Below are 144,179 nucleotides of genomic sequence, written 5' to 3'. Positions count from 1 at the left end.
GACACCAACATGTGCATCTGATCCTCACAGAATTTAGGAAAAGGAGGCACTTAATCTACACAGAACACATAATATTCACCTTCAGAGAATTCTCGCAGGAAACTGTGCATAGACACAAAAGAATCCTGAAGCAACAGCCCTGTCTCTAGATGATGGACATCCAAATGGCTTGCATGACCCTAAATCAATGTTAATCAGCCATGTCAACAAGACAATATATTATGACGACCTAGGCCTGCTGGAAAGTTTTTTGGCCTCAGTGTTTGATACAGACATGGACACTTCTGATAAAAAAAATCTCGACCAGCCCTCAACCTAGCATGACAGATTAGGCTCTGATCAATCAGTGGATGAGCTGAAGTAGCTGGGAAAAGGAACAAGGCAATGGTCTACTGGGAACAAATAGAAAAACCAGCATAGGCCTCTTCTGTCCAGAGACAGGTCATGATTGTAGTTAAAATCTACATAACATGATGAAAGGGGTGCGGCAACTTGATGATCAGGATTCATAAAAGACTGACTTAGGAATGTCACTAATGAATGAGACCTATCTCCTTGACAGTGCCTTACTGGTCGCCCTGACCACAATATATGCAAGTTTTCTGCATTACAAAAGAAGTGACATGCTGTGAAGACTACTGGCTATGCAATTGAGACAACAGGTGGCCTGTCATTCCATTGCTGCAAATTAAATTAAAACATGCAGAACGTCTGGCTGCACACCATATTTAAATCTTATATATGTGTGCGTGACTTTTATAAAGCTCATTCTACTCCTTGGAATTCCAGAATATGTATTTAGACATGATACTGCGGCCTGACTGGAGCCCACTGAGGTGAGATATATCTTAGAATTTGCACCACTGCCCTACATCATATACGGAGAGGTATCTGAGAGGGGCAGGCCTAGACCGGGAGGCTGAAAGAGGGGCATTTGGCAGCACTGATTGATGGAAGTTACACACCTGGGACCTATTGCTTATGGGAGGTGACCCTCGGGCCGATGCTGCCTTCGTGGTAGTGAAGACCAGGTACCATAGGACAACACTGAGGGTCTACAGGGAAGGGCCTGCATGTTTGAATGTAACTGAGGACTTCTGCTGGAGGTGGCTATTCTCTTACTGCTGTGCTCAACCAGATTACCCACTGCTGTGCAGTGAGGAACTTTGACTACAGAAGGTGCCAGAGATCAATAGAGGGATGCCCTTATCTGCCTGCTAAACAGAAACAGAGCATTGCAGTCACGGGTGCCCACAGAGATGGGAATTTCTTACAATGGACCAATGGCTTTAACTGGTCCCTGGTGCAAAAATGAGTGAGAGGAACTCTACTATACTGGGGTGCATAGGCAAGGTGCCCTCCCCCTTACTCCCCATTATTGTACAAAGCTGTACCACAGAGTTGGTGGATGTCTGCTCCCTTGCTGGCCCGACTCAGTGCCCCTTACCTAGAAAGAAAATAAAACTCTCCTTGCCTAGTGGAGAACACTACCGCCGACCCTGAACCTACTTATATAACTACAAAAACTTTTGACAGAGCTACAATGGGTTAGATAAGGTCTAAACAGCCAACAATGCAGCCCAGTTCTGAGGAGTCCCACCCGCAGTGCTGGTTACGGACATCCATGATACACCGGAGCCTTCTATGCAACTTCACATTGACAAGGTGCTGGCTGCCATCATGGATACCAAGCTAACACTCCAGCAGGAGGTCAGTGCTGTGTCGATGGGGTTGGGATTGATCTGGGGGGAACACAGCAAACTAGCAGATCAGACGGACACTTAGAAAATTCTCTGAGTGAGTTACAGCTTGAACAGAAGGCAGTGAACCCTAATGTAGGGATCTCTCAGAGAGAATGTGCGTCCTGGAACGACGCGCAGAAGACGCGAAGGGGCCTAACCGGTGCAATAATAACAAGTGAACCTACTGTGCTTTTACTCCGGTTTGTGTAAAATTGACAATGTTATGTGGCCAGATAAACATTTACAAACCCAACTCAGGGAGGCCAGGGAACTCTAATGAAACAATGGAGCATTTATAGTGCCACGCCTATAAAAATTACATTGAGTTGTATTATTTGTCCGTCCAATTACAGAGGGTGGCACAGTGGCCTGCTGGTTCCTGCTGGGAGGAAACGGGCCTGACAGGTAGATTTACTCCTCAAGAAGTATTACTAGATAAACTTCTGGCTTCAAAGGCTGACCTCCCATGGCTGGGGATTCTGTTGCCTTTGGGCCTGGAGTGTTGGAAGCGATTTATATGACAAACAACTGGCAACCCACTATAAGGCCCAGAATTACCACTGATAGGATTGTTTGTTGTTATAAGTTTACCCTTTTTTTGTTTTGCTGAATGGCCTCTGCAATAGTTCCTTTCTTAGACACATGTGGAGCACTGCAAAATGGCAAAACACCTTATACCGTTTCCTGGTATCCTGGAAACTCCCCTAGAGGTATTTTACACACAGTGTTAATAAATGACTGACATTAAGGTACCTGTATAAATACGTCAGACAGGCAGAATCAGTAACCCATGGACACATGTTGAAACCCTGTGGTACCACCAGCCGGGGATGCATGTGGGGTCATATCTCATACTGGGGATAACAGTTAAGGATATTGATTACATCCTTCAGAAGTGCTATGAATATATGATTGGAATATTTGTTGTAAAATTTCTATAAAGATATGTTAAAAAAATAACATTCTTGGCAGAGCCAGGAGAGACAAAACAGGAGCGAGTTTGCCTTGAACCAACTGTACAAAGTGGTGCTGAAGCTCTGCTGGCAGCAAACACACCTCAGTGAGGTCGTTAGCATGAGGCAAGCAGCCTTAAACCTACAAGCTGTCCCTAGGCTAAACATGTGTACTTGACGGTTGTTAAAGACCTGGTCCACCTAGAGGGGAAAAAGAGAGAGTGTGTGCCTACAATCTGTCACTGTACTAAACATTCATGGCAGAGCAAGGAGATACAAAATGAGAGTCAGGTTGCCTTTAACCAACTATACAAAGTGGTGCTGAAGCTGTGCTGAAGCTCTGCAGGCAGCAAACACACCTCAGTGAGGGCATTAGCACGAGGCAAGCTGCCATAAACCTACAAGCTGTCCCTAGGCTAAACATGTGTACTTGACGGTTGTTGAAGACCTGGTACACATAGAGGGGAAAAAGAGAGAGAGAGTGTGCCTATAATCTGACCCTTTACCAAACATTGTTGGTACAGCCAGGAGAAACCAAAGGAGACGGAGGTTGCCTTGAACCAACTGTACAAAGTGGTGCTGTGGGTCTCCTGCCACCAAAAGCACCCCAGTGAGGGCATTAGCACAAGGCAAGCTGCCATAAACCTGCAAGCTGTCCCTAGGCTAAACATGTTTTCTTGACGGTTGTGGAAGACCCGATCCACCTAGAGGGACAAAAGAGAGAGAGTGTGCCTATAATCTGACCCTTTACTAAACATTGTTGGTACAGCCAGGAGAAACCAAAGGAGATGGAGGTTGCCTTGAACCAATTGTACAAATTGGTGCTGTGGGTCTCCTGCTACCAAAACCACCTCAGTGCGGGCATTATCACAAGGCAAGCTGCCATTAACCTGCAAGCTGTCCCTAGGTTAAACATGTGTTCTTGACGGTTGTGGAAGACCCGATCCACCTAGAGGGAAAAGAGAGAGAGAGTGTGCCTTTAATCTGACCCTTTACTAAACATTGTTGGTACAGCCAGGAGAAACCAAAGGAGATGGAGGTTGCCTTGAACCAACTGTACAAAGTGGTGCTGTGGGTCTCCTGCCACCAAAAGCACCTCAGTGAGGGCAGTAGCACAAGGCAAGCTGCCATAAACCTGCAAGTTGTCCCTAGGCTAAACATGTTTACTTGACGGTTGTTGAAGACCTGCTCCACCTAGAGGGAAAAAATAGAGAGTGTGTGCCTACAATCTGTCCCTGTACTAAACATTCATGGCCGATCGAGGAGATACTAAATGAGAGGCATGTTGCCTTGAACGAACTGTACAAAGTGGTGCCGAAGCTCTGATGGCAGCAAAAACACCTCAGTGAGGGCATTAGCTCAAGGCAAGCTGCCATAAACATACAAGCTGTTCCTAGGTTAAACATGTGTAGTTGACGATTGTTAAAGTTCATGGTACACTTAAGAGGAAAAAAGAGTATGTCTATAAGCTGACCCTATGCTCCTCTTGTTGAAAGAGTAAGAACTAGATCCGGATTCCTAGAGCGTATACCAAGATGCTTCACAGGACGCCCACAGATTTGGTATACCTTCTAGTCACCGACTTACCTGAATGATGTTTCTTTGGCAACACCCAACAGTCTTGCCAGCCTGACATGATTGTTCATCTTCTTCATCTTCATCACAGACATCATCAAAGTGTTCTCATGAGTACGTTTTCCACATTGATAAGAAAAAACATATTTTAATGATTAAGTACTACTAGTCACACATCCCCAAATTGCACCCAACCATTTCTATTACACTCACCCTCTTACCACGCAGAGTTGGATAGTAAGTAGCACTTTCAGTGGCAAAGCATCCTATCAGAAACTCTCATGCAGAAAATGGTTGGTATTAGTGAAACCATGTAGTGCTAAGCCAAGGGCAAACAAATCACTACCAAAAAGGCATAGGTCACCCTCTCTCACCCCACATCAAACATGACTGACTTGCCACTACTTTCTATCAACTCACTTGTCAGTCAACAAAGCATGCTTCTCTGTATCCTTTACTGTTAAGTTAGACTGCTATTTCTTAGAGCCATTCTATTTACTCTGCACTGTCCACAAGGTCATGCAAGGCTAAGCTCTTTGTTTATCCAAGCCTAGATCAAAAGATAATCACAGAACAGGACACTGCCTTCTAGACTAACAACCCACCTGACCAGCCCCCTTACAACAAGATACCAAGAGACCAATGCTTGCATCAGTTTCACCAAACAAGCCATGTAGCAAGAGGCACAAAGTCAAATACCTATGCAGGATATCAGATATCCATGTTTTGTCATATTATCCTGGAAGAGTATTCTGGTCCTGAAGCAGGAAATGTTTAGTCCAGAGTAGGGGCTACGTAAAGAGTCAGGTCTTCAATTTCTTGTGGAATTCAAAAACTGAGGAGGTGGCTCTGATGTGCAGGGGCATATCATTCCAGGCTTTAGGAGGGAGGAAGAAGTCATGACTGCCAGATCTGCTTCTCTATATGAAGGAGTGTGTGCGAGTAGGAGTGTGGCTTATTGGAGGTTTCTGATAAGTGTGAGAGTTTATGTGATTGTTGAGGTATATGGAGCTGTACTCCTATTAGGCACCTTCGAGTTTAAGGAATAACTGAAATAAAAGAAGATATCTGGCACATTACTTTGGAGCAGAGTAGATCTTTTTTAAGTCTTGTGGGGTGCAGCTTTTCATATCATGAGTACAGAGCAATGCAGAAGTTACTTCCTTGGAAGCCGTTCCAGTAAAATCAATCAAAACAGGAATGCCTTGGATGTCACTCATCACCCCCACAAACTCACCTCTCTCCCAGACACTGACAATACCTTTAGACACATTTACAAAGCAACCAATACAATCCCATGCTCATGTTATTCTTATACATTCCGAAGTCCCATGACCTCATAAGATATTACATCACTCATGACATCTTCTATGACATCATTGATAATATCACAGTTACATTTACAATAGCATTATTGATGAGAAAACTGTGCATGGCAAGGGTGCGAGTTATAGTTACCTTAGGTCACAAGTTATAGTTACAAGAAATGCGCATGCGCGGGCGTCCGCGCATGCGCATTTGTGACAAGAAGTTGTGAACGAGGAAGAGGGAGCCCCGGAGACGCCGCGCTGCAGGTAAGTCTTTATATTTAATTTTTTTATCATACATGACATTATTTAAAAAGGAGGGCGGGCGGGAGGCGGGTGGCGGGCTGCAGGCAGCTCCGCTTCGCCCTGGCGTGTGCATAGCGCTGCCTGCTACGCCTACTTCGAAAACTGCGAAGCAGGCAGCGCTACGTACACTACGTGGGCGAAGCGTAGTACTACGCCCGGGGTTAACACAGACACACATGCATACCAGCAGACACCAACACTCATAATAATCAGACATCAATGCATGCGAGATAGCTCATAAATTACTCCCAAACATTCATAAGAAAAAGAAATATAACACATACTCTCTCACACATCATTAAATATCCACACACTTGATTAATCAGTACTGTATCTATGTTCAAACATCATCAAATGTGATTTGGCACCCATGCACACCAGCTATCAGTATTAATGTGTCCAATCACATACCCCACAGACAACCATTTATACCGTCTAACCCTTACTCAACCCAAAAAAACAACTTTCAAACACCCAAGGAAGCCAACAGACATTCTTACAGGTCATCAGACACCCTTGCAGGCCGTCAGACAGCCATGTATGATATCACGTACGCACAAAAGGCTGAGTGGACCGCATGTCTGAACACCTGGACAGGCACACAGAACGGATTGACAAGGCGGAGCGCTGCATCTCTGAAGCTGAAGATGCTCATCAACAAATGGAAACCAAACAGGGGAAAATGGACAAAAACCTGACAGCATTAATGGTGAAGGCTGAAGATATTGAGGCGTGCTCCCGCCACAACAATATACGCCTTATGGGAATAGCAGAGACAACAAACACGGGGCCCATGGAACACTATATCGAACAGCTGCTCATAACTCTCCTGGGTGAGGAAACTTTTTCCGGTGTCTTTATCATCGAGAGGACACACAGATCCCTAGCTTCGCCACCGCCTGGCTGGGGCGAGACTGCAGCCAAAACTATTAAACTATAGGGACCGGGATGCGGCACTTCGTAGGGCCCGGGAACTGGATTGCCTGAAATGCGAGGGAATGGACATATCCATTTACCCTGACTTTATGCCCCTTGTCCAGGAGGCGATAAAGAAGTTTGTGCCTGTAATAAAGAAACTTTGCGAACAAAATATCTCATATGCGATGCTCTATCTGGCTAGATTGCGAGTAACAGATGGTGGGAAGACTAAAGTATACAGTGAACCAAAAGATGTGCTTAAGTACCTGCAGCAAAAGGGATCCCAGAGCACACGCAGGAGATCACAGAGAGGAGGACCAGAAGAACAGGCTAATACCTCGGAAGTCGAATAATGGGACACCACTCGCCGAACAATTCATACCTACAGAGATGTAAATAAAGGGACAAAATGGACGACCCACATAAAGACACACGACGGCGCAGAGAAAGGGACTTTATCATTAAAAAGGTGCAGTGAAGGTGCAGTGAAAGAGTTGGTGCGCAGATATGTGGGTCACCTTGGATGATGAACTAACACTATTCAAAGTATGGGCACCAGCGCCTACGAAATCAAGAAGGTCGATGCATGAACACGAATCCGAACGACACAGCTAAGTGCTAAGAAGGGGTTTGGGAGATAGCTAATGCAGCACTGCTTGAATGTTATATGCACAGACTTGCACTGTATGTCCAGGTGACAATATGACTGCGGATGTGAGGGGATAATCCTGCTCTTTAGATGTTGCTTTGCAGGCTTAGGAGTGCATTAGACTTTATGTTAATACAGCGAGATATACGAAGAGGCCTATGAAGATGGCATGCTACCAACCTCCCTGAGAGAGGCGTTACTGATTACTCTCCCTAAACCAGAAAAAGGCCCCGTAAAATGTGAGTCCTACTGCCCATTGTCTTTAATAAACATAGACGCTAAAATACTAGCTAAAATTATTGCAACACGAAAACAGCCTTTGCTACAGAATCTGATCTTGCCAGACCAAGCTCGATTTATACCGACACGGTCCACAACACAAAATTTGCGGACCATATTTGCTATGTTCCACCACTTGAATCCCGATTTGCCAGCAGCCATGGCCCTATTGGACACGGCGAAGGCCTTTGATTCAGTGGAATGGTCATTCATGTTCACGGTGCTGCGGAGGATGGGTTTTCCGGAATCGTTTTAGCGCTGGATTGCGCTACTATACACAGAGCCCAGCGCTCGTATTAGAGTTAATGGCAACACATCAGACCCGATCAGTATAAGCCGTGGAAAGAGGCAGGGATGCCCGCTCTCGCCGCTTCTTTTCACACTAGCGCTAGAACCACTAGCTTGTAAAATACGGCAAACGCACGCATATTCCACATTACAATTCCTGCTTCTACCAGTCAGCATTTCACTGTATGCTGACGATATGGTTCTCGATATACGATATCCAGATCTCAATTTAAACTCACTAATTAGAGAACACATTAGATTTGAACATTACTCAGGACTCAGCATCAATTGGGACAAATCAGTAGTAACACCACTTACACCAACCACAACACAGCCCAATCTGGCATTCCCATTACAATGGCAGACTGAACCTGTAAAATACCTTGGCATATGGATACACCGCAATCCATGGGGATTAGAGAGAACTATGGTGGAGCAATAACAAAATTTGAGGACCAGATTGATAGGTGGATCAAACTACCGCTTTCACTGGCTGACAGGATCGCCATACAAAAGATGGTTGTATTGCCAACATTTTTATACTTATTTATGAACATCCCGATCTGGCTCACACAATAGGTGTTTACTAAACTGTGTTCAGCCATGCTGAGATTAACATGGGCGGGGAAGCAGGTGAGAGGGGGATGGAAAGTTCTGACCAGACCTTATCACCAAGGGGGCTTTGAAACAAGACCTCCAATTATATTTTTATTGCGCGGAAGCACAACATGCCCATTACTGGTTAAATCCACACGATCACATACCGCACATAGCAGTGGAACATGATAGCGTGCAGCTGACCCCACTGATCACTTTCATATCCGACCCGAGGAGGAAAACCCCAAGGGATGTAATACATCCAGTAAATTGCACATCGAGAGCATGGTACACAATAGTGCAACGTGCACAGAACCTCCAAATATATGCTCCAACACTTCCCATCTCCCTCCACCCACGACTCCTGTCCTGCAGCCCACACAGAGGCATTTAAAGATGCCGATTGTCTAGCATTTCTTGCTACTGGAGTCAAGCAACCCTCAAGCTTTCAGCCCTTTATTAACTTCTGTTAGGTTTCTCCAGTAAAAAGTATTTAAAAAATAAATAATGAAACATTAAAATTAAAAGTACAGTTTTTAGATACCATATGATATATTTGCTTTTCTTCCAGTATTTTGAAATGCATTTTTCTTTTACTTTTCGTAAACAATACTGTACAGACAAGCATTGGCAACAGCAACATCTCAGCACTCACATTTTAAAGGCGAGACCTATTAGCTTTGCCATTGCTTGCTTTATAGTGTCTTTATCCTAACACCTTTGCCACTAGACAAAGCAGCCACAGGTAATCAACGTAGCAGCTTAAGATAACATCAAAATAACCAATCAATGGGTACACACCTTCAAGTATTCACGCAAGCACCCATGGTCAGCCAACAGAGGTCATCAACTTTTAGGTCCATGAAGACCATGGCAGGGTTTCTTAAATACATACACATTTACCCACAGACACCTGAAAACACTACAACCATTGTAGACACACACATACAAAAGCTATCATAGACCTACGCGCTCTTTCAAAAACCTATGCATGTTGCCAGACCAAGACACATTGTTGTACCCCCACATTTCTACAGACACGTCTATGAACATTATCCATGGCCCAAATTAGTTATTGAGTAGAATGAGTAGCTGTGGTATAATGCTGTATTAGTGGAATATGCATAATATTATGGGTATGTAGTTGAGAGAGGCTCACACACTAAGGCACAATCAATCATATTAGATATTCAGTCACACATTACCCTGTCAAGCCAAAACTCCTTCAGACAGTCACAGACATCCATGGATACAAACTCCCTGATATGAAACACACTGGCTGATGCTCAACTTACCTGAACATAGATGGATAACGGCAGCATGGAACCTGTAGCTGAAGCACAACAGTTTTCAGACTCAAAATCTTCAGCTTGCAGAATCTTTTAAATGAGTGTTCTCTGATAGGACATAAAAAGATGATAGATGGTAAAATACCTTTGCACAGCCTCATACAAAATTGCTTATAAACACACATTTTTTCAGAGACCCACAAATGTCATCAAATACTCATACTTATCACTGTACATGCAATCAGACAACAATATTTGACAGAAGACCAACAGGCCAATCATCAAACACCCAACCTCTTTCGGACAAGAAACACATACCTTCAGAACTCATGTACACCTAGAAATGCACAGTAAAATTTAGCACAAATCCAGATATACCCAGGATCAGATTACCCAAAATCCATGCTCCTAAAACTAATATGATCATTCATTCAGAAGATTTCCACTCATTCTGGGACTCCTACGAACTCTGGTGTTACAAGACACACATTTCTCCTCTGATGTGTACACACCGTCAGACAGACAAAAACACACACATATGCAGACACCACAACATAAACTAACATTTTCACCAATATTCACAGATACAGACTCAAACATGAACACCCATACCAAGAAACAGACAATCTCATGCACTAGTCACCATAGAGTAAGAGTTTACAAAGAGACGTACCCTGATTTGAGGGCAGAACTGCAGCTGCCATGGTATGCTAGTTAGCAAGATCTGGAACAAAGTAAGTTCCTTTCTGCTCTGTGTCTTTTAGCGGTATGACAGAGTGAGAACTCAGAATAGTTCAATGGTTAGATCTTCCTGCTCCTATTATAATGGCAGGAGACTTTTTCTATTTTAATGGATATTTTTTTAGATAAGTCTTCCAGACAGAAACAATACAGGTTCCAAAGCTGCAGTTAGGATTGTGTGACATCTGGGGATGGGGAGGGGGAGAGATTATACCTTTCAAAATAAAAAGTATGAACATGCCTCAAGAATTTACTATTTTCTAGTTGACCAAATGTTAGTAGAAGAAGTCTGCCATATTCCTCACTTGCCCGCGCACCTTATCTAATCACTCAGCTATATTGTTAGCTCTAAAACTGTTTCATGAGTCTGAGCTGAAAAGGGGGACCTTAGACTGTATACTACTTCTAGAAAACAAGGTAATAAAAACTTTAAGAGCAGACACTGAAGATCTTTTTAATTTAACAGACAATCAGCATCCTTAAATCTGGTTTGGGATGCTTTTATGGCCTATATCAGGGAGGATATAAGTGTGTGGTACAGGAACAGCGCATATAGGAAAGAGTGCGGATGGCTGAAGGGCGGCATGAAAAACTTGAACAGTTGTTGGCCCAAAATACCACAAATGGACAGAAGAAATTGTTAGTTGCTGATCTTCAGAAGTCAAAAAATACAATTGCAAGAGTAATGGAAGAAAGTACAAGGAAGAAGCTAGAAAATCAGCACACTTTAAATATGGAGGCAACATTAGCAAGTTATTGGCATGGAAAATAAAAACAGACTAACCAAGGAACCTTGTCAGGGAAATAAAAAAGCCGGGCACAGGTGGGATAATTTGCAATAGAAAGGATATACAGGAGGTTTTCCTTGGCTTTTTTTAGAGAAGTAGATACAGAAGATCTAGACGTCATGGAAAGCAGGGTTATAGAATGGTTAGACACAGATTTTTATAGGGGCATTGAACAGTGTGAAGTCTTGCAGGCTGTCAAAGGTTGAAAAAAAGGGAAAGCAGAGGGCCTTGTAGGGCTATCCAATGAGTGGTATACGGTGCTGGGGAAAACGATCATAGCTGTCTTAACCAGATTATTCAGAGAGATTTGCAATAATTGGGCCATAATTAGTATTCATTGGCACATACGTCTACCTGACCTCCTCTTTGATAAGCTGGTTGATCTCTTATTCATTACCGACACCAGGCTGAATGAATTATCCAACCCCATAGTTGAGATGGCCATTCCTGAGGGATATAAGATCTCCCATGCTGACCGACTAATCGGTAGAGGCGGTGGTGTTGCGGCCATATATTGGGATAAGTGGGCCTTTCAGCATGGCGAGGCTCTGCTGTTGGGAGAGGGTGAAGTTTTGGACTTCAGAATCAAACTTTCTCCACATATTTCGCTGGGTGAAACACTAGTGTATAGGCCCCCTGTGCCGGCAGGGGCTTTTCTCAAAGCCTTGGAGGATGTTATCGCCCCGCGCACTTTGGTTCACTCACCATCTCCTTCTTGGAGATCTAAATATTCATCTAGACCAGGGAGATGCAGGGGATACCCGGGAACTTCTGGATTCACTGACCTTTGCCCAGCTTACTCAAGGGGTCAGTTAACCGACTCATCTTGGTGGTCATATTCTTGACCTCATTTGTTCCAACTTCCCCATTATGGTTGAAGTTTCTCTTCTGGTGCCCTGGTCCGACCATTTCCTGTCCTATTTTTCCCGGGCTTCAGATGGCAACAATCTACCAGGCTGGGTTGGACAAGGCCCTGCCTCCACCAAAATTGACCCAATGACTTTCAGCCATGCTCTGGCTGGGTCAAGGCCAGTTCTTTCTAATGATCTGGAGGGAGCACTTGCTAGCTTTTCCAGTTGGATCATGCGGGCAGTGGATCTCCTCTCTCCTACGTCCCTCCATAGGCGGTCCAGGGATTCTCCCTCAAACTGTGGTTCTCGTCTGAACTTAAAGCGCTGAAGCAGCAATGCAAAAAATTGGAATGTTGTTAGCGAACGGATTTCTGCCCTTTGGCAAAGCTGACGCTTAGGAAAGCCTCTACTATGCGGATCGCATTGATCTAGCCAGAAATAACTCCAAGGAGATCTTTTCCATTGTCCAGAGCTGTCTGGCCCCAAGAGCTGAATCGAGCGCCTGAGTATTACAGAAGAGGGTGCATTGATTGATGCAGTCTATTTTTCAGTAATATGCCTATCATTAGAACAAGGGTGCACCGGTGCAATGTCTGTTCTACCTTGAGTGTAGGCCTCTGCAAAGAAAAATTATTGTTCTCCGCATCTATGCTCAATATTAGTGAACAATGCAGGTGTACACACATGCTAAAATTGCACCAGTGTAGGGGTTGTGCAAAATGACTGTTTCTCTGGGAGCCTCTTGAGAGGGAGCAAGGATTGCCCACGGACCACTGAATATGGGGTGAAGTTACAGACTTAACCCACATGGGGGTCCTGTCCCCATTCCCAAAGCAGGACAGAATGCACAAATACTAACAGTATGACAGGAGACACTTTGTCAGTGTCTGTTTAGGGGTTCTCTGCATTCTGGCACCTGAGAAGGTTCGTAAAAATCCAATGAAGTGTGAATTCTGTGAAGCAGTTGAACCTTCATGGTCACCACAAGGGACATTGTGGGCCTCCTGTATGCAAACAAGTGAACCGTTCCATCATATATCTATGATATGCAGTATCTACTTTTTTCACGATGGGGCACATAGCTTCGGTATTTACTTAGTTTGAATGGACTCAGAGATAACCTCATGCTACGTACCCCCTTGATAATATAGATCTAAATCTGAGGTAGATCCACCTTGTTGTGGCACATAAAACACAAAAGGTGGAAATACTCCAACCGCAAACTAGAGGGAAAAGTATTCACCATTTTAGGCACCCTTCATAGTTCAGCAAAGATGACTACATGCCATATGCACAGAGACAAATCTAGCTGGTGGGCGGTACATTTTGAAATGAGTCTTTATCTCATTGCCTGAGTAGATTTCATACCTTGTGCAACCGGCACATTGTACACCAAAGTGAGGTGTACTTCCTTCACATCCTCTTCTCATTAATGTCTGCCAGTCCTATCATTCCCCCGAAATGGCTAAATACAAAGCAAACAATTTTGAATAAGGGGAAGAGTCTATCTTACTCAGAAGTTAGTGACGCTGCTAAGATTGATGTATAATCCTGCACAACATTGGTGCTTTGGTGGCATTGTCAGATCCAAGAAGGTGCTATAGCTTGCAACTATCACTATTGCAATATATCTAAACACCAGATCTCACCTCTGGAACTGTAGATTCTGGCAGCTACACGGACTTCCATCCACAAGCACCTGTACTGCAACAACAGCTACGATAACTTGAAGTACACCTACGACACTGCCCTCTGTGCCTTACCCACTGGCTCATGTACTACTGCTTTATCCATGCACAGTCATGATCCTGCCTCCAAATTCAACAACTCTACACAGACCAACACTTAATGTACATCTTTGTAAGACAAATTATTCCTCACAAAAAAACAGTGATTTAAAACCATAGCACACACATAAACATATAGTTCTAGGTAAGTAGACAATGGATTAGAGAAACATGGTACAGTGAACACGAGGAGACACATACACTGAAGAGAGACACACACCCACTGGGAAACAACACCAAAGGGAGAAATGACCATGGGGAGACACGGATAAGGGAGAAGTAGAAGGACCTGGGTGGTGCAACTTAGTGATCTGGGTGTAAATAAAGCCAACTTTCTCTAAACAGACCCCATTCACCGCCATACTCGGTATAAATAAATGAAATGCCCTGCAAAAATGTACCTCACATTAACAGCAAAATGTACCAGCAGAATGTACTGCACATCTGACTGACACACACACAGGGCAATAGGTGACCGGTAAACACTAGACAGAATGTCACAGACTATTACACCGGGAATTGGAGACACACACACGCAAACCAACACAGAAGACAGATTAGTCACAGACTTGATCCTACCTTTTGAATTTACAACTAAGTGAAGGACATCTCTGGGCGAAGGGGACCTCCATTAGAGGAGGAAAAGGCACCTAGTCCTCCTTGAGTTATACACTGCTTTGGAGTTCTTCCTTTCTCAGTTGCTGGACTTTTTTGACCTGTTGTTGGTAGAATGACTCACAAATATGTGAGGTTAACAGATACGTGGGTAAACCTAATCAGTGATAACATCTACAGGAAACTATGGGCGATAACCTCCTAATATAGTACTGAAAATATAAATGTCATTTGAATCTCATCAAGAGGACATGTGGAATATTGGTATACCTTTCCCTGTAAATCCAACGTGGGCACTAACAAACCTGCCAAATCCATTGAAATTAATGAGCAGATATTATCCATGTTGGCAATCGTGGTCGGTTGTGTATAGTTTTGTATGACTCATCGAGCTAACAAAAATACAATTCTGCATAATAAATAATTATCTCTACAGTCTTGTCAGTAAAATGCTTAGCTAATATAAAATTCCTGATTAGAAAGTACTGAATTTCTAGATTTTGAGAATGCTTTTGAAGCTAAACACTTCGGGGCAGATTTATGAGCCCCTTGCACCTCATTTACGCCGCTGTTGCGTCACTTTTGTGACGCAGCGGTGGCGCAAATCCTGCGCCATGCTGCGGGGTATTTACAACGTGACGCATCTGGCAGATGCGTCACGTTGTAAGGCCCTGCGCCACATGTAGGCGTTCTGGAGCAGGAGGGGGGCGTTCCGGCGCAGGAACCCCTTCTAAAAGTGGCTGAGTGAAATCTACAAGATTTCACTCAGTCACTTTTAAGGCCATGCTGCGTCAAAACCCTGCGCCTGCTTGAAGCAGGCGTAAGGATTGACGCAGCATGTAAGGGATAGGTCACCCCCGAGCCTTGCTGGGGCTGCGTCGCGCTGTGTCGACCTGTGTCGCTTTATCAAACAAACTCATATATTTTATATAATTGTTCATGGTCTCCATTACATTTGTTTCAAGCTAAACTTCTTCCGACTTCAAATTGTTGGCACTGTAATTTACATACTGGTTTGCTGAAACATACGCTTTATGATTGTCCTTCTGTTTTTAAATTTTTGACTGAAGTCTGGGATATTGTAAAAAAGATACTTGATATACATGAAGATTTTTCATTCAAATTGTTAATCTGCAAATCTGTTGGTCTTTCTAAAAAAATAAGTGAGTTAGAAGGCAAACTTTTAAATTTTCTGTTGTCAGTAGTTTTAAAATCCATTACAACTTGTTGGAAAGATGTTTCATTATTATCTGTTCATGTTTGGTGGTCATGGGTTATTTTTACCAGAAGAGGAGCTGGTATTAATCAAAATTCTGATTCTTATCATTCATTTTGGAAACCTGTTGATAACTATTTATCTTCTTAAATACATTGCTGTCTCTAGTTATTTACTGCTATTATAATAGTCTAGTCTTTATTTTATAGTAGCTCTATTTTAATCGTTATTAATAATCGTTATTAATAATATATTTATACATTCCTCTTCTCCTTCTTTTTTGTTTTTATAGGAATATTATACTGTATTGTATTTTACCTGTTGGAATTTAATTGCTGTCCTGAATATTTTCTGTTTTAATTGGGTATGTTTACAGTACTATTTCTTGTATTGTCATCTGTTTATTATAAATGTAATAAACTATTTTGAACATAAAACCGTGCAAAGTGGCCGAAACGAATTAGTGTGGACTTATAAATGTAAAAAAAAATGTTTTGAGCATTTATTGGAGTCCGAGTTAATCCAGTGGGGGAAAGCACATTGAATGGATTGTGGCATGGCATGTAAAATATGGAGTAGCTGACTCCGAGACGCGGACCATCGCCATGAGGGCCAACAGCCCAGCAATCCAGCTTCCTACAGGCTGTAGTGAGCACTAGTTACTCAGTGCCAAAAGCAGCTGCTGGCTCCCCTGTGCACCAAAAGATGCTCGTGTGGTAGAAAGATGCCACGGGGAGTTAGAGGACTAGTGTGAGCATCAGAAAACCTACCAGGTTAGAGGTTGATATTGGGAGGAGGTTGTAAGCTCTTTTTGGCTCGGGTGGAAAGAAGCATCACTGAGTCCTGTTTGGGATATATCAGTTAACATGTCAGCCAAAGTTGGGGGAACGGGAAGAGGTGCCCAAGAAAACGTTCGATGATCCGGGCAACAGGAAGCAGGCATAACAGCAGGAACAAGTATAAATATCAATGGAAGTGATGCATGGAGTCAATTGAAATTATGGGAAAAACTTAAAAAAATAGAACAAATAAAATGGTGGAAGCATAAATCCCTGATGAAATACCTAGAGGCCGGGTGAATCCCGAGAGGCTTGTGGATTCTAGAAGCTCCGAGCTCTAAAAATCCCAGTCCTCAAATGCTCAATGAGTAGGTGGAAAGCAATTTGGAGGCATCCACGAGGTTGGTACGCATTCTAGTCACATATGTGAACGTTGACAGAGTCCAATTACAACAACAGATGATGAAACTGAAAGAGATCCACAACAAGAATTGATGGCTAAAGCAAAAAGGAGGTAATTGAGCAACTAAAAAAGCACATCAAATTATTAAAAGCAAGCAAAGCCCAAACAGTCCTAAGAAATAAATTAGACTATGAGTGTGGGCAAATATTCACACTTGCCAAGTAATTTGATACCCTAAAATGACAGAAATTAATTAACGTCAATAGATCTTTGCAAGAATGTGGAGCAAATGATACCAAGACAGATTTAAGCTTGGACACGGACAATGAGAAAAGCAGAAGGAATGCAGGTCTATAAGCTGTAGCAGAAAACAGCACTTATTGATGAATTGGATTTTTTTAAGACAGGACAGGTGACAAACTTTGAGACCTGGAGATCCGAAGCACAGAAACACAAAAGGAGGACAGGCAGGCATGGCAAGCAAGTTGCAGATGAAAAATCCCCCCAAAATATGAAAGAAACAATAGAAAAACAAATTTAATCGCAAACCGTTATACATTTATTAGAAATAACACTAACGAAAGCAGAACATCAAATATTAACTTTGGGTCTCTCATACTACCCAGAAAGTTCACTAACATATGGACATACACAAATAGATGTATTCAAATTCATTCGTTCATGGAGAACAATATGCATTCAGCAATGAACATCTAAATCATAGAGGTTTACAAGTGACTAAAATGTATTTCTTAAGAGAACAGCATTGGAAAATGAAAGTTTGGTAATTAGTGAACCAATTGGAACAGACACAATTATTAAAAATGAAGGTTTAAATATCTGGGGAGAAAGTGAATCACTATTTGAACTCAGTTAAAAATTCTTTCCAATGTTAGCACACAAAGTCATGGTTGTTTTAATTGATGGCGTTGAAAAGTTAGGCAGCCACAGGCCATGCAGCTATGAGCTGTGTGGCGATGTGGCCAGGTGGTGTGGGATTTTCGACAGATGGCAACGTTGGAAAATTAATTATTTATCAAATTTTCCCTTCCGGTCATCTGTTGAATCCGTCCCCCCAACCCAACCCAACCGTTCATACCTGGACGGGCCACGGCTGAAGATAGGCTAATGCACCAACACGATACAATGGAAGAGAAAGAAACAACAAAGACAATATCATACATTGATCAGGAAACTAAGGACAGGATGTTGTTGTAAAAAACTCAAATAAAGGTGGTAATATTGCCTTGTAGCCAGTCAAGGACTATAAAGAAGAAGCATTACTTCACTTAATGATCAAGATTGCTATGTAAGTGGACAAAGGGAAATTGGGCCCAAGTAATGGCACGAATCGAAGACGAAAAAATGGAGTGGTGCAACGAAGGACTGCTCACACAGGAAGTGTATTTTTTCTTCCAAATGACCATCTGAGAATGCCGGTCATGTACTTATAACTGAAAGTTCACAGAAACCCAGTTAAGCCCCCAGGCAGAACTATTATATCTGCCACTGGGGAAATATATGAACGTTCATCAAAGTATATTGATTACTTTTTGCAGCCACATGTGCAGGACTTACCATCCTTTGTAAAAGATACAGGGTTTTTTTGAAGATTATTTATGATATTCCCTGGGAACACAACTGTGCACTCATATCTCTTAATATTCCACCACTTTATACAAGCATCAATCACACCAACGGAATTAAAGCAATCGACCATTTTTTAAAGAGCAGACCTCTAGCATTATATAGACATACACAGATGTTATTGAAAATGGTGAAAAAATGTATTGAAAACAACTACTTTCTGTTTGATAATCATCTATACCATCAGAAATGTGGGAATACCATGGCTGCCTGCTTCTCCCCCAGTTATGCTTGTCTCCCCATGGGCTGGTGGGAGGAGCAGGTACTACGGGGCAGCCATAAAGATACCTGGAAGCAGAACATAGTAGTTTGGCTGTGATTCATATATGATTTATTTGTAATCTGGAGGGGTACGGAGGAAAGTGCTAAACAATTCATTAAAAAAAATCAAAGAGACTGAGGTAAATCTAAAAATCACTGGTGAAGTCAGCCAGGAGAAAGTGAACCTTCTAGACATAGAGGTATTCATTGCTGATACATTATATAGAAAGCCAACATTAGTCAATATGTTATGTTATGTTATGTTATTATGCTATGCCACTAGTTTCAATCAAAGACATCTGATTGCAAGAATCCCATACAGAGAAATAGTACAGGAGAAGAGCAATTGTAGTTTAACCACCGATGCAGAAGGTTGTCAGGAAGAAATGATTGGAAGATTTAAATCTAGAGGGTATAATGAGAGTGCCCTGAGATAATCACAAGTAAAAGCTAACACATTAACAAGAAAAAACATCCTTTTTAACCCCAAAAAATAAAAAGAAACAGCAAGAGAAAGTAATTGTGAGACTGATAACCACTTACAGCAATCAAGGCCAAGAAATAAAAAAGTAAATGAGGAAGAATTGGCACATCATCCAATCTGATTAAATAACAGCGGCACTGGTGCCCAAAAATCCTCAAATTACATATGGCAGAGTGGCATTAATGAGAGCCAAATTAGTCAAAACCAACCCGGAAATCAGTAGATCCGGGAGTTGATTAATAGCTCGGGGGCAAGGGTTTCATACACTCTTCAAACATGTACCAAAGAAAATAGAGGGGGCGTACATGCGCAAAACCGATCATGCAGTCTATTCTGCCACCATTTTATACACCCAGCACTTCCTCAAATTAGCCCATGATATGATTAATTGCAATACATTTCTCCATGTCTCTGAGATTTGAGTCTCTCAAAAATGAAAAAATATCTGAAACATTTCATTCAGATCAAGGGAACAAAAATTCATTAAGAGAGACAGACAGACATTACACCCTGATGTTAGAGAGGTACGAGAATTAAAACAAGTGCTCAAAGCCTATTATCCATCAAGTGTTACCCCACCATCCTGAAGCTAGATATCCTGTAGCGCATGTCCATTAGTTGGAGTCTTAATTCATTCAATATGTCCGAAATGCATTTTAGCAAGTATAGTTTTACTTGCATTAAAACTAAAGTGACTAAGTGTTAAAGTGCATTTGTTGAAAAACCATAAAGTGACTCCTTCCTCATATATGAATCTTAGCTCAGGCCACTATATATATATATATATATATATATATATATATATATATATATATATATATACATTACCTACTGGCTATCGCCAGTAGGTTGTTATAGTTAGGACCTATTTTCCATAGGAAATCTGCAACATTCTATTTGGAATAACGTTGGCGCCGATTGACGAATCTTCGGAAAATTTTCCAAACTTTTGGCCAGCTCCGGTCCGCTTCTATCCTGAAAATTTCACGGTGATTTGTCAAGCGGGGGCTGAGAAAAAAAGGGGGGTCCCAAAATGCGTTTTCCCCATGCATTTTCCCGTAGGACCTGTTGACGCAGCTACAGCCCGAACTGCTGAACGGAATTACACCAAATTTGGCAAAGAGGTAACCCTCAGTTCAGACTCGTGCCTTTTGCTTAAATGGTGTAAATCAGTTCAGTAGTTCCTGAGAAAATTAGAGTGAAAAAGATAGATATATCTAGGCGGAGCCTAACCACACATCTCATCGTGAGATCTGATTGGCAGTCAGTACTTCATCCAAGAAGTGTTGGCTGCCATCTTGGGACCAATATACATGATAGCACCTCATTAAAAAGCATTGCAGTTAATAGAAGGTTTTAAGACTTTAGTTACATTATAAATCATTTGTTGATGGTACCATACTCATTTTAGGAATTGTGGTGTGTTCTAAGGTGATTTTACCAGGTGATAAAGCCTTCTGCTGTGATATCATGAAGCATGTTTGAGAGAAAACTATTTTCTCATGCTTTTCCCACAGAGGTTTGGAAGGTGATCTATAAGCTAAACTGAGAGCATATATTCTGTAAATTCACATTATCTTTCTCAGTCATGTGAGAATGAAGTCTGACATTCTCAGTAAAACATGTACATCCAACAAGGGCAGAGACTGTCAGTTGATTCCTTTGTGTTCTACTGCAGCTTCCCAGAGTGTTCTAAAGAACAACTAGAGCGCTAACAGTCCTACTTATGACAAAAGTATTGCACACCTGAAGCCATCTTGATTGGAATAAAGTGGTAACTCTTAAAACATGTAATTTAAAAAGGAACAAAATGAGGGGGTTCATTTTGCCATAGAAAGTATGATTAGTGCTGCAGAAAGAAAAATTAGGGCACATTTTGAGTGACTTTTCAAATCCTCTTCTATTTCATTAAAAAATTCTGACATGCAGACTGAAACATGCACTTTCAATACCAGCAGCAGACTTCCCTGGTGAGCAGTCAGTAGCTTTACTACAGTGATCTAATAAGCAACTAGAGTGCTAACATTCTGAATTTATGGCAAATGTGTGACACATCTGAATGCCTTCTTGATGGAACCAAAGTAAAAAACTGAAAGTATTTCCTACTGAGGAGACTGCAGTAAATGAGGAAATTAGGAAACTTCATAACAAATAAATCTCCCAAGATGGCCACCAGAGACAAAATAGCCCAAATGTAGCCCAAATATCACCCAGATTTAGCCCAAGTATAGCCCAATGACAGAATGTCCCAGAGTGTTCTTAAGAACCACTAGAGCGCTTACTGTCTTACTTATGGAAAAAGTATGGCACACCTGAAGCCATCTTGCTTGGAATAAACTCGTAACACTTAAAACATTTAATTTAAAAAGGAACACAATGAGGGGTTCATTTTGCCATAGAAATTATGATTAGTGCTGCAGAAAGAAAAATTAGAGCACATTTTGACTTCTCAAATCCTCTTCCATTTCATAAAAACATTCTGACATGCAGTCTGAAACATGCACTTTGAATACCAGCAGCAGACTTCCCTGGTGAGCAGTAGCTTTACTACAGTGATCTAATGAGCAACTAGAGTGCTAACATCGAGAATTTATCGCAAATGCGTGACACATCTGAATGCCTTCTTGATGGAACCAAAGTAAAAAACTGAAAGTATTTCCTACTGAGGAGACTGCAGTAAATGAGAAAATTAGGAAACTTCATAACAAATAAATCTCCCAAGATGGCCACCAGAGACAAAAGAGCCCAAATGTAGCCCAAATATCACCCAGATGTAGCCCAAGTATAGCCCAATGACAGAATGTCCCAGAGTGTTCTTAAGAACAACTAGAGCGCTTATCAATCAATCAATCAACAAAATTTGTATAGCGCGCTACTCACCCGTAAGGGTCTCAAGGCGCTGAGGGGGGGGGGGGTCGCTACTGCTCGAACAACCAGGTCTTGAGTTGTTTCCTGAAGGAGAGATGGTCCAGGGTCAGCCGTAGGTGAGTGGGGAGGGAGTTCCATGTCTTGGCTGCCAGGTAGGAGAAGGAACTTCCTTCGATGGTGGATTTCCGGAATCGTGGGACGGAGGCAAGGGCGAGGCTGGCAGATCGGAGCTGGCGGGTGGGTGTGTAGAATGTGAGGCGGCTGTTGAAGTACTTCGGGCCCGTGTCATGGAGAGCCTTGTGTGCGTGGGTGAGGAGTCTGAACGTGATTCTCTTGTCAACGGGGAGCAAGTGCAGGTCCTTCAGGTGGGCCGAGATGTGCCTGTGGCGAGGGATGTCCAGGATGAGTTGTGCTGAGGTGTTCTGAATGCGCTGGAGTCTCTTCCGGAGTTTGGCTGTGGTTCCATCATAGAGGGTGTTCCCGTAGTCCAGGCGGCTGGTGATGAGGGCCTGGGTGACCGTCTTCGTGGTTTTGGTGGGGATCCACTGGAAGATCTTTCGGAGCATGCGCAGGGTGTTGAAGCAGGATGACGAGACGGCGTTCACTTGCTTGGTCATCGTGAGGGAGCAGTCCAGGATGAAGCCCAGGTTGCGTGCGTGGTCCGTTGGTTTGGGGGAAGTGCCCAGGGCAGGGGGCCACCAGGAGTCGTACCAGGCGGAGGGAGATGGTCCGAGGATGAGGACTTCCGTCTTGTCTGAGTTCAGTTTCAGACGGCTGATCTTCATCCATTCTGCGACGTCTTTCATTCCTTCCTGGAGGTTGGCTTTGGCGGTGGTGGGGTCGTTGGTGAGGGAGAGGATCAGCTGGGTGTCGTCGGCGTAGGAGATGATGTTGAGGTTGTGTTGGCGTGCGATGGCTGCGAGGGGGCTCATGTAGACGTTGAAGAAGGTGGGGCAGAGTGAGGATCCTTGCGGAACGCCGCAGATGACTTCGGTGACCGCGGATCGGAACAGGGGGAGGCGGACTCTCTGGGTTCTTCCGTCTTACTTATGACAAAAGTATGGCACACCTGAAGCCATCTTGCTTGGAATAAACTGGAATAAACTTGTAACACTTAAAACATTTAATTTAAAAAGGAAAACAATGAGGGGGTTCATTTTGCCATAGAAATTATGATTAGTGCTGAATAAAGAAAAATTAGGCCACATTTTGAGTGACTTCTCAAATCCTCTTCTATTTCATTAAAACATTCTGATATGCAGACTGAAACATGCACTTAATACCAGCAGCAGACTTCCGTGGTGAGCAGTAGCTTTACTACAGTGATCTAATGAGCAACTAGAGTGCTAACATTCAGAATTTATGGCAAATGTGTGACATATCTGAATAACTTCTTGATGGAATCAAAGTAAAAAACTGAAAGCATTTCCTACTGAGGAGACTGCAGTAAATGAGGAAATTAGGAAACTTCATAACAAATAAATTTCCCAAGATGTCCACCAGAGACAAAAGAGCCCAAATGCAGCACAATTATCACCCAGATGTAGCCCACATGTAGCCCAATGACAGAAGTGTGCAAAACACTTATTTGTTGTGTATTTGCAGTTTTATATAGTGCAGAATTGTCAGGTATTGGAGTGCTTTACATGAGCATTGGTTACATCACAGAAGATCAAATTTATTTTGGTTGTAGACATGGGGAGATTAAGTGATTTGACCCGAATCACAGACTGTTGAGCTGAAGCAGAAACTCCAACCTGGTTCCCCAGTTGCAAAGTCTGCAGCTCTGGAAGTAACACCACATCCTCTCCCCTAATTGCAAAATTTAATCAAGTGGCCAACTGGATAAAAAAACATAAAGATTACAAATAATGTAAAAGTTCTTTGTCGCTATTTGAAAACTCAGAAAATATGTCCTCGTTTTAGTTTTTAGAGCACTAACCATAATTTTGATGCAAATAAGACCCTCTCATATATGTAATTTCTAAAGGAAATGCTCTAGGTATTACAGTTTTGATTACATCAAGATGACGTCAGGCGTTCCACACTTTTGTAATAAATATATAATGTTAGCAAGGCAGGCAGGAAGGGCAGTGGCAGCACAACAGTCTATGGAGGGCAGTGGAAAGGGGGGCAGGGGCAATACACCAACAATACAGGACTGGCAAGAGAGGCTGTGGCAATATAATAGACAATTGTTGGCAGAAGGAAGAGGCAGTGGTAGTACAACCATACATGCCAGCAGACCCGTTTCAGCCAGGAAACGTCCAATGTTTTTAAGCTCAAATGGGCTTTATTTGATCTGTCTCCTGTGTACAATCTCCTCTTTTTCAATGTAACTCAAAGGGGAAAATCAATACCCCAGTTTTTTTTCAAAATCTCCCTCTTAACAAGTTCAAAATGTCCGCAAATATGGTACATTGGATCATGGTAGGCAGGAGGAATTGGGGTAGGGACATGGACTCGGATAACAGAGGACAGGAGGGACATGGAGAGGTGCACCAAACTGACCCTACAGGGCAGGCATCAGGGTTTGCAGCAGCACAATAGACCACACAGGGCATGCGGGACGGGAGTGCAGCACAACAATCCATAGAAAGCAATATGGAGGGGACAGGACCATGCACATGGACAACAGCGAACAGAGGGGAAAGAGGCAATGGTAGCTAGCGGACCATAATGGACAGACAGGAGAGAAAGCTGCAGCATAACACACCATAAAGGGCAGGAGGGATGGATCAGGGGCATTACAATGGAACAGACAAGCCAGGAGGGAGGGAATAGGGGTCTGCACATGGAAACAGAGGGTTGGGGGCAAGGGGGCAGGGCAGGAGCAGCAAGATGACCATGGAGGTCAGGCAGGATGGGCACTAGAAACATGACACACCATGGCAAGCAACAGTGAGACTATGATGGCATACACACAGACCATGGAGGGAAGGTGGGAGGGGGTCAGGGGCAGCTAGCTGACCACACAGGGAAGGTGGGAGGGGCCATGGCATCACAGAAGACCATGCATGGCAAGCGGGAGGGTTAGTGGCAGCACAATGGCTATGATGGGCAAGAAGGAGGGTGCAGGGGCATGCACAAAGTACCATGGAGGATAGAAGGGAGGGTCAGGACCTGGGCACAGACAAGAGAGTTCAGGGGAAGGGGCCTCACAACAGACCGTGCGGGGCAGGCAGGAGGAACAGTTGCAGCACAACAGACCAGAGAAGGTAGAAGGGTGTGGCAGTAAAATGGACCATGGAGGACAGGAGGAAGGGGGTAGGGGCATGGCATATGGACAGGCAGGGTGGATGTGGCCGGGACAGGTTACAGTCATCTGAAAATGCTAGGCAGGTGGGAGGGGAGTGGCAGCTCAACAGAACACTCAGAGTAGATAGGAGTGGCAGGTCCATGGAACATGGTGGGCAAAAAGGATGGAGCAGGGGCATGCACAAAGACATCGGAGAGCAGGGGGAAGGAGAATAGGGGCAGCAAGCTAAGCACAGAGGCTAAGCAGGAGGTCAATGATGGGCCATAGAATTGGGCAATGGAGGGCAGGAGGAGTGGACTGGTACATCATGCTAAATGGAGGGCAGTGGCAGCACATCAGACCATGCATGGCAGGAGGGAGGAGGCTAGTCCATGGATTCAGATAACAGAGGATAGGGAGGAGGTGGATGGGGCAGCAAGCTAACTGTTCAGAGAAGGTTGGTATTAGGAACTTTATTGTTTTTAAAATGTGTGTCTGTGCGAACTACTTAAAATATGAACAAGTATGTAGCATAATCTCACTTTTATTCAGGAAGAAGAGGACGTTTGTGACTGTGACTCCGGGCTCACTTGGCAGAAACACCCCCTGACCCTCCACCCCCCACTGCAAAATGTAATGCCCGTGAAAAGGGTAGGTGGACGCAGTGTTATATAGAACCTAGTCCTGAGAGCACGATTGAAAATGAAAACTAGATATAGTATATGGCATAAACTATGCACCAAAAAGTGTGATATAAGATGAACCGGGCGTGAAATATAATATGCAATACATTGTGCGCAATGACAGATTCATTGGAGAGCGCGAGATAACACAGGCACTTGCGCGTGCTATGCGATCTGCACCTTGGAGTGTAAAATGCACTGGGCAGTGTTGTGTAACCTAACTAGTCTTTAAAGTTGTGATATAAAATATGTGCTGGGGAGTGTAACGTTGCATATGCACATTGACAAAGCTATGGATCCCAGATTGTAATATGTATGGCATAGTGCTGTGCATTATAACATAGGAATCCAGGAAGGCACGTTAGATGGGGCAATATAACCCGTGCGACGGCAAGTGTGGCATGACATATTCACTGGGTGGTGTTACAGTGCACATGGGCTAGAGAGTGACCTAGCATACGCACTAGCTGGTGGAATACAACACAGAGGTGTGTGGCACTCGGCGGGCACTGGTGGGTGTAACACAGCATTGGGCTCAGCCAGGAGCACGCTGTGACTCTCAAGTGAGGTTTGGCTCCTTTCCAGAGAGTAAAATAAAAAGTATTACACATCCGGCGGTGGATGTGTGTTTTATTAACCGTGAGGGGGGTTTCTTGCATAGTTTGGTCGAATTTTTGTCGAATCCCCTTTGAATGGCTTGGTGTGCGTGTGTATTAAATGTGCCCGTCAATAGCTACCCATGTTTGTATAAATAAACGACAAGGGTGGCTACTTGGAGAGTACCCCCCGGCGGGGGCGCCGGGATTAGGCACGGTAGGGCTTCAGACACGTCAGAGCTTCACTAGCGGTGTAAATACATTCCATGTGGATTAATTGTATGCATAGTCGCCTTTTAATGAATATCACGCAAATCGTCATGGTCATAGGTACATACGGTTTGTCCAGCATGTCCTAGGTGTTTCTATGAATATATATATTTTTTAAATAATAAAAAACAAAGGCCGGCCCCGGGTGATGGGGTCCCTGGGGCCATAAGATGCCTGAGGAGGGGGGCAACGCAGCCCCCTCCTAAAGAATTTAAAAAAAAAAAGCCCTTTACCCGGGGGTTGGGGTCCCCGGGGCCGATTAAGGTCTTGGGAGGGGGGCCACGCAGCCCCCTTACAAATTAATTTTTTTCAACAAAGAAAATGAGGGTGCAGGCCCTGGGGGATGGGGTCCCCTGGGCCAATAAAATAGAAAAAGAAGGGAGGCCACACAGCCCTCCTTCTTAAAAAATTCAATAAATAAAAGACCGGCATAGCGCCGGAGGCCACGCCCCCACCTTGCAGCACTCTGCAAACGCGCCCCCTGGCCAGTTGTAAATTGGGGAATTAATTCCCTTTCAATACTGAGGGTCACTGATGGCCAACTAGCCCAACAGGTATCTCCAGTATGCGCCAGGGAGCTGCATTGTAGACAGGTGTTCTGAGGCCACGCTCCTTTTTACACTTCTATGCAACGCAGCTCTGTGGCGCTTACTGGAGGTACCTAGTTGGCTAGTTTGACCCTAGGGACCCTTAGGATTCAAGGGGACTTAATCTCTCAACTTAGAATGGCCACAAAGCGCGTTTACACAGTGGTGAAGGGAGGGGACGGGGCGTGAGGTGACGTGTGCAAACACACCCTGTGGCACGTTTTAAATTGGGGAAATAATTCCCTTTCAATCCTGAGGGACCCTGGGGGTCAACTAGCCCACTAGGTGCTTCCAGTAAGCGCCACTGCTCTGCATTGCAGAGAGGTGGTGCAGGCCGAGACCCTTTTTACACCCCTCTGCAATGGCGCTTACTGGACGAACCTAGTGGGCTACTTTGCACCTAGGGACCCTCAGGATTCAAGGGGACTTAATCTCCCAACTTAAAATAGCCACAGGGCGTGTTTACACAGTGGGGAAGGCAGGGGACGAGGCCTGAGGTGACGTGTGCAAACACGCCCTATGGCGCGTTTTAAGTTGGGGAAATAATTCCCCTTCAATCCTGAGGGCCCCTGGGGGCTAACTAGCCCACCAGGTGCTTCCAGTAAGCACCACTGAGCTGCGTTGCAGAAAGGTGGTCCAGGCCGTGCCACTTTTTACACCTCTCTGCAACGCAGCTCTGTGGCGCTTACTGAAGGTACCTAGTGGGCTAGTTGGACCCTAGGGACCCTCAGGATTCAAATGAACTTAATCTCCAAACAAAAGCGTGACGGCGCTTGCTGCTCTGCTACATTTTACTGCTTAATTTTGTTTAAATTGCATTGATTTTAGGTCGCTTGTCCCTTGCTCTACCTCAGCCCCTTACCTGCACAATAATTGTGTCCCGCACCGCCGCTTGGCGGGTTGGTTCCTGGGGTGGCGGACATCTTGCTCTGGGCTGAGTGGCCCATTACATCGGACAGCGCTGCAATGCGCATGCGCCAGCGGGGGAACGCGTATTTAACGCGAGTCCCCGTTCTCTCTCCCCTGACACGGAGCTCATTGCAGACAGGAGCATGACGGCGCTTGCTGCTCTGCTACATTTTACTGCTTAATTTTGTTTAAATTGCATTGATTTTAGGTCGCTTGACCCTTGCTCTACCTCAGCCCCTTACCTGCACAATAATTGTGTCCCGCACCGCCGCTTGGCGGGTTGGTTCCTGGGGTGGCGGACATCTTGCTCTGGGGTGAGTGGCCCATTACATCGGACAGCGCTGCATTTCGCATGCGCCAGCGGGGGAACGCGTATTTAACGCGAGTCCCCGTTCTCTCTCCCCTGACACGGAGCTCATTGCAGACAGGAGCGTGACAGCGCTTGCTGCTCTGCTACATTTTACTGCTTAATTTTGTTTAAATTGCATTGATTTTAGGTCGCTTGACCCTTGCTCTACCTCAGCCCCTTACCTGCACAATAATTGTGTCCCGCACCGCCGCTTGGCGGGTTGGTTCCTGGGGTGGCGGACATCTTGCTCTGGGGTGAGTGGCCCATTACATCGGACAGCGCTGCATTGCGCATGCGCCAGCGGGGGAACGCGTATTTAATGCTCCTCCCCTAGCGCAGCGGGATCGCGCAGCGGGCGTGTCCTCGCGTGGCCGGAGTCGTGCCAGAGTCCTGCCCGTCTGCGCCCGTCCGCGCTAGGACGCGCTAAGGACGCGCGGGACGTGGCGGGCTCTGGCCTGCTCTCGTCTACCCAGCACTGTTGCCATGCTTACATACTCCAGGGAGCGCTTGTACTCCATCGGCAAGGTTAGCGGTCATTGCACTCTACAGCCCGTTCATCCATTATGCGGCCCCTACCGCTGTCCCTGTAATGGTTTGGCGCTTGACCCTCCGCAGCTTCTTTCCCGGCTTTGTCCCTCTGCCGTTCGGCACAACAGGGGGCTACCGCCCTCACTGCGGATTTTGAATCTTAATGTCAGGTCGATCCTCAAACATCAACAGAATGTGTACGACCTGATTGAAAATGAAGCCCCGGATATTTTAGCCTTAACCGAAACATGGCTTCAGGAAGCCGACACTGCCATTCCCAATCTTGTTTGCCCTCCCGGCTACTCTATGTATATTGCGAATAGGCTATCTAGAGGCGGGGGTATAGCTCTGATAGTGAGATCTAGTTTTTCCTGTGTGTGGACCATTCTTAAGATCGCTGGCTGTGAAATTGCCTCTTTTAAAGTCTCTGTCAGCCCAGAATTTACACTCTCTGGGATGGTGGTGTATCGTCCGCCGGGCAGTGATGTGGCGTTCAGGAATGTTTTCTCGGACACTGTCGCCACCTTGGTCACTGACTGGGCTAATTTTTCCATCCTGGGCGATTTAAATTTGCATTTCGATGCTCCATCCTGTCTGACAGCACGTAGTATTCTTATGGACTTAGAGGCCTTTCAACTTTTTCAGCTGGTCTCCCAGCCTACTCATTCCGGGGGACATATTCTTGACCCTTTTTTTACCAACTTGACCGAGGCTAAAGTCACGTCGGTGGCTCCTGTAGAGTGGTCTGACCATTCTTTGGTATCCATCTATTGCCCTATGGCTACCAACATTTCCACCTCTTCAGCCAAGCGGGTACCCAGGAGACCCTGGAGTAAACTCAGGCTGGATGACTTTTACCATCTTCTGTCAGTGGAACCTCTGGGCCCATTTAACAACGTAGAGGAGTGGTATGATCTCTTCTGCTCTTGGCTCATTAGGGCTCTGGATGCTTTGATACCTGTTGTAACAACGAAGATCAACCCTCGAGTGTCAAGCCCCTGGTATGACGACGCTTTGTGCGCTCTGAAGGGAGCCTGTAGACGGGCGGAGAGGGCCTGGCGGAAGACATATGGGGCTGAGTTAAAAGCTACATATGCCGCGTCCGTCAAGCTCTACCACCGGGCCATCTGTCGTGCCCGAGCGGCATTTTATGCCGAGGAATTCCGGAATAGCACTAACCCATCGAAGGCCATCTTCAAGGCGGTGAAAGATCTTATGTCTAAGCGGTCTATCTCTACGGCTGAGAGTTCTGTCATACACTGTGAATCCCTCGCTTCCTATTTCTTGGGAAAAGTCCAGTCTATATATCGGACTTTCCCGAGCACTGGTATAGCGATGGGTAGCCCTAAGGAGACACCTCACCAGCCCGCTCTGCTCTCATTCCCCCCCCTCACCTTGGAAGGGTTTGACAAACTTGCTACGCAAGTTAAATCTGGGTCCCCATCCGATCCAGTGAGGCCTGCCCTCTTTCGAGACCAGACCTTTGTGGGGCGCGTGGCTATACGCTCTCTTGTCAATCTCTCCTTAGAGACTGGGGTCGCTCCCATCAGCTGGAAGCAGGCGGTGGTGTCTCCGATCATTAAAAAACCATCTCTTGACCCGTCTAAGCCGGAAAGCTACCGTCCCATCTCGCTGCTGCCCTGGCCAGCTAAGTTGACAGAGGCCTATGTCAATCTTGCCCTGTCTGAATACTTAGCCCGGTCCAATGCCCTCGATCCCACACAGAATGGCTTCCGTGCTGGCCACAGCACGGAGACTGCCCTTCTGGTGATGGTGGAACATCTCCGTGCAAGGTTGGATGCTGGTCAGACGGCGGCGCTGATTTTGTTAGATCTCAGCGCCGCATTCGATACTGTATCGCACAGCATCCTCCTTGGGCGGCTCGAGGAGATTGGTATCGGCGGCCAGGCGCTGCAATGGTTCCGCTCCTTCCTAGACAACCGCTCCTTCTGTGTTGCCATCCCTCCCTTCAAGTCCAGGTTCCAGCCTCTGGCCATGGGGGTTCCGCAGGGATCCTCGCTGAGTCCCACGCTGTTCAATCTCTACGTGAGACCGCTGGCTGATGTCGCAAGGCAGTGGGGCCTAACCATGGTCTCATATGCCGACGACACACAGCTGGCGGTTACTCTCAGCGGGGATGCGGAACAGGATGCCCCCAGGTTTCAGTCCGGACTGAAGGCGGTGGCCAGCTGGTTGACAGGTAACTGTCTCCAGCTTAATGCCACAAAAACAGAGGTTATGGTTGTCGGGAAGGGAGTGGAGCTCTGGGGCGATCAGTGGTGGCCTTCGGAGTTGGGCCCCACTCCGACCTTAGTGTCGGAGGTGAAGAACCTTGGGGTCTGGTTAGACGCCGGTCTTACATTTATAGGGCACACCAAAAAAATCGCAGCCTGTTGCTTCGGTCTCCTAAGAGGGTTAAGGCCGGTGCTTAAGTTCTTCGACGCCCCTACCAGACAGCTTGTGGTCCAGGCAACCATCATCTCCCGTCTGGACTACGCCAGCTCTTTGCTGGCGGGGGCTAACCAGGCTGAGTTAACCCGTCTGCAGCGGGTGCAGAACGCCGCGGCGAGAGCCATTGTTGGACTTCCTAAGTTCTGCCCGGTGTCTCATGTCATCCGCTCCCTGCACTGGCTCCCGGTGAGGAAGCGTATTCTCTTCAAGGTCTTGTGTCTGACCTTCAAAATCCTTAGAGGCATAGGCCCTGAGATCCTGGCCAACTCCATTTCTTTCTATGTCCCTACCCGCAATCTTCGATCTCAAGGTCAGGCCCTTGCTGTTGTCCCCAGATTTAGGCTCAGCAGGATGGGGGGCCGGTCCTTCAGGGTGAGAGCCGCGTCAATCTGGAACACCCTCCCAGTTGAAATTCGGCTGATAGAGGACTTGCTGTCGTTTCGTAGAGCCATAAAAACCTTCCTATTTTAGCTTCCCTGTTTTAGTACTTTTCTGTAGCATTATCTCCATGTTGTGTTATGACTGCTCCGTGTCTCTGCGCCGGGATGCTCCTTCGCTGGAGTCGCTGTGCGCATAATAAATTGTTATAACATAACATAACATAACATTATGTTGGGGAAATAATTCCCCTTCAATCCTGAGGGACCCTGGGGGCCAACTAGCCCACCAGGTGCTTCCAGTAAGCACCACTGCGCTGCGTTGTAGTGAGTTGTTCTAGGCCGTGCCCCTTTTTACCTCTCTCTGCAATGCAGCTCTGTGGTGCTTACTGGAGGTACCTAGTAGTCTAGTTGAACCCTAAGGTCCCTCAGGATTCAAGGGGACTTAATCTCCCAACGTAAAAAGGCCACAGGGCGTGTTTACACAGTGGGGAAGGGAGGGGACGGGGCCTAAGGTGACGTGTACAGTAGGTAGTTTTAAACCCCTGCCCTATTATATACTAGGGGCTTACATAGGAGGTCATGCTAATCACAGGGGGACCCCAACGCATAGTGTTCCCTAGTGTATGTAGGTGTTTTCACTGTATTCTGAGTGTCTTTTAACATAGCACTGGCTCGAGGACTGGTTAGTCAGACTCAGTTACCACCAGTATCCGTCTGAAAAAGTTGAGGGTACAGGATGATTTTGCAACAAGGCTTCTTTCTGCCCTTCTATTTGCTCTTTCTGCACGTTATCCTTCTTCCTGCACTTTTCTTCGTCTTTGAGGACTTCTGTTGCTTCTTTCTGCATTTCTTTTTTTCTTTCTGTGCGTTTTTTCTTCTTTCTTCACATGTCCTAAAAACCTTTGAAATTCACTGAAAAAACCATAGGTTTCAGGCACGTTATAGTTAGGAATTAGCATTTAAAAAACCTTAGAAATACGCTGAAAAAACCATAGGTTTCAGGGGCATTATAGTTTCCTGGACTTTTCACTCGTGCAAAACCATTGAAATTCCCCCGTTATAGTTAGTTCAGCTAACTATAACTCGCGCGCCCGCAATGCACTGCTGATGACGTCACATATTACATCACTCATGACATGGTCAGTGACATCACTGTTGACATCACTGATGACATCTCAAATGACATCACTGATGACATCACTGATGACATCATCCTTGTGATAGAGTGGCAGACCTCCTCTCCCCCTATTATAACCTTTGATACACACATTCAAAAATAGAAACTAACATTTTCAAAACAATGGCCATACCAATACCAGTTACAACAACCTATTCAGTGATTATAAGATCCACATACACATCCACTCATTCACCAACAGTCCTATACAGTCACTCATACATGTACTCACTCATTATATGTACTCATACACCTATACATCCTGTTACACAACGCCACTCATCCATAGAGTTACTCACACGGGGAACAACCTTTACAACGCAACTTTTACAACGCACTACACTTACAACGCATTTTTTACAACACAAAATCCATTACAACGCACTACACTTACAACGCATGACACTACAACGCATTTTTAAAAACTACCTTTACAACGCATTCCATTACAACGCCTACCATTACAACGCATAATATTACACTACACTATCCAACACTTACCCTACTGTTGCACCCCCTGGAGATAGAATAGTAATTTTTACCCCTATACTATCCAACACTTACCCTACTGTTGCACCCCCTGGAGTTAGAATAGTATTTTTTACCCCTATACTATCCAACACTTACCCTACTGTTGCACCCCCTGGAGTTAGAATAGTAATTTTTACCCCTATACTATCCAACACTTACCCTACTGTTGCACCCCCTGGAGTTAGAATAGTAATTTTTACCCCTATACTATCCAACACTTACCCTACTGTTGCACCCCCTGGAGTTAGAATAGTAATTTTTACCCCTATACTATCCAACACTTACCCTACTGTTGCACCCCCTGGAGTTAGAATAGCAATTTTTACCCCTATACTATCCAACACTTACCCTACTGTTGCACCCCCTGGAGTTAGAATAGTAATTTTTACCCCTATACTATCCAACACTTACCCTACTGTTGCACCCCCTGGAGTTAGAATAGTAATTTTTACCCCTATACTATCCAACACTTACCCTACTGTTGCACCCCCTGGAGTTAGAATAGCAATTTTTACCCCTATACTATCCAACACTTACCCTACTGTTGCACCCCCTGGAGTTAGAATAGTAATTTTTACCCCTATACTATCCAACACTTACCCTACTGTTGCACCCCCTGGAGTTAGAATAGTAATTTTTACCCCTATACTATCTAATACTTACCTTAAATGCAATTTAATATTATGCGTTGTAGTGTCATGCGTTGTAAGTGTAGTGCGTTGTAATGGATTTTGCGTTGTAAAAAATGCGTTGTAAGTGCATGCGTTGTAAAAGTGTGCGTTGTAACGTCATACATCCACTCACACACATAGTCACTCATGCTAATAAAGAATCAAACATCCATTTACTTGAATATACAGTTATACACACACCACCACACTTACTTCTACAGAAACTTACACATACTTAGTCTTTTAAACAATCACTTATAGAAACACGTACTTATTCATACAGGAACTCTTCCAATCTCTCACTCTCACATATACTCACTTATATACACCAATAGTCACATATACTAGTTTAAAACATATGTACTTTCTCATAAAAAACACTATTGAGACAGGCATTCACTCACTAACACACCCATCCACACACTCATCCACCCATACAGTCCTGCACACATGCTGTCTTCAACACATACAAACAGTGAGTCACTCATTCATGCACCTATGCACTACGTAATACCCCCCACCGAACCATACAGACACTCAGACACTCATACTGATACTCAAAAAACCAACTAATAACCTATGTAGACACTCATGAAGCTACTCACTACGCCATGTATTCACTAAGATACACTTAATCAGTCAGTTATACAATCAATTTTTCAAAAACAAATCATCCATTTAGACACTTATATTCCCATTTATTCTTCCATCGACCTTGAGATATACATATATAAAACAGGTTCAGTGACTTAGTATCGAGAGACAAAATATCGACTACACAAAATATCGACGCCAAAATATAGAAAGACAGAATATTGACTCCCTATCTACAAACAGGTAAGTACTAAAATATCGATTCCAAAATATAGAATGTTAAAATATAGTTAGCTAAAATATCGAATTTTTTAAATGTATTAAAAATGATATAAAAGTAATTAAATATTAAAAACAATTAAATAAAACATACATAAATATAATATAGGAAAGCTTAAAATGTAAACATAATAAAAGTAATGTAAAAAAGTAGAGATTTTGGTGGATAGTGAGAGCGTAAAAATTACTATTCCCACTCAAGCGTTGGATAGCGTAGGGGTAAAAATTACTATTCCCACTCCAGTGAGTGCAACAGTAGGGAAAGTGTTGGATAGCGGGAGGATAAAATTTACTATTCCCACTCCAGAGAGTGCAACAGTAGGGAAAGTGTTGGATAGCGGGAGGATAAAATTTACTATTCCCACTCCAGAGAGTGCAACAGTAGGGAAAGCGTTGGATAGCGTAGGGGTACAAATTACTATTCCCACTCCAGTGAGTGCAACAGTAGGGAAAGCGTTGGATAGCGTAGGGGTACAAATTACTATTCCCACTCCAGTGAATGCAACAGTAGGGAAAACGCTGGATAGTGTGGGGGTAAAAATTACTATTCCCACTCCAGTGAGTGCAACAGTAGGGAAAGTGTTGGATAGCGTAGGGGTAAAAATTACTATTCCCACTCCAGTGAGTGCAACAGTAAGGAAAATGTTGGATAGCGTAGGGGTAAAAATTACTATTCCCACTCCAAAGAGTGCAACAGTAGGGAAAGCGTTGGATAGCGGGAGGAAAAAATTTACTATTCCCACTCCAGAGAGTGCAACAGTAGGGAAAGCGTTGGATAGCAAGAAGGGAAAAATTACTATTCCCACTCCAGTGAGTGCAACAGTAGGGAAAGCGTTGGATAGCAGGAGGGTAAAATGTACTATTCCCACTCCAGTGAGTGCAACAGTAGAGAAAGTAAAGATTTATTTTTAAAATAAGTTTACATTAATTATCAATACCAATCAAAAGTTAATTAAAAATAATTACCAATTTATAACAATTAATTACCATTGAAAAAAATGTATTAGCAATTAATAAAAATTAATTACCAGTTAATACAATTTAATTACCAATTAATAATTAATCATCAATTATCATTACACATAAATAAAAAAATATTATTTACTTTATTACAATTAATTTACTTCCCACCCAATTCCCCTATAAACCCACAACCCACTCCCAATAATAAAAAATACAATTAACATTATTATCAATTAATCAATTAATAAAAATATTTTTGCAATTAATAAAAAATAATTAGCAATTCATACAAGTTATTTACCCATTAATACAAATTAATTACCAATTAATAATTAATTATCAATTAATTATCAATACACCTAAATAAAAACGCCCCTGAAACCTATGGTTTTTTCAGTGAATATATATATATATATATATATATATATATTATCTACTGGTGGTCGCCAGTAGATAGTTATAGTTAGGACCGTGTTTCCATAGGAAATCCGCAACATTCTATTTGGAATAACTTCGGCGTCGGTTGACGAATTCTCGCGAAATTTTCAAAATAGGTGGGGCGCTCTGCTCCGCTCCTACCCTGAAAGTCTCGGGGGGATTCGTCAAGCGGGGACCGAGAAAAAAGGGGGGTCCCAAAACGCGTTTTCCCCATGCAATTTTCCATAGGGACCTTTAGTCCAAGGTACAGCCCGAACGGCTGAACAGAATTACTTGAAATTTGGCAGAGAGGTAGTCCTCAGCTCAGGGATGTGCCTTTTGCATATATGGAGGCAATCTGTTCAGTAGTTCCTGAGAAAATCAAAAGTAAAACCATATATATATGTGGGCGGAGCCTAACCACACATCTCATCCTGAGATCTGATTGGCTTTTAGCACTTCATCCAAGAAGTGTTGGCAGCCATCTTGGGACCAATATACATGATAGCACCTCATTAAAAAGCATTGAAGTTAATAGACGGTTTTAAGTCTTTAGTTACATTATAAATCATTTGTTGATGGTACCATACTCGTTTTAGGAATTGTGGTATGTTCTAAGGTGATTTCACCATGTGAAAAAGCCTTCTGCTGGGATATCATGACTGAGAGAAAAATATTTTCTCATGCTTTTCCTACAGAGGTTTGGAAGGTGATCTATAAGCTAAACTGAGAGCTTATTTTCTGTAAATTCACATTATCTTTCTCAGTCATGTGAGAATGAAGTCTGACATTCTCAGTAAAACATGTACATCCAACAAGGGCAGAGACTGTCAGTTGATTCCTTTGTGTTCTACTGCAGCTTCCCAGAGTGTTCCAAAGAACAACTAGAGCACTAACAGTCCTACTTATGATAAACGTATGGCACACCTGAAGCCATCTTGCTTGGATTAAAGTGGTAACTCTTAAAACATTTAATTTAAAAAGGAACAAAATGAGGGGGTTCATTTTTCCATAAAAAGTATGATTAGTGCTGCAGAAAGAAAAATTAGGGCACATTTTGAGTGACTTCTCAAATCCTCTTCTATTTCATTAAAAAAATCTGACATGCAGACTGAAACATGCACTTTCAATACCAGCAGCAGTTTTCCATGGCGAGCAGTAGCTTTACTACAGTGATCTAATGAGCAAAAAGAGTGCTAACATTCTGAATTTATGGCAAATGTGTGACACATCTGAATGCCTTCTTGATGGAATCAAAGTAAAACACTGAAAGTATTTCCTACTGAGGAGACTGCAGTAAATGAGGAAATTAGGAAACTTCATAACAAATAAGTTTCCCAAGATGGCCACCAGAGACAAAAGAGCCCAAATGTAGCCCAAATATCACCAAGATGTAGCCCAAGTATAGCCCAATGACAGAATGTCCCAGAGTGTTCTTAAAAACAACTAGAGCGCTTACTGTCTTCATTATGACAAAAGTATGGCACACCTGAAGCCATCTTGATTGGAATAAACTGGTAACACTTAAAACATTTAATTTAAAAAGGAACACAATGAGGGGGTTCATTTTGCCATAGAAATTATGATTAATGCTGAAGAAAGAAAATGAGGGCACATTTTGAGTGACTTCTCAAATCCTCTTCTATTTCATTAAAAAATTCTGACATGCAGACTGAAACATGCACTTTTAATACCAGGAGCAGACTTCCATGGTGAACAGTAGTTTTACTACAGTGATCTAATGAGCAACTAGAGTGCTAACATTCAGAATTTATGGCAAATGTGTGACATATCTGAAGACCTTCATGATGGAATCAAAGTAAAAAACTGAAAGCATTTCCTACTGAGGAGACAGCAGTACATGACGAAATTAGGAAACTTCATAACAAATAAATCTCCCAAGATGGCCACCGGAGACAAAAGAGCCCAAATGTAGCCCAAAATCACCCAGATGTAGCCCAAATATAGCCCAATGACAGAAGTGTGCAAAACACTTATTATTTTGTGTTGTTGCAGTGTTATATAGTGCAGACTTGTCAGGTATTGGAGTGCTTTACATGAGCATTGGTTACATCACACCAAAACAAATTCATTTTGGTTGTAGACATGGGGAGACTAAGTGATTTGACCAGAATCACAGAATGTCGAGCTGAAGCAGAAACTCCAACCTGGTTCCCCAGTTGCAAAGTCTGCAGTTCTGGAAGTAACACCACATCCTCTCCCCTAAGTGAAACATTTAATCAAGTGGTCAACTGGATAAAAAAACATAAAGATAACAAATAATTTAAAAGTGCTTTGTCGCTATTTGAAAACTCAGAAAATATGTCCTTATTTTAGTCTTTTAGAGCACTAACCACAATTTTGATGCCACTAAGACACTCTCATATATGTAATTTCTAAAGGAAATGCTCTAGGTATTACAGTTTTGATTACATCAAGATGACGTCAGGCGTTCCAAACTTTTGTAATAAATATAGAATGTTAGCAATCTAGTTGTTCATTAGGATACTGTTGAGAGGCAGAGGCCAGGGGCACGGACTCTGAAAATTGAAGGCAGGTAGGAGGGTGCAAAGGCAACAATTTAACCACACTGAGCAGGCAGGAAGGGCGGTGGCAGCACAACAGACTATGGAGGGCAGTGGAAAGGGGGGCAGGGGCAAGAAACCAACAATACAGGACTTGCAAGAGAGGCTGTGGCAATGTAATAGACCATTGTGGGTAGAAGGAAGAGGCAATGGTAGTACAACCATACATGCCAACAGACCCGATTCAGCCAGGAAACGTCCAATGTTTTTAAGCTCAAATGGGCTTTATTTGATCTGTCTCCTGTCTACAATCTCCTCTTTTTCAATGTAACTCAAAGGGGAAAATCAATACCCCAGTTTTTTTTCAAAATCTCCCTCTTACCAAGTTCAAAATGTTCGCAAGTATGGTACATTGGATCATGGAAGGAAATGGGGTAGGGACATGGACTTGGATAACAGAGGACAGGAGGGACATGGAGAGGTGCACCAAACTGACCCTGCAGGGCAGGCATCAGGGTTTGCAGCAGCACAATACACCACACAGGGCATGCGGGATGGGAGTGCAGCACAACAATCCATAGAAAGCAAGAGGGAGGGGACATGACCATGCACATGGACAACAGAGAACAGAGGGGCAAGAGGCAATGGTAGCTAGCTGACCATAATGGGCAGACAGGAGAGAAAGCTGCAGCATAACAGACCATAAAGGGCAGGAGGGACGGATCAGGGGCATTACAATGGAACAGACAAGCCAGGAGGGAGGGAGTAGGGGTCTGCACATGTAAACAGAGGGCTGGGGGCAAAGGGGCAGGGCAGGAGCAGCAAGATAGCCATCGAGGTCAGGCAGGATGGGCACTAGAAGCAAGACACACCATGAAGAGCAACAGTGAGACTGTGATGGAATACACACAGACCATGGAGGAAAGGTGGGTGGGGTTCAGGGGCAGCTAACTGACCACACAGGGAAGGTGGGAGGGGCCATGGCAGCACAGAAGACCATGCATGGCAAGTGGGAGGGTTAGTGGCAGCACAATGGCTATGATGGGCAAGAATCAGGGTGCAGGGGCATGCACAAAGGACGATGGAGGATAGAAGGGAGGGTCAGGACCTGTGCACAGACAAGAAAGTTCAGGGGAAGGGGCCTCACAACAGACCGCACGGGGCAGGCAGGAGGAGCAGTTGCAGCACAACAGACCAGGGACGGCAGAAGAGTGTGGCAGTACAATGGACCATGTAGGACAGGAGGAAGAAGATAGGGGCATGGCATGTGGACAGGCAGGGTGGAGGTGGCAGGGACAGGTTACAGCCATCTGACAATGCTAGGCAGGTGGGAGGGGAGTGGCAGCTCAACAGAACACTCAGAGTAGATAGGAGTGGCAGGTCCATGGAACATGGTGGGCAAAAAGGATGGAGCAGGGGCATGCACAAAGACATCGGAGGGCAGGGGGAAGGAGAATAGGGGCAGCAAGCTAAGCACAGAGTTTAAGCAGGAGGTCAATGATGGGGCATAGAATTGGGTAATGGAGAGCAGGAGGAGTGGACTGGTACATCATACTAAATTGAGGGCAGTGGCAGCACATCAGACCATGCATGGCAGGAGGGAGGAGGCTAGTCCATGGATTCACACAACAGAGGATAGGGAGGAGGAGGATGGGGCAGCAAGCTAACTGTTCAGAGAAGGCGGGTATTAGGAACTTTATTGTTTTTAAAACGTGTGTTTGTGCAAACTACTTAAAATATGAACAAGTATGCAGCATAATCTCACTTTTATTCAGGAAGAAGAGGACGTTTGTGACTGTAACTCCGGGCTCACTTGGCAGAAACACCCCCTAACCCTCCACCCCCTATCGCAAAATGTAATGCCCGTGAAAAGGGTAGGTGAACACAGTGTTATATAGAACATAGTCCTGAGAGCACGATTGAAAATGAAAACTAGATATAGTGTATGGTATAAACTATGCACCAAAAAGTGTGATATAAGATGAACCGTGCGTGAAATATAATATGCAATACATTGTGCGCAATGACAGATTCATTGGAGAGCGCGAGATAGCACAGGCACTAGCGCGTGCTATGCGATATGCGCCTTGGAGTGTAATATGCACAGGGCAGTGTTGTGTAACCTAACTAGTCTCTAAAGTTGTAATATAAAATATGTGCTGGGGAGTGTAACGTTGCATATGCACTGTGACAAAGATATGGATCCCAGATTGTAATATGTATGGCATAGCACTGTGCGTTATAACATAGGCAAAGAGGAAGGCATGTTAGATGGGGCAATATAACCCGTGCGAAGACAAGTGTGGCATGACATATTCACGGGGTGGTGTTACAGTGCACATGGGCTAGAGAGTGTCATAGCATATGCACTAGCTGGTGGAATACAACACAGAGGTGTGTGGCACTCAGCAGACAATAGTGGGTGTAACACAGCATTGGGCTCTGCCAGGAGCGCGCTGTGACTCTCAAGTGATGTTCCTCCCCTTTCCAGAGAGTAAAATAAAAAGTATTACACATCCGGCAGTGGATGTGTGTTTTATTAACCGTGAGGGGGGTTTCTTGCATAGTTTTGGTCTAATTTTTGTCGAATCCCCTGTGAATGGCTTGGTGTGCATGTGTATTAAATGTGCCCGTCAATAGCTACCCATGTTTGTATAAATAAACGACAAGGGTGTCTACCGGGATTAGGCACGGTAGGGCATCAGACATGTCAGAGCTTCACTAGTGGTGTAAATACATTCCACATGGATTCATTGTATGCATAGCCGCTTTTTAATGAATATCACGCAAATCGTCATGGTGATAGGTAAGTACGGTTTGTCCAGCATGTCCTAGGTGTGTCTATAAATATATATTTTTTTAAAATAATAAAAAACAGTGGACGGCCCTGGGGATTGGGGTCAAAAAAATATAATTAGGAGACAGGCCCTGGGGGATGGGGTCATCAGGGCCAATAAATTAGAATAAGAAGGGGAACCACACAGCCCCCCTTCTTAAAAAATTAAAATAAATAAAAGACTGGCATCGTGCCGGAGGCCACGCCCCCTCCTTGCAGCACTCTGCAAACGTGCCCCCTGGCGAGTTGTAAGTTGGGGAATTAATTCCTCTTCAATACTGAGGGTCCCTGAGGGCCAACTAGCCCAACAGGCATCTCCAGTATGCGCCAGGGAGCTGCGCTGCAGACAGGTGTTCTGAGGCCAAGCCCCTTTTTACACCTCTCTGCAACGCAGCTCTGTAGTGCTTACTGGAGGTACCTAGTGGGCTAGTTGGACACTAGGGACCCTCAGGATTCAAATGAACTTAATCTCCCAACTAAAAACAGACACAGGGCGTGTTTACACAGTGGTGAAGGGAGGGGACGGGGCCTGAGCTAATGTGTGCAAAAACGCCCTGTGGCCTGTTTTAAGAGGTAGTTTTAATCCCCCTGCCCTATTATATACTAGGGGCTTACAGAGGAGGTCATGCTAATCACAGGGGGACCCCAACGCATAATGTTCCCTAGTGTATGTAGGTGTTTTCACTGTGTTCTAAGTGTCTTTTAACAAAGCACTGGCTCTAGGACTGGTTAGTCAGACTCAGTTACCACCAGTATCCGTATGAAAAAGTTGAGGGTACAGGATGATTTTGCAACAAGGCTTCTTTATGCTCTCCTTTTCGTTCTTTCTGCACGTTATCCTTCTTCCTGCACTTTTCTTCATCTTTGAGGACTTCTGTTGCTTCTTTCTGCACTTCTTTTTTTTCTTTCTGTGCATTTTTTCTTCTTTCTTCACATGTCCTATCTCTGTAGGCATAGTTAGAAATTAGCATTTAAAAAACCTTTGAAATTCACAGAAAAAACCATAGGTTTCAGGCACGTTATAGTTAGGAATTAGCATTTAAAAAACCTCAGAAATTCACTGAAAAAACCATAGGTTTCAGGGGTGTTATAGTTAGCTGGACTTTTCACTTGTACAAAACCATTGAAATTCCCCCGTTATAGTTAGTTCAGCTAACTATAACTCGCGCGCCCGCAATGCACTGCTGATGACGTCACATATTACATCACTCATGACATGGTCAGTGACATCACTCATGACATCACTGATGACATCTCAAATGACATCACTGATGACATCACTGATGACATCATCCTTGTGATAGAGTGGCAGACCTCCTCTCACCCTAATATAACCTTTGATACACACATTTAAAAATAGAGACTAACATTTTCAAAACAATGGACATACCAATACCAGTTACAACAACCTCTTCAGTAATTCTAAGATCCACATACACATCCACTTATTCACCAACAGTCCTATACAGTCACTCATACATGTACTCACTCATCATATGTACTCATACACCTATACATCCTGTTACACAATGCCACTCATCCATAGAGTTACTCACACACATAGTCACTCATGCTAATAAAGAATCAAACATACATTTACTTGCATATACAATTATACACACACCACCACACTTACTTCTACGGAAACGTACACATACTTAGTCTTTTAAACAATCACTTATAGAAACACATACTTATTCATACAGGAACTCTTTCAATCTCTCACTCTCACATATACTCACTTATATACACCAATAGTCACATATACTAGTTTAAAACATATGTAGTTACTCATAAAGACACTATTGAGACAGTCATTCACTCACTAACACACCCATGCACACACTCATCCACCCATACAGTCCTGCACACATGCTGTCTTCAACACATACAAACAGTGAGTAACTCATTCATGCACCTATGCACTACGTAATACCCCCCACGAACCATGCAGACACTCAGACTGATACTCAAAAAACCAACTAATAACCTATATAGACACCCATGTAGCTACTCACCAACCCATGCAGCCACTTATACACAAAGTGAGAGACTGATACAGATATTTACATATTTAAACATTACTCACTAAGCCATGTATTCACTATGATACACTTAATCAGTCATATATAAAACATATTTAATTTTCAGAAAAACAGACATTCACTGGATGATGTCATCAGTGATGTCATCAGTGATGTCATTTGAGATGTCATCAGTGATGTCATGAGTGATGTCACTGACCATGTCATGAGTGATGTAATATGTGATGTCATCAGCAGTGCATTGCGGGCGCGCGAGTTATAGTTAGCTGAACTAACTATAACGGGGGAATTTCTAGGGTTTTGTACGAGGGAAATGTCCAGCTAACTATAACGCCCCTGAAACCTATGGTTTTCTCAGTGAATATATATATATATATATATATCACAATATCACAGCCAAGGCCCCTCAAACAGAAGAACCGGGCACACACACAGGCTTGCTTCTGACCAGCAGATTTATTAGGACGGCATAATGCATTTCAGAATAGTTCCTTCATCGGATGCCTTCCGCAAACAACCAGTGGTGCCGGAGTTCAAAGTTAAAATGATGCCTGCATCGCTCTGATAGGCAGAGAACACACGGTGGGCATGGCAGGAAATAGAACACCTTCGGTAAGTACCTTCCCCCAAGTGGATAGTATTCACATTCCTGCCAATTGAACCTGTGTGATAGGCATTGCACTGCTTGTCCCACAACCCCTCACCCTACCGCTACTGTCTCCTCGGGAAATCCCAGAGAGGAGTATCGGACCAGCTTGGATCCCAACAAGTGTTGCTGGATGTTTGAAGACAACGGCGGTGCAGCAGCTTTCCAAACGTTGAAAAAACACCACAGTTACCACTTTCTCTGCTGCACTACTTATGGGTGGGGTGCCCAAGGTGCGTAGTGGCCACACACCGAAATATCACAACCAAGGCCCCTCAAATGGAAGAACCAGGCACACACACAGGCTTGCTTCTGACCAGCTGATTTATTAGGATGGCATAATGCATTTCGGAACAGTTCCTTCATCGGATGCCTTCCCCAAATAACCAGTGCTGCCGGAGTCCAAAGTTAAAATGATGCCTGCATCGCTTTGATAGGCGGAGAACACACGGTGGGCATCGCAGGGTTTCGAACACCTTCGGTAAGTACCTCCCCCCAAGTGGACAGTGTTCACGTTCCTGCCAATTGCACCTGTGTTATAGGCATTGCACTGCTGGTCCCACAAGCCCTCACCCTGCCGCTTCTGTTTCCTCTGCAAATCCCAGAGTGGTGTATCGGACCAGCTTGGATCCCAACAAGTGCTGCTGGCTGTTTGAAGACAGCAGCGGTGCACCAGCTTTCCAAACGTTGAAAAAACACCACAGTTACCACTTTCTCTGCTGTACTTCTTAAGGGTAGGGTGCCCAAGGTGCATAGTGACCACGCACCGAATTATCACAACCAAGGCCCCTCAAATGGAAGAACCAGGCACACACACAGGCTTGCGTCTGACCAGCAGATTTATTAGGACGGCATAATGCATTTCGAATAGTTCCTTCATCGGATGCCTTCCCCAAACATCCAGTGCAGCGGAAGTCCAAAGTTAAAATGATGCCTGCATCGCTCTGATAGGCTGAGAACACACGGTGGGCGTGGCAGGGATTCGAACACCTTCGGTAAGTACCTTCCCCCAAGTGGATAGTATTCATGTTCCTGCCAATTGCACCTGTGTTATAGGCATTGCACTGCTGGTCCCACAAGCCCTCACCCTGCCTCTTCTGTCTCCTCGGTAATCCCGGAGTGGTGTATCGGACCAGCTAGGATCCCAACAAGTGTTGCTGTATATATATATATATTCACTGAAAAAACCATAGGTTTCAGGGGCGTTATAGTTAGTTGGACATTTCCCTCGTACAAAACCCTAGAAATTCCCCTGTTATAGTTAGTTCAGCTAACTATAACTCGCCCCCCCTGATTTGCATATGGCCATGTCTGAACTGGGGTGGCAGAGTGGGCTAAAGAACGGTGATGGATTAAACCCAGATCTGTTGACTGGGGGTGAGTGCTTGCAATGTTCAACACTCCGTCCATCATTTCCTTTGGTTTTTGCTTTGTTCCCCGCAAAGCACTGCTGATGATGTCACATATTACATAACTCATGACATGGTCAGTGACTTCACTCATGACATCACTGATGACATCTCAAATGACATCACTGATGACATCATCCAGTGAGTATGTGTTTCTGTACAGTTTTAATATGTTTAATATATATAGGGAAAGGCCTGTTGAAGAATGAGTGGGTGTACAAGTGTGTGAATGGATGATTTTCTAGGTGCGTAACTGACTCTATAAGTGAGTCATTAAATGTACCTTACTGCAGACTAGTGACTAAACTGTGTGAATGTCTGTATGTGTCTGTGTGTTGGTGTATAATTGGCTGCATGGTTTTGTGAATAGCTATATGAGTGTCTATATGGGTTACTGATTGGTTGTCTGAGTATCTGTATGGGTGCCTGAGTGTTTGTGTGGGTAGGGTGTGTGTGACTCTGTGCATTGATGCGTGAGTGGGTGATTCTATGGGTGCATGGTTTTAAGAGTGCAACTGTGATGGACTGTATGGTTGGGTGAGTGTATGTATAGGGTGTGTTAGTGATTGAATGTATATCTCAGTTGTACATGTGTCAGTAACTACATATGTGAAACGCAGTGTTATGTGTGTAAGAGTATATAACTATCTGTATGTGTATCTATATGTGAGAGTGTGATTGTGGGAGTGGCTCTATGGATGAGTGTGTGCTTGTATCAGTAATTGTATAAGAGCATCAGAATGTGTTAGTATTTTTATGAGTAAGTGAACTTGAGTGTATTTAATTGTATAGGTGAGTAAATTGGACTGTGATTAATTATTTGCATGACTGACTAGGTGTATCAGTACCTGAATTGATGATTGGCGGTGTGTCAGTGTCTATATAGGTGTATAAATGCATATAATAGTCCTGTACGGAGTGACTGTAAGTATGAGTGACTGTACAAGTGAGTGAGTGGAGATGTATGTAGACCTAAGAGTCAATGAGTGGGTATGTAGTTATTGGTATTGGAGTATCTATGGTTTTCAAAATGGCCGACTGAAATTTTGAGCCGGTGTATCAAAGGCTATATTAGGGTGTGAGAAGATGCACTAATTTATCACATGGATGACGTCACCAGTGATGTCATCAGTGATGTCATTTGAGATGTCATTAGTGATGTCATGAGTGATGTCACTGACCATGTCATGAGTGATGTAATATGTGATGTCATCAGCAGTGCATTGCGGGCGCGCGAGTTATAGTTAGCTGAACTAACTATAACGGGGGAATTTCTAGGGTTTTGTATGAGGGAAATGTCCAGCTAACTATAACGCCCCTGAAACCTATGGTTTTTTCAGTGAATTTCTAAGGTTTTTTAAATGCCAATTCCTAACTATAACGCCCCTGAAACCTTTGGTTTTTTTCAGTGAATATATATATATATATCATATCATATCATTTCATATCATAGCTACATACTGTATAAATATAAATGAGCAAAAGGGACAAGTTTTTCAAGTATCAGGTGAAAAAAATTATTATAGCCTTAGAGGTAATGCCACCAGATTTCAAAATTATACCATGATAACGTGAAATAGTTAAACTAAGAAGCAGGTAAAATCAGGGTTATTCCCACAGATCCAATCAACTTATTTAAGTATAATGATATCTATTCTCTGCCGTTTTAGAGGGCTGTACAGTGCAATCTCATAAAGTGCATATGTATTTTCCATGACGCACCCAGTGTGTGGGATCTAAGGGGCAAAAGGATCATAGCATTTTACAGGTCACAAACGGAACGATTCGCGGAATCGGCCCGTTTGCGTGTGAGAAAATACTTTTTCCGATGCATGTATCTTTTAGCATTCGCCATATAGGTAACCACAATTTTATGCGATTACCTAAATTGTGAATGCATTTATGGAATCGCAATTTGAGATGCATGTAGCATTTCCTAAATGTGACTGTGCATTTAGGAAACGCTAATTATCATCAATTTCAAGTTGATGGTAATTTGTGCATGCACGGGAAAATCCCCCAAAAATATTTTTCAATGCGCTATGTAGCACACACATGTCCTTAAGGCATGTGTGTGCTACACATGTGCAAACTTACCGTTTAGGCCCCCTAGGCAACCTTGGATTTGCATTCGTAATTTGCAATTACCAATTTGGTAATCGCAAATTGCAAATGCATTCTCATTCATTACAATGGGCCTGTAGGCCCATGGAATGAATGGGAATGCATTCCCTAATAGCGATTCAAAATTTATGAATCGCTATTAGGAAATGTTAAGGATTCGCAAAATTATTTGTGAATCCTTCAAGCATAGGCATTTGCAATTACCAAATAGCGAATCCCTAAATTCGCTATTTGATAATCGCAAATTGTTAGCTTGATGCATGTGCCCCTAAATTTCCACCATTTGTCTGAATACAGTAAAGTGGCTTTTTCAGTGCAAAGGGCATAATTGCAAAATTTAAAACCAAACATTAAGTAAAATGATGAAATATACCGCTATGACCTAGACCATGAATGGTTGCACTGAGTTCTAATAGTGGTACAGCAATACAGGGCATCAAAAACTGGACCTCAGAGCAAAATGTAATTTGGTGTATGTTTTTGTTCTCCAATGATAATCTCCAGTCCAAGGAGTTCTATATTTAGACATGAAGTTATGCACCCTGATTGTGTCCCCATGGTTTCTTTGTACTCAGTAATAAAATCATTCTGGACTCAGCTCTCAGTAGTTCAAGTTTGCGATCCCCTCTTTGGGGGTGAGCTTCGATATGCTTGATGGCATAAAAAGTGAGTCTAGTAGATTCACCATTGTGGACCTGGAAAACATGTTTGGACATAAAATAGCTTCTTTCTTGGTTCTTTATGGCTCTGAGATGGTGTACAAAAGGGGTTTTTAGTTTGTGAATAGTGCTCCCCATTGTTATTTCGTAAACTTCAAATATTTCATTTGTTTGTACTATATGTGCATACCTTGCAATGTTCACGTATCCAGCACGCAAGTCTTTTCCCGGATAATCACATTTATTTATCATTGTCAATGAGCATGCTCCAAATTAGAATACCCCTCAGTGCCCTGGCTTTATGAAACATAATCTGGGGTGAGAGCTTATTTTGTTTCAATGTGCTCATCGTGTTGCAGGACATGCCAATTATGTGTTAGAATGGATCCGATAGATTGGTGTTACTGATTAAATTCTACAAAGAACCTGATGGAATCAGTATCCGTAGTTTGCTGTTTGGTTAGGTCACATCCAAGGTTACTCTTGAGTTATGTCTTCCCAAAGATCAAATCCTTCATCTTCCTCATCTTGTCATATGAGTCATTGGGAATCGCCCGGGGGTGTCCTTTTTCATGGAATCTGGTAGTCATAGAAGTAGCTTCTTCCTCAAATACTTGATCCGTGGAACATATCCTTCTTGCTCTTAAAAACTGACTGTATGAGATACTCCATTTAAGAGCTTTTGGATGTCCTCTATTAACATGCAGGATCGAATTGCAGGCTGCTGCTTTATGGGATACCTGGGTATGACTGTCAGACTATGGCACCTCTTTTTCCCACCAATTGCTACATAGGTTGGGGTATGTCAGTGCAAAGGAAGCCCTAATCGTGGTCCCCTGCTTCTGGAGGTAGTTCTTGTTGTCAATTAAGAAGACATTATGTGTAAGGCAGAACTGAAGCCTTTTCATAAGCATCTCTGTGTTCTGGACATATTCAAATGGTCTCATATGGCCTGACATGCATTCAGACCATATTCATGCTTGATAGATGTATAAAACAAAGTGATGTCCATGGCCAAGGGACGTTTCACACTGAGCTCAAAAAGTCGTTTGTATATTGGGTGTAGGAGGCCAATTCCATGACATATTTGCACAGGACTAGCTCAAGGAACCTAGATTTGATCTCTAGGAGAGAGTTCATTATACATATATCTATATGTACTCTGTAGTTATAGTTAGGGTTGACAGAGACAGCAATTCCTCAGATTTCTGCCCCTTAATAACTTTGCACCTGTTTGACAAATCTCCCAGAAACTTTCCAGATCTATTTCTCATTCTGTATTGGTGGACGATGGCCTTTGGTCAAGGGGTGCAAAGAAAAAAAGGGGTCCCAAAATAGATTTGCACCCTGATGAATTTGACATGGACCTTTTATATTGAATGAACATTTCACAGGGATGTACAATATACTATGTAGATGAGCCTTTTATGTTCACATGGCTACTGAATTGCTTTAGTGGTTGTTAAGATATGAGACAAACTAACTTCTTACATTTGTTGTCATGATAGTAACACAGTACTACTGTGGTACATAGTGATGACATCAGAAAATATGATTGGCTATTGGCAGATAGTCCACAGTGGAAAGCACCCATGTTGGATTCGCAATAGAGGTTTGGCAATGTGCTGTATATTAATATAAAAAAAAGAGAGGAGAGGTTATAATTGTGCCTTAAGTAGGCTTCAGAGAGCCTACATAAGGTAGTCGTGGTATGGATATGCCATTTAATATGTGAACATCTTTTATAAAATTTTACAGACTACTGCAGGAGTACCACAGTAGTTTCTAGGAAGTATAGCGGTACTATTAACATTTTAAAAATATATATTTCAGCAATAAATTATATTATACATAATATAGTGTTGTTTGAAAAAGAAAATAAACTTAAATATGGTGGATAAGTCAATACTTCAGGTTTGAGATGAATATATGGTTTTTATAGGTGGTAAAATGGACACTATCTAAGTAAGTCCACTCTACACCAATCCACTGTATGCCATTACAGTGTAAAGTATTTCCCCATACGCTACTCCACTCTATGCCACTCCACACTGCATCACTGCACTCTATGTCATTATACTATACACCACTCCACTCTACCCCACTCCAGCTACGATACTCCACTGTTCGGTCTCCACTCTGTACAGCTCCACTCTATGCTATTACAGTGTGCGCATCTCCACTATAACCAACTCCACTGTACACCACTCCAATTTACTTTGCTCAACAACACTGCAGTCCACTGAACAACAGCCAATGCTCCTCCACTCTACCACACTTTTCTCACCTCTGTAGCACTCCACTGATCAACAATGTACTCCTGTCAATGCCACTCTACACCACTCTAGTGTATGGCACTGAACAACACCCTCCCCCACTCTACGACACTCTATGCCACTCCTCCCCACTTTACTGCACTCAACTCTATAACACGCTAATTTATTCTAATCTACAGTACTACACTACTTCATTGGATACTACTCCACTCTACGCTACCTTATCCCACGTATCTCTACTCCACTCTATGCCACTTCACACTACCACACTGTACCACACTCTCCTCTACTCCACACTACTCCACTCATTTTAATCCACTTGTGGCACTCCACTGTTCTCCAATCTGCAACACTTTCCAAGACTGTACGACACGCTAGACCACTCCACTGTACGACACACCACTCCACTCTATAACACTGTACTAAACTCTATAGTATGGTGGACCACTCTTGTCATGTGGCTGGGTTAGGCCCGGGCAAAAAACACTGACATTTTAAATGCTTCGTAAGTTGCCTTCTTTTCCTCACAATGACTTTTGACCCACATTTGCTTCTGTGACAGAGCAGAATTAGTTTCTCTGAAACAACATTGCTTACATTTCCAATTTATAGGTACACTATCATGACACCTTGAACATTAAGTACCAGGCCTAAATGTACACTGCACAAATGTTATTATTTGTTATTCATCTGTAAGGTGACATACCTATCACAAGAGAATAAACAATGTCAGCCCAGCTGAAGCCTCGACACAGACATGAGTCTCAGCCCAGTTGATTCCTGTTTAACCTGCGAGAGGAGGGATGCCCAACTTTCGACTAAGGCAGTGACCTGAACACATTCACCCACAGGTAATAGGGAGGTAGATCATCAAGTATGGGATTTGGCAGATCACCATCCCTAGACAACTAGGTTAAGGAGTGCAAAATAGGAGTACCCTATACAAAGTGCTTATCTGCCATCATATATACACTATTTATCACAGTGGTGGAATTGTTTATCCTGTTCACTGTCCCATGCTGCTAATCACTTTTATCTGCTTCTATATATTAATCATTGCAGCACATATATTTTATACAAGAATCAAAATGGTTCAATAAATATCGAAATATCCATTGGTGTATTTCTTGTGTATCTCTCTCTGTATCTACGAGTGACTAAGCAATAAGGTTCTAGATCTGTTATTATGCTTCCTTAGGGTTGTCATGTTCTGAGATCACCCACTCCGTTTTTTACCCTCTTAGGTTTAGGAGTACTTATGGTGGAACTGTGAGCTAGCAGGGCTATAGGCCAACATATCCTGAGGGGGTGCATAGAATCAGGCTGACACCATCCCAACATTTATGTTGTCCAACAAACGAACAGTTCCTAGTGAGAAAGTGGAAACCGTACGACAATCTACTTCACTTCTTTACATTCTACTGTACAAAATAACATCCACTCTATGACAATTAACTTCACTCCATCCTTCGCAACTCCACTCCATTCTACTCCATTTCACTCTACATCACTATATGATACTTTACCTCACTCTATGCCATTGTTCGACACTCCATTCTACACCGTTCCACTCTACGGAACTCTCCTCCACTCTGTGCAACTTGGCTCTACAAACAGAGGCGTAGCTAGAGCTTGTGGCGCCCGGGGCTATCCCTCAGATTGCCGCCCCTGGGGGGGGGGGTTGCTGGGGAAAAAGGACGGCAAGCACTTGAAAGAGGACTGAGAGACGTGCAGTATCGCCGCTAATAGTTACCTCGATCATGCAAGTTACATGCACATACATGACACGGTCCAAGGCAACACAGTTGAATACACCAGTGACTGGCAGTACAAAAGAGAACACACAGACTGCATGATCTATCTTGGGACTCAGAAAAACCGCATGTGACATCCATCAGAGCTGCGTGAACAATTACCTGTTAATCCCCTCAGCGCAATGTAAACATGCACATACATGACACTGTTCAGGGATCCATCATCTACATCTGACATTAAATGACCATTCATCATTGTCCCCCCATTAAAGCAGTGCACTTTGTGATCTGCATGGTACATGTTCTTGCAGCAGGCACATTAACCCTCTGTGCTACCTTTTCAGGAGTCAACCCTTCCACTAGACAAAACTCGGATCTCTCTCTAGAATGAACATTAATCACCGAAGTTATCATGACATTTTTATTGTTTCTGAAAATTGCTGGAGGCCAGGAAGGAGGCAGCAAGTTTTTTTTAAACCATAATATACTTGCAAACACTACGCACCCACCCGAAATAGGTACCCAGTGCGGTCACACCGTTCGCACCGCCCTAACCTGCTCAAGGTTCATGTGACCTCAGTGACAGAGTCACAGTGACTGGATCGCTGTTGCTCTAGGGTGTGCTGCTTCGTAGGCCTGCCAGCAAGACTGGAGATGAACTTCAGTATTGATTGTGGTGGACAGGCCTTCAAGGTTAACTCACAATTGACACCGGAGGTGCATAAAGATCGCCTGCCCCTCGTTGGAGTGGGGGATTTCAAACGCTTACCTCGTGGAGCTGACATTGCCACCGTTGTTGCTGGGGTCCACACGCTGTCTGTTCTCCTCCGCTGCCGGCGTTTGTTGAACTACGCGGCCGCCGTGGGGGGAAACTACAGCTCCCAGCTGCCCTGTGACTTCCTGATTAAGCCCACTTCCTCCTTGAGAGCGCCCGGAGGCGCATAAAGATCGCCTGCCCCTCGGTGGAGTGGGGGATTTCAAACGCTTACCTCGTGGAGCTGACATTGCCACCGTTGTTGCTGGGGTCCACACGCTGTCTGTTCTCCTCCGCTGCCGGCGTTTGTTGAACTACGCGGCCGCCGTGGGGGGAGACTACAGCTCCCAGCTGCCCTGTGACTTCCTGCTTAAGCCCACTTCCTCCTTGAGAGCGCCCGGAGGTGCATAAAGATCGCCTGCCCCTCGGTGGAGTGGGGGATTTCAAACGCTTACCTCGTGGAGCTGACATTGCCACTGTTGTTGCTGGGGTCCACACGCTGTCTGTTCTCCTCCGCTGCCGGCGTTTGTTGAACTACGTGGCCGCCGTGGGGGGAGACTACAGCCCCCAGCTGCCCTGTGACTTCCTGCTTAAGCCCACTTCCTCCTTGAGAGCGCCCGGATGCGCATAAAGATCGCCTGCCCCTCGGTGGAGTGGGGGATTTCAAACGCTTACCTCGTGGAGCTGACATTGCCACCGTTGTTGCTGGGGTCCACATGCTGTCTGTTCTCCTCCACTGCCGGCATTTGTTGAACTACGCGGCCGCCGTGGGGGGAGACTACAGCTCCCAGCTGCCCTGTGACTTCCTGCTTAAGCCCACTTCCTCCTTGAGAGCGCCCGGAGGCGCATAAAGATCGCCTGCCCCCTCCGCGTCGTGGACGCGCGCGGGCGTCGCCGGGCTAAGCCCGGGCAAAGGACGGGCCCTCTGTGGCCCTCAGAGGCACGAGGAGGCTGGGCTGGGCCACATCCATTGGCAGAAACACCAAGGTACTGTAAGCTGACTGATTTATAAGCCAATAGTGGTCCTCGCATTAGGTTGGAGTGGTGGATAAAGTCTATAACATCTACAAGTTGGATGTTGTCTCTGCTCATTATAGCCTGGGGACTCTAATTGATACACTTGTTGTGCCCTGACTACCTGGGCAGTGAAACACTAAATTGTGATTATTATTTGGCCACTCTGCTTTGTACATATTGGGAGAAAGGGGATTTTGACTGATAGGGTACTATGGCTACCAAACCCAAAACAAGATCAACCAAGAGGAAAGCAAGTACCCCGCTGATTACTAAACAATCTGGACCTGATATTGGTAACGCAGTTGGACATTTAGCACCCCCTACTGCCATAGATTTGATGTTACGAAAGGTCATTGGGGCGGTGGATGGGGAAATTGAGCGCACCCAGAGACGCCTATCAATGACCCCCACAAATAATCCCCATATACAAATGCAGAGTAGACTTTCGCAGGCTCTAGACACAAACTTTTGCGATAGTCTACAGGATAATAGCCCAGATATTTCATTTGAAAATGTACCATGTTGTCAGCAGGCATTAGAGGCCGAGCCACCCATTGTCAGGGCAGCAAAAAGACCAATTATACTAAAGCAGAGACCGCCTAAAAGGGGCACAAAGAATACGCACGTAAGAAAATTAAAATCAACTAACAGGGGTGGGAAGACACAATTAATAGAAGATGAGGTTATAGAAGTAGATGTGCAAGGCCCATTAATTCCGCCAGGATGGCTTCACCCGGTAATAAGTGATCTGAAAAAACATCTCGAAACCCTCATTACCTCCCAAAAAAAACATTAATTAGCAAATTAGATAAAATCACTAATGAATTGCAAAAACAGGGGAGGTTGAAGGAATCTATAAATCCCATCACTATTGGAAATTCAACATCAATTGCAACCCCCTACTCAAGGCCACCTCTTACGAAAAATAACTGCATAAGTAATGAGCCATGTACTATTGTCCAGGTTCATGTGCCGCCTAAAATCACAGCTCACTTGCAGGACAGAGGCTCTATTGAAAACGAGGAAGAACCTAACGCCAAAATCCAGGCCCAGCCCATTTGGGTTAAGAAGCTGCCAGGGCAGGTTGCTTCTCGCAGCCAGGGTGATGAACAACAAAAGGCTATGAGAGCAAAGGAAAAAGTTTCCCTCCCCCCCCTCGAGTAAACTTACCCCCCCAAGCAAGCCCTTATGTTGTGGTATTTGCTGGGGTACCTGAACTCAGGGTGGGCCAAAAAGAGCCATACTTAGAATTAAAAAGCAAGACTATAAATTGGCTTAATATACACAGACCTCTACAAGGAAGGGAAAGGGGAGAAATTATCCATGTGAGGAGAATACCATGGTTGGGGATCAGAGAGAAGGATATTGAAGGGGACTGTATAATTGCAAATTTTAGGAATCCAGATCTAGTGGAGTACATATTGGGTGACTATAACAAAAACTCAACCAGTACTATACAATCTATGCCTCTAGGTTACTTCTATCCTAGACACAGAACTACATACCCCTTGGCCTATAATCAGGGCAGGAAGGAAGGAGGAATAGATGGATATAGGATGGGAAATCCTGAATATAGTCACTTTCCACCATTAGATCTGGATGGCCCGCAGTGGAATAACAGATTCAGTCCCCTTCAACACTTGGATGAAAATGACTGACTAACCAACCTAGATACACAATTTGTGGGGAAAGAAGCAAGAATGACCATGGATACCACTGAACTAACTCCTGCCGGAAGGTATATACCGAACTTCCAGGAAGGCTCCCGACAGAATCAGAATGGGGAGACGCAAGATCCCCTGCCTGAAGAGAGGGAGGCAGATGACCTTAATGCTTGTGGTTTAAATCTGACCGGGGAACAGGGGGGTAAGGTGAAAATCACATCTTGGAACATAGCCGGCTTAGCAGGAAAAATAGCTAACGTAGATTGTAGGAACCAATTAAGGGGTTCCCACATAGTAGTTTTACAGGAGACCTGGGCGGTTGAGCCCGATCTTTACCATTTGGAGGGCTATAAGTTATTTTTTGTCCCTGCACAAGAGAGTAGGGCAGGTAGAGCTAAAGGAGGCCTAATAATATATGTCGACATCAATTTAAAGGGGAGATGGACTGTGCCATCTTGGGCCTCAAAAAACCTGCAAGCAATAACATTTCAAGGACAGTGGCTGAAGGTACAATTATTTAATATCTACAATCCAGGCTCAGGAAGCGGCACTAATGCCTTGTTAGAGGAACTTGATGCCAGATTAAAACAGGAAGCCGATCTAAGAAAAGGAGGGGAAGATTCATTTGTCCTCTTAATGGGAGATTTAAATTGTCACCTATGCTCATACTTGATACCGGTAACAATAGATTGGGATCTTTGCCCAGTCAGAAAAGGGCCACACTTCGAGCATAGCTCTGAGGGCATATTACTTACAAAACTAGTAGGTAGTAACTCACTAGTACATACCATTGATTTGGTAATTCCAGGGCCAAAGGGTACCTTGGTACCAACTTTTAAAGGTAGGGGATGTTCGTCTATTATAGACTATATTTTGATATCCGCCTTTGCCAAACAATGGATCAGGAAGGTATGCACTAAATGGAGCCCCTTTAGCGACCACAATCCCTTATCCATGGAAATACTTTACAAGGGTCATGTTGAAATGAATAAACAGTTGGACACTATCTTACAGCCATCAGATCAAGGAAGGCGTTTAAAATGGGCAAAAATCAATGCCCCGGAATTTTATACCGCATTGATAGTAAAGGGGAAAAAGTGGGTTGAAGAGTGTCTAGATTTTAAAATAGAGGGAGTTGACTTAGTAGCTGCTTTTAGGGAACTAACTAAACTGGCCGAAAAATTATTGGAGGCAAAAGGTCCTAGTAAATCAGGGACCCAACCAAGATGGTTTGACGCAAGTTGTGCACGAGCACTAAGAAATTTAAAATTAAGTCTTAAGGTAAACCCAAGGGACACAGTGGAAGTGGCAAAGTGCAGAAAAATTTATAAAATCAAGACTAAAGAAAGGAAGGCTACCCTAAAAGCAGAACTATGGGCCGATTTAAGAGAGGCTGGAGAAAACAGGGATTTCACTGAATTTTGGAAAATCATAAACAGGCCCTGTTTCCACGACCATAATGCCCCGGTCCTCAGTACAATCATCCTCCCGCAGCAATGGGTGACCCATTTTGAGAGCCTTTATAATCATTCTATGGATTCTAAATACGAAGGGGATTGGGATGGCAAAAGGAGTTGGGTGCAGGATTTCACACTCGCTGAGATTATTCAGGCAATCAAAGGGTTAACTCCAAATAAAGCCCCAGGGCCCGACGGCACCCCTCCAGATTTGTATAGAAGTAATATTGACCTGTGGGCGCCAATTCTAACGAGGGTGTTAAATGCAGCTATTAAAACAGGACTCCCGAGGTCGTGGTCCACTGCCTTGATTGTACCTATTTTTAAGAAAGGAAACAGGGACAACCCCCAATGTTATAGACCCATATCACTGATCGATGTCTCGGCCAAGATACTGGGGCGGGTGGTTCTAAATCGTTTGATGGCCTGGACTGAAGAGCACCACACAATAGTGGATACCCAGTACAGTTTCAGAACAGGAAAATCGACCAGTGATCAATGTTTAAATTTATACTTACTGGTCGCTAAATACACGAGAGCGAGTAATGGCACCGTTTATATGGGATTCATGGATCTGGCGGCGGCCTTCGATAATGTGAATAGAAGTAAACTTTGGGAAAGGATGAGTACTTTGGGGATTGACCGGGGACTTATAAATATTTTGAGAGAATTACACTGGAACACCACAGCTAAGGTTCGCTTTAGTATGGAGGGGGGGCAAACTGACTCCTTCCCATGCTCTAGCGGAGTAAGGCAGGGGTGCATTCTTGCCCCCTTCTTGTTCTCATTATATATTAATGACCTGGAGTCATGCCTCATAGCCCAGGCAGTTGATTGTCCCAAGGTAGGGAAGCGTCAAATACCGGTACTATTGTACGCGGATGACGCGGTCCTGCTCGCTCGGACACCGAGAAGTCTTCAATCTTTGATCAATGGATTTGTGGTTTTCATGGAAAAACTAGACCTCTCCGTGAATTTGACCAAGTCCTTTGCATTGATTGCAGGCAAAAAACCTACTAAAAAAACGGTGTTCAAAATTGGGACTCACACCATGGGCATTGTAACCACCTTCCCATATTTAGGCCTATTATTTGATGGCAAGATTCAATTTGATACACTACTGGAGGAACATTGTACTAAACTGGCTTCCTCATGTGGTGCAATCATGAACTTTGCCCAAAGACTGGGACGTTGGTCCCCAGAGCAAATAATGAGCTTATATAGCTCAATAAGCATAGCCAAAGCAGTATATAGAGCCGAGGTATGGGGCTTTAGGGATGCCAAACAGCTACAATTAGAGGAAGATAAATTTATTCGTAGAATCCTCAAGATTCCACATTCAATACCAGCTGAAATCGCACATTCCGAACTCGGAATCCCATATATTGTAGATCAGGTCAAGATTAGACCGGTCCTGGCTTGGCTTAGTATTTGGGCCAACCCGGAGGCAGTATTAAGCAAAGAAATTCTTTCTGACTGTATACAAAGGGACAAAGGGATGTTAATCCCTTGGCTAAAATACGTCATAACAACTGTAGAGTCCGTAGGCCAGCACACCCTCTTTAGTACCCCTGCCTTAATCTCAAGGAATAGCAAATCACAAATTAACAGTCTGTTGCTTGATAAATTGGAGATGCTTAGGGAGACTAAAGCTTTTGCACTAAAACGTTCAGTTGTCCCTAGTTAAAGAGGCAGTGGGTATGGAACCCTATCTATTCTTGATGCATAATCAGCAGGATAGGTTTTTAATGTGCCGTTTTAGGCTCAATTTGTTGCACAATATTTTATCTTATCCGTCTGGTTTTACTGCAACTATTGAGCAGAAGGGTGCCTGCGGCTGCGACAATATGTCTCCGCAGGACACCCTTCATTTTGTACTGTTATGCCCATTTTATCGTTTGCCCAGGCGTATGTTTCTGGTCGAAATTTTAAAAAATTGAAAATTTTGTCATGCTAAAATAGCCCTGTTGTTCCTTCAGAGAGCAAATGACATGCATACTTTATGCTCAGTGATAAGCTTTCTGAAAGCGACAGTAAGATTAAGAAACACCAGAGACTAACTTATCTTGAATAATATATCGCTTTTCATATGAACTGTAACAGTTTGACCGATGGTTATTTTTATATTTATGTAATATAAAATCATATGTGCCGTTGTGTTTTTATAATATGTACTTTTTATGATGATTTTTTTAACCATCGAAATAAAGAAATTTATTGATTTTGATTGACACCACTAGGGTACACCTGCTTGTGCTAAGACATCAAGCCTTCTAAGGTCTAGTGGGGCCTTCTAAGGTCTAGCATGGGAATATGCTCCCTCAGTAGAGTGGTCTGGTTGACTGGTCATGAAGGCTGAACCCAGTTCCCCAGTTCCAAATTCGACAGCTCTGGCCATAGTGCCACACCGTCTCCCCCACTGAACACCATACTGCCCCACTGAGAGAAACTCTCACTGCCTTCAGCTACAACCTAATTGTGCCCGCTATAAACACTTGGATGTGGCTCAATTCAAATTATGCACTTGATAAGAGTAATATGCTGCCTTAAAAAAAAAGTTAAAGCAAACACTCATAGGGAATGCAAGATGAAGTAAAGCATGTGAAATGTAAGCAGAAACAACATGGTTACCTTAACGATCTCTCACTCACTATTCAGAAATCAGCAAGTGGTTTTACCTGAAAAGTTAAGGACATGACTACAGGGCCCTGAAGGGAACTGTTTCAATGTCCATTGCTTATATCCTTAATAAACGTAAGCAGTATGGTTTAAAAAGACCACATCCATAAACAAAGCCATGGTACGCATTTTGTTTTCCAATCCACCCATCAACCAGGGATTGCAGTACTACCAGGAAAGGTGCACTTCCCCACCTGGGGACAACAATGCTGTTCAATGAAAGATGAGAAAACAAAAGTAGGCTTCACTGCAAAGTCTGTAAAGTGAGGCTGATGTGTTTGGATGTGAATAAAACCAATCTGGCCACTTTGCAACCACTCTGTCTTGCTTTATTTAGTTATGTACTTATTTTTAATATTTAAAACCTTCTATTTCACTCCATCCCGCTGCACTTTGGAATAGAAAAATGTCAGAAAAAGGGCATTTCCCGCAAGAGTGTTTTTCTTTTTTGGATCCATTTCACAGGGCAGCAACTAAATGAAAGAAGGAAAGAGGTTGTGAACCGTTTCTTTAAGTTAAGGTTTTCAGAAAGTGAGGAGCAAGACAGAAAGAGAGTGAATAATAGGAAGGCGGGGGGGGACAGCTGCCAGCACAAAAAAGAAGAGGACATTGCCCAAGTCCTATTCCTTCTCTGCCTGTCCCCGAGCGTCCACGAAAGCAAGCCGAGCCTTATCTGAATGCCTTTGTCCGCTCCCAAAATAGTGCCGCCTGGGGCGGACCGCCCCCACCGCCCCCCCCCCCTCCTAGCTACGCCACTTTCTACAAAACTATACTACAATCTATGCCACTCTTTGAAACTCTACTCCACTGTATCTCAATATGCACCACTGTAAAATTCTGTACTCCACTCTATTTCTGAACACACCTCTGTATAACACTCTAATATACTCTATGAGACTCTCCAACACATTATGACACAGTTCTCACTGTACTCTGTGAGATCCCACTCCAATTTATGACACTTTGTTAGACTCTACACTTTGTCACTCCACTCCTCTGCACTCCATGCTACTGTACTCTAGGAGATGCCATTCCTCTGTATGGCACTTTACTCCACTCCACACTACGCCACTAAACTCTACAACACTCAACTCTACAACACTACACTCTGCAACACTGCAATCCACGAAACTGCCCTCCACTGTACTATAGAACACTCCATATAACAGCACTATAGTCAATAACACTGGACCACTTCAAGCACATTTTTCTGAAAAACAAAAACAAAAAAATTAAAGTCAATGAAAGAAACAAAGATTAAAACTTAGGGCCTGAATTAAAGATTTCAGCTGACGAGTTAATTTGTCACATCAGTGACAGAAATCCCATCCACTGAAATATAAATCTCATAGATTATTATGGGATTTATATTTCGGCAGAGAGGATATCCATCACCATTGTGATGGAGTAACCCATCCACTGAAATCTAAAGCAGACCATCTGTTATAGATAGTAAAACTTTATTTAATATTTCTATAAAACCACAGTTAAAGAACACAAACATTGGACATTCTAAAGTTATAGTTACTCCTTAAATCTCCATTATACTCACCAAATTTAAATTACTCTATCTCTCTATGAAACCCAAACTAAAAGTACCGAAAAAACTGACAATTTAAAAGTTAGAGTTATACCTTAAATTCATAATTTATGTGCCACCTTACTGCTCTTCCAAACATAATTTTTTTTAATTTTTGGGTCCCAAACGGCAATATTCCCCATGCAATTTCCATACGGAATTTTAGACAGCTTCTGAACTGATGAATGGAATTACACCACATTTGGCAGAAAGCTAGATCTTCACCCAGCAAGTGAGCACATTGGGGCATATTTATAATAACTGACGCATCCCTGCATATCAGCAGGAATGCGCCAGTTATTTTGCGCCCCAGCTCCGCCATCATGGATGCGCCGCATTTATAATGCGGCGCACCATGGGGCAAAAACGGCACAGATGCGTCACGCATCTGTGCCGTAAAAGTGGCGCATTGCTGGATTTGCGTCGCAAGCACGACGCAGCTCCAGCAATGCTCTGGGGGGCCCTATCTGCACAATGCTGCGTCAATCCTTACGCCTGCTTCAAGCAGGCGCAGGGTTTTGACGCAGCATGGGCTCAAAAGTGACTGAGTGAAATCTTGTAGATTTCACTCAGCCACTTTTAGGAGGCGTTCCTGCGCCGGAACGCCCCCACCTGCCCTGGAACGCCTACATGTGGCGCAAGGCTTTACAACGTGACGCATCTCCCAGATGCGTCACGTTGTAAATACCCCGCACCATGGCGCAGGATTTGTGCCGCTGCTGCGTCACAAAAGTGACGCAACAGCGGCGTAAATGAGGCGCAAGTCAAACATAAATCTGCCCCTTTGTGATTTGGTGTAAATCGTTTTGGAGAAATTAAGATTCAAAATGCATAGATATATTGACAGTTGGACCCAAGGAAAAAAAGTCTTTTGGTTGAGCAAAAAGGCACTTTCGCAAATTCCGCCCACCCGTAGTGAATGTATGACATTGTTCTGCATTCTGTCCATCAACTGTTGTTTTTGCTTCTGGTTGAGCAGGCTTTCTTTGAAGCGAACACTGTGATTCCCTGCCTGCAACATGAATATAAATTATGCTGTTGACATTAGAGGACTTTTGTTCCCTGTTCTGAAAATGTTTAAATAATACCATACGATGGGGCAAAGTAAGGTTACTCTTACCCCCCTGGCCCTTGTACATGGTTGAAATTAGAATGTGTAGGTTTTGTTTGCCCTTTTTTTAACGGCGTTTTTTATAGCACAAACTTGTCACAATATCGGGTATCAGAGCGCTTTACATAACGACACATTCATGTTTTTGTTAGGCACGTGGAGATTAAGTGATTTGCCCAGAATCACAGGATGTTCCGCGTCATTGTCGAGACACGAACTCGGTTCCCCAAATTCGAGGTCGACCGCCATAGCCGTTAGGCCAACTCCTCTCCTTTAATAAACAATTGTTGAAAAAAACAAGGGAAATGGGGAAGGCTAGTGCGACTCTTAAACTGCAATGTTTATCAACTAATTCTGCATTCAGCAGATTACAGATTTCCGAAAAAAATATCGTTTCTAGCTCAAGCTGAGGAAAATGATACTCCCAGAGAATATGCTTAGCAGTTAACATTATTTCCTGCATAATTAATTTTGATAAACTTGATGCAGAATGTGGTCTTCTCTGCAGCACAATCCAAGCCAGCCTGATAATAGTAAGGTGTTGCAGAGTGGTTTGTGGGCTATCATTATCGTGAACAAATCCATATTTCACTGGGGACCATTTAAATATTTTCCATATTCGCAGTTCCCTGTACAATATGGGTATTACCATAGTATTTTGGGCAATAAAAACACCCAAACTTGTAATATGTGTTTTGAATATTATGATATTAGCACCACACCTCGAAGGCAGTATATGGCAGCACCACACATTCACCCTTTGTGCATTCCCTATCTGTATGTGTACTTGTATATATCATACTTTTAAAAACTTTTGCAGTAGTTTAAGTTACAGGTGTTACTAGTAGGCAAATTACTGCTAATCAATTTAAATAAATCCCTCGCCCAGAAAAAGATACGCGGGCCTTCACGGTATTTGGACTTCGATTTTTAAGAGACAGATTTTACCAACAAGTGAATATCGAAGAATATTTCGATAATAGAATCACAAACTTTGAGTAGAATGTCGTAACATTGGGGGTGATTAATATGGCGGCCGGACTTGAGTCAAGGGGGCCCGTTATGGGCCCCAAAGTCAATTTCTGCCAACCTTTGAATGGTCTAGGAACCGCCATTCAAAGGCTGGCAGAATGCAGCGTCCAAATCTGCAGGGTGGTGCCTGCTAGGCACTGCCACCATTTTGTGGATGCGGGCAGGGTCCGACAGGCAATCGTAATGATTGCCTGTGTCGGATCCGAGGCAGACGGGTTTTCCGTCCGCCAGCACTCCGCCCACCATCCTTATCTGGTGGGTGGAGAATGGCCCCACAGTGGCAGTGAACCCGCCACCAGCAGGCTGCCGGTGGTGGGTTCACCGCTATCATAATCAGGCCCATAGTTCTATGACATTAACTTTACCTCTTTTTTCTTCAAGAGTTCAAAGTTGCCTATTGGATACTATTAAAAAAGAATGCAGAATGTATGGAGCTTACCACTTCCTTCCATCTAGGGTTCTTTCATAGTTGTCTTTTGGGGAAATTGTTAAAATGAGGTATCTGGAACATAAACCATTTTCTTTATTTGATCGATTTCTTTCGGGACTGCTCCTTCTGTGAAACTGATATACAAATCCTACCAGTTTGATATTATGCACGAGTTCTAATCCTTCAAGCGATTGTGTGTTTATTCTTTTATTCGCACTACATAAATGCAAGGAACTTGCTTTTCTGAACAACGTACATGTCTTCATAGTTGTATTGTTCTTTTGTTAGTTTGAAGAAGAAAGTATGCAGAACTAAGCTGCACAACTCAAACACGTGGCGTGCCTTTTTAATGCCAATAAATGAATGGTAAACTATTTATACATTTGTAATATATTTTACGAACAAGGAAACAGTGCAAATTACTCAATCTAAATATAATTTTTGTATGTGAAATCAACATTTTATTGATTGTAATACATATTAAACAATAAGAAAATGAATGGATAAATCGCAACAAAATGTAGCATTTGAAAAACTATGAATCAATTAGATTTAAATTCGTAACTATATTCTTACTTGTGTTGGCAATTCAAAATTAGCAAAATATTTTACATATGGTGAAGTTCTCAAGATAAATGCTTCATAGGTTGGCTCTCTTACAGATCAATGCTTGATAGAGGAGAAAAAAGAATGTCCCAAATAGAAAGTCAGACGATTCAACACTGTGAACTGCCTATTTCAATTCACACTGACTTGGCAGTACTCCACAAGTAACATCTTGTTTTTGTAAGGAAAACAGCCTTTCTGTCCAAGCTGTTTTTAATCGACCATGTCCATGGTATTTAGGAGCACTAGTGTTGCAAAGTACAAGCTCCTATTGACTCCTGCAATAAATGCACATTCATTTATATCACTGTGACTGTCCACGTTGAGGCCTCCAGTCGTTCCCAGTTGGTGCTAGTGGCTGCGGTGCGGCTTCCCTGCTGATGGCTCCCGGTTCTCCTCCCGGTTTTCCTGCTGCCGCGTTTGGAGTGGGACTGCGGGCTGCAAGGTCGCTGGGGCGTGTGGAGCGTGGCGAGAGGGCCTCTCTGCAGCCACACCGAGAGTCGCCCTAAAGCGGGAGCCGCGGGACCACCCAACTGTGGGAGGAAGAGTTCTCTCGCAGCGGCAGGAGCCTCTAGTCACCCCTGCAGGGGCAGGAGCTGCGAGGTGCAAGCTTCCCCGCAGCGTGAGTTTTCTAGCAGCGGCAGGAGCAGCGAGTCTCCCCGCAGCGGTAGGAGCCGCAAGAGCCTCAAGAGTTGTTCTGCAGCAGCAGGAGCAGTGTGAATTTCCCCCGCAGCGGCAGGAGCCGCATAAGGCAGGCAGAAGCCGCGGTAACCGCCCGACAGTGGTAGCCTCCCCACAGAGCCTCTCCACAGCCCTCTCACAGCGGTGGGAGCAGCGGAGAAAACCCTTCAGCAATGGCAAGGGCCGTGGTGAGCACTCAGCTGTGGAGTCAGCTGTGGAGATCGGCCCGGTGTGGTTGTGGAGTTTCTCGTGTGCTCTCTGGAACCTAGGAACCTCGAACCTTGAGCCCGCTTGTACTTTTTGTTGACCAAGACATAAACCGTAACAACCCCTGGGCAGCATTTACTTGACAGTGTTAATCGAGTGATTTTTTTTTTTTCCGTCCCACTTTCAGTCACACTTTCAACTTTACGACGCTAAGCATGCGCCTATGAGAAAGAGGTTCTCTAGCAACAAAAATACCTACCAATTCACCAGTGCCTTTAAAGCCAAACAAACAAAATCGCCAGCCACTGTTTCACCTGAATAGACACTGTTTCACCAGAACCAAGGAAGGAAATCAACCAAATGTTTGCTCCCTGTACAGCATAGTTGAGCCACGAGCCCCTGGGTGATACCTCGTGGCATACAGATCATCTAAGCAGCCAGAGCAGCTCGGTCAGCGGGGGCGTGTGAGGGTCACCCCTTACCCTTACCCCCGATGTCCCCCAGCAATGAGATCCTGGAAAACCAGGAAAGCTCCATCTAATCCTTCAAAAAAATATATTAAAAAGAAGGCTCCTAACGATACAGCAGTAGAGCAATTGCCACCTGAAAACCCGGCAAAAGTGTCAGACTCACTGTTACAATCGGATACTGCCACAGACACAGCCACATACACAGCCACGGATACTGCACCCGAGTTACAACCCCCCAGTCCTCATCTCAAGTCCAGCCTCCCCTCGTCCAACAAATAACAAGCAGAGCGGGCGGAGCCGCTGTGCTCAAGGAAAATCAAAGACACACATTTGAGATCCTCAGCCCTCTCAGTTTCTTCAATGAAAAAAATGTCTTTGAGGAACTATTTCAGAAGCTCTGTATCCTCTTTGAAGCCAAGATCAGGCTCACTCGACATACCTCGGACTGCTGCTTCAATTGCCTCACCCTTAGTTTCAGCCCCAGCAAAAACTGGTTCAGCCCATGATCCATGCGTATGATGGCGACAAATGCCTCAGTTCATCGTTCCCAGGCCTTCCAACAAGTGCCGATCCCCCAAAAAAAGAAGCATCAGTGGCTACTCCATCTCCTCAGGCTCTCGCCCAGACTCTCGACCAGTCCTTCTTCGACTTACAAGTCAACAACCCCCATGTATCAGCTTCCGCTTCCCCCCACCCTTCACTAGAAGCCAGTTGACCTCGCCAGATCATCACTCCGTTTGGATCCCTAGCCAGTTTTCTCCCTTAGCAAACAAGCCCCAAGCCCTCAAGGCCCATTCAACAGCAACTACCAAAGTTCTTACCCCACAAGTTGCAACCCAGGCAAACAAGCAACTAAGCAACCCCACAACGTCATCACCAACTGCCAATAGTTGTCGACAAAAGATCAACACAGGCTTGGGCCACAACACCATGTCCAATACTCACCTTGACTTATCCTTCTTCACCAAAGAACCCAACAGATCGACTGTCAGCTCTTCATCTTTAGACCTAAACGAGCTCTGGTCACAACTCCTCCAAGCCCTTCAATCTACAGTGTCAGCATTGAACTACCACTCAGACAAAATGGATCAACAGGTAGATCTATAAAATACTCTTGCTGTGTACACCGTAGGAATCGACCAACAAATGGAGGTGCTCAATTCGCTGATAATTAAAGCCCAATCTCAAGTGAAACTAGTTCAATCAGTATGCTGTTGCTCCCCCATCATCAACTCTTTATCCTTATTGCCCCAATTTCTGACATCAGTACAAACAGAAATTCTGAGGATCCTAGAGTCCAGGCTTCCTGATTCCACGCCACCGGCTCTTCACAGGACAAACATCCCGTTCCTGAGCACACGTCTGACAAATTACTACCCGTTTCCCCACCATCATCTAAAGCAACAGCAGTCTCTAACGCTCTCACCGACACAACAACTAACATCAAATCACCCCAGCTACTCGCCCACCGACTATCAAAACGGGAAAAAAAAGACTTCGGAAATCCCATAATAGGCTCACAGAAGTGCCCAAAAAAACAATTTGCAACTATTTTACAAACAATAAATCAGTGATAGCACAGGCCCCGAGAACAGTGCTCACTGCCCCCACCAGTCGGACGCAAGCAGCCCAGCCCGAACACCCCAAAAAGGACTTGTACAAATAAAACGCTCAATAAAAACGGAGTCACCACAAGCCCCAAGGCACTCCTTACACCTAACATCTCAGGATAAAATCGGAGACAACGGAAACATGCAATTACAAACCAATGAAGAGCTAATAACTGTCACCAGGTCAGTCATAACCGCACCCCCCCCTAAAACGTCTACCAACCACCGAATCCTCTTCCCCTCCTCAACCAATGATAAACAGCCCAGGCCCACATCGCGCAGCGAACCTCACCAAAGAACTGGACCACTAGTTTCCAGCAATTCAATCCAGTCAACTTCCTTTAGCATGTATGAGCAAAACAGTTTTTACCTCAGCATCAACCAACCAAGCCAGTGAGCAAGTCCCCCCAAGCACAGTACATCAATCTCTCAACGATCACTAGAAGACAAGCTTATGCCATCTAAGTCCATACCCGCTGAAATCCAAACCCCAGCCATAGACACCAATGAAACCAAACTACTGTTAACACCAGAGTACGTCTCTCAAGGCCCGCATGACAGATTAAACCGCGGGAACATAATCCAGCTCTTCAAATCGAATCCGGACCTGTGCAAGCTGGAATCAAAAGACATCCTCGCCATCGAATTTAAACCTATCATTGGCCTCCATTCGGGAGAATCAACTCTAATTACATTAGCATCTAAAGCCTCAAGGGAACTGGTTCAATCTAAAGCCGACCGATTAAAAAACTGGGGAATAATTACAGCAACACCCCGAGTTCCCCGATATCCTTCAATACTCGCACTTAGCCAGGTCCCAGCTTCAAGTACAAGCCACACCCCCTTTTCTATTTTAAAGTCAGCCAGAAGTCGCTCTCCAGTCAGCAATGACGAGCTCAGTGAAGTCTAGCAAACCATCTGAAGTGCAGACTGGTCATGGCTGCCAGCAGCACTATCCCAAAGCAGGATCAATTGAAATAATTCTGAACATGGTCTAACAATCTGTTCCTAGAACATCAATGGTCTTTTGTTGAAATTGCAATCCCCAGACACACTCAGTTTCTTTAAAAAACATGACATCATTTTTCTCCAGGAAACTTGGCTATCAACAAAGAACCCACTGTCTATCTACATGCCTACCAGACTGTCAGCACATATCAAAGAATTAATCAAAGAGAGGGAGTGAAGAGGTACTGGGATAGAACCTACCTCCTATATGATATGTAATAAACAAAAGTGATTCTATCCTATCAAGAAATACTAATATTTAATTTTTGATTATTAATTATTAATTTAAGTGATGGTAAGTAAGGTGAATTGGAGTGATCCATGAAATATCACGGAAAGCACTATGTGTTTTTAAAATACCCCTCACACACTATGAATCCCATAGTGTCATGCTTCATCATGGGGGTCTTCCCGTCCCTCTACGGGGCGGGGCGTGCTACTACCTACGAATACGTGGGAGCACTGTTGTTATGTTGATTAGGCTTATGTGTGGTGCAAGGGATGTGAGTGTTAGGATTATGTGTGAGATATAAAGATTAAAAGGACCCTGGCTAGTAGAAAAAACAATTTTATTCTGTTCTCTAGCTGGGAGCGTTAAAAATGGGGAAGAAAGTAGGAGATGTCACAAGTTAGTGGCTGCCTACTGGGTCAACATGTTTCGTAAGCAGTCCCCACTGCTTTACTCATCAGGACCAATAAATAATCCCTTTAACACGAAATGGAATTAATAATGGGGTTTATATGCCTATTATTCTGATTTGTCAGACCTTTATAAAAAAATATTTTAAGATCTGCGAACAAAGGTACAATGATTCCAGTGAAAGTAAGACCAATGTGGTATTTTAGTTAGGCGTAATGTTCAGGCTTCATGAGCACACACTGGAGGGGAGGGCGCCTGGTTTAAGTCAAGTAAGTAGGATCATTCCTCGCTTTCGTATGCCTCCGTGCTGCTCCGTCTCACCAGTGAGAAAAAATCCAAACTGGACTGCCTGACCGAAATTCTATGCAACATCTTAAGCACATCTTAAGCACATATGACAGTATACCATGTCTAATCTCTGGAGACTTTAATAATAACCTCTTTCATAACCAGTTTGAAGACCGAGGGTGCATCTTTCCAGCGGTCCCCTCACATCTCGCCACACAAACATTACCGCCAGGACTCAGACCGTCTAAATTGGGTGAATATGCAGTCCTCCAACTCAGCAGAGTAGGCTATATAGTAATAAATGGTCTTTCATCCACAGATACCCCCCGGCCTGGACAAGAACTAACGGCCAAACCCATTCATTTCTGGACTTTACATTAGCAAACAGTGAAATGCTCACCTTAATTGAGTGCCATTACATCGCAGCACTGGGGAAAAGTGACGATCGACCTCAAATAATAACATTATCCCTCAACATGCCTCACCAACACGCACCTGCCCACACGATATCAGACAGTCACACGGAGAATCTAAGGGAATGAAATGGTCTTCAAGCGTTGTCCCCACTGTCATGGAGAAATGCGCTCACTTTCTATGTTCACAATGTGAAAAAGACGTGCCTATTATCAACAGATGGGAAGTGCTTGCAAACAGTTTATTAAATGAATTTCCATCCAAATCTCACCCCCGGCCAGATCCACCACAACTTCGGATTTCACCTGCAACATAAATGTTAAAATTACTAAGAAACGCTGCTCTACGTTGGGCCAGAAAAAGCCTGGGAAACGTAATTTTATACAACCACTACAAGCAAGCTCAAAAAGCTTTCAAGGCATCCGTGCATAGAGATAAACAATCAGCATCAGACCAGTTCTGGCTGAAGTTAGTCTACGCCAGCAAAAGGTCCAACACAAAGTTATTCTGGTCCCTTGTGAACAGAGGCCCACTAGGAGGCAGAGGACATATCATCGCAAACATAAGTGCTGACAACTGGACTAAGTTTCTATTCAATCACTTTAGAGAACATTCAAGCCGGACAGAGCACCCCAGCCCCCATTCGACATCCAAATTCTGGCCACCACTCACCGAAGACTACTGCATAGGCAACACTGTGTCTGCTACTACAGTTGAAGGCATCTTGGATACACCCATATTTGAGAGAAAGGAGCCACGAAACAATTCAACCTCAGAGATGCTGACGACACACGGAGTTTTAATAAACACTATTGCCCGGATAATTAGGAAAGGCAGGTCAGACGGAGCCCCCAGCCCCAACGGACTACCCCAGGCCTTGTTTAAGTCAGACGAAACATTGTGGTCAGGTCTCCTTGCACCACTGTTTTTACACTGCAGGCTCAACCCCTACATCCCGGATTCCTGGAAAGGTGCCATCATTCATCCCATCTACAAAAGTGGTAAAAGAGACGACCCAAAAAATTATAGAATGATAGCCCTCCTTGATATCGAATCCAAATATTACGCCAGCAATTTACTAGAAGAACTGACAACCTGGGTTGAATCACCACAGTGTCTCCCCTTCAAACAGACCATCTTTGTAGCTAAATCAGGCACAACCAGTAACCAATTGACATTAACTGTATTGATGGAGAAGGCAGACGTATGCAACTATACTGCTGCTTCGTCGACTTCAAGGCGGCTTTTGATCGAGTGCCACGTGGCCGCCTATTAATAAGTAGAAACAAGGAAACACTGTGGGTCAGATGGGACCAAGGGTAGGTAATTTTGCAAAGAAAACAAGGTCCCATTCAATTATGGATGGGTATAATGTCACAATTTTCCAATCAAACATCGGAGTATACACGTAAATCAATCAAAAAATAATTGTGATTTAATACAAATACGGCGAAACACAATTGGTATGTGGTGGGATAAGTGAGCAACCCGTGAGAAGGTAAAAAGGAAATCAGCCGATTTCCTTACCGCAGGCAAGTGACTTTAAAATGTGACTTTTAGTGTTTGTAAAGTAGAAAATACAGGAAGTCACAATTAGTTAACATCTCATACTCGAATGTAAAATACAACGTATAGTAAAGAGTTTAGAGACGTGAGTCGACGACGTTTCGATCCCCATAGAAGTTGTGGGATCTCTTCAGGACTAACCGATGGATAGGATGCCTGGGAAAGTTTGCCTGGGTAGGAGTAGAGGAGAGGTAGAAGGGAGAGTAGAGGGATGGAAGTAGAGGGGGGGAGGAGAAGGATGGGGAAGAAAGGGGAGACATTTAATAAAAATGCATGAAAAATAGATGCATGACAGGGTACAATTGGCAATTGCAGGATATGGATTGGGGTAGCGCTGAAGAAGTGGGGGGGGGACCACATCTGTTAAGGGGATAGGACGTGATGGACGATATGGAATAGTGCAGGACAGACATAGGGTAAGAATAGGGGCAGGGTGGTGGGGTGAAAAGGGAGTGAGCGGTGAAACGAAGAGAAAGGATACGTAGCTGTAATAGTTAGAAGATGGTACGAAGGTAGAGCGGGCAAAAATGAGAAAGAAACAGTGAGCCAGGAAAACCAAGTGTGCGGTGAGACGAGTAGGTGTCAACCAGGAGAATGAAAACAGGGGAGATGGAGAAAAATCAAGGGAAGTTACTGTGCGTGGACAGCAAGGTGAAAGGAGGGGGCGATAGAGAGATCCTCTGCCCTCAGTCCGAATTGAGAAAAACAGGGGGGGGGGGGTTTGTTCTGTCGGGACAATGAGCTGGTAAGTCCGGTCGATGGCACGTGAGTAGGTGCAATTGCAGTGTCCCAGCCTGGGAGGAGGGGTAGAGAGATATGCGTCCTCGGCACTGCCGATAAGGTATCTGAGGGGCGGGAAGGTATGGTTAAGCCGGCACCAATATCGGCGTAGAGAGGCAAGGTTGCCCACGGGAAAGAAGGAGATTCAGCATTACCTGAGAACGGGTGACCGGGTGTACCCACGGTCCGGCAGGGTCTAAGGAGAGACGGCACGGCTCGCGATGTGTCTCCCGGGTATGAAGCGAATGGAGAAACCGGATGGTTGATGGCGCGTGATTCAGTGCAATTACAGTCTCCCAGCCTGGTTGCTAGGGGGAGAGATGCGTCCTCAGCACTGCCGATACGGTATCTGAGGGGCTTGAAGGTAGGGTTAGGCCGGCATCAATTGCGGCGTGGTGAGGCAATGTTGCCAAGGGAGGGAAGGAGATTCTGTATTACCTGGGAACGGGAATCCGTGTGTGCCACCAGTCCAGCGGGGTCTACAAGGAGACGGCAAAGCTCGCATAGAACCTCCCGGGTCGGAAGCAGGTGGAGAGGCCGGAAGGGGCGGGCACTATATGTGCACCCACCAGAGAGGAAGAGTGGAAAGGGAAGAGGGGTGAGAGGCAGGGCGAGAATCGCGGCCATATTGGGAAGGGGAACAAGAGAGGTAATAACTACAAAGCGAGTGGGTTAATAGCACGGAAGGATACGTGGGGTAGAGAAGGGGGAAGGGGGAGCCCATGGAAATGTGGAGGGAAGGGGACCAGGCATAGGAAGGGGATTTACACAAGGGTAATTTGTGAAGAAAAATTAGAAATTAGAAATTGCATGATAAAGTGTGCGCAAAATTGCAGAATAAGAACTGAGAGGGAAGAGGATGATGAGCACACAGAAAAAGAGAGAGTGGGGGGAGAAGGGAGGAATGGAGGGGGATTAAGCAAGGGGGATACAGAAAAAGGAATATGAGAAAATAAAGAATTTGGATAAAACAGCGCAATTGGCAATTAGCCAGGGAGGAGTAAGGAGGAGGGGACAGGGAGAAGGGAAGGCATGGAAAGTATACGAATGTAGACAAAAAAGGCTGGGGGAGCCAGCCTGAATAACGATGGTCATTCTGCATGGAACAACAATATGAGACAACAATAGCTTAAAGCAGGTTAGACCAGTCCTCCAACCGGTTAAGCCCGGTATGCAAACTGTCCGTACGAATTATCCATTTCAGTTCTTCTTTGTTGAGAATAGAAGCCAATGTTTAAGGATGCATTTCCTCACTGTGTTTGAGATAGGTGAGAATGTAGTGACCCATACTATTTGTTCATCACTTTTCTTTTCTTTGGGGCTGAGTAGGGTGTCCCTAGGCCACGTGCCGCCTATGGCAAAAAATAGTCTGCTTGGGTATACACCCAGCCCACTTACAAGCCATAATCCAACTCCACACGCAGACCTGGATACGGATAAAGTTGGGCAACGGGTCCTACGTCTCAAAAAAGATCCAAACAGAAAGCGGTGTTAAACAAGGTTGCGTCTTGGTGCCCCTTCTTTTCAACCTGTTTATCTCAGACCTATCCCCCATACTTGACAAGGTTAACTCCCACCCGCCCCAACTAGACGAAACCATTATCAGCAATCTGCTATACGCTGATGACCTTGTGTTATTGAGCCACACAAAGGTAGGCCTGCAGAGGCTTCTTGACGAACTCCTTCCCTACACATTAGAAAATGCTCTCAAATTGAATCTGTCAAAAACAAAAATAATTCATTTTAGCAAACAGAAGCAGCGGAAAAGCAGGTGGTTTTTCAATAATAAAAGCATCGACACAGTGCCACACTACAAATATTTGGGAATTTTCCTTGACTCCAGAGGTCCCTTCACCAAACAAAAAGACGCCATCAAGGCTAAAGCACTGTCGCTGGAGGTTGCGTCAGCAAAACTCTCAAAACACCTACTAGGGCCAAGCCTAACTCCTCTGCTCAAGGTGATGAAGGCCAAGATCACTACTTCCTTATCATACGGTCACGAGATTATGATGGGCTCAACAAACATCTTATTAAATAAATAAACCACCAGAATCTTAAAGCGAGAATGGCGTCTGCCGAGGTCTTCATCTCCGGCACAAGTCAGATTAGAACTCGGCCTGCTAGATCACAATGGCGTCGAGGCTGGTGCCTTTATTAAGTTCTGCAATAGACTGCGCAACTCCCGGGATGACAGTCTGGAGATCAAACTCTGGAATGAAATATCGACCAGCGCATCTATCTAAAAATATAGGCACCACTTGGCCCACTCCCTACAGCTCCTCGGAGTCTCAGAATATTGGGAAACAAATCCACCACAACAGGCATTGAAGACCGTAATCAAACGAAGCGTTCGGCTCTGGTCTTTCCACTCCGACAGAGCAAAATTATCCAGAAGGAAGCACGCTTGGGCCGTTGTCTCTGATTACAAACCGGGGGTTGAATCATCCTACTTATCAAGTACATACTCACTCTATTGGAAAGTCAAGTTCATGGCCCTAAGGCTAGGCGAGTGGCCCCTCTTAAAGTATTTGCCACAATGGCGGCACCTCAGTCTCAAAATCGAATGCAGGGAATGCGGCTACTGCTTCGAAAGCTTGGAGCACATAGCCTGCACATGCCCAGCTCTGCTAAATGACAGAAGGACCTTATTGCGGGCGGAGTGGAACAAACTAGGCGCTCGCACATTTCGTCAGGCCATATTAGCAGCTATGAACCAAGAAAACACAAAGCTGAATATTCGGTTCACCAAATTTGTTGCCAGAGCTGCTAAAATGCTGGGGAAAGAGAAGGCAGCAATTCTTCCGCCGGCTGGCCCTGCCATTTCCTTGCAATAAAAACTCTAGCGACCACTGGCCCCCTTCAGCTAGGCCTTCATGGACACCATTTTCAGCATTTTAAAACTAGCTGTCATATTTTTATTTGTCTCTCCTTTTAGACTTTCTTAAAACCACTCCGTGACTGTCATGTTATTTAACGAGCCTGATCCGTAAAAGACAAATGCATATTCGGACAATTTTTAATTTCTACCCATTTTTATCGCAAGATTATTGCACTGTTGTTGCACTAACCGGGGTCCTCTTTTGTTTCTTTTTAAGTTGTTGTACATGTATTCATGAGTTATATGGTTTTAACATTTTGTTTTTAGTAATCAAACAATAAAAATTTGATACACATTCACTTACACCAGTCTTGTCCTGAAATTACTCTTATTTGTGCTCTCTCCACTGATATGTGAACACATTAGGTATTTCTGGTTACATTTGTCATCATTCTGTCAGTCAGCCTGAGGGGTAAGGCAGTTTACCTGCATCTAGTTATACTTTCTGTGCCCTTCTGTTGTAATGAGGATAGGCAGTCCAGGTAGATTTCCATGTAGATTTATTATAAGCAAGATGTTAAAAGGTTGAGCCCCACCAGGAGCAGCCTCCCTGCTGCTCAGCCATTACTCCAACTGACACTCTCTCTCATCCAACATTCCGAAACCAGCTCTCACACCAACATTCCACTCCACAGACACACAGGCTGAGCAGCAGGTATAACACCTTTCTATTTAAGGACGGTATCTTAACCTTTTATTTCCTGTTTCATACCTATGAGACATTTATCTGTGGGTCTAAGAGCTCTTGTCATTTGATCTATGGGAAAGCTTTTTCGTGTATACTTCTTCTAATGTGTTCTTCATCGTTTCTGTGACAGAGGTAACTGTTTGAGGTACTGATAATTCTAGACCACAACTAAGCGGATATCTCACAAGTAAAAATAAAATCGGTATATTTAACTGGCAGTAACAGATCAGAGGATGAGCGTATCAGACACCCAGTAGCCATTTACTCCTTCAACGTTACAGAAGACATTTATGGAGCAGAGACTGCGGTAGCCTAATTATTTGTAGGGCAGCAAGGAGACAGCGCCAGAATAAATTAAACAAAGGCCATTTGAGCATGTCTGTGACAATATGGAGGAAAGGAACTGATCTAAGTAACCAAACGCCCACCAATTTACAAGCCTATATGTGAAAAATATATCCAGATCTCTTTGCATTTGCTTGTTGGTGTATATGGTGTGCGGCTGGTGAAAATGCCCACAGCAAAAGCTAAAATTTAATAGTCTAAAATAGTCCTTTTCAGAAACAAGGAATAGAGTTTGTAGAAAGCAAAACACATTTCCAGTGAGCCCTACAAATAATGACTACAGAGTTACACCTCTGATATCTAAAGCATCAACGCCATCTGCATGTGCAAGAGAATCTGATAACGAGCCCCTGATGACTTGGGGTCCTGAAGCTGAGGTTATGGACAAAGCAAAGTAAGAGGTGGAGGCGGCGCTTGGTTTTATGAAACATATAAGTGATGGGGCCCAATGTTTTGCTCATGAGCCAACCTCTAGAGCAGCAAAATTCTGGCATTAGCAAATAGCAAGGCTGTCTAAACATTATTTCACCTAATGCCCTTTTCTTCTACCATGCTACACTTCGCGCCTCTTAATCTCTCTCTTGCATGTTCCTTTTCATCACTATTCCCACCACCTTATTATTCTTCCTTCTTTCTCACTTTTCAGTCTTTCTTTTGTTGTTTTTATTGATGTTAGTGGTAGCTCAACTATGTTCTTTTCCTCACCCTACTAGTTGTAGTCTAGAACTAACCGAATACCAGATCTATCAGCAAGCCTTTCCAAGTGGATTGAATGTTCCAACATTTAGTATACCACTGATAAACATAAAATATTCAGTGTGATTACCGTTCCTCTATTAGGGAGGAAGGGCACTCACATACAGCTATCAACTCTATTTGCACCTATCTTGCTGGCCTAAAGGAGGTCTGTTGGAAATTTGGTTTCTGGTTGGCAGAGGTATGCACCCTGTACAAGCAGGAACCAAAATCCTAGTCAGGGGAAGTATTATACACACTAAAAGTTAACCTGTGCTTACCCTCTGGTAGCTTAGCACATGATAGTCAAGCTAAACTTAAGAGGCAATGTGTAAATTATCTGTGCAACACAACACTCAGTACCACAATCAAAACACCACAAAAAGACTGCAGAATAGGTTAGAAAATTAGATTATGATTTTACCAATAAAAGAAGAGCAAAATGACAAAAAGCCAATGAGTAGAATTCAAGATATACATTTTAAAAATGGAATGTAAAGATAGCACTTAGAAGCAATAAGTAAATACAGGGGTTGTCTCGTTGAGCTGGACTGGGGTAAAGTCAGGAGTTCAGGCTGACTGCAATAGAGCATGGGCTGGATACAGGTGCCACGCAAGGCCCACTGAACAAAGTACCATTATTCTGGTCACAACAACGAGATGCGGGGGCAGACGAGTGATATGTCGGTGTTGATCCTGCAGTCGAGGTGGTGCATCAATCTTCTTCATGCAGTGATGGCGATGCACTGGTTCCAAAGAGGATGACCCAAGATGAGAGGTGCTGGTCCCATAGACGATGCACCAGCTTCCCCCATCCAGTCGAGGGGATGTGTCTGTCTTCCCACGTTGCCGTGGCACTGATGTGTTGGTTCCAGTGCCTCAGTTCTTTAAAGTGATGTGCTGAATCTTAATGTGCAGCACCAATTCAGCTCCTGCAACAGAGTTGATGCGCAGGTTTTGCTATATGCAGACTTAAGATGCTTCAATTTGACTGGAGAAAGCACCTGGGTCCACTTCCATTGGACCAGGCACAGGAGCAGGTGGTAAGACTTTGATATACCTGAGTCTCAGGAAACAAGTGGCAAGCCAACAAGCCCTTAGAGATCACTCTGGGTTCAAAGCAGAGTCCAGCTCTCCATCAGCAGGGTCAGATAGCAGCAGGAGCAGTCCATCAGAGTGACATACTTTGTAGCAGCACAGCAGTTCTGCTGACAGAGATTCTTTACAGGTGCAGAAGTGTCTGATTTGTTGGGGTCAGAGACCCAGTACTTAACCCCAGTTGTGTTTGAAGTGGGGGTAACTTTAAAGATGGGTCTTTGAGGAGTACTGAGGTCCTTTCTTCCAAGCACTGGCTCCAGACTATCTACAAGGAGGTATCCAACCTTTTGTGAGAACAGGACACTGCCTATTCAGGTGCAAGTGTCAGCTCCTCCCTCTCATCCTGTCCAGGATGCGACATCAGGATGCAGATGGGCACTCACCCCAGATGAGTTTTGGAGACAGGCTGCAGGCACACTGACCTTTAGGAGCAGAGACATGCCAACTTTCAAAAAGTGTCATTTCTAAATTAGTAATGTAAATCCAACTTTACCAGTAAAGAGGAGTTATCATTACTGTTCCAATGTCATAAAACATGACGTTGCTACTCCATCTCAATCAGGATTTTCAGTTTGAAAGGGTAATAAAGAATTATGAGAGGAGTAGGCCTCGCAGTAGTGAAACATGAGTAGGCCTCGCAGTAGTGAAACATGCATTTGGGTGTTTTTCACTACCAGGACATAAAAAACTTAAAAAGACATTTTATACTTTTTACTTACACAGCACTGTGAGATAGCTAAGGCATATCTTAGTGGTAACGTATGTGTAACAAAAGGGTATTTTATAGGTTGGCAATAGGTTTTAAATGTGAAGTCGACATGGAAGTAAAACTGCACAGTCAGGCTGTGCAGTTGCAGGCCTGAGATATGTTTAAAGGTTGCTTTTGCGGGTGGCAAATTCAGTGCTGCAGGCCAACTAGGAGCATTTAGTGTACAGGCCCTGGGCAAAGGTAATGCATTCTACTAGGGACTTATAGATATATGTAATATTCCCAGTTGTGGATAAACCAATGCAACCATGTTTAAGTTAAGAAGCACATACACTTTAGCAATAGTGAGCAGTGGTAAAGTGCTTAGAGTCCTAAAGCAAAGAAAAACAGGGTCCGAAAAAGCAGAGGAGGAAGGGAAAAGGTTTAAGGTGATCCTTCAGGGAGGACCATTTTCACAGGTGGTCAAAGAAATATAAAACTTCTTTAATGGGTTCTCTGAGACATTTAGCTAAAGCACAGTTTTCTCTGATAATTGCGTTATGAATATAGGTTCAGAAATGAGGTTCTAAAGTTACTTATCTTTCTGACATTCATAGTGGTGGCTTGCCTACCATATATTTTAAAGAACTAAGGGCCAAATGTATCAAACATTTTACCGATCGCAAATGGGCCGATTAACAGAATCGGCCAGTTTGCGACCGGTAAAAAGTCTTTTGCAATTCATCAACCCAAAATGCATTCGTAAAATAGGTAATCGCAATATTTGTGATTACCTATTTTGCGAATGCAGTTAGGGAATCACAATTTATGATTTCCTAACTGCAATGCAAGAAGCATTATAAACGCAACTTTGCATTGAGGAATCACCAATTACCATCAGCTTCAAGTTGATGGTAATTTGTAAATCCTCAGAAAAATGCACAAAATTGCATTTTTCTAAGTGCCATGTAGCGCATACACATGCCCTTAGGGAATGTGTGTGTGCGCCACATGTGCATACTTACCTGGGGTGCATCAGAGGGGGGTTCTTAGGCCCCCCTATCAACCTTGCAATTGCTTTCACAATTTGCGATTACCTATTTGGTAATCGCAAATTGCGAATGCTTTTCCATTCATTTCTATGGGCCTTTAGGCCCATAGGAATGAATGGGGAAGCATTACCTAATAACGAATTGCAATTTGCGATTCGCTATTAGGGAATGTGTAGGAATTGCTATTTGGTTAGCAAATCCTACATACATTGCATTTTGCAATTCCAAAGTAGCGAATCGGTAAAATTCGCTATTTCAGAATCGCAAAATACATTCTTGATACATCTGGCCCCAAGTATTTTAGTCATCCTAAAAATGTCATTGAATATTTTAAAGCAGGGGGATTTCCAGTGGATCAGTCTACTTAGGGATTCTGGCTGGAAATAAATGCGCCTTTCAATTTTCTTAATGGTTTTAGCTTCCTCTTTGTAAAGGCAGGGACAGGATGTTGGGATTCTAATTTGTACTAAGTTCATGGGCTCCACTGGCCGAAAGTTTAGGGGAGCGAATCGAGAGTTTGGTTGACAAGGAACTCTGTGTTGTTGGCGATGGAGTGCCCTGTCATATACTCTAATCCTGCCCGAATTATATTTCACTCACATAGTAAGAATTTGTAGAGCAAGAATAAAGAAAAACAAGGATAACAATCAACAGTGATTTCTGCACATACACGTAGTTAAAAACAAACTAAATGAAATAGAATATCAAAATGCCCATTGACTCTATCAACAAATGGTGTGAGTAGGAAAATATTATCCTTAGAGTCTAAAATGCAACATGTTTTTAGAAAGTGTATTGCTCTAGCTAATCTGCAGTGCAGATTTTTATATTTGCGGCTTAGAATAATAATGTATTCACTCCCAATCATGTCTTTTTTAAAGGAAAACAAATTAAATGAAACAGGTTTTTCCAGAAGCAACTTCCGATATATGGGCCAGATCCTATACATCAATTGTGGATGCTGGAAGGGAAAAATAACAAACTAAATTATTCAAAGGCATTCCTGTTTACCATGCAGAATCTTTCCGAAGTACAAATTTACATAACGTGGATATAGGAGAGTTAGAATCATTTTTAACAACCTAAGTAGGTTCCTATTTAGCTTAAAAAGCAAAATAGATAAAAACTTATAAAGACTGGTTTTTACTTTGACCGATATGTTGATGCAAAATGCCCGTAGTTAAAAGAAAAGTAAACCGAGAACTAAATCTCAAAATGGCAATGAAATTTAAGTTATGAAAACGTATCGTGCATCCACGCTCCAAAATGTGTTAATATTGTAACTATCCTACTTATTATGCAGTCTTCAAGGAGACAATGTATAGCACAATTGTATGAAATATAAAAGGATTAGGACTTTTCCCATCCCTTGACTCCTGCATTCCTAATGTGCATGATAATCACAGCTTCATAAATCTTATAATTATGAGGGTGGACAGAATTGCAGAATTTAATACAGTGGAATTACATCAAAATTCAGCAAGAATGTGTGGAATTCTGTGAAGGGGCGGGGTGGGTATTTGGCAAGGGGGCGGAGTTTGGGCAGTTGCACTACGTGGAATTCCGCGGAGCCGCATAACAACCCAGTGGAATTCCGCAGAGTTCCGCTCTGCCCTCCCCTAATAGTGGTGGGGACTTACTGTGAGACTGGCACTGCACAAGACACAACTAAGCTGCTCTATCCAAGGTTTGGCAGGACTGAAGCAGCCAAATCCGGAGCATTAGCAGGACGGAAATAAAGATGCCTCATGCTAGCATCAATCCTTTTTAGGTCTCGCCTGGTGTGGGCTGCGCACATGCGCAGTCTTGCTGGCGAGATTTAATGATTTTGGGTATTTTCTGTAAAGGGCATTAAGCCCCGCCCCTCTTTTCCATTGGCCACAGTCACCGTTTATGCTAAACGGTGGCCAGCCATTGGAAAAGAGCTGTTCATGATGTTTTCCTTCAGCTTTTTCAGCCATCCCATTTGGACGGGCTCGTCTGCCTTCCGTGCGTCGTGAAAGCTCTTATCTTTATGGGGTCATGTGTTTCAAACACATGGCCCCATAAAGAGAAGAAAGCTTTCACAACGGACGGAAGTGAAAGCGGACCGTGCTTGTCTGTTGGGTGAGCACTATTTTCTTTTACTCGTCTTTGTTGTTAAAGGCCGTCCCGTGTTTATTTTAAATCCTGCTTTCACTTACAGTGAAAGTGCGATGCAAATATAGACAAGAGGCTGCCTTTCCGCAATGGCGAGCGCTTGTTTAGAGGGTCTGTTCCCCAGGAGGGAAAGGTGGAGGGCTGCAACACTTGACCTTCTCCACACAGTAGAGAAATTGGACGACGTGACCAGTGGACTGCGGGGTCAAAAGGCATCTCAGTAGGCGGGAAAGCAGTGCGCTCGGCGCTCTTCTGCAAGCCAGTGCGCTACAAACTACTTTTGGGTCATTGCAAATTTCAATCGGAAATAAATACTGCCTGCCGTGGAAATAAATACCCCTCGCTCGAGCCAACAGAATTTCAGAAGCAGTGTTTAGCGCACGCATTTTTCTATTGTCACGGCAGAGTCACCCGCTGGCACATGGACGAATACAGGTTGGCAGTTCTGTTTATAATCTCTGCTGCATCGAGAAATGATAGAGAGGCGGCGCGTGCACCGTTCATATATAATCCTTTACCAATGGACAATCAATAAGGCATCCGATGACTTACTCCCGCTAAAGTGTTGCCATTGATTGGGTGACGTGTAATTACTTCCCCGCGGTAGGACATGTCACAGGGGAACCACCCCTCAGAAGCAGAGTAGGGTGCACGACCTGCGTGCATGGAGTATGTCCGCAGGCGCTATATTGACGCACCACTCGGGCCTTCACAGGCGCTATGAAAGCTCTTGTCCTGTAGTATGGGGTTGTACAATGGGTTTCTGCTTCCAGGGTAGCTCATAGTCATAGCACCCTACCTGTAGTGTAATAAAAACAATGACGCACAGGACCACCAGCAGAGTAAATTACTATATCTACTAGCCTACTACATTTATATTTTACACTAATCACGATGCTTGGTGATGCGACCCAAGACAATATAGGAGCACCTCTTAATTATACGGGGTCAGTGTCCTTTGATGCATGGGAGTGTTATCTGTGGACTCCAAGGGGTCAAGGCATCATGATCACATGCTGTCATGCAAAAAGAGGCCTATGTCCCCGTGTGCAGGGATCCTTAAATGACCGCAGTACTAGTTCGCCTGTATATAATGTGTATCCCTGCAGTCTGGGTCCCTCTGAGATGGTCTTTACTCACTGAGGGCCATATTATCAAGGACGGAGTTAAAATTATCATCGCATTAGCGGCAGGAAACTGCCGCTAAAGCGGCAATAATGGGCTTGATAATATGCCCTTGTGAATTCCCATAGAAGCCCATGTTCACACCGGAACATGAGCTTCTATGGGCCATATTGATAATATGGCCCTAAATGACTTTTAGGTTTATCTGATCCTCAGTTACGGTTTCTGGATTTCCTGTGGTCGTAACTGTCACCTACGGTAGGTGTTTCAAGGTATCGGGAGACCTTAAAATCCCCACGCGGGATTTCCCTTGCTCTCATCTGTCCACTGGAGCTGCAACTAATACCGGGTATGCTGAAATCCCAGCTTCTGGGGCACTGAGAGTGACGGAATCCCTAGCCAATCAGAAGAGCGGACATATTTGTTGCCCACGTTAGGAACAAGTAAATAGGCTTCTATTTAAACACAAGAAATCGTGCGAGAGTCTATTCCCTTCTCTCATTTGTCTATTTTCCTCTGGGCGGGATATACAGCGTTAACTTCCAGGTATCGTTGAGGGACAAATGTTTCTGACATACAATGAAATGAAGTTACTGTTACTGAGTGCATATTTAACTATCTCTTACTGTGAAGAAAAGTGTGTGTGCGTGCAAGGACGAAGAGACGAGCAATGTGCGTATCTCCTCTGTTTAGGGTGACCAGATTCTCAAAACAACAAGCATTTACAATGCAATAGGTCTCGCATTTACGCAAGTTTGAGCTATTAAGCATTGTAATGAAAATGCCTTTTATTTATGTTTAAAAACAAAAACAAAAATAAAATGCATTGTTATTTGCAATGTCAATAGCTCAAACTCGCATAAATGCGAGACCTATTGCATTGCAAATGCTTGTTAAATTATGATAGTGTGTCAAGGTCAAATCTTGCTTAGTAAAGAAGATCTTTATTTTTTCAGCTATCACCCTTGCTTCCTTTCCGTGAAGCTTAAAGCAATTAAAGGAAAAGATAATGTTCAGACTAATGCGGAGTGCTTCATTTCGGAATTCAGATGCATAATTAACAGTTTTTAGCCATATCTCTTAGCCCTCTATATGCAAGAGAGTCCAATGATTTACACTACTTGAAGCCTGACACACTGCCAGGCGCAGGTTGTGCGGAGCTGTTTGTTTAAAAAAAACATCTGTGCACGCAGGCAGGTTAAAAGAACTTAAGTAACTAACCTACATTGCCTGGTTTAGATTCATTCACCTTCTTGCCCCGCGCTGCATACAGTGTGTTACGATGACGAGACTGCTGGAGCAGGATATCGTCAGCCGTGTCGTTGCCACGTGGGGCAATCTCTGGGAGTTTTCCGAGGTGCAGCGCCAGGGGAAAAGGCAAACAGATGACCCTTTTCACCGGCCCTCGTGGCTTCAGAAATGGTGGTCGAGTTTCCACTTTTGGAGGGAGGGAAACGCTGCACTGGGATTGATTCCGTTTTTCTGCAGAGAACAGCAGGACGTGGAGAGTCGGAGACTGAACAGGAGAAGACAGAATCCTACTTCCCATTGTCAAGCACAAGTTAGTAGGAGAATCTGAACTCTTTTGAGTTTTGACACTGTTTACTTTCCCACATAGCAGCTGGCACCACACCTACAATCACTGCTGCCTGAAAGCATGCCTTATAAGTTATTACTAGCCTGCAGTCCAGTCCTACAGGCACAACGATACCGGGAGGTCTCCACTTCATCCCTCCTTCTTCACACTGATGGTGGCAACGCTCAGCCCCTCGTCACACTGAAGCCGGGAGCTCACCACTTCAGACCCTCATCACACTGATGCCGGGAGCGCTGAGCCCCTCATCAAACTGATGACAGGCACCCTCCACATCAGCCCCTCATCACACTGATAACAGGCACCCTCCACATCAGCCCTTCTTCGCACTGATGCTGGGAGCGTCTGCCTCTCATCACACTGATAACAGGCACCCTCCATATCAGCCCCTCATCACACTGATGCCGGGAGTGCTCAGCCCCTCATCAAACTGATGCCGGGAACCCTCCACATCAGCCCCTCATCACAATGATGCCGGAAGCGCTCAGCGCCTCATCACACTGATGACAGGCACCCTCCACATCAGCCCCTCATCACAATGATGCTGGGAGCGCTCAGCCCCTCATCACACTGATAACAGGCACCCTCCACATCAGCCCCTCATCACACTGATAACAGGCACCCTCCACATCAGCCCCTCATCACACTGATGCTGGGAGCGTCTGCCTCTCATCACACTGATAACAGGCACCCTCCATATCAGCCCCTCATCACACTGATGCCGGGAGTGCTCAGCCCCTCATCAAACTGATGCCGGGAACCCTCCACATCAGCCCCTCATCACAATGATGCCGGAAGCGCTCAGCCCCTCATCACACTGATGCTGGCAGCGCTCAGCCCCTCGTCACACTGATGCTGGCAGCGCTCAGCCCCTCATCACACCGATGCTGGCAACTTCCTCTTCAGCATCATTCTGCAATGAAGACCCCCGTTGAGCTTCTGTTCAAACTTCATTTGTTCTATCGGGCTCAGCTCCTGTGTCTCCCGTCAGGCACCACAAGTCATGTTATGTAACTTATGTGACGTCCAGAGGACTCCTGTGAGGGCCGAAGAGAAGTCTTGATCGGACTGTGCTGTGCACCTGCAGAGCACCCTGTTAGTCTGGCAGAATCTTAAGACTCTGGAGCCCATCTGGCATGAGGTCCAGGGGAATATGCCTGGGGGTGGGCCAGTGCCAGCAGACTCTGCTAGGCTTCGCTGGAGGCAGAGTACTTTTGCCAAACTTCGTGCTCCAGACGGAGCGCGGAGTGGAAAATCCAACTGCGAAGCGGAGTCCACTGCCCACCGTTAGTATTTGGCCCTTTTTCCTCAGCACAAAATGCACCCTCACATCCAAAAATGTTACGAAAATGCATTTTGTGCCAAGAAATAGCATTGTAAAATACCAAATGCACTACAGTGCATACCCCTCGACGCCCTTACATACTCTGAAGTGATTACTGCAGAGTATTGCATACTCAGAGTATATAAGAATGACATACTCTGAGAATGTAAGGGCGCTGAGGGGTATGCACAGCAGTGCAGTCAGTGGATTTTAAACAGGGCCAGAAGCGGGAGCTGTCACTCTATGTTTAAAAATCATTGCAGATTAAAGTTTAATCTGCAGTGGTTCTTAAACAAAGAGGGATGGCTCCCACTTCTAGCACTGTTTAAAACACAAACCAGCAGAGCAGCAGAATTTATTAGTAATTCTGTGTTACAAGTGAAAGCCAAAATACCAAATTACTCTAATTCCACAAGAGGAATAAAAATGTTGACCCACCCCTACGTATATGTCCATCTAGGGCCAGATTTATCAAGGTTTTGCATTACACCACACAAGGAAACACAAGGGTGATGAAAATCCTAAGTGAGATTTATCAAGCCACGCAAAGCTACCTTGAGTGGAAGTGTATGACTTGATAAATATGGAGAAACACAAGGCAGCTCAAATCGCTGTCTCGTGTTATCCTACTCCAACAAAGGATTTCCATGGGTTAAGCGTGTGTGTCTCCATGCATCCAGTCTTGGATTTATGGCACATTCACAGATTTACCATTAGTGGCAGACCAGGGATAGCATCAAAATACTAAGCCTCCCCAGATGAGGCGTAATGAGGAGAAATTCTTTATTTCTCCTTCGCCATTTTTCCTCTTTCTCTGTGTGGTGCATTATCCATAGGGGTAAGCACAGGATAATTTTGTGACTTTCATGGTTCTCCTTGTCCCCCTATTTTGTTTATTAATTGAGTGGAGCTTCTATCCCTCTTAACTACTAACCCAATTTCATAAAGTTATTATTTCACTACACAATTTCTTTACACAGAATGGGGTGAACAACTTAAATATTTTGCATTTGTGATGGGAAGAGCGTTATGAATGCACTTATATAACAATATCATGCAGATATCATTTAGAAAGATCCGATACAACTAAGAATACTCTTAAGATCTTTGTCTCAAACCAGGCTAATGTGGAAAAAAGGTTTAATGTCCACCGATTGTTCCTCAAAACCATGACAATCTGGTATTAGTTTTCTGAGGCCATTCAATATATACACACACTCTTGCACATCAGGTTTTATCAGGTCCCAGTAAAAGTCTGCACTAATGGTGCTTCTCCACAAATATCACCCCCCCCCCCAAATCCAAAAATAGTAATGTGGCCTGGATCCTGAGTCTCCTGAGTATTCTGAGTGTTTTCTTTATGAGGTACTTCAGGGTGGTATTGAAATTATTTTTATCAATCATGCGGTGCGACCAGTTAATGCAACACTAGCTTTTGCGCCATTGGGAAATTCTGATAAATAGGTTTATTTGACTTAATTCCATACAGATTCAAGAAAAGTAGATCTATGCTTACCTTTTTATACTTATCTTGTTAATAATTTGGTCCTTGATATTTTGCCCATGATATTTTGATAGTGAGATTTTTCTGCAGTAAGTATTTTGACATGTAACCCACCTGCTTCAAAATTGAATTTCAGGGTCCCACACTGTTAGACCTGTCAGTGTTAGGGTGGTCTTTTCCCCAATGTTTTGCCTCCCTCCTCCATTTTTTCGACCTTGTTTTCTGCTGGCCATAGGACACTGAAGCCTTTACCACGGCTAACCAGTGCTGAAGCACATGCACCCTCTCCTTTAAACATGGTCATATTGGCTTGTAGCCAATTGGCATATTTCATTTACATAAAAGTCCTGAGTGGTGCTATATGTACCCAGGGCCTGTAAATTAAATGCTACCTTCCATCAATTGTTTTTTTTGCATTTGTCACCATGAGTGGGATGGGTATGCCAGACATGGGTCCCATGCTCATAATGCCACTGGATTCAAGCTAGCCTGGATGATGAAGGATGAAACTCTGAAACCAGTCCCAGGATGCTTGTTTCAGGTCCAGGGAGGAATTGGCCTGGCAGTTCGGGCTTGACTGTTTTCATGGGGAGCAGGGTCAAGACTGACTTGCATTGGCTGGATTTAAACTGGAATGGCATGGTGGGCTAAAACAGGATGCATTTAGGCACGGATCTCTGTACTGGGGGGTGAATGTTTGACATTGTTCAGCATTCTGTCCATCAATTGTTCTTTTGCACTAGTGTGCCTACAGCACTGATGGTGCTACCCACTTAAGAAACCCTTTGAACATGTCTCAGACCTGCCATTACAGAGGATGTTTGTGAAGTTTAAACTGCCATTTTGACCTTGCAAAATTAAACTTTTGTCAGACCCCAAACTTCATTTTAATACATATAACTCAGTCCTAGGGCAGTGTCTGAACAGTCAGAGAGTATGGTGTAATGCATGGGTACTCATAAACTTTCTCTCGGGGGCCAAATTTACAGTGTGGTTTGTGGCCGAGGGCCGCACCGGTGGGGGCGGGGTCAGAGGGGGAGGGGAGGGGTGGGGCTAAAGCAAAAAACAATTGACCATGAGGTTGAAAACAGGTCCCTGCAGCAGACGCCTTCGTCCACTGAGCCACCAAACCCAGCATACACACATCTCTCTCTCCCTCTCCCCCACTCTCTCTTTCCCTCTCTCTCTCTCCCCCTGTCTCTCTCCCTCCATCGCCCTCCTCCCTCTGTCACCCTCCTCCCTCTGTCGCCCTCCTCCCTGTCGCCCTCTCTGTCGCCCTCTCTGTCGCACTCTCTGTCGCTCCCTCTGTCGCCCCCTCTGTCGCCCCCTCTGTCGCCCCCTCTGTCGCCCCCCTCTGTCTCCCCCTCTGTCTCCCCCTCCCTCCGTCTCCCCCTCCCGCTGTCTCCCTCCCGCTGTCTCCCTCCCTCTGTCTCCCTCCCTCTGTCTCCCTCCCTCTGTCTCCCGCTGTCTCTCTCCCTCTGTCTCCCTCCCTCTGTCTCCCTCCCTCTGTCTCCCTCCCTCTGTCTCCCTCTCCCTCCCTCTCCCTCCGTCTCCCTCCCTCCCTCTCCCTCCGTTTCCCTCCCTCCATCTCCCTCCCTCCGTCTCCCTCCCTCTGTCTCCCTCCCTCCGTCTCCCTCCCTCTGTCTCCCTCCCTCTGTCTCCCTCCCTCCGTCTCCCTCCCTCCATCTCACTCCCTCCGTCTCCCTCCGTCTCCCTCTCCCTCCCTCCCTCTCCCTCCCTCCGTCTCCCTCCGTTTCCCTCCCTCCCTCTCCCTCCCTCCATCTCCCTCCCTCCATCTCCCTCCCTCCGTCTCCCTCCCTGTCTCTCTCCCTCCCTCTCCCTCCCTCTGTCTCTCTCTGTCTCCCTCCGTCTCCCTCCGTCTCCCTCCCTCCGTCTCCCTGTCTCTCTCCCTCCCTCTCCCTCCGTCTCCCTCCCTCTCCCTCTGTCTCACTCCCTCCATCTCCCTCCCTCCCTCCATCCGTCTCCCTCCCTTCATCTCCCTCCCTCCCTCCCTCTGTCTCCCTCTCCCTCCCTCTGTCACCCTCTGTCATCTCACCTGTGTGTGTATCAGCCCTCAGCCTGGACTGAGACAGCTTCCCAGCACTCACACACAGCCGCACCAGAGTACTTCACAGGTCTTTAAAAGACCATTTACATGTTAATAAAGCTTTGTTGTATTTCACCTCTTAGGCCCCTGCATCTCCACTGTGACAATCACTGGAATCCCCCGGCCCCCACAGAGCAGAGTCTCAGAGTCCGGGCTGCTGCAACGGCAGCGTTTGATAACACTAATAAAAAAAAAATTCAAACACATGTAGGATGTCTGCAAGGTCCGCGGGCCGCCGAGGAAGGCTTGCCGGGCCGCTGGCGGCCCACGGGCCGTACTATGAGTAACCCTGGTGTAATGTATTTAAAAAGTAGGACACATACTTTTGCATTTTACCTGACATGGTTGAGAAAAATTCTTAAATTAGTTTTTTCACTACAATAAGGCCTATCTTTCCCATTGGATAAATTTGGAGTAGCCTTATTAAATTTAATAAGTGGAATTTCTAAATGGGAAGGAATAACTTGTTCAAGTTTGGTGTCTCTAGAATCCTAATATGAAATCCTAACTTATGGTGAAGTCGGATTTTAAATTGCAATTTTAAAAATGCCAGACGGCCAGTATGTTACCGTGGGTATATCAAGCTTGGACATGAGGGCTCTGCACAGGTCGACAAGCCATGTTTGAGTGGGAGGGGCTGTGGGTGATTTCCAGGATATGCCTAGAATTTGTTTAGCCAGTACCATTGCTAGATCTAGGAGTTAGTTTAGGGTTTTACGTTTTGCCGAATGTGAGGTAATACCCAACAGACAGTGTTGATGTGTACAGGCCCCAGCTAGGCCCGCAGAATACAAGGGTTCGCTCTCCTGTAACGAAAACTAGAAGGAAGTTGGCACGGAAACTGCAAATACAAAGACAAAGTTTATTAACCCTTAAGGGTGGTCCTACAACCTATACAACACTCTTCAGTATTGCATAGAGTAGCACAAAGAACTTGCGTACACAGTCCACTTTTATAAACAACAGAGGGGCTCATAAGTGGGTGGAGACAACATGAGGCAAAGAGTATTACCTTTTATGGACATTTTCGATACAGAATCAATATGTGGGCGGAGTTAACACACTCCTAAGCCCGCGAAAACATGGTCAAGCAAGGACTAACTGATAACAGATGTGGTCAAGTCTGGGCATGCGCCAGACGGACAAAGGAGCTATTTATAGACTGTTACTAGGCAGATTACAAGAGCAACTAACACGAAGATAGGACTCTTCTCGTGCAGAGCACGTGGAGACATGACAATACAAAATGGAGTCCAGACATTAGGCAACATAAGACAAGACAACATGTTCTAAAGAAGGAGAATTCATGTCTTTACTGAATGCTTAATCATATCGCTGTCTTAGTTTTCAACAGACGACCCTTCCAGCATTTACTGAAGACATTCGGCTTATTAGGATAATCATCATATATGTCAATTATCATCATCTCTTCCACCTCTTTGGTTAAATGTTTCTGATAGGTGACATTGGCAATAGCTTTTTTATCAGGAATACAGAATGACACACATAGAGAACAGAGTAAAGGACCACACTGAACACAGATGCAGCAGGAAAACAGAATTGCCCCAATAATGCAGAGATCAGTTAAAACCTTCCATCCCCATGCAGTGATCAATGCCCAAAACCATCCAGAAAAGGTCCAAGTGCCATTTTCTGTATGAATCTCAGCTGCGATTTTATGCAATTTATTAATGGCGTTATAAACTGATGGCGTATGGTCAGGAATGAACACACAACAACTACTTCCGATAATTTTACATGCTCCACCTCGGTCAGCTAACATAACATCTAATACCATACGATTCTGTAATGCAACAATTCTAGTAATTTGTAATTCTTCCGTAAGATTCCCAAGAGCAGCAGCGGTTTGATTCGTCACAGCCTCTACAACTCTTGTTAATCTTCGAACCTTCCTACTATTTAGGGCAGCTCCAACAAAGAAAAACAATCCTAAGTTAAAATCAATATATTGCTGTAAGCTAGTATCAGTTTGATCAACATCATCAATGGATAGAGTACGCTTATACCTATTTACAGTCACATTATTCAACAACTTCAAATCTTTATGATAGGATGCAGGTGCCAAAAATACAGGAGGTAATAAGAATGCTACATAACATACTCCGGACCAGCCGGCTGGCAAACGATAATAACCCTTATTCCCACATACAAAGTACGTGTTATGGGAGGCTAAGAAAGTACTATTATTCAACCCGTCTATGTTCAGTACAATAATGCAATCGCTAACACCAACAGGAATATAACCCACACTCTGGACACACAGGTCCGCTTGAGCTTGTGCCACTTGAATCACAAATTGTTAATTCCTTGTAGTGTCTCTGGTGTTCGTGAAAATGTAGGGGATCGATTCATTGTCTGGTCGATATTCTTCCCATTCCCATATTGTCCCATTCGCTTGTGGATAGCCATCTTTATCCTGATGACATTCCTTATTAAGTCTGAAAAGTAGTCGTCCCCCTGTAGGTTTCCATGTGGCAAAAAGCAAAGTATACCATGCTCTACAAGAACCATTATGAGAAAAAGGAAGAGGTATGAATGGCGTTCCTCCTTTCTTCTGATGAGCTGGCATCATACCACATATCCAACAGTTCGTAGCATTTGTAGCAACATGGGTATGATGCAACATCTGGATGAAAGTGTTATTCAAATAAGACCGGCGATGCTTCAATTCTTGATACGGAAGGGTATAAAAGTAGTGCTCCTCATGCACTGGAGTGGTCAAGACAAGCAACTCGCGAGCAGGAGTCACGTCTTCAACAAACCATGTGGTTATACCAACAATAGCTACACTGATAATAAAACTCATCGCACAAACAATCTTCTTCTTTTCCATCTTGTAGTAAAAAGTCAATATCTTCCTGAAACTAAAAGGTTGTCAGAACTCTTCCCCTTAGGCAGCCGTTGATTTCTTCACCAGCGGGCCAAGACGGGTGTCACTACACTAATGCAGGGCTGATCCCCCCCCTTGCCACATTGGCTCTCCGTTTCACTAACCTAAGGGCCGTTCTGACAACTTTGGATACAGCAATCACTTCCTTGGTCTGAGGTGATATCTTCTTCCTCCAGGAATCGCTTGGTCCGGGAAGAGCTCCTCAGTGTCGTTCGGTTCCACAGCACGGCCTTTCTCCGCAGTCAGGATTTCTCGATGGTCGGTCAACACAGCAGGCTCCACCAATCCAGGCGGCACTTTACGCCAGTGCAAGGAGTGGATCCAGTTCTTCCGACTGGAAACCCGCACAGCTGTCCTCGTTGCGAGCAAGACTTGCTCAGGACCAACCCATCTCGGCTCCAGACTGTTCGTCCTTTTGAACACCTTTATCATAACCTGATCCCCAGGTCAGAGATTATGGCCTTCACCGGTGGACCGATCAGGGAGCGCCTCTCGAACCTGTTGATGAATAGAAACCAAATTATCCGTTAACTGTGCCAGATAATCATTCATCATTACACAAGGTACATCATACAGTGATTTCGGTTTTGGTGGACCCCAAATATTCATTGGGCGTCCGAACACGATCTCGTAGGGTGTGAGACCGGTCCGAGAATGCGATCTAATTGACAATAATGCCAGCGGTAAAGCATCTGGCCAAGTCAAAGAAGTCGAAGCTTGGATCTTAGCGATCTTAAGCTTCAAAGTACCGTTATATTTCTCAACCAATCCCGCAGACTGGGGGTGAAAGACTGCATGGAACTTCTGAGTAATGCCTAGGCCTTTCAGGACATACTTGATAACGTCTGCTATAAAATGAGGTCCGTTATCACTCCACAACAATCTGCAAACACCATATCGAGGGAAGAACTCCTTCAATAGCATCTTGGCTGTAGTCATTGCAGTATTGTCTTTCGTAGGGTATGCCTCAACCCATTTGCTGAAGGCACAAACCACTACTAGAACATACTTCAGATTGTTACAGCGCTCAAGCTGAATGTAATCCATCTGCAAAACCTCAAAGGGTGCAGTAGGTGTCGCAAATCCTCTTGCTGGAGTTCGTGTACCCTTTCCCGGGTTATACCTCAGGCAAATCATGCAGGTCTGCACTACCCTCTATGCCGTACTAGCGATCTCCGGATGCTCCCAAACTCGTGTGAGTAATTTAACAATTGCGGAAGCTCCGACATGCGCTAGTCCATGTGCCATCTGAACCATAGGTTGTACGAAGGCAGTGGGTAACTTCCATTTATCCAGCTGCGTACTTCTCCAACACCCTTCATCATCTAATTCTCCATCATTGGACCATTGCTCCCGTTCCTTATCAGAAGCGGTCCTCTGTATCTCCAGCACTTCTCTCCTAGCATCGTGCCATCTTTCTGCCTGCGACTTCACAACATACATTGCAGTAGCACCAGGCTGCATCGCAGTCTCTCGTGCCACCCGGTCTGCTAAAGCATTCCCCTCTCCAACTTTATCAACCACTTTCTTATGGGCACTACATTTAACTATAGCAATATTCTTTGGATATGTTAATGTAGTCAAAAGGTTGTGAACTAACTCCCCGTACATTATCTGTGCTCCATGTGACGTTAGAAACCCTCTCTCCTTCCAGAGCAGGCCGAAATCGTGCGCTACTCCGAAGGCATAGCGGCTATCTGTATAAACATTCACACACAATCCTGCACTGAGCTCACATGCTCGTGTTAATGCTATCAGTTCCGCTGCTTGAGCTGATTTCTGCGGTATGCGTGCTGTCTCCACTATTGTTTGTAATGTGGTAATTGCATACGCTGCTGAAGTCGTACCATCTGGTAGCTTCAGGCATGATCCGTCCACCCACAGTTCTCCATCTACATCTGTAAAGGGCGTATCCTGGAGATCAATACGACCCTTTGTCTGTTCCTCAGTCACAAGAATACAGTCATGTGCTTTTCGTGCTTCAGACTGAGTTTCCGGGAACGGCAACAATGTGGCTGGATTTAACGTTGCACATCTCTTTAACGTAATATGAGGTGCCAAAAGCGTCAACTCATATCCCGTTAAACGAGCACTGGTCAAATGCTGCGTCTTTGTCTGGTTAAGCAGGGCATCAACAGCATGGGGAACTAATACCAACAGCTTATGAGATAACACAATTCCCTCGCTTTGGCGTATTGACACAGCTGTCGCCGCAACCGAGCGAAAACAACCAGGCAATGCTCGGGCAACAGGATCAAGTACAGCTGAAAAATATGCACAAGGGCGCTGCTTGTCGCCGTGCATCTGCACTAAAACTGATAATGCACATCCATCTTTCTCATGCACATACAGTGAAAAGGGCTTCGTATAATCAGGGGTACCTAACACTGGTGCTGAACAAAGGGCTTGTCGCAATTGCTGAAAAGCAATTTCACACTCATTTGACCAGGGAAGAGGGATCGGTGTGTCTTTTGTCAAAAGTGCTAACAATGGTTTAGCTATATGTGAAAATCCCAATATCCATTGCCTACAGAAAGAAGCAAGGCCCAAAAATGCACGCACGTCCTTCTGTGTGGAAGGTACTGGCGTGTCCAAAATTGCTTGAATACGATCTGGTGTGAGTGCACGCCCCTCCTTAGACAAAAGGTGACCCAAATAAGTCACCTTTGGTCTACAGAATTGCAATTTCTTCTTCGACACTTTGTGATTGTGAGATGCCAAAAAGGAAAGCAAAGATAACGTACACTGCTCACACAACTCAGGAGTGTCGGCCGCCAACAAGATGTCATCGACATATTGTATAAGGGCGACACCCTCAGGCAGAACAAAGGAATCCAATTGCCTTTTCAATGCTTGACTGTAAATACTAGGGCTCTCTGTATAACCCTGAGGGACTCTACAAAATCTATAAGACCTATTATCCAAAGTGAAGCCGAAAAGGTATCGGCTATCAGGGTGAATAGGAATCGAAAAGAAAGCATTTTTCAAATCAATAACTGAAAACGTGGTCGCCGTTGGCGGGACCAAAGTGAGTAATGTCGTGATATCAGAAACCACTGGGTACTGAGGTATCACTATTTTATTCACTACCCTTAGGTCAATGATAAAACGATAAACCCTGGCATCGGTATCTTTCTTCAAAATGGGTAAAATAGGACTGTTGCAGACATTATAGGGAACTTCCTCCACTACTCCCACCTTAATCAAATCCTGCACAATCTGTATGAGTGCCTCCTCCCCCTCCTGGGAAATGCGATACTGAGGGAGGCGCGGCAACACCGCACCCTCCTGGACACTGATGTGGACCGGCGGAATCACCATCTGTCCCACATCAGTATCCGAAGTAGCCCACAAAGAATGAGGGAGGGAAGCCAATACAGTATCCTCCGTGACCACACACATCCGTTCTGTCATGGGGTGATTATCGTTTAATATCACACGTACTCCAGTAGGGGAGCAGCGGATCGTAGCTCTGAAGTGCTTAAGCATATCAAGACCCATAATGTTGTCGGGCGTGTTCGGAGCAAGCAAAAACGGACAGGGTGCAGAAAAGTGGTCAACATGGAATGCAAGGGGTCGGGAAAGAGGGCTTAGAGAGAGTGTACCATCAAACCCTACCGATGTAACCATTAAGCCAGATGGGGGAGCCCTCGGAACCAATTGTTTGGACAGTGCACTGCGAGTAGCTCCTGTATCAACTAGGAACCGATCAGTAAAACCCAAGACATTTGCTGAAACATAAGGACCCTTCTGATCAACCGGCACTTCAACTGATTCTAACCCCCATCCAACGCAATCCTACGCATGCTGTGAGTCATAGTACCCAGGACGGTCGTTCCCAGACATTTGATACTGATGTTGCCGATCAAATACATTAGGTCTATCCCGTTGCTGTACGTTAGGCTCAAAGCGAGCACGATCATTAGAATTCCCTCTAAAATTCGAAAAACCCCCTCTACCTCTAGGCTGTCCTTGACCACGTCCCTGATGAGATGCATATAACACCGGACAATCTCTAGCCCAATGACCCGACTGTTTACAATACGCACATTGATTTCTATTTACATCTGACCGACCCGAAGGGGGACCATAGAATTCTCCCCTACCTCTTTCTACACCCCGACGAGGCGGACTATATACTTGTGCTAACATCACCTTAGTTTTCAAATCTTTCGATTTCTTCTCCTCATTCCCCTTCGCTTCTTGTTCCTGACGCTCATAATACTGAGCCATAGTCAGGAGGGATGCCAGAGACGAAGTGGACCAAGAACTTTCACTCGCTTTTAAACGAGCTGCTATTCCCGGTAATAAATTCGCCACATATTTATCCACAAAAAGATGTCGGCCCGTATCATCCGTAAGCGACTGACCACTGAAATCATGAAATGTCTCCTCAAAGCGTGTAAAGAAATCTGAGACTGATTCATCAACCTTCTGTTTACACGAGGCTAACATATTCCAGTCAATCTTTTTAGGGGGAATAATCGTTTTCAACTTGGTCAAGATAGCAGCAGGAAGATCTAAAATAATCCGCGGTGGTTTTTGCGCGGGTTTTCTCTCCCTATCCTCATCCTCAATCTCGGACCACCTAGCCTTAAAAGCGGGAACATCATCCACCTTCCGCACAGATCTCCACATATCCGGTGGTAATATGAGCCCAAAGAACAAATCTATATCCGCTAAAGTCATAGTACAAGAATTCAAGGCCCCTTCGACCTCTTCATAAAAGGCCGCTGGATTCTTGCGGGGGTCAGGCAATGCATTCTTTAATGCCATAACATCAGCCCTATGCCAGGGAGTATAAACCCAATGATACACAAAATATCCCTTAGCATCGGGGGAAGAAATATCTGAACTATTTCCCGCTCCTTTAGGAGGAACATACAAAGGTGCCGTCTCTCGCATCGGTTTAGCATGCACTAGTTCGCCCTTATCTGAATCAGAAGTAGATGGTTGGCCGCCGCCGATGTGCAAATCAGATTGCTCCTTTTCCGCTGCCTGTAGGCGCGCTCTCTCTTTAAGTTCAAACGCCGCGTCCCGCAATGCAAACAGCCGTCGGACCGCATCGGGTACCTTAGAGGGAGAAAAAACACCGTTACGTAATGCTTTAGAATCTGATACTACATCATCAGGCTCGAAAACATCTGAATATTTCCGAAAGGCAGCAATCACGTCATGAGAAAAAGTTTCAAGAAAATACAGCTGCTCTTTATCCCGCCAATGTTCCAAAGATTCCAATAATTCAGAAAGAGATAGCTTGTCCTTAAGCGCACGAAGAGAAATTTTCTGAAGCTCACCCATACGCTCAGTTGATAACATGGACCGCGTGTCTACCTTATCCGAAACCGATCCAGAATCCTGTGATCTCGGTGCGGACGCGCCAACATAAGGGGGCGGAGAACGATCTAATAAATAAAAATCATCTTCAAGATTAGTAAGGACAGGATAAAGTGGCTGACGGACAGCATATTGACCCGAGACTTGCAACCTACGCTCTTTCTCTTGCCTCTCCGCCAGTTCTCTTTCTTCCCGACGCTTCGCTTCCTGCGCTCTCACATGATCATTTTTCCGTTGCTCTTTATCAAACAGCGCTTTCTCACGTTTCTCTCGCTCACGCACTTCCTTCACCCATAACCGTACACATTCAAACATGTCTTGGCGAGCACGCCGTTTACACATAACCTGTTCCACATACTCAATCTTTCGCATATCAAACGATCCATACAAAGGCCATCGTAACTCAGGATCCTTTTTGGTGTATTTCCTCCACACTGTGCTGTACATTATAGAGGAAAGACCATGCTTCACATACATATCCCTATTAGGAGTCCCCTCTGGGGGGGCTGGAGCAGCTTCCTCAAGATCTAACCGGTTTCCAAAGCAGCAGCACCACTTACGGAGTGCGCTAAAAGCAGGCATGCTCAAAAATAATGCAAAATATGCAGTATGATCAAAAATGGCACTTAAACTTTGCGCCGTTCAAATTTACACAACTCCGGAGAAATATCTCCACATTACCTGCCTATATGTGTTGCAACGCATATATTCTCACAATAATCAATACAAAATATGACCGGTCATCACAAATCAAACTCAAATAGCCAACCCAGGCTTCAAAACTCGGAGCAAGTACCGTACAACGGTTCTTACCAATCAAGAGTGTCCAGATTCCAACTGCCAAGTTCCAAAATTCGCCCAAACGGCTGTCGCGGCAAACCGACAGAAGAGGTCTCAGTCGAGGACCGGCGCCACCCAGAAGGTCAGTTCGGAAGGGAAGGAAGAAAACCTCGGGATGCCAACACTAAAACGCGCCTGGCAGTGATCACATCCCCGGCCAAATTCCTCACCTTCGTCACGACCAGTCCTTCGAGCATCCGAGTCGCCGATGAGCCCCACGTGACGGGCGCCAATTGATGTGTACAGGCCCCAGCTAGGCCCGCAGAATACAAGGGTTCGCTCTCCTGTAACGAAAACTAGAAGGAAGTTGGCACGGAAACTGCAAATACAAAGACAAAGTTTATTAACCCTTAAGGGTGGTCCTACAACCTATACAACACTCTTCAGTATTGCATAGAGTAGCACAAAGAACTTGCGTACACAGTCCCCTTTTATACACAACAGAGGGGCTCATAAGTGGGTGGAGACAACATGAGGCAAAAAGTATTACCTTTTATGGACATTTTCGATACAGAATCAATATGTGGGCGGAGTTAACACACTCCTAAGCCCGCGAAAACATGGTCAAGCAAGGACTAACTGATAACAGATGTGGTCAAGTCTGGGCATGCGCCAGACGGACAAAGGAGCTATTTATAGACTGTTACAAGGCAGATTACAAGAGCAACTAACACGAAGATAGGACTCTTCTCGTGCAGAGCACGTGGAGACATGACAATACAAAATGGAGTCCGGACATTAGGCAACATAAGACAAGAAAACATGTTCTAAGTAAGGAGAATTCATGTCTTTAGTGAATGCTTAATCATATCGCTGTTTTAGTTTTCAACAGTGTGGGCCATGTAATGCAATTGTACTGCCCATGGCCTCTGTGCGTGTGTCTGCTACAGCTGTCCAGTACTCCAACAGTCTTGAGCAGTCCCACACAATGTGTATGAATGTGGACTCAATATCATGGCAACGGGGGCAGATATCTGGGGAGCTCGGATACATACTCTGCAGCCTATAGGGGGTGAGATACATGTGATGGACATAGTTACATTGAGTGTGGATTTGTCGAGATGATCCTAGGGATCCACAAGCATGGCTCCCATTGCTTGTCTGTCAGTGTTGTCAAGAGTATTGCATCCCGTTAAGCCTGGAGTGACGACAGTGGGGTCACAGCATACAGTCTCATGGAATTGTATATTATTGTTATGGCCCAGTGGCCGAAGCCATGTGTGAGTAGTGTTTGGAGTAGTCTGTATGTCTTAAGTTCATCGTGAGTTCCACCCTATACCTTGTGCAATTGGTGTGTGTGCGATGCATATAGTAAAAGAGAACCAGGAGGTAACCAACAGTTGTCCAAAAGCTCTTGAACGTACTGAGATTTGAATCAGAGAGCAAGTCACCCCACAAAGCGATTCCCACCCTAGTCCATTCTGCCATTTCCGGGGGAGTGGCGATCATTGCGCAGCCAGGCAACACCCAGAGAGGTAAGTCAGGGGTATACGGGGGAAAGGATGTACAAGAGAGACATAAAGTGAATATTTGCTATACATAGTGTGTAAGTCATTGTTTGGAAAATCAAAGAGACCCTATACAAGAATATTCCAAATATAACATATCTCTAATTCCCTTCTGCAGATTTTGCTGTTGTGTGAACTAAATATGATTTACAAAGTGATTCTAAAAATCCAGTGAGAAGTATAACCATTCCTAGTGTGCGCACTAATAACAAAGACTATGGGCCAGATGTACGACCTGTGAAAATAGCGACTCGCTATTTGCGACAAATTGCGACTTGCAAATAGCGAGTCGCTATTCGCTACCTACTAACACCACAGACAACATGATTGCGAGTCGGTATTGACTCGCAATGCTATTTGGCCCACTCACTATTTGCGAGTCGCTAATGTCTCGCAAATAGCGAGTCCCGTGAAAAGAGCTATTTTGCATCCGCTATTTGCAAGTGTGCATGAAACGGGCCAATAAAAGCACTCGCAAAAAGCAATTTTTTTTTTTTTTAAAGGATACACTTCCTGTTTGAGGTGAAGGACCCCAAAACAGGAAGTGGTGCCCAAGGATACTCCAGAACAACAATCAAGCACATGTGCAGGTGCAGCAGCACTGTTACACACTGCTGATTGAGAACCAGAGAAATCATGAGCAGCAAAGAGAGTAAGAAAGGAAGCAAGGAGAGGTTGAGAAAGCTGAAGTTTTCAGAGAAAGAGCTGGATATCATCATGGAGGAATGCTGCAACCAACACAATGAACTATTCAGCAGTGCCTCACACCATCTGCCCGAGACTGGGAAAAGGAAGCTCTGGCGCCGTATGCAGCAAAGGATAAATGCGCTAGGAGTTGCACACCGCTCCATAGATGACATAAAAAAGCACTGGTATGATCTTTGCTCCAGGGCAAAGGAGGGGGTGGCAGCACAGCTGGAAGAGGTGACAAAAAGTGGAGGGGGACCATCCACTTCAGAAGAGCCATCACCAACTGAAGCAATGGTGGAAGCTACCCTGGAGAGGGCAGCTGTAGCAGGGTTTTGGGAGCCTTGATACATCCCAGCCATCCATAAATCCTTGTAAGTGAAAACTGTGCATGTGATGTGTGAATACCAACTAACGCCTGTACTGTGCATGCCTACTAATGAACCGCAAGCAAACATCCATGTACAAACAACAAACAACGCTAGTGTTGCATCATGGGAGATGTAGTCTGTGACAAATTCTGTGTAGTGAGGGAATTATAAGCTTATAAACATTGAAACACCACTGAAACAGTGAAACACATTTTTTATTTTAATCTATTATTGTTTTTTGTCAAATAGACACACCATTGGAAGCAGACGACACTGATGAGGACACACTGGGTAGCCACAAGCCAGAGCAGATGGAGGAAGTGCAGGATGTTGGGGAAACAAGTGGGCACAGGTCAGCTGATATCCCATCTACTGTGGCTGCAACCACTACTGAGTCAACACCCACTGTCACCTCAGCTGTACAGCAGGACACAACACCACAAGGCCCTCTGTCCACCCCTGTGCATCTCTCACGGCCAACACAACAGGCCCTGCGTTGGACCCAAGGTTTGTCCTCCGCTGGGTCAGTCAGTCAGGCCATGTCTGCTTCACTAGACCTCAAAATGCTGCAAATACAGTGCCTGCAGAACAAAATCCAAAGGGCTTCCGCATGATCACCAACAAACTGGCAGAGAATCAGCCAAAGATTGAATTTAAACTGGATGCGCTCACCAACACTGTGGCAGACTAAGCAAAAGAGTGATCTGCAGAAAGAGCAAATCTCAGGCACATTGAGCGCAGCAGGGACAGAAACTTGATAGTTTGAGCAGGTCAATCAATAGGCTGGCGCATGCCACTAACAAACACAGCCAGAGCCCACTTGGCCTGCAGGGGAAGATGGGCCACTACAGTGGGGACGCAGCACGTGGCCTAGAAAAAATAACAGCAACAGTGGAAACACTGCAGACCAATCAGATCATTGGAGATGTTGGCATTGGTGGCAATACAGCGAAGTGTCAAGCCATAGCAGCATTTTAGCCACGGAAACGCCAATGATGCGCAGAAGCAGTAGCCGGCACCTTGGGCTGGGTAGTGGCTGTTCTGGCCAGTCTACAAGCAGGGGCAGGCAATGAACTTTTTGGTCTCACAAAAAAAATTCTATAACTTAATTTTCATTATTTGTAGTGATGTAACCCAAACGTAATTTTTTTTTAAAAATGGCGTGTTGTCGCAATTTGCGACTACTCTGTACCTGCAATTTTGTGTGTCGCAATTTGTGACTTGCCATTTGGATAAGAGCGTGCGCTTATTTTGCAGTCAGTATTTACTCGCAAATCAATTTGGGCAATTGCGAATGTCTTTTGTACATTGGATATGGCCGTTTTTGAATCCGCTAATCATTTTGCGACCAATTTAGCGCATGCAAAATGGTCATACATCTGGCCTAAGGTTAATTGATTGCAGGTACTTACCTCTGGCTGATTATTACTGCACCAATAGGGTAGGGAACTAGAACGTACCCATTACTGAAGGTTCTGATGAGGGCTCCGATTGTGTCTCCTCTAGGTACGACAACAGCAGATATGTGGAATCACAGTAGTACATCTATTCCCACAAGAGGATCTACTCCCTCACACTCATCTGTCTTCTTGCAGATTCACTTGTGAGCAAGAGGTGGTGCTTTTGGAGTTGACCAGCATCTTTGGCAAGGGGCCAATTGAGAATGTCAGGTAGGTCCATATCATATCTGCGAAGCCACGTCATAGGATAATAAGATAAGTCCACGTCTCTTGATAAACTAGATCTGTGCTCATACCCCTAGTAGATTGGCACAGAGCAATCAGGCTTATCTTAGAGGCAATGTATAAAGTGTTTGTGCAATACTTCAAACAGTTAAACTGAGAAAACACCACACAAAAAGATCCCACACCAGGTTAGAAAAATTGAGCTTAATTTAATTACCAAAATAAGACCAAACTGACAAAAATCCAATCAGTAGAATTAAGTTAAGAATAAACTGCAATATAGTGCCTAAAAGCATAAAGTTCTATCTGGTCGCGCTGGACTGGGTCAAAGTCAAAAGTTCAGGCCGACTGCAATTGAGTGCAGGTCGGATAAAGTCCCACTGAAGCTTTACCTTCTAATGTTTTGTGTCCCTTTCACATTTGAGAGGGATGCAGGGAGCAATGCAGGTATTGTTGTCAGCGGTTGGTGTGGCATGGAGAGCGGGCAGGGCGTTTTAGATGGATGAGCTGCAGCCTCACATTAGGGGTCTTCAGTGACAATCAATGTTTGCTGTGTGAGGAGCTACGCGTGCAGGTTGGGGAGGGAGATTGTTAATCTTTGATCTGTTGGGCTGGTGGAAGATCCCAGTCGCAAACCATTTCAGACCTGTACCCACTATCTCCAGTCCAGTCTGTGGGTGGTGGTGTGAAAAGTTAGGGCAGGTTAGTGCTGGTTAGGGCAAACTGTGGCCAGGGCTGTGGGACTGTAGAACTGCTTGAAGGCCACTACCAGAAGGGCGCTGCCCAGTGGGAGCCTCACCAGGCCAGGCCAATTCTGCCGGGGTCCCGGGGTCACAATCTGCGGTACGGGCGCTACACCCACCACACTCTGTATAGTCTCACCTGTCCCACTGATGGCTGCTGATTTTCACTGGTAGCTGGTGGTTGGCTGGCTGGCTGTCAGTGTCAGTTTCGATATGCCTCAGTGACCTCCGTGGCTCTGGGCATTCCGCTGCGCTCCATGTCATTCTGAATCATGCTGTGTTGTTCGTTGTCACTCCCACACATGCTGCAACTTTGATTCCACCACTGATGGCTTCCTGCAGTGGCGGTGGGGGTCATGGGTCTCCCTCAAGTCAACTGCAGGCTGCAGGCAGCCGAACTCCACTGCAATTCCCCTGCTGCAAAAACTGCAACAGATTCGCTGAGCTGTAGACTCCAGCGAGAACACACACAAACACATCACAACCACAAAAATGTCACACAACAAATATGGCCAAACATTTTGGTCATAAATTGCATCCTCTAGGATCCTGCTTTCATAGCATAGTGATACATGGTGAGTGCACAATGCACACCCTTATCATACCACTAAGGAAATTAAATCGAAGGTACAGGTACAGGTACAGAAGTTAAGCTATCAATGAGCAGACGTATGTCTGCAAATCCAAACTGAATAAGCAAAGCTGAGTGTAAAAATACAAATTTAGGACCATCCTTTAGAAATCTACACCTATTTTAGGAGTGTTTTTAAATATATAATAAGCTATAATAAGCTAATTAATTAGTGATATGCATTAAATCCCAACTGGCTCTCAGCTCTGCACTTCTGCCCCCTTAGCAACTTCTCAAATCATCACCAGCAGTTAACATACTGGGCTGTCTGGTGGCCCCCAACCCCACAGACTGGAAGGCCTACCTAACGGCGATTGAGGTGAAACTAACAAGTGCTCCATCGGGACTGCCAATTCAGTAGAACCCTACTGTAGGCAATCCAGCTTGCAGAAGGGCATATACTACCTGAAACTTCCCTCACTTTTCAATGTTTATTTGTTTGCAGAGTATTGCACAAATATAAACTCAAAGTAGTTCAGCTGAAAGGGATTTTGAATGTATGTCCCTCCAAACCTTTATAAAGGTTCATGGATATTGAGAGTAAGAATGTCACAAAAGATTCTTCCAGGTTAAAATTATAGATGCTGTGTTATGAACAATATATATGAGTAGCGTGGTAAATGTAGTATGTTATTTATATTTGTGGGTGTTTTTCAACAGATGTGTATCTCAAGTATGACTGTGTAAGATGTTGAAGTCCTTCACAAGTAATAAGTCTGCAACTTTCCGTTTACTGGAACCAAGTACGCAATTTTAACACCTGACTCTCTGAGGGTAGTGAAGTAAGGCCTACTTAGCAGAGGTAGTGTGACTAGTATCCCCAATCCACTGATACACAGCAATAACACTCAATAAATTAGTGCCGAGCCAGTGCATTTTCTCATATAAAAGAAAAGTAGTTTATCACACACACACACACACACAGCAAAATACTATGAAGTAATATATAACTATCAACAATTAAGTAATTGAAAAACCTTTCAGGGACAAAATCGAGAAAATAACAAGAGTCAAGCAAAAACAGATCCGCGCAGCACTGCATGGGGAGGTATTACTTGAACACTTAAGAGCGGGCACAGTCTCCATAGGATTGCAGGTGAAGAACGTCCCTGTTATCTTTATCGACCAAGGAGAGTACCTAGGTGACTTCAGCCACATAGGGACAAAATGTTCACGTGACTGGATGTTTTTATCTATCAAGACAGGAGAACGCCTCAGCCTAAAAGTGTTGGAACTTATGAAAGAACTGGAAGAAACACTCCTGAACAATGAGGCATTAGAAAATGCACAGGCACTACAGACCAAACTGGAAAAAGCAAATACCACTTTCGAGAAAAATATCGAAGACTTCAGAAAAGCAAAACTATAGAAAGAAATTCTACCCATACTTGGATAAAGACTATTATAAGCAACCAGTTAACACCAGTGTTCTGCGTTCATACGATGGGAGAAGCAAAAGAAAATGTATCTCCTTCTCAGACGCATCATCATACTCGGACAGCTCAAGTGACGCTGAACCATCAACAAGTAACAGAGGTAATCAGCAAGGACAGTTCTACCAAGGCCAGGAACATTTTTTAGACAAATGCAACGGACAGCCACGAGGTTAAAACTGAGCAAAACAATGGTTCAACACCAATCAATACCAAGGAGAAATAACGATAAGTAGACCTACAGATGGTAAGACAGGAACCCAATCCTATCTAGAATTGATCAAATATCATCCTATCACCAAATGCACCAGATGAAATACAAGTATTGAGTAAAGGATTTTCATTTATTCCTACTAGTAAACCAGATATGGGACAGACAAAATTGGAGATCATACAACTATTCATGAAAATGCAACTCAAATCATTTTTCATTACAAAACCTACCATACCAGAAAGAAACTACTCAGGTCTGAAAGAACAATCCACCTTTTTTCCACCAACAGCCAGTACTCCCATTGAACTGTTAACTTTTGAGAAAAACGTCATGAGAGACCTAGATGCCCTGTCCACCAAGAGGAATTACATCAAGTGGAACATAACAAAAAACAAGAAGATTGCTTTAGAGAAATTGATGAACAATCAAGAAATCATAATCAAGCCCGCTGATAAAGGCAGGGCAATAGTCATTATGGAAAGACCCAAGTATGAAGCAGAAATACTCCGCCAACTGTCCAATCAGGACCACAATAGAAAAACAGACAAAGACCTAAGTAGAGTGGTGCAACACAAACTGAACATACTCATACTGAGAGAAGAAGAACGGGTATGGCTATCCAAAAAGGAAGATAAATTCCTCTACAATGAAAATCCAAGAACACCATTGATGTATGTCCTTCCAAAAATCCACAAGGACCCAGGCAATCAGCCTGGAAGACCCATAATATTGGGAGCAAACTCAATTCTAGAAAGACCAACCCACTCTATTGACACGTTCCTGAAACCATTAGTACAAACAGCAATTAGTTTTCTAAGAGACACAATGCAAACAATCACCATCTTGGAAGGCGAACCTTTTGAGCATGAAAATGAATACCTAGTGACTCCAGATATAGTCAGCCTATATACTAACATCCAACAAGAGGATGGACTAGAAGCATCACAATATTTTCTTGACAAATGTGCCTGCCTTCACAATGTACCCACAGAATACCTGGTAGTGATGGCAGAGGTGTGCCTAAAATATAACTTCTTTCAGTTTAATGGAGAACAATTTCTGCAAATAAAAGGGACCTCAATGGGTTGTCCCTTTGCACCGGAAAGGCAGTGATGTTTATGGCTATGTATGAAGCAAGTTGGATTTTTTATAACAATCCTTTTGAAGGCCACATCAAAATATGGCACCGGGATATAGATGATGTTTTCATTTTTTGGAAGGGAACATCAGAAACATTAGAAATATTTAATGAATGGTTGAACCAGTGAAACCCAGATATACAATTCTCGATCAGTTACAGTAAGGAAGAAATCTACTTGTTGGACCTCACTGTGAAACATGAAGAAGGGATAATATACACCACCCTATATACCCAAAAGAACTACAGAAATACACTTCTGCATTTCTCAAGCTTCCACCAGAGGAATCTAAAATAAAACCTGCCGTACAGACAGCTTTTAGGGATTAGGAGAAATTGTTCGAAGAAAGACGACTATTTCAACAATGCAAAAACACTCCTCAATAAACTAATAGAAAGAAATGATCCAAAGAAACTCCTTAAGAGATCTCTCACGCGGGTTTGGTGCACCCCCAGGGAAATGTTAATGACACCAATGGAACATGAGAAAGCCACACCATTGGTCTGCGTAACCGCGTTCTCAGTCATTACCAACGAGGTCAAGAAAATAATTAAGAAAAATTGAAATACCGTAAAAGGCCTTGAGGAATTCAAAGTAATACCAGTCTTTGCTCTAAAAGGAACAACAATTTCAAAAACAAACTGGTACGTGCCATCACTAAATTGACAAGACCTAAAACATTGATTCAGACCATGTTAGGTCTACTCCCCATCAAAGGACACCGATGGAGTGGAAACTGCACATTGTGCGCGAGTACCATCTAAGGTGAAAATTTTGAATAGAGAGGCAAAACAATTATGCATGCAGAATTCATAAACTGCAACACGACAAATGTAATTTATTTTGAGGTGTGCCCATGCCAACTTGCATATGTTGGAAAAACAACTCAAGCTGTGAAAAAGAGGATCACACAACATAGATCCAGAATAAAGTGCAAAGTCCAGCATGCACCTATGGTCCAAAACTTTCAGGAACAAGGTCATGGACCTCTAGATATAAAATTGACTTTCCTCAAACACATAAGAGGAAGATGCTTAGACTCCATACTATTAAGGTTTGAAGCGAAAACCATCTTACAACTGGGGACAACTGAGAATGGCCTCAATTGAATGAGCGAAATAATGCACTGCAGCTGAGTAAACAGTGGAACCGATACCGGGACATGTTACTAATTCAGCCACCATGATGTGCAGGTGCTACATCAACTGCAACATACGTAAGAAAGTTCTCAACCAAATGAAGGTGCAAAAATGATTTATTTTGAACAATTCTGAAACTCATCCAAACTGTTGTGTAATCACAACCTACATAATATCAGATTGGTTACAATCATTTACCAAACATGGGGACTAGTAGGCAAAGACGAATCCACTCTAATTACCTAGGAATCCAAAGGAATCATACCAATACAGGAAGTCAGGCAACAACCAGGCACTCAACGCTAACCCGGAATCCACGCACCCCAATCTACGCTATCATAGCCCAAAGTAAATCGCGGAAACCGAGAAACAAGAAAGGCTACAAATCCCGGCAAACAAGCAACCCAGGCATCGTCTCATATTGCAGGGAGGGAGAGGAACCGTGAAGTCACTAACGGGAGCAGAAACCCCCCGACAGCATTTGGAAGAACCCGCACACGCAAGGAGACCCTCAAAAATCACCATTCCAAGTAAGAAAGGGACTTGTGGGAGGGACTTTTACAGGGCTCCCGTTGGCTGCACAAGTCTCCAAAACCTGTGAGAGCCACACAAAACCAACTAAAAAGAGGCACACGCACAACTGAGTATGCACACGTTCTTTGGCACCTTGTTGATAACAAAGCAAGAATAGATTGCGCACCTTATATAGCCCCAAGTAGTTTAATTCACTGGCACACAGCCACCACTTATACACCGCATGGCGCCAATCTTTCACCAAAAAAGGATAAGTGCACCAATAAGTGTCTAGTACCTCGACCATCTGAACCGGGCATGTCTCCATGCATGAGCATCAATACACATTGGAAGTCACGAGCATGTATGTCAACATACGCAAAATGTTAATTGGTTAATACCCTGCTCCCTATGTAACCTACAGGCCACAGGAACCAAAGAATACAAGGTGCCATATTTAGCACTCCTCATGGAAGATTCCTTCTGTGATGGGCACCTGGACATTTATTAGGATGCCGGCAGGTTCATACACAACAAAACAACGGTATGTCATAAGTAGATACCTTAAGGAATATTTCCCATTTAAAAACAAAGAGGAGTGACAAATGCCTTTTCCAACTCTGATCTTTAATATATTTACAATCTCCTTCAAAGAACACACACCGCCCTGAGGAAGACCTTCCATTTAAACCAGCTCTAGGTCCAGCCAAGAAGGTCGAAATGCATTAGCACAATATAAACTGAGGCCAAGAGCTACCAGCATAAGTGATCGGACCACAAAATGCACTATAAACTAATGCACAATTAAGGGTGCTTAGATAACAACAACAAAATCAAGTTTTGTTCCGACCTCAACAGGACCTTTCTATATCATAAAAAATGTATGAGGACACAAGGACAATAGGTCTCAACATTTAATTTCAGTTGGACACTTGCGTATAAATTATAATGTAATGTAATGTGAGTAATGTTTCTATAGCGCAGCTGTCACCCAACGGGTATCCTGGCGCTGAGATTACCTAGAAAATACACTATGAGTAACTGTACTTGTAAGAGCAGAGGAAGAAAACAACTGTAATACTAATATCTAGGAAAGAAATCTAGTTTTTAGCTTTTTTCTGAATTGCATCAGATTGTCAATTTGTCTGAGCTCATTTGGCAATTCATTCCAGAGTTTGGAGGCTGCATAGCAGAATGATCTGCCTCTGTGATGGGTTCTGTTGAAACATGGGGTACAAAGTTGGCCGAAGATTTCTGACTGGGAAATATCAGAGAAATTTTCTTTGTAATGGTTTCGGCCCCATTTTATGTACTGCCCTGTAGACAATGCAGAGCGCTTTAAATTGAATTCTTTGCACAATGGGCAGCTAATGAAGATCTTTTAGGGCTAATGATGCAGAGGCTCTGTGTTGTCTATTTAATGCCAGCTTGGCTGCCGTTACCTGTATCCTTTGCAGCTTTTTTATCAAGGATACCGGGGATCCAAGAAGCAGAGCATTACAGTAGTCTAATCTGCTCATAATAATACTCCTTACCACTTGAGGTCTAGCCGAGATTGGTAGAAGTGGGAGTATTGTCCTAAGAGGTCAGAGCAGATATAGGCAAGTGCTCACTGTTTTGTACACCTGTGAGTCTAGCTGTAAATTGCTGTCCAGAAATACCCCTAGATTACGAGCTGTTTTAGCAGGCTGCGGAGGATTATTTGTAGGTGCCAGCCAGAAATCCACAGGCAGTAGATGTGGAAGTGTATTTGCTACACAGCAAATAACTTCCGTCTTGTTTCTATTAAATTGTAGGGAGTTATCCCTAAGCCAGCCTGCTGTTTCTCTCATACAGCTATGAAATTTTTCCAAAGATACTAACTGATTACCTTCAAAGGAGAAGACGAGTTGGGTATCATCTGCATAATTTAACACTTAAATACCGAAGGATTTAATAAGGGAGATCAGTGGACGCAGATAGAAATTAAAAAGGATTGGGCTGATTGCTGACCCTTGCGGCACCCCATGCTTTATGGAGCTATCATGGGAGAGGAATGGTGTCAAAGCCACTGCCTGTTGTCTGTCTAGTAGGTAGGACTGAAACCAGTTCAGTGCCATTCCCACAATGCCATTCTCCTTGAGCCTCTTGATCAAGATCTTGTGATTGACCATGTTGAATGCGGCTGACATGTCTAGTAACACCAGTATGGCCATTTGGCCATTGTTAGCCCGCATTCTAAGGTCATCAAGGACTATCACCAAGGCAGTTTCAGTGCCAGGACGAAACCCAAATTGGACTTCATCTAAAAGGTTATTTTGTTCCGCATATTTAGAAAGGGATCTGCTCACTACTCTCTCCAGGATATTTACCGGAAATGGTAGCAAGGATATAGGTCTGTAATTTGAGGGGCACTGAGGATCTAAAGTAGCTTTCTTTCATAAAGGAGACACAACTGCCTTTTTCCAGCATTTTGGAATAGTACCATTGATTAGAGACTGGCAACAAATTTGGTAGCGGTACGGAAAGAGCTCCACTCTGAACACCTTCCACATCCTATGTGGAAGAGGGTCCAGAGGAGAACCTGAGGAGATGCTATCTGCGATTAAACTTAATTCTTCCTGTGTAGGAACCTAGAAGGACACCAGCAATACCTTGTTTTCTCTATCAGTTTCTTTGTCTTGAGTTCTACTACTTAATGGTACACATCTATCATTTTCACTGTCTAACTCTGATTCTATAGTGGTACTTAGGCCACTTATCATTTTATTGATTTTTTCTTCAAAAAACCCTGAGGGCCATCGCATAGCTCTTGCGTGGCTAGGGTCCTATTCTTCGCACAGTCTGGATTGTACAAGTCTATTACTATATTGAATAAGGTTTTGGTCTTACTAGTGGCCTGAGAAATAGTTTCATCATAATATTCAGCTTTGGCCTTAGCAATCATCTCTTTATAGATGTGTAATACTTTTTTCTGGGCTACTTTGTCTATTTCCTCATATCAAATCCTCAATTTTCTCTCTGCCTGTTTACATTTTATCTTCAATATCCTTAGCTCCCCATTGTACATGGAGCTGACTGTTTATTCCTGTTTTTAATCTTTTTAATTGGGGCCACTTGACCTAATGTGTGGGTAACCTGGTTACACAAGTTCATATAGTTCTCATCCACTGAATTGTTACTATTGAAGGTACTACTAATAAGTTGTGGGAACTCCTTGGATTTTAATAGTCTGGACCATTCCTGTTAGACCTGGCACCTTGGCTTGGCTCTCCCTTCCATTTTTTGCTGTTGGCTCATGTGTTTTTGCTGGTGTTAGATGCTTTGGGCACTGTGCCACAGTGCAAGTGCTCCCTATTGTAAATTTATATATGCTTTACTTGTCAGACCCTAGTACAATGCACCAGGAGTGCCCAGGGCTGGTAATCCAAATGCTGCTAGTGGACTTGCAGCACTGGTTGTGCCACCCACAGAAACAGCCTGTGAAAGTGTGTCTCAGGTCTGACATTGCAGAACCTGTGTGCAGTCTGGTACTGCCATGCTGACTGGGCAAGTGCACCCACTTTCCAGTGCCTAAACCTTCCCTTTTCTTCATATCAGACACCCGATGGTAGGCCCAAGGGCAGGGTGCATTGTAAGTATAAGGTAGGACATGGTTGGATTAAACAAAACCATTTAAAATAGGGTCCAAGGGATATATATTTTTTAAAGACCCACACCTGATTTTATCCCCAGCACCAACTGAATGTATAACACACGAAACACAGGGGGTCTAACAGCCAAATTTGAGAGGCTACACTGTCGATACTGAGTCAACAAGATCTCAAAATATCTTTATCACACACACATAACGTATTAATAAAGATAAAGAAGGAAAAAAGGCTAATACTACATGCATAGAGGAGACCGGTACATCATCGATTATTCGTAAAATGGCTGATTAATCCACAACAGATTGTAAAGGGTTTCCATCAAATTAGACTCAATGATCAGTCCTATCATTTGGCCAAACCCATGTGCAAATGAGGCTGGTCCCCTGATCAGTGGGACACTCAGCTCCGCACCTTATTGTTGTATCAGGATTTGGCCCACCAAATACACAAACCGTCCATGATGACTGATCTTTTGATGGTAAAGTAAGAAGAAATAGTGCAACAAACAAAAAAGTGATTTAAAATAGGATGGAATGTCCTCCTTCTAAATACTTTATTCTACGGACTGGACACGCCTCCTAATTAAAAAATACAACAGTGCAAAAGAAGACAGTGACAATTATCTGTCTACATAAGGGCCAACATGTTTCTGCCTAACGGGTATTTAATCCCTTGGCATTCGTCAGGGCCTCTGCTCGTATAATAGTTGCACTCCTAATAGTGAAATATAGAATTCACCACCATCACCTAAAACAAATTATAATAAAACTGGTTTGAAACGGTACAACCTGTAACAACCATGGACATTAACCCTCCGATTCACAATGATTACTGTGAATTCTGTGAAGGAAAACGTTATATCATTAGTACTGTATTCGATGCATCAGTCTCATGTGCATAGTGTGTCACCAAACCAACCAATAATGTGTGTCAGAAAATTAATTTTTATGCTTACCCTTTGTGGTAGGGCAATAGACCTCACCTCACCTGGACACTGCTCAGGTACAAAGAGGCCCCGCACTACAAAGATATAGGGAAAACAAAAGAATGTGGCAAAGTACTGTAAAGAATTTTTTTTTTTTTGCTTTATACCCTGCCTATGATCATTCCTATAACCAAATGCCCTGTATCTAGAGGCAAAACATGTGAGGTAGATAAACACCCCAAACTCAGTGTACTAAGCCTCAAAATGACCCAGAAACTCGACTAAGACACCAAACTTTAAGGAAGATTAAAACTCCCTTGTATGCTCATTCAGGAATTTTACAACATACTGATCTACAAAACCTGTGATTTGCTAAAGTTTACAACATAGTATAGCTAAAAATATTCTAAAAATATTCTGTGGTAGCTGCTCACCTTTCCGTCGGTACCTCAAGCTCCCATCTGAGACTTGGGGGAGGCACCAATCTGTAGGAGATGCTTGTATAAATAGTCTAGTGAGGGTTTGTTAGTGAAGTATCCCTCCACCTTTAGGATGTATACTAGATAGTGGCGATCTTATCATGTATCCCTTCAATTGGTATATATTAATGGCAAGGACACTATTATCAGACATTTATTGTGAAGTAAGCCTTATTGGTCTTTATTTTCAAAAGAAAACTAAGGGCACTACTTTACGCTCGAAATCTCGCGAGATCTCGCGAGAGGAAGTGCTCAGAACTACCATATGATGTCATATCGGCCATCTTTGTAGTTCCTAACACTATGATCTGGTAATCATTAAACAGTCATTATTCCTCACGTGCATATGATGTTAGAATGCCCCCAGTGTTGTGAGTCACTGCCTATTTTTCTCCATAATAAGCCTGCTTGAGCTTGTTTTCTTAGGAACAAGAGCGCACTACTTAGCGCTCGAAATCACGCGGGAAGATGCGCTCAGAACTACCCGATGACAACATATCGGCCATCTTTGTAGTTCTGAAGGCTCCAACCTGTATATCATAGAATCACGATTGACCATGTGTTGTTTTTGAAAAAGTACCAGTCATTGGGCAATGACAGCTGCCCAATGATGTCATTTCGGACATCTTTGTAGTGCAATGACTGCAACCTATTGGTCCGTGATATTCCAATGTTGTTTTTGGGAACACAAATGCTCTAGGTAGTAAGCCAAGAGTGGCCTCAGAGTGTATTCAATGGGCATAACTATGCAGATGCTCCAAAATCTTAAAATGTGGGAACCATCCTAATGGTTGTGCATAGCTATATGTCACCCTCCAGTGTATGTCAGAAAACTCCCATAATCAAACTTATTTGTGATATTATGAGAAGAGTGTGAGCAAAGTAATTCAGGCATGAATCAATATGTACAACATGTTTATATAGACCCACCCTATTACAGTCAGTATATCTCAGTTATTACTCACTAGTGCCAAGGCTACAGGGAGGTCCAAGGAATATCATCATTTAATCCTTCTGTATCTGTCCGAAGTTTATAAATACAAATAGGTTTGATTATGGGAGTTTTCTGACATACACTGGAGGGTGACATATAGCTATGCACAACCATTAGGATGGTTCCCACATTTTAAGATTTTGGAGCATCTGCATAGTTATGCCCATTGAATACACTCTGAGGCCACTCTTGGCTTACTACCTAGAGCATTTGTGTTCCCAAAAACAACATTGGAATATCACAGACCAATAGGTTGCAGTCATTGCACTACAAAGATGTCCGAAATGACATCATTGGGCAGCTGTCATTGCCCAATGACTGGTACTTTTTCAAAAACAACACATGGTCAATCGTGATTCTATGATATACAGGTTGGAGCCTTCAGAACTACAAAGATGGCCGATATGTTGTAATCGGGTAGTTCTGAGCGCATCTTCCCGCGTGATTTCGAGCGCTAAGTAGTGCGCTCTTGTTCCTAAGAAAACAAGCTCAAGCAGGCTTATTATGGAGAAAAATAGGCAGTGACTCACAACACTGGGGGCATTCTAACATCATATGCACGTGAGGAATAATGACTGTTTAATGATTACCAGATCATAGTGTTAGGAACTACAAAGATGGCCGATATGACATCATATGGTAGTTCTGAGCACTTCCTCTCGCGAGATCTCGCGAGATTTCGAGCATAAAGTAGTGCCCTTAGTTTTCTTTTGAAAATAAAGACCAATAAGGCTTACTTCACAATAAATGTCTGATAATAGTGTCCTTGCCATTAATATATACCAATTGAAGGGACACATGATAAGATCGCCACTATCTAGTATACATCCTAAAGGTGGAGGCATACTTCACTAACAAACCCTCACTAGACTATTTATACAAGCATCTCCTACAGATCGGTGCCTCCCCCAAGTCTCAGATGGGAGCTTGAGGTACCGACGGAAAGGTGAGCAGCTACCACAGAATATTTTTAGAATATTTTTAGCTATACTATGTTGTAAACTTTAGCAAATCACAGGTTTTGTAGATCAGTATGTTGTAAAATTCCTGAATGAGCATACAAGGGAGTTTTAATCTTCCTTAAAGTTTGGTGTCTTAGTCGAGTTTCTGGGTCATTTTGAGGCTTAGTACACTGAGTTTGGGGTGTTTATCTACCTCACATGTTTTGCCTCTAGATACAGGGCATTTGGTTATAGGAATGATCATAGGCAGGGTATAAATCAAAAAAAAAAAAAAGATTCTTTATAGTACTTTGCCACATTATTTTGTTTTCCCTATATCTTTGTAGTGCGGGGCCTCTTAGTACCTGAGCAGTGTCCAGGTGAGGTGAGGTCTATTGCCCTACCACAAAGGGTAAGCATAAAAATTAATTTTCTGACACACATTATTGGTTGGTTTGGTGACACACTATGCACATGAGACTGATGCATCGAATACAGTACTAATGATATAACGTTTTCCTTCACAGAATTCACAGTAATCATTGTGAATCGGAGGGTTAATGTCCATGGTTGTTACAGGTTGTACCGTTTCAAACCAGTTTTATTATAATTTGTTTTTGGTGATGGTGGTGAATTCTATATTTCACTATTAGGAGTGCAACTATTATACGAGCAGAGGCCCTGACGAATGCCAAGGGATTAAATACCCGTTAGGCAGAAACATGTTGGTCCTTATGTAGACAGATAATTGTCACTGTCTTCTTTTGCACTGTTCTATTTTTTAATTAGGAGGCGTGTCCAGTCCGTAGAATAAAGTATTTAGAAGGAGGACATTCCATCCTATTTTAAATCACTTTTTTGTTCGTTGCACTATTTCTTCTTACTTTACCATCAAAAGATCAGTCATCATGGACGGTTTGTGTATTTGGTGGACCAAATCCTGATACAACAATAAGGTGCGGAGCTGAGTGTCCCACTGATCAGGGGACCAGCCTCATTTGCACATGGGTTTGGCCAAATGATAGGACTGATCATTGAGTCTAATTTGATGGAAACCCTTTACAATCTGTTGTGGATTAATCAGCCATTTTACAAATAATCGATGATGTACCGGTCTCCTCTATGCATGTAGTATTAGCCTTTTTTCCTTCTTTATCTTATTAATACGTTATGTGTGTGCGATAAAGATATTTTGAGATCTTGTTGACTCAGTATCGACAGTGTAGCCTCTCAAATTTGGCTGTTAGACCCCCTGTGTAAGGTAGGACATGCCCTGGTGTGTGTGGCATGTGCTAATAGTGAATTACAGACATTTAGTTTTTCACTATTGCAAGGCTATCTGTTCCACATAGGCCAGAATGGGCAGTTTGATTATTGCATCTTATAATCCTAACTGACTCAGGGAACTAGGTACAAATTTGAGTTTAGTATGCCAGAACTCAGAATGATAAAATGTATCTTTTAGTGAAGTTGATTTTAACGTTCTGTGTTTGAAAATACCACTTTTGTAAAGTAGGTTTTTTCTTGTCTAACTATCCAAGCCTGTCTCTGCTAGGTTGTGTATTCCTTGTCTGGAGTTTGAGTGACAGGGGCTGGGGGATTCCAGGAGACAGGGTGAGTCAGCACAGGGCTGAATAGAAGGATCCGCATGTACCAAGCTACCAAGGGGGTGAGCAGGGGTTATTTTAGGAGTGTACCATCTTACCCTGACTAGATGTAAGGGTCCCTATTTGTCAAAGGTACCTATCTCTGCCAACTAGAGACGTCCAAATCTAACATTGGTGGTTAGCGGTGAGGATTCTGGACTTGCATTTGTGACTCATATACAGTGATTGGTGAACCACATACTTTTGGAAGATTATTTTCCTGGGGTTTTCTATTTTTGCAAAGAACTGCCAAGTTTAACCACCATGGAGAAAGCAGCATCCATACTATCTGTTGATTTCGATTGTGAAGTGGAGAAACTGGAATGCTACAATGTGAGACAGCTGAAGCACTTCTGCAAGAAATTTAAGGTTGCAATGACCGCTCTCTCCAAGAAGGATGAGTACCAGAAGGCGCTGAGGGCCTGGGTCGCAGCAAGGAGTACCCCTGAGGATGTGGAAGGGGTTGAGAATGCAGAGGAGCAGCTGGGTGGGCCATTGGGTCCATGGGGAGGAAAGCAACTTCCCCAGTAGGTAGCAGTATTTCTGCCAAAGGCCTGTCCCCAGAAGAGTTGGAAGACAGGGAGAGATGTAGGATGCATGAAATGGAGATGGCCAAGCTCAAGTTGAGTGGGCAACTGGAGTTAGAGAATAGGAAATTGGCCCTAGAGGAAAAGAAAATGCAGTTGGATCATGAAAAAAAGTTTGAGGGAGTTGGAATTAAAAGCCGTTGGGCAGTGGTTTAAGGCTTATGAGGTAGCCATGTCTTCCCACCGGGTTCCTGAGAAGGATTGGGGAGCTGGGTTGTGGGGGCGGTTCCTTAGTGAGGGGCAGGATACACTGTTAGACTTGCCCTCTGAAAGCCATAATTCTTAAAGCCACATGAAGGAAGCATTGATGTCCAGGTATGGGTTGACTCCTGAATTGTATAGGCAAATGTGTAGAAATTGCAAGAAGGTGGAGTCAAGTACCTGGGTAGAATATGTAACTTTTTTTTGCAGAGCATTGGATGGTTGGGTGAAGGGTAGCAAAGTGAATGATTTTGAGGGGCTCTTTGATTTAATTGCATGGGAGCACTTGTCAAGTAATTGCTTTCCAGAGCTACGCCAGCACCTGATTGATAGTAGGCTGACTAATCCTAGGAAGCTTGCTGAGGAGGAGGACCGCTGGGTGAGCACCCGGGTCCACAAGGGTCACATGGGAGACTCAGCCAAGAGTGGGCAGGGTCCCCAGCAGAAGAATGCGGGGGACAAGGGTAAACAGAGGGAGTTCCAGAAAGGGCTCCAAATGTAATTCCCAAGGGTACCCGAGGAAAGGTTCCCGGCCTGCCCCTGAGGTGCTACAAGTGTGGGGATGTGGGCCACAAGTCTAATAATCCCCGGTGCCCACAGTTTGAAAAGACAGCACCCACAGGTGCTCCACCCCGGGAGATGGCGAGTGTAGCCCTGGGAGAGGAGATGGGTGTCCAAGGTGGGTGGGGGCCCCAAAGATGTACCTTGTCTCTGAAGGAGACTGTGAGGTGGTCCCCAGGACCCAACTGCCTGATAACACTAAAAAGTATAGGCAGTGGGTGACCATTAATTGCCATAGAGTGGTGGCTCTTAGAGACACAGGAGCCAGTGTGACAGCTGTCAAGTGCCACCTGGTATCTCAAGAGCAGGTTGTCCCTAATGCATTTTACCCAGTTGTTGCCGATGACAACACAGAAAGCCATTGCAAGGAGGCACAGGTTCCCTTTGAGTGGGGGGAGGGGGTTCTCTGGTACTCTTCAGGTAGCTGTGAGGCCCGCCATGCCTGTTGACTGTTTCTTAGGGAACGATTTGGAGAGCTCACCTTGGGCGAAGGTGGAGCAAAGTGCTCATTTGGAGATGTTGGGTCTGCCTGACTGGGCGTGTGTCACCACACGGTCCATGGCAGCCAGTAAGGTTGCTCAAGAGGACCTGGAGCCTGAGAGGGAGGCCCAGGTGCCTGCCTTACAGAGAAGAGGCAAAAGACACACAATTGATGGACGGAATGCAGAACAAATCAAAACATTCACCCCCAGTAAAGAGATCTGGATTAAATACATAATTCTTTTGCTCACCACGCCACTCCAGTTTAGACCTGGCCATATGCAAATCAGTCTTGACCCTGTGCCTCATGGGAACAGTCCAGCCCAAACTGCCAAGCCAGGTCCTCCCTGGACCGGAAACAAGCATCCTAGGACCGGTTTCGGGGTTTCACCCCTCTTCAGCCAGGATAGCTGGATTCCAGCGACACAGTGAGCCCAGGACCCACATCTGGGCATACCTGGAGCACTTAGGGCGAGAAAGCAAAAGACACACAATTGATGGACGGAATGCAGAACAAATCAAAACATTCACCCCCAGTCAAGAGATGGATTTAGGCCCAGATCTCTGTACTGGGGTGAATGTATGACATTGTTCTGCATTTTGTCCATCAACTGTTGTTTTTGCATTTGTCACCCCGAGTGGGAAGGGTATGCTCAGACGTGAGTCCCGTGCTCTCCATGCCACTGGAATCAAGCTATCCTGGCTGAAGAGGGGTGAAACCCCGAAACCGGTCCTAGGATGCTTGTTTCTAGTCCAGGGAGAACCTGGCTTTGCAGTTCGGGCTGGACTGTTACCATGAGGCACAGGGTCAAGACTGATTTGCATATGGCTTGGTTCAAACTGGAATGGCATGGTGAGCAAAAAAAATGATGGATTTAGGCACAGATCTCTGTACTGGGGTGAATGTATGACATTGTTCTGCATTCTGTCCATCAACTGTTGTTTTTGCATTTGTCACCCCGAGTGGGACGGGTATGCTCAGATGTGAGTCCCGTGCTCTCCATGCCACTGGAATCAAGCTATCCTGGCTGAAGAGGGGTGAAACCCCGAAACCTGTCCTAGAATGCTTGTTTCCAGTCCAGGGAGGGCCTGGCTTGGCAGTTCGGGCTGGACTGTTCCCATGAGGCACAGGATCAAGAATGATTTGCATATGGCTGGGTTCAAACTGGAATGGGATGGTGAGCAAAAAAACGATGGATTTAGGCCCAGTTCTCTGTACTGGGGTGAATGTATGACATTGTTCTGCATTCTGTCCATCAACTGTTGTTTTTGCATTTGTCACCCCGAGTGGGACGGGTATGCTCAGACGTGAGTCCCGTGCTCTCCATGCCACTGGAATCAAGCTATCCTGGCTGAAGAGGGGTGAAACTCTGAAACCGGTCCTAGGATGCTTGTTTCCAGTCCAGGGAAGACCTGGCTTGGCAGTTCAGGCTGGACTGTTCCCATGAGGCACACGGTCAAGACTGATTTGCATATGGCTGGATTCAAACTCGAATGGCATGGTGAGCAAAAAAACTAGGGATTTAGGCCCAGATCTCTTTTCCTGGGGTGAATGTATGACATTGTTCTGCATTCTGTCCATCAACTGTTGATTTGCATTTGTCACCCCGAGTGGGAAGGGTATGCCCAGACGTGAGTCCCGTGGTCTCCATGCCACTGGAATCAAGCTATCCTGGCTTAAGAGGGGTGAAACTGCGAAACCGGTCCTAGGATGCTTGTTTCCAGTCCAGGGAGGACCTGGCTTGGCAGTTCGGGCTGGACTGTTCCCATGAGGCACAGGGTCAAGACTGATTTGCATATGGCTGGGTTCAAACTGGAATGGATTGGTGAGCAAAGAAACAATGGATTTAGGCCCAGATCTCTGTACTTGGGTGAATGTATGACATTGTTCTGCATTCTGTCCATCAACTGTTGTTTTTGCATTTAAAGAGAAAAGGCAGCGGGCGTGGGAAACCTGCTCCAATGTTCCCACGGCCCAGGAGGAGGTAGACCCTGAGGGGGATGCCCTGGAGCCTACCGGAGAACAGGTAGCTGAACTGGGGGAACTGCCTGAGTTGACCCATTGGCAGCAAGAAGGAGGACCCTCCAGGGAAGAGTTCTGCAAGGAGCAGAAGGAATGACCTTCTCTTGTGGGTTTGTGGCAGCTGGCTGCAAGCCAGGCAGCAGGTGATCAGTCTGGATCACATTGGATATACTGGGAGAATGGTCTCCTGTATAGTGAGCCTAAGGTTGCTGAGCCTGGGTCAGCCCATGTGTTGGTGATACCCCAGCGCTTCAGAGCCTTCCTACTGGGGCTGGCTCATGATGTGCCATTGGCAGGACATTTGGGGTAGGACAATACCTTTGAGAGGCTTGTCACCCACTTTCATTGGCCCCAAATGCGCAAGAGTTCAGACACTCATTGCAGGACATGTCAGGCTTGCCAGGCAAGTGGAAAGAATGGGAGGAAGCAAAAGGCTCCTTTCCAGCCATTACCTGTGGTCAGCACCCCCGTTGAATGGGTGGGTATTGACATTATGGGGCCACTGGACCCAAGACCACCATGGGCAACAGGTTCATCCTGGTCTTGGTGGACCATGCCCGGAGCCATACCTCTGAGGACAGTGACGGCCCCTGTGGTGGAACAGGCACTGATGGGAATTTTCTCCTGAGTGGGATTCCCTCGAGAGGTAGTGTCTGACCGAGAAACAAACTTCATTTCCAAATATATGAAGTCCCTGTGGCAGGAGTGTGGGGTAACCTACAAGCTTACCACTCCTTACCACCCCCAAGGAAATGGGTTGGTTGAAAGATTCAACCGAACCCTGAAAGGCATGATTATGGGTCTTGAGGAACCTATGAGGCATAAGTGAGATGTCCTCTTACCATGCCTGCTGTTTGCATACCGTGAGGTGCCACAGAAATCTCTAGGGTTCAGTCCCTTTGATATTCTCTATGGCCACCACGTGAGAGGACCGCTGAGTCTGGTCAAGGAAGGCTGGGAGCAATCTCCCAGGAAACCTCCCCAGGATGTATATAGGTACATGCTGGCCTTCAGAAACCAGACTAGGCATTTCAAGCAACTCGCTGAGGCGAATCTGGAAGCCAGCCAGGAGGAGATGAAGCGGTGGTACGACCAGAATGCTACTCTGGTAGAGCTTCAGTCTGGTCAGAAAGTGTGGGTCATGGCCCCAATGGAACCTTGTGTGCTCCAGGATAAGTTAACCAGACCATTTGAGGTGGTGGAGTGCAAAGGTCCTGTTACCTACTTGGTGGACTTACGGTCTCCCAGGAACCCCTTGCGGGTACTGCATGTCAACTGCCTGAAGACCCACGTGGGAAGGTCCGAAGAGGGCATGCTCTTAGCGACAGATGCTGAAATGGAGGAGGAGACTGAGCCTCTTCCTGACCTACTGTCAGCAAGATGGGTCAGTGGATGGTGTAAACCTCTCTTTCACCCTGACCCCTGAGTAACAGAATTACTGCCGTCAGTTGCTGGGGCAGTTTTCTGATCTGTTCTCCCTGGTTCCCAGTGTCACTGATTGGTGCGTCCATGATGTGGACACTGGAGATAGTCCTCCTGTAAAGCACAAAACCAACAGGGTGACTGACAGGGTGAGAGCTTGCGTTAAGGAGGATGTCTCCAAAATGCTTGGATTAGGGGTGATTGAGTCTCTAACAGTCCTTGGGCCATCCCAGTGGTCTTGGTCCTAAAGGCTACCGCACCGGGTGCCACACCAGAACTCAGGCTCTGTGTGGACCACCAAGGGCTCAATTCAGTCACGAGGACTGAAGTGCACCCCATCCCCAGAGCTGATGAGCTCATAGATCGGTTAGGGGCTGCCCGGTACCTCAGCACGTTTGATCTAACCTCTGGGGTATTGGCAGATCGCCTTGACTGATGGGGCAAGAGAGAGGTCAGCATTCTCCATACCAGATGGGCACTACCAGTTCTGGGTGATGCCCTTTGGGATGAAGAATGCCCCTGCCACCTTTCAGAGGTTGGTCAACCAGGTATTGGCTGGACTGGAAGAGTTCAGTGCCGCCTACTTGGATGACATTGCAGTGTTCAGCGCCAGTTGGGAAGAACATCTGCGCCACCTCTGGGAAGTATTGATAGCGCTGCGGAGGGCAGGCCTCACGATCAAGTTAAGTAAGTGCCAGATCGGGCAGGGTTCCGTGGTGTGCTTGGGACACCAGGTTGGGAGCGGATAGGTTGCGCCCCTACAACCCAAGATTGAAACCATCCTGGCTTGGGAACCCCCGAAAACCCAGACAGAGGTGAGAGCCTTTTTAGGACTCACTGGGTATTACAGGAGGTTTGTCAAGGGTTATAGTAGCATTGTTGCACACTTGACTTCCAGGAAGCAGCCCAGGAAAGTGATTTGGATTGACAACTGTCAGAAAGCTTTTGAGGCCCTGAAAACTCCTATGTGCATGGGGCCCGTGCTCCTGGTATCCAACTGCTCCAGAGAATTTATCGTTCAGACAGACACTTTAGAGCATGGTGTGGGGGCTGTTTTGTCACAGATGAATGAAGAGGGCCTAGACCAACCCGTAGCCTTCATCAGTAGGAGGTTACTTCCACAGGAACAGAGGTGGAGTACGATTGAGCGTGAAGCATTTGCTGTGGTCTGTTTAGGACTCACTTCCGGGTTCAGACAGACCACAGGCCCCTCAGATGGTTGATGCAGATGAGGGCTGAGAATCCAAAACTGTTGAGGTGGTCCATTTCCCTACAGGGGATGGGTTTCACAGTGGAACACCGCCCTGGTACAGAACACGCCAATGCTGATGGTCTGTCCAGATTTTTCCGCCTCAGTGATGAGAACTCCCAGGAGGTAGGGTAGTTCTCCCCACATTTTAGCTGGAGGGGACACTTGATAGACCTGGCACCTTGGCGTGGGTCTCCCTTCCATTTTTTGCTGTTGCCTCATGTGTTTTTGCTGGTGTTAGATGCTTTGGGCACTGTGCCACTGCTATCCAGTGCCACAGTGCAAGTGCTCCCTATTGTAAATTGATATATGGATTAGTGATTCCATGATTGGCTGATTTGCTTTACTTGTCAGACCCTAGTACAGTGCACCAGGAGTGCCCAGGGCTGGTAATCCAAATGCTGCTAGTGGGCTTGCAGCACTGGTTGTGCCACCCACAGAAGCAGCCTGTGAAAGGTGTCTCAGGTCTGCCATTGCAGAGCCTGTGTGCAGTCTGGTACTGCCATGTTGACTGGGCAAGTGCACCTACTTTCCAGTCCCTAAACCTTCCCTTTTCTTCATATCAGACACCCCTATTGGTAGGCCCACGGGCAGGGTGCATTGTAAGTATAAGGTAGGACATGCCCTGGTGTGTGTGGCATGTCCTAATAGTGAATTACAGCCATTTTCGTTTTTCACTATTGCAAGGCTATCTGTTCCCCATAGGCCAGAATGGGCAGTTTGATTATTACATCTTATAATCCTAACTGACTCAGAGAAGTAGGTAGAAATTCGAGTTTAGTATGCCTGAACTCAGAATGATAAACTGCATCTTTTAGTGAAGTTGGTTTTAACATTCAGTGTTTGAAAATATCACTTTTAGAAAGTAGGTATTTTCTTGTCTAACTATCCAAGCCTGCCTCTGCTAGGTTGTGTATTCCTTGTCTGGAGTTTGAGTGACAGGGGCTGGGGGATAAAAAATTAGCTAGCATTCGCTCCAAGAATTTTCAATTCTATTAAGGACACGGAGGCGAGGATTATGCTTCTCTTTCTATTTATTGCTACTCACAGCAGCCAATGAAAACTTTTCTTATGCAAAACAAACTACATTTTCCATGATGCATATACCACATCACTTCCTGCAGAGCCCCATAAGGGCCAGTAACACCGGAACCAGTCCTCTTTCTTTGCTCCGAACAACAAGTCCAATTATTATAGTAAAGTTCAACCACAGCTTCCAACGTGGAAGAAAACCACACCAGCTGGGAAGAACGTCAATCTGCAAACATGATTAGTCCATCTTCTTTTCAGATCCTGAAAAAACAGAGATAAAACAACCCGTAACTTCTGTATAATCAGAGTATATATACAAACGGGTGGGCAAAAATTACAATACAGTAATTTAACCGGGTGGGATAATCCTCGCCTCCGTGTCCTTAATAGAATTGAAAATTCTTGGCGCGAATGCTTGCTAATTTTTTATTCTATTACAGGACCGGAGGCTTTGTATTATGGTAGTTTAATGCTGATTAAAAACAACAGAGGATATATCACCCACCGGTTTATAATAAAACTGCTTAAACGTTGATTCAGACGACCAGTCTGCAGAATGCATAATATCTTGCACAGTAGAACCCAGCATGAAAGTCTTAGAGGCCTTAGCGCCTCGGACAGAATGTGCACCAAAGACCTGAGTATCTAAACCTGCTTCTTCTTGCATAACATCTTTGAGCCATCTGGCTATGGTAGCCGCAGTCACAGGTTTGTACGGTTTATGCAGAGCAATTAACAATTGTGCCACACCATCAGGCCTGGTAGACCTGGTACATTCTTCATAAGCCTTGAGGCATTGAACCACACAAAGTTTAGCATTATCGGGTAAAAGCATGATAATCCACACTGCGTGACATTGTTTTAGTCCTAGACGTAATAGAAAACGAAACTCCCTCCGGAGTAAATACTCTACCTGTAATATCAAGAGCTTTAACATCCGAAGAACGTCTACAAGCCGCTAGGCAAAGCAACATGGCCAACTTGGCCGACAATTGTTTCCTGGACAACCTAATGTTGTCGGGCCATCTATTAAAGAGTGACAGAACCAGCGAGACATCCCACAATGAAGAGTACTTTGGTTTGGGGGGATTAGCTACCCTGATACCCTTTAGGAGTTTACATATTAAAGGATGCATTCCGAAGGTTTGCCCTCGATCTGAGAGTGGCCTGCCGAAATGGCGGAACGGAAGTTATTAACAGAGCGATATGCCAAACCTTCCAATGCCTTTTCCGACAGAAAATTTACAATATAGGGTAATCCTGCCCCCACGGGATCCAAATGTTATCCCATGCACCAACGAACACTAGCATCCCCAGGCGGAAGAATATCGCTTCCTGGTAGAGGGGGCCCACGCTTGATTAATAAAGCTCGAAGCTTGTTCCGAAAATCCTGGCATTTGCCAACGCTGCCTGAAAGTCTCCAGGCCATCAGTGACAGATGCCCCGATAGAACCATCGGGTGTCTCTCCCCCTGAGGGCCCTGGAGCATCATCGAGGACCATGGGATCCTCCTGGGAAAGTCGCAACTCGCCTCCAGCAACAACGGAAACCAAGGCTGCGACTTCCACAAGGGAGTCACTAAGATCACTTCTGCTTTCTGGCGCATCACCTGAGTGAACACGCGAGGAATGAGAATGAATGGTGGAAACACGTAATTCAATTTCTGAGTCCACTCCTGCGCAAAGGCATCCGTCGCCAGCGCCAGAGGGTCCGGTCTCCAGCTGAAAATTTTTGTCGTTTGACGGTTCAGCCTGGAGGCAAACAGATCGATCTCGCAAAACCCCCAAATCTCCTGCAACCACCGGACCACCCATACGAGAAGTTGCGAGTCACTGTAGTCCCTGAGGTGGCGTGAGTTCCAATCCACCACCACATTGGACTGACCCGGAATGTATTCTGCTATGACTGAAATCTGATGACCCAGGCAATAGTGCCAAAAGGCCTTCGCTATCTCCACCAACATTGAGGACCTCGTGCCCCCCAGTTTGTTGATGTACCGTACCGCCGATATGTTGTCCATCCGAAGAAGGATGCAACATGAGATCTGCCTGGGAGCTAGTGTCCGAATCGCGAATGATCCTGCGAGGAGCTCTAGACAATTTATGTGAAGATTTAACTCCTCTAAGGACCAACATCCCCCTGTGGAAATATTTCCGCAGCGCGCTCCCCAACCCCAACGGCTGGCGTCGGATTCTATGACCACCTCCGGCAGGGAACCGAAAATTGCTCTGCCGTTCCACGCCTCGACGTGGGCCATCCACCATTGCATCTCCTCCCTCACTTCCTGAGAGAGCTGGACTACGTCCGTGTAAGAAAGACCCTTCTGCAAGTGTTGGATTTTGAGTCGTTGAAGGACCCTGTAGTGTAGGGGTCCCGGAAATATCGCTTGAATGGACAACGCAAGAAGTCCCACTATCCGGGCAATCCCCCAGAGCGAGACCATCTGTTTGGTCAGGAACGAGCGAAGTTCCTTCTTGATATCCCGAAGCTTGGAATTTGGAAGGCTGAGTTGGGCCGTCTGAGAGTTTATGACGAACCCCAGAAAATCTATTGTCTGTTTGGGACACAGAACCGATTTTGGTTCGTTGATCACGAACCCTAGGTCCTGCAAAATACGGATGGTCATGCGCAAGTGTTGAGCCGCCAACTCCTGAGATTGCGCCATGATGAGCATGTCGTCCAGATAGACGATCATGCAAACCCCTTGTTCCCTGAGGTAGGCTACGACCGGTTTCAGAACCTTGGTGAAGCACCACGGTGCTGAGGAAAGTCCGAAAGGAAGGACCAAATATTCGTACCACCGGTTCCACCATTGAAATTGAAGGAATCTGCGATGGGGACGATATATGGGAACGGACAGATAAGCGTCCTTCAGGTCCAGATGGACCAACCAGTCCCCTGGTTTCAGTAAGTGTGCCAGCAGATGGATGCCCTCCATCTTGAAGTGCTTGTAAGTCAGAAAGTGATTGAACTCCTTCAAATTGAGTACCAACCTGTAACCACCGCCTTTCTTCTGCACCAGAAAAATATTGCTGCAGAAATCGCGAGGGCCCTCGTCGCAAGGAGCTATCACACGTTTCTGCAGCAATCCTTCTATTTCTGAATCTATGAAATCACACTCTAGCCGGGAAAAAACAAGCTGTCTGGGTCGATGAACCTGATAGGGTGTTTGAAAGAACTCTAGGTGGAACCCCTGGACTGTCTGTAAAACCAGGCGTCCTGTGATATGTGAACCCAATTGTGATAAAACTGTTGAATACGTCCCCCCAATGGAAGCAGAAATAAATCTGGAGCGCTCACCTGAAGACTCGATGGTTTGGAATCCTCCTCGTTAGGATCCATTGTTAAAGCGCCGCTTGTTGAAGCGCTGCCTGGTGGGGTAGAAGGTGCCACCGCGGGTGGAGTCCCAGTCTCCTCTACCGCGTCTGAAATCCCCTCGTTGTGGACCTTGGGAGTATTGACGGCCAAACGAGCGTCCCGACCTCGTCCGGCCCTGTTGAAAACCCCTGCTTGAAATACCCGTTTGATTCGAGCCTGTGCTTTGTCCAGGGTTGTGAAGGTGCCCACATATTTCGCCACATCTTTTACGAATCGGTCTCCGAAGAGGTTTCCGCCTGCCAAGGGGCCAGGTTCCGCCGCCGCCAACTCCGTAAGGTTGGAGTCCATGCGCATCAGAATAGACTCCCTGCGCTCCATGGAGATTGCGCAGTTGGCATTCCCTAATAGGCAGATGGCCCGCTGGGTCCAGCCTGCCAAAACGTGGGAGTCAATAGTGGTACCTGATTCCTGCGCCTCTAGAGCCATCTCCAATATTTTTGCTAGGGGGCCAACCACGTCAAGAAGCTTATCCTGGCACCCTCGCCATGCGCGGTCTATACCCTTCTTAGGGTCCTTGGCAAACTTTTTAAGTAAAGTTAGCAAACTCGGATCAATTTCCGGCGTTTCTGCCACCTTATCCGTGAGATCTGGTCGGGGACATTCAGACCGCAGTCTGTTGCACACCTCCTTGTCAAAGCTCTTGCGCAAATTCTCATGTAAATACGTTGCCACTTCTGGGGCAGGTAACCAATCCGAAGATCTGGGGTGAACAATATCCGAGGGGTTGAACGTGAAAGGTCTGAGAAGTCTCCACATGTTTTACCTTCTGAGACTTCTTCCTGGGAGGGGAATCATCCGGGGTGTCCGAAGAGGAGGAACTAGACTCCGAATCAGTATCTTGCACCCTCTCCCTCTCCATCGCCGGGCGCGGGAGTGCCGCATAGGAATCAGAGTGTGGCCAGGACTTGGTCCGTGGCTCCCCTGCCGGTCCCTCAGCTGGGGTAGTGAAGCCATGATGCTTCGCGAACCTCTCCAGTTGCCTAGTAATAGGCTTCAACGCAGTCGCCAGAGCCTGCTGCACAGTTCCCGGAACTGCCTTCTCCAGGGCCTTGTTGACTGACTCCTGCACGGAATCGTCCAGGGCCTCAACAATATTATCCTCGATGGCAGGTGTCTCCACCTCCTCCTCGTACAAGGTATCATCCTCCTCATAATGCACCCAATTCTGCATGGTGGAACCAAACTTATATACGTATTTGCTCATAAGGCAACAGCAAGGAGGAATAATCAAAAGGGGGAGCCAACCCACAGCACAGCAGCACCGGTACCTAGCTCCTCAGCAACAGCTGTATTTCAATAATTATAGCCCCCAGGGCGTAGTGGAGCCAAAGAGCAAGAATAGATCCAAGGAGGTGTGCTCCCTCCAGGCCAAGGTTGTTTTTGCAGCCAGCCAGGCGTCAGCAGTGCTCTCTGATAAAAAACGCAGCCTGAATGGCAAAAAACGAAAGCAAAACACCTAAAACCGGGCAGTTGCGAAGTGCGTAGCCCAAATCCTACCAAGATAGCCCAATTGGGCTACGCACATGGAAACGCGATCGAAACCGAAAATAAATAAATAAATAAGGCTCCCGGTGTCACCGGCAGATAAGGGAAGCCTGAGCGCCACTTTGTGTTGCAAAGATCACCCGCCGAAGGCGGGGCGGTACCGTGCCTCAATAGCTCTGAATATGCCAAATACAGAACGCGTGCTCACGCGCTGCTCGGGGACACTTGCGAGGTGGCCAAACGCCGCATCTGACATTCGCCAGGCTACGCGCTGTCGCGAAGCAGCCCTCGCTTCTAACTATGCTCCTGACTCCCCCGCTAGGGCCGGGGCCTCGTAGCACATAAGCGCGTCGCTCGGACAGTTCAATTCGTTTAGGGGCTGTAAGCAAGCGCGGCGATTAAACACCCTCTACCGCTTGCGCAACAAATCCTTAACAGTGAATCACCATCACAATCACAAGCATTAATCAAACTCAAATCATCACTAGTGATAAAAACGGAGTTCTCAACTTAACTGTCTGCGTGAGCAGCAAAGAAAGAGGACTGGTTCCGGTGTTACTGGCTCTTATGGGGCTCTGCAGGAAGCGATGTGGTATATGCATCATGGGAAATGTAGTTTGTTTTACATAAGAAAAGTTTTCATTGGCTGCTGTGAGTAGCAATAAATAGAAAGAGAAGCATAATACGAAGCCTCCGGTCCTGTAATAGAATTCCAGGAGGCAGGGTGAGTCATCACAGGGCTGAATAGAAAGATCTGCATGTAGATGGGTGGGAGGAGTTGCACCTGGGTCCTGAATAGGGCTGTGCCTTCCCTCCACAATGCTGGCTCCAACTCCTGTGGTGCGCCTGATGTCTCTGCCCTGCACAGTGAAAGGAAAGAAGGAGTTGTGTAAACAGAGTGCTCCAGGACTGACCAGAACTGGTTTGGACTAGGCAAAGGCCTCTTTGCCTTCAGAGAACAAAGAGAAACGGAGTATAAATATTGGGACCAAACCCAAGAAGTTTAGATCACTTTTGGGAAACAAGAAGAAACCTTTGCTGAGGAGAGGGACCAGAGAAACTGAGGAGAGACTATCCCCAAGCTTGAGGGATTGGCCTGCAGTGGTTGCCTAACTGCCAAAGAGAGAAGGATCTCCAAGGGCTTGAGAAAGAGCTTGCCTCCAGCTGAAGTCTCAGGGACAACAGACTTCAACCAACAGCTCCCCAATAGTTCTTTGGAAGTGCCTGCAGTTGTGTTGGGCTTTCTGAGGGACTGCGTGTCGCAAGGAGCTGGAAGCGCGACTCAAAAAGAAGAAGCATGTCACCGCCGCAGCCGCTGTCGTCGCATCACTGAACAAGGATGTCGCCGCTGTAGCTGTCGCATCGTATTGCAGAAGCATCTCGCAACACCCAAAAAGCGTCTTGCATCACCAGAGAAGAGTGTCACCGCCGCAGCCGCTGTCATCGCATCACTGGACAAGGGTGTCGCCGCTGCAGTTGTCACATCGCCTCGCCGAAGCGTCTCGCATCACCGGAGTGTTGCAGGGCCTGTCACGGCTCAGAAGAATCATTGAGTTGCCACACGGTCATCGGGCGAGCACGCATCGTGTCGCAACAAGAAGAAGATGCCATCTTTGTTTCATTGCACTGGATCTTCATCACATCACGGCATTGTGGGCCGCATCGCCACGGAAGTGCAACAAGAAACCGACGCATCACCATTCCTGCGTGTAAGGAACCAACGCATTACCTTCCCTGCAACACTTTCGTTGTATAGCATTACGCATCCAAAGGTACATTGAACTCAAAGTGTCACATTTTAACATCTAAAGAGAACTAAGCTAGTTCTACCATTTTAAGTACAGTATTGTGGATTTTTGTCGTTTGTGGTCTTGTGATAAGTCTATATAAAGAATACTTATTTTTTTTATATAAAACTTGTGTGGTGTCCATCTGTAGTGGTGTCACTGGGTTACTGTATGTGTTCACAAATGCTTTACACACTGCCTCTGAGATAAGCCTGTCTGCTCATGCCAAGCTACCAAGGGGGTGAGCAGGGGTAATTTTGGAGTGTACCCCCTTACCCTGACTAGACACAAGGGTCTCTATTTGTCAAAGGTACCTACCTCTGCCAACTAGAGACCCCCAAATCTAACAATTCCCTACTCAGTCGGGTGCTGACCGGGTTAATGGCTTTCTTATTTGTAATGCAGATCTTAGTGAAAAAAGGACCAAAAAGTGGTCTGTCCAACAAAGAGGTAGTATTTCTCCCACAACTACCTCTGTGTGATTGGCAAAGATTAAGTCCAGCGCATGTCCTCCCTGATGAGTAGGATGCAGCACCAGCTGGTGTAAATTAATGTTTTCACAGGCTTGGCATAGTTCTTTAAGAGCCAGCTCATGATTTCCATTCTCCCACAGGTTGAAGTCACCAAGGATCATTAATTTGGAATGAGTATGTGATAAATTGTATATCACATCAATCAGGTTTTGATATTGAGGGACCACTCCTCTAGGTGGTCCATAGCAGAGTGTGCCAGAAAGTAATTGTCCACTATTATCCTGAAGTGTAAAACCAAGCATCTCAAAGCCCTGTACTTCATCTACATTCATAGGGGCAAGATTCCATGTTTCCTTATATATTATTCCTACCCCTCCCCCTCTCCCAATCGGCCTTGGTTTATGAATTACTTTAAAGCCAGTCCTAACTCAGCTTCGCCATCTGGTCGTGTCCATGTTTCCGCATCCATGCTCTGATCCTCAAACATTGAATACATTTCTAAATGATGCTTTGATTGATTGATTGGAGTACTTATAAAGCGCAACTATACAAGGGATCTAACATTTACTAAACTACAGTTAAGCATATTTGACGTATCATTTATAGAAATGTCCTTACCACCTGTCTGTCCCCTGCTATCAGAGACAGCATGCTTCTGTTCACCTATGGCAATGAGTTGATCCCTATTATAGGTGAGGCTAGCTTCCCCCTGCAGGCAAGTATTCAGTATAGCAGCATGGCTGGCGATGAGCGCGACCAGTGCGCGGATGGGCGCAGACGGGCTTGCCTCTGGGGCACCATTGGCGCACCCTCTACACGCGCTTGCATTCTGTCTCCTTAAGTAGGGAGGAGCGCAGCTGACAACTAGAGTGCTAACCAAGATGGCATATTTCCGGTGACCCGCTCTCACAGGCGGAGTACACCAACACACCTTGGTAGCACTAAAATGCAATGCAGGTTTGAATAAACTAATGTGCAAATGCAGGCTCGAAGTTACTAATAACACAATCTCTAAAAACACATTTAAGCTAAGAGCGATTTGAAAATGAGCGTACACTAAAACACAGCGGAATTCCTATAGTAATTAGTCAGAGTTCCAGGACGCACAGCGGGTAATCAATCTTTCACTGCACACTTGCATTCCGTCTCCTTAAGTAGGGAGGAGTGCAGCAGACAACTAGAGCGCTAACCAAGATGGCGTATTTCCGGTGACCCGCTCTTACAGGTTGAGTACACCAGCACACCTTGGTAGCACTAAAATGCAATGTAGGTTTGAATAAACTAAAGTGCAAATGCGGGCTCGAAGGTAATTCTAATAACACAATTTCTAAAAACACATTCAAGCTAAGAGCGATTTATAAACGAGCGTACACTAAAACACAGCGGAATTCCTATAGTAATTAGTCAGAGTTCCAGGAAGCACAGCGGGTAATCAATCTTTCAATTGTACATAAAATGTCTATGTGTAAAATGTAATGTCGATCTTTGTTTCATTCATTTTCTTTATTTCACTTTTCTGTGTTTGTAAAGTTCCAAGTCACATATAAATATGTATGTCACTGTTCTATCTTAATGAGAAAACAAAGATTTTAAATCTAAAAAATGCAAAAAGATATCATCTCAAGCTAAATACCCGGCTCATGAGTAATAATTTGATTAAACCAGTTGGGCTTACACCTAAAGCAGGACATGGGAAACACGAGTTCTACCAAAGATAAAACCCCAGTAAGGAATGTTCATTACTTGAACCAGAAGAGGGAGAATTGTGTAGCTCCTTCCTGTTTAAAACATACATAATTTATGGGTTAGGAGTTACCCCTTTTTCAGAAACTTATTGATAATTCCAGCCTCTTCAGTCCACAAACGGATCACTCCCCATCAGGAGACCCCCTTTAGTGTTGAGGGTCACGGTTCGCCACTGGCTGTGCCCAGTAGAAGCGACTCATCCATGCAGCTTGTGATTGCCTGCGGAAGCGCAACAAGATCTGGGGCAAATAGTGGGATAGTCATTGATTGTCTATGAAGGACTGATACTATTGTATGTGATGAATAGATAAAATGTGATGTGACAGTGCGGACTGCTGTTTGTTTATGTTTTTGAAAAACAATAAAAATCAAATATTAAAACAAACATTATCAAAAACACACCACCTATACCAGGCACAACAATGGTGCATCATTATCAACAAGACAATCCTACTTCATTTGTGAGGGCGTCACCACATTAATAAAAGTAAAAACAAGGTATAATCAACCAAAGCCCACCACTGAAATCAATAAACGTGGGACTATCTTTCAATAATGTTCATTAAAACATGCCATTTTTATCGCTAATAACATCACTGTCGATAATGTATTATAATTCCAATACAATGCATGAAAAAAACTTTCTTTTGCTTTTTACCTTGCTGCCACGAAAGATTTAGGACCAAGCAACAACGAGCCCTGCATTCCTAAGCCTTTGTGCAAAAGCACATGCTCTGGGAGTGCTTGCAAATATTAACATCTTCCCCTCTGAAACAACCTTTTTGGGTGTTGCTGAGCCTCTATCAGGAATCCCCGCGCACACTCAACACAGCTTTCACAGGCTTTCTTTTTCTCCTTCATGCAGCCTCACACCGAGTGCATTTTTCATATTATTAGCCGGTGCCACTAGTTTGTTGAATTACCCCCACTTTCCTTTTAACTCTATCACTTGCGGGGGCATAATATAACTTTCAAGGGCCACCCAGTAAATGAATTTATAGTGCACAACTTTCCCCCTCTGCATATTCACCCTCACTCCACCACGCTAGTGGTAACCCCTCAACCCCCTGAAAAAACCCTCGAGAGCTCTCCGATAATTTAGCGGGTAGTAGTTCACGCTTAGATCAAAATGATCAGAGCCAATAGGGGCCCGAAGATGAAGCATCCCACCTATTAGGTGGGAGAGGGTCTTTCGTCCTCATATTGGGAGTACCTTGGGCGCTATTTGCCTTTTCCCTGTAGTCCATATAAGAAGTCATTTCTGATGTGGTCAAATAATACTGTGGGAGGTTGTAGTAACTTTGCCTTAAATCCCCCTAAATGCTTTTGTGATGGATGAATAATACTAAGGGGCAGATCTATGTTTCCTGGCGCATCCCTGCAAATCAGCATGGATGCGCCAGGAAATATGCGTCACGCAAGTTTACCCTTGCGCCACCACAGATGCGCTGCATTTACAATGCAGCGCATCGTGGCGCAAGGATAAACAGATGCGTGACGCATCTGAAGGCGTAAGGCGGCGCATTGCTGGAGTTGCGTCACAAGCGCCACGCACCTCCAGCAAGGCTCGGGGGTGCCCTATCGTCACAATGCTGCAACAATCCTTACGCCTGCTTCAAGCAGGCGCAGGGTTTTGACACAGCATGGGCTCAAAAGGGACTGAGTGAAATCTTGTAGATTTCACTCAGCCACTTTTCGGAGGCGTTCCTGCGCCGGAACGCCCCCCCCCTGCACAGGTACGCCCACATGTGGCGCAAGCTTTACAACGTGATGCATCTCCCTAGATGCGTCACGTTGTAAATAGCACGCAGCATGGCGCTGGCTTTGCGCCACCGCTGCGCCACAAAAGTGACGCAACGGCGGCGCAAATTTGGCGCACGGGGCTTATAAATCTGCCCCTAAAAGTCTACTCACACTCACTAACGTACACAATTTACCTTTGCAAAGCCGATATTTTTTAAAACACTCCTACAATTGCTTTGCGAATTGAAGAGGTTTTCTCCAAAATTTTCTTCCCTTTCAAGACTCCTTATTAAGGGGCATATTTACAAGGGCTTTATATCTGCTTTTTTGGCTTAAAAAGCCAAAAAAGCGGAGATAAAACTATCGCCCTACTTACAAGAGGGTGCAAGCATGCATAATCGCTTGTTAGCACACTTTTTCCCTGCGCCTCCCTTTGCATCTCTAATGAGATGGAAAGTGGGCGTCACTGGGCGTACCCCGGATGGACTACCTTGCAAATATTGCTGATGTTCACATCGTAATATTTACAAGGCAGCCCACAGGATTTTAGCAGACATTAGATTTTGGCGAAAACGGCCGTTTTTGCCAAAATCTAACGTCTGCTAAAATCCTGACTTACCTATGTTTGACATAGGGGGTGGTTTATGCTCAACAAGGTTATCACAGTTTTGCAGGGAACATCACTGGAAAACCAGCGATGTTCCCTGCAAAACAGCAATAACCTCGCTATCTCTGGAATTTTTATCGCCCTGGAGAAACGCGTTGTTAATAACGCGCAACCAGGGCGATAAATTCCAGAGATAGCCTGCGATAATAAATTTATCGCTAAGCACGGCCAGCGATAATTATCGCTGGCCGTTGATAATATGCCCCTTAGTTCTGTTATAGTCAACATCCATGAAAAATAAATGTTTTCTTTAAGATAGTATAATCATTGTTTTCAGTGTGATCTACTTAAAATAAAAGCTGGAGAGCTGCCAAAGACTGCTTAAATAAATACAGTTTGTTTTCTGTTACCTTGCCTCACAGCTGCCAACTCAATGTAATAAATCTTTGTTTTATGAAAAAGAGGAAATAGTCCAAAGGCAATTTTTCCCAGTCAAAATGTACTAAAAAATATATCAGCAATATAGCACATATTTACATTTTTGATTTCATAAAATGAAACAAAATTCAATAGTCTCATATTGCATTTTCATTTGTTTTGAAGAAATAGCACACTCTATATGTTAATGTGCCTTTATTGACTGCTGGCAATGATGAAAAAAACATTTCTGAACGCGTTGTTCCTCATGGATTTATATGGCTAATTTCAAAATCTCTTTTTCTTTTGTGAACTGAGAGGAACTAGCTTAAAATCAGATACATTAATTTAAAAAGGGCTCTATGACTGGCCTTATGGCTTAGTATTAGGGCAATGCAACGTACGGAAAGTCATCAGAGTAAAAAATGCATGCAAAATACTGCTGGTGATGATTTGAGAAGTTGGGCAGAAGTGCAGAGGTAAGAGTCAGCTGGGAGCCAATGCATAGCACTGACTAATTAGCTAATTATATATTTAAAAACACTCCTAAAACTGGTGAAGATCTATGAAAGACGACCCTAAATTTGTATTGTTACACTCAGCTTTGCCTATTCAGTTTGTATTTGCAGACATACGTCTGCTCATTGATAACTATACCTTCCATACCTATACCTTCTATTTAATTTCCTTGGTTGTATGATAAGGGTGTGCATTGTGCACTCACAATTTATCACCATGCTATGAAAGCATGATTCTAGAGGAGGCAATTTGTGACAAAAATGTTTGACCATATTTGTTGTGTGACATTTTTGTGGTTGTGATGTGTTTGTGCATGTGTTCTTGCGGGAGTCAATCAGTGAGACCATTGTTGCAGTACTTGCAGCAGGGGCATTGCAGGAAGTTTGGCTGCCTGCAGCCTTCAGCCCGCAGTTGACCGGCGGGTGACCCATGACCCCCACTGCCACTGCTGGAAGCCATCAGTGGGAGAATCAAAGGTGCAGCCAAAACAAAGTGTGTGGAAGTGGCGAAGCACGGCATGATTCGGCACGACATGGAGGTCAGGGGAATGCCCCGAGCCACTTAGGTCACAGAGGCATACCGAAACTGACAGCCAGCTAGCCACCAGGGCAAATCAGCACCCATCAGTAGGACAGCTGAGACTGTACCAAGTACAGGTATGTAGCGCCCGTATCACAAACTGCGACCCCCTGCCCCCTGCAGAAGCAGCCCAGCCAAGTCAAGGCACAGCTTGCGAGCTGGCCTGGTGAGTCACCCACTTGGCAGCGCTCTTCTGGTAGTGGCCTTCAAGCAGTTCTACAGTCCCACAACCCTGGCCACAGTTTGCCCTAACCAGCCCTAACCTGCCCTAACCGGTCACACCACCGTACACAGCCTGGACAGCAGATAGGGGGACAGGTCTGAACCGGGTTGGGACTGAGATTTATCACCAGACCAACAGATCAAAGTTTAGCAGTCTCCCTTCCCAACCTGCACGTGTAGCATCTGTAGTCTGATGCTCAGGAGTTGGACCAGGGGGACAGGGAAGAAAGACAGTCAAAAAACTACTGTGGACCGTGGTGGCCAGAGACAAGTCGGGAAATAGAAAAAGCAGCTGCGGTAGGGTGGGTAAAGCTCGTGGTCCCACTAAAGAGTCTAACCACTGCAACCCAACCCCACACTACATCATGGCCACCACATCCTGCACCCCACCACTCCCCCTTTCACCAGCTCCAATCAACCCAACCCCACACCACATCATCGCCACTACATCCTGCACCCCACCACTACCACTTTCACCCGCTCCAATCAGGTGCCTTGGAGTAAGGGTTGCTAAACACTGGAGTATCTTAGGAGCTACAAAAGGAGGTGAGGGAGGAACGCAAGATGCCGAGAGCTATGGGTACCAGTGTAGCCTTCACCAGGGAGTCCGTCCTCCACATAACTTTCTCCCTAACTCTACCCTCCTCCCAAGAAGCAACCAAATCACAAGAATGACTCTCCCAGAAGGGGTGAAGCCTCATACCAGAGCAGCAGTAGTGGCTCCCCCCTCCAGTTGGAAAGGGGATTATCACACTCTCAGCAGGGGAAGGACAAAAGAAAGACAAAAGTAGTGAGCAAGCAAGTACATGTCCTGACCGTTAAGGTCAAGGAAACACCCCCCCCAAAAAAAGAAAATCAACACACAAATAATCAACAAAGAATATGCAATTAGGAAGGATACAACAGATACCAGGGCAGAAGAACCCAAACAAGAAACGCGCAAGCTAAAGACCAAAAATAAACAAACAAATCAGCACAAACAAGACAAACCAGGCAAGAGTGGGAAGAGCAACTCAAAGCAGCCCACTTATATCACCAATTTTCACTCTGTTTGAGAAACCAAACACAAGTTCGAAGTTCAGTTTTTTGAAAGACCCAAGAGCTGAAATCTACACGATGTCAGGAAATGTGACAGGGTTGTCAACACCCCCGGCCCCCCGGAAAATGAACCACCAGGGAAAACAACCCCATTTAGTCTCCATAGTTGCACAGTCTAAAGGAACTCCATGCAAGGGGAAGATCAGACCGAGGGAAAACAACCCCATTTAGTCTCCATAGTTCCACAGTCTAAAGGAACTCCATGCAAGGGGAAGATCAGACCGACAGTGCTCACCCCTCCAGAGACAGCGAAGGGGGTCACGGAAGCAAGTAGCAAAATAACCTACAACCAAATATTTACATATGCACAAATACATGTAGCAATCCCCCAGAGGCAACAACGGGGTAAACAATGAAGAAGGGAACCAAGAGACAAATGGTCAAAGGGCAAAACAAACTGAATCCAGTGTGCCAGTACCACAAACCTGCAGATGACTATGGCAAGGAGAATTGTTCAAGGCAGCCAAGAACCAAGAAAAAGGAAAGAGCAATAAGTGCACTTTTATCCCACACAGACAGGAGCCTGCAAATACCTAAATACAGGTCTCATAAAACCCCCTAAGTAAACCACACAAACCGATGAAAATCAAATTATATCACAACCAGCCCATTACAATCACAGGATTGGGTACACTCTTCCCCCTAACAACAAGGATTCACCAAAAATTGTCTTTGCACCACTGTATACAACACAAGGTCAGCATGACATTCTAAACAGAGGGATCATATTAAAATTGACAGCCGAAATACCAGATCTGAGACTTATAGGATCAACAGATCTCCTATCGGTGAAATGTTTGCCAAATGAGGACCGCACCTGCCCCGAACACACCTTAACTACTTGGCAGTTGGAAGACATAGCTCAATCACCATTACACCATAAAGAAAATTTAATACATGGGGCATAAAATTAACAAGACAACCTAAGAAATGCTACCCTCCAACCCTTGATGTCCCAAATGCACCCTCAAAGAACATGATTTTTCGCCAAAAAGCCACTGAGGGAAACCCAGGTCTGCTCCGTGCACATGCAAGGAAGCAGCCCCAACCTAACATTGAAGACGAACAACTCCAAATGCAAACAGACCACACAGATCCACGGTGGCACTGGTTAGCCTCTACACTAAATGCACACATGACAATATGACCCAGGGAGATGATATCAATAAAAAAAGGACAAACTACAACTCCTATCATGGAACATAGCAGGAGCCAAGAAACAGCGAGAGGATGGTATACCACCACAAGATTAAGAAGAATATGATATATTAGCGCTCAAAGAAACATGGGCCTTGGATAAACACCCCCTAGTAGTCTACATGCATTATGTCATAGAAGCAAAAACAAACTGAGAATCATGGCCGCCCATAAGGAGGCCTGGCAGTTTATGTGTCTAAATCACTCGACATTGAATCTGGACAATTAGTATCGCCAGATCCCGGCCTGCAATTCATCAAAGTTTCACACGGAGGCGACCCGGGATCTAGAACAGTTATATTGATTAACATATACATACACCCTGGGACCAAAACAAAAAGCTGCATTAAATTTGTTACTCATATTAACAGTCACAGAGGTAAGAAACATGCAACCAGTCTGAGACATAACTGTAACAGGAGACTTCAATTCCAATCCGATCCGAACACCAGGTGAAGACGACAAACTAACATCAGACAACACAATTTGGGAAGTCCCATCACAATTCCAGCGGCCAGCATACCGACTGGATCACACAGGTCAGTAACTTGTGACAACGTTTGAGTACTTAGGAATGCGGGTTCTTAATGGGATTCTCAGCTGAAAAACACATTCCGCAGTTCGAAAGTAAAATCAATACTGGATTATACAATCATTTACCGCACAGTTCTCCATCAATTTTTTGATGCAGAGTGGCCATAGTCAACAGCACATTTCCTTTGGCGTACATCCTGGAAGGCTCCCAAATAACTCAGCACTGGTTGGCACCATAAACACAACAAATATAAAACAGTTGAGGTAGACAAATGCATCACTACAAGATTTGAAACTTGCAGTAGTAAATCAATAACTGACCAGCCACAAAAAACAAAACAGCATCGATTTCATAGACACCTGGTTAGATCTTACATCCGTCTCATGATCAATAATGTCAAACAGCCACAGGAGCGAAACATGGAAAGAAAACAAAGTACTTCACACAAACTGACAACACTAAAACAAGAACTTCGAAAGGCCATCAGGAAAAATAAAACCACGGACCACGGATACAGACCATCAGGGTTGTGAAAAAGTACACCAGCTGAGAAAGGAAAAGAGGAAGGAAAGAGAAAAAGACATTATGTGAAGCACACTGAACCCAACTAGTATTCACTGCAAAGAAAACCAACTCCAGCATTTTCTGGGACCGAATAAACAACTTAAATATGCAAACCAAAATCCTGATTAACTCCAATGTTCAAGAAAACTGGGCAAAATATTTGAAGGGAAAATACTTTCAGAATCATCCTAAATGCAGCCACCAGAACACCAATTAAATAATGATTACAAGACAGATGAGATGGCCTCAGCAGCAGAAGAACAACCAAAATGAAAAGTCTCAACTCAAAAATTCTCATCTGATGGCATCATCAGCACAATAAAGAGAGGAAGAAGCAATGGAGCACCAGGTCCAAATGGCATTCCCTAAGCATAGTCAAAGGAGAAATAAAATCTGGTATACTGAACTTTCAATGTTGTTTAATGAAATAGAATTACTGCGTAGTTTCCCTCCACACTAGCTTGGCTCCATACTAAATCCAATTTACTACAGGGGAGATTGAACGAATCCAGTAAACTATCGACTCATCGCATTACTCGATGTTTAAGCAAAATACTACTGTTCCATGATTATGGTAGACCGAACCGAGTGATTTGAGAAGCAGAACCTGATCCCTGTCAATCAGACCGTAGTCAAGAAAGAAACCATAGCTATTATGAACATACGAGCAGTATCTCAAATTGCTGATAAATGTAAAAGGGAAAGGAAAAGACTATGGGGGCAATTAGGATGACGGACAGAAGGCCATCCGTGCTGGTGGCGGAAAACCATCATGTCCTCCGCCCCAGGTGCGGTCAATGTGACCAACAAATCACAATGGGTGCATAGAGGCTATTCTCCGTCCTCTGCAGCCTGTCATGCTCCGCATGTTTTTTGTTCATGCAAGGGTGGTGGACGGAGCCAACAGAGCAGGTCCGACGTGCGGAAACACGTTCTGTCCGCCAAGCAAATCACGATGTTGCAGACAGCCCTTCCCACCGCCGCATAAAAAGCACCACGTTGCGGATGGCAGAAACACAACATCGGAGAGGGAGAGCCGATACTGTACCCAACCAAACCCCCCGACCCGCCATGGATCCTCCACCAAAGGCTTTCCCGCTGCGCTACCGGCTGCACCTCTGGTAGACAAGATGCCGCCATGCTCAACAATAGAGGTAAGTACCAGACATCTCCATGCATGCAACCCCTGAACAACTACAAGTCTTGCCTTGCTATCATCTCACAGACTCAGACAAATTTCCCTGAGATTTTGTGCACATACCGGATAATGCGCCGGAGTTGAAAACTCATCCTTGCAGGGACTGATCACCCGGAAGCACCACTACGCACACGACACCATTGCCATACTGCCTCACTTGCTCCCCTACTCACTCTGAGGCATTCAAGCACATGTACAGAAACAGACAATTTGAAACACAAGAAATGTTTCCAAATGAGAAGTTTTTACTAGAGGGTCAAAGCATGCTAAATACGTGCCACAACAGATTGAAATTGCAAGAGTACTGAACCAATAACCACAGTGACATATCCATTTCACATGAAGCAAGATGTGGCATCAATAACCTCTCTGGATGTTGTATCATGAGCATATCCCCCCACCTCTTGCAGGAAGGAGCCGTATGGGATGTCCCTGGACTATGGCCTTTGTCAGCAGAACCCATTACCCAGACTATACATGGTGAGATTACACAACATTGGCTGTGTCGCACTCATCACTGGATGAATGACCCTCCAAGTGTGGGCCATCTGGCCCGCATTCCCATGTCAATCAAAGGGATCTGTGTCCACTAGCAGCTGTGAGACCTTGTTGATTTGGGGTGCTATGGCCTAGGGGTGGCCATAATTTGCGTAAGGGACCTACGCAGAGAGGCACGGAGATGTAACCAATCTCCGCACTCTCCGCATAGTTCCGTTATTCGCATTCCTGGCGAGGAATTTGCATGCGCAATCTCCTGCACATGTGCAGTTTCCAGAAGAAGATGCGATGGAGACGGAT

The sequence above is a fragment of the Triturus cristatus genome, chromosome 3_1 (assembly GCF_964204655.1).
Source record: "Triturus cristatus chromosome 3_1, aTriCri1.1, whole genome shotgun sequence".
Taxonomy (NCBI): Eukaryota; Metazoa; Chordata; class Amphibia; order Caudata; family Salamandridae; genus Triturus; species Triturus cristatus.
Note: the sequence above shows the minus strand (reverse complement) of the source record.